At 38.2% G+C, this 144179-nt stretch overlaps 2 protein-coding genes, 2 long non-coding RNA genes and 1 pseudogene across 8 annotated transcripts; 4 read left to right on the top strand and 1 right to left on the bottom strand.

Annotated features, from left to right (window-relative positions):
• Window positions 1–31979: 31979 nt before the first annotated feature.
• On the bottom strand, window positions 31980–34571 carry LOC122140432. Its single transcript, XR_006157107.1, has 3 exons — window positions 34216–34571; window positions 32165–32250; window positions 31980–32066 (listed from the first exon to the last, which is right to left on the bottom strand). It is a non-coding gene; the product is annotated as an uncharacterized LOC122140432 (long non-coding RNA).
• Window positions 34572–49242: 14671 nt separating this feature from the next.
• Window positions 49243–53513, top strand: LOC122140373. Of its 2 annotated transcripts, XR_006157022.1 has the most exons (5): window positions 49243–49783; window positions 49909–49972; window positions 50082–50172; window positions 51012–51070; window positions 53050–53513. It is a non-coding gene; the product is annotated as an uncharacterized LOC122140373 (long non-coding RNA). The 2 variants fall into 2 exon arrangements; XR_006157021.1 differs by lacking the exon at window positions 49243–49783 and having other exon boundaries at window positions 49825–49972.
• An 18295-nt stretch (window positions 53514–71808) lies between these two features.
• On the top strand, window positions 71809–132457 carry LOC109099272 (guanine nucleotide-binding protein subunit beta-5b-like). Of its 4 annotated transcripts, none has more exons than XM_042743687.1 (14): window positions 74185–74292; window positions 113152–113217; window positions 113882–114025; window positions 115487–115598; window positions 119209–119345; window positions 121817–121858; window positions 122355–122431; window positions 122582–122714; window positions 124167–124310; window positions 124640–124731; window positions 126999–127047; window positions 127545–127641; window positions 131807–131973; window positions 132286–132457. In XM_042743687.1, the coding sequence occupies exons 3-14, from the start codon at window positions 113900–113902 to the stop codon at window positions 132295–132297; spliced, it is 1188 nt and encodes a 395-aa protein (XP_042599621.1). In that variant the 5' UTR covers window positions 74185–74292; window positions 113152–113217; window positions 113882–113899; the 3' UTR covers window positions 132298–132457. The 4 variants fall into 4 exon arrangements, with proteins under 4 accessions (XP_042599622.1, XP_042599621.1, XP_042599620.1 ...); XM_042743686.1 differs by having other exon boundaries at window positions 113876–114025; XM_042743688.1 differs by lacking the exons at window positions 74185–74292; window positions 113152–113217 and adding an exon at window positions 71809–71851 and having other exon boundaries at window positions 113876–114025.
• LOC109085001 lies at window positions 102247–111267 on the top strand (annotated as a pseudogene).
• A 935-nt stretch (window positions 132458–133392) lies between the features above and the next one.
• On the top strand, window positions 133393–139502 carry LOC109105630 (anti-apoptotic protein NR13-like). Its single transcript, XM_042743685.1, has 3 exons — window positions 133393–133534; window positions 134579–134989; window positions 138660–139502. The coding sequence occupies exons 1-3, from the start codon at window positions 133472–133474 to the stop codon at window positions 138780–138782; spliced, it is 597 nt and encodes a 198-aa protein (XP_042599619.1). The 5' UTR covers window positions 133393–133471; the 3' UTR covers window positions 138783–139502.
• The last annotated feature ends 4677 nt before the right edge of the window (window positions 139503–144179 follow it).

Raw genomic sequence — 144179 nt, 5'->3', positions numbered from 1 at the left:
ATCAGTAAAACTTAAAGGGTCAGTTCACCCAAAAATGAAAATTCTGTCATTAATTACTAATTTTGCCATTTCAAAGTAAGGGGTGCAAACTTTAACACTCAACTGTAGGCTGTTGTAAATTCAATTGTCCAATCATTTTCACCCCAGAGGTTTCTCTAAGAGGTTTCTCAAGGTCCCAAAGATCAGTGTCACAGATGCATCAGAGGCTTCAGTCATGGCCACAGAGCTCCTTTCTCCACTGCCTTGGGTCCAGATATGCTGTCAGGGCTGCTCAAGAAATACCAGCTGCAAAAATGGTTCCTGCCAGTCTGCCACTGATGCTCAAAAAAACTCTGATGCTGAATTGAAGGTCCAAGGATGCCCATTTCACAGTTTCGGTGCTCCAAGATGTCCTTCACACTGCTGCTCCAAAGGATCCTGTCACAGGCAACCAGGTCCCAAAGATCCTGTCAGGGCCACTCCAGTGAATGCCGTCCTAAAGATTCCTAACAATGCTGCTCCAGAACCTGCTGATGTAAGAGGTAAGAGTTTACTTGACAGGGTACCTGTTCAGAACCATCCTGGTCCCAGAGTTTCTTGTGCTGACTTGAAGGTTCCTGCTACTGCAATCCCCAAAATCAGTGTTTCTTGTAGCAGCCTCAGCCAGAGCTGCTGTCCAAGCTGCTACAGTCCCAGAGCTCCTTTCTCAGCCTCCTTGGTTGAGGTTCTGGCTAAAGCCACTCTGGTCCAAGAAGATCTGCTGCATCAGGTCTGTCCCCAGTTTTCCTGTCACTGGTATGATACATCCATAAATACATTATACCTCTGTGCCTATTACAATACTTAAAATATAAAATACACAAATTATATTTTTTTAACAGGAAAACATATCATCTGGAAATATTAACCATTCATGCTTCGGTTCTAGAAGGATTTGCCTCTAATTTAACCAGTTTATATTTAATACTCTGAATGTTAATTTGAATAATAAACTCACTAGGTACATAATACCATATAAGTAACATTTCAGAAAGGAGTTACGGTAACATTTTATTTTGATGGTCCCTTTTGATCATTCTGTGGACAATGAGTAACTTTGCACTTACATGTCAACTAACTCTCATTAGAGTAGACTATCTGATTAATATCTGCTAGTTCTTTATTGTGATGGTGTCCCAACAGACATTCTATTCACTATAAGTAACTATAAGTAACTTTTCAACTTGTTCTAACCCTAACCTGAGAGTTAGTAGATATGTAGGTGCAACGTTATTTATAGTCTACAGAATGCGTTAAAGGATCATCTGAGTATGAGTCACCATACTTGGCTTTATGTCATGTCACATGTCACACTCCATTGTGCTTTTGGGGAAGTTGTGGCCTAATGGTTAGAGAGCATGACTCCTAACCTTAAGGTTGTGGGTTTGAGTCTTGGGCCGGCAATACCACAACTGAGGTGCCCTTGAGCAAGGCAACAAACCCCCAACCAATGGCTGCCCACTGCTCCGGGTGTGTGTTCACGGTGTGTGTGTTCACTGCTTTATGTGTGCACTTTGGATGGGTTAAATGCAGAGCACGAATTCTGAGTATGGGTCACCATACTTGGCTGTATGTCATGCCACTTTCAAATTAGAGTGAAACCAGAGTTACACTATGTAGGCCTCCACTTAGCAGAGGTGTATTGCAAGCCGTTATAGCATTTAATACACCTAGGTCTACTAATCATAATTCAGTTTTGAATAGTGAAAATAGAAATTCCATTATCTATTCTACAGTTTTGACTCATAATTAGGATATCTACAATGTAATTTTGATCAGTAATTAAATACATTGAAGATATCTACAGTCCTATTTTATAGTGCCATTATTCAGCTCAAGTCAGTTGCAATAACAGTGGCAATGTTGCAAAATTCATCAAATGTGATATGAATATGATTAAGCATACAATTCTCTACAAGACAGTAGTGTCATCCAGGTAAATTAAGTTCAAGGTTTGTTCTCATTCAATAATGTCTGTGCAGTCAAATGTACAAACCCGATTCCAAAAAAGTTGGGACACTGTACAAAGTGTGAGTAAAAAAGGAATGGAATAATTTACAAATCTCATAAACGTATATTTTATTCACAATAGAATATAGATAACATATCAAATGTTGAAAGTGAGACATTTTGAAATGCCATGCCAAATATTGGCTCATTTTGGATTTCATGAGAGCTACACATTCCAAAAAAGTTGGAACAGGTATCAATAAGAGGCCGGAAAAGTTAAATGTACATATAAGGAACAGCTGGAGGACCAATATGCAACTTATTAGGTCAATTGGCAACATGATTGGATATAAAAAGAGACTCTCAGAGTGGCAGTGTCTCTCAGAAGTCAAGATGGGCAGAGGATCACTAATTCCCCCAATGCTGTGATGAAAAATAGTGGCGCAATATCAGAAAGGAGTTTCTCAGAAAAAAATTGCAAAGAGTTTGAAGTTATCATCATCTACAGTACATAATATCATCCAAAGATTCAGAGAATCTGGAACAATCTCTGTGCGTAAGGGTCAAGGCCAGAAAACCATACTGGATGCTCGTGATCTTTTGGCCCTTAGATGGCACTGCATCACATACAGGAATGCTACTGTAATGGAAATCATAACATGGGCTCAGGAATACTTCCAGAAAACATTGTCGGTGAACACAATCCACCATGCCATTCGCTGTTGCCGGCTAAAACTCTATAGGTCAAAAAAGAAGCCTTATCTAAACATGATCCAGAAGCGCAGGCATTTTCTCTGGGCCAAGGCTCATTAAAATTAAAATGGACTGTGGCAAAGTGAAAAACTGTTCTGTGGTCAGACGAATCAAAATTTGAAGTTCTTTTTGGAAAACTGGGACGCCATGTCATCTGGACTAAAGAGGACACGGACAACCCAAGTTGTTATCAGCGCTCAGTTCAGAAGCCTGCATCTCTGATGGTATGGGGTTGCATGAGTGAATATGGCATGGCCAGCTTACACATCTGGAAAGGCACCATCAATGCTGAAAGGTACATCCAAGTTCTAGAACAACATATGCTCCCATCCAGACGTCGTCTCTTTCAGGGAAGACCTTGCATCATGACAATGCAAGACAACATACTGCATCAATTACAACATCATGGCTGCGTAGAAGAAGGATCCGGGTACTGAAATGGCCAGCCTGCAGTCCAGATCTTTCACCCATAGAAAACATTTGGCGCAACATAAAGAGGAAGATGCGACAAAGAAGACCTAAGACAGTTGAGCAATTAGGAGCCTGTATTAGACAAGAATGGGACAACATTCCTATTCCTAAACTTGAGCAACCTGTCTCCTCAGTCCCCAGATGTTTGCAGACTGTTATAAAAAGAAGAGGGGATTCCACACAGTGGTAAATATGGCCTTGTCCCAACTTTTTGAGATGTGTTGATGCCATAAGATTTAAAATCAACTTATTTTTCCCTTAAAATAATACGTTTTCTCAGTTTAAACATTTAATATGTCATCTATGTTGTATTCTAAATAAAATATTGAAATTTGAAACTTCCACATCATTGCATTCTGTTTTTATTCACAATTTGTACAGTGTCCCAACTTTTTTGGAAAGGTTTTTTTTAATGCAGTTTTACTGAATAATAAGTGTCTTTTTAACCTCAAGTATACTATTTGTACATTCATATTAAAATATGTTTTACTGCCTAAAAACCCAAACTTTACTTAGGTTTACTTAATAAAATGATCACCTTTAAGCAATCTTTAAAAACTGTAAATAAATATGCTTAAATAAGAAACTAAAACTGCCATTAGGTGTTCTAAATGTTCTGAATATAAGAAAAAAAAAAGAAACAAGAACTCATACAGACAGATGTCACATCAGTTGCACTGCATGAGAACATGTGTCATTAAAGCGTGAGAACTGTCTAGTGCGTGAGTCTCACACTGAATCAGTAAAAGTTGACAGCCCTGCATTGATATTAGTATACTTCTTTTATAAAGTATACTTGAAAGATTAAATTAATAAAAAAAATAAAAAATAAAGTTAACTTAATAAAATGAATGTCCTCTCTCCTCATAAACCAAATGGCTTAGAACATTTTTAGTGTGTGTGTGTGTGTGTGTGTGTGTGTGTGTGTGTATACAGGTTATGTGTGTAACAAACATTTTTACATTTTTCTTTATTTCCCTAAACTCAGTACCACTGATGATGAGACAGCCTTCACAAACCTAGATTGCCGAAGTGATTGCCCAATAAGATTTGTTGTTGTGGCCAGAGGCGGACAGAGTCCACAGCTTCATTACTTGAGTAAAAGTACAGATACCCCTTGCTAAATTTTACTCAAGTACAAGTAAAAGTACTACAGTCAGATGTCTACTTAAGTAAAAGTGCTGAAGTACTTGTTTTAAAAAGTACTTGAGTATCAACAGTACAAGAGTACATTTTCTAAATATTGCATTACTACTGCCACAGTGCCTACATTTATGTACAGAAACGTCCTACATGGAGTTTTCTTTTAATGTTAATACCTTGGAGAATGTAAAAGGAATTGAAAGTAAAATCAAGTAATTTTCATCTTTTTACCATGTTGCTTTATTTAACATTTCTCACTTGCGCACAATGGCAACGCTCTGACAAACCTCTGCTAGAGTTTTAATGGAATTTTTGCATCCACAATTGAACCTGACTGTGTTAAACACACCGCATACTCAATTAATGTGTAATATCAGAAAAGAAAATTTTAGCTTAGAATTGTGTGTACATGTGAGTTTCTCTGTTTTTTCATCAATCAAATCAATAAACCTAAATCAGCAAAGAAGGCAATATAGCAATGTTCTGACACACCTCTGAGCCTGACCATGTTATACACACAGCATAGAAGAGAAAATAATAATGATTAAAGAAAATCAGCTAATCAGCTGTGTTTAGGTCAGCATACAAAGAAGGAAAAATAAAATTCAGCTAATTTGAGTGACAGTATTAAGCCCCTTCCTCTCACAGACATACAGGCAAAGGCAGGAGAAAATACTTTTTAGCTGAATAACACCATTCTCACACACACAATCTATGTGTGACAACTCTGTGTGTGTGTGTGTGTACTGTACTTCAATTCCAATCAAATGTCATGAAGTCTTTGGCGGATAGCTGAATGTGATTGCTGATAGGCTGTCCCAATCAGTGGCGCCTGCACAATCCGGTCACGTTTGAGAGGGAAACAATAAATTTACTTTTTTTCTTTTTTTCTGATGAAGTCATCAGCCCACGTCTCGCCCTAATCAGACACTGATACGTCACGTAATAGCAACAAAAACATGAACAAACACTGAACAATTGTCTTTTTATTAACTAACATTAACACAGATTAATAAATGTATTGTTACATGTTCGTTTGTGTACCATGCACAAGGTTTATGAGCATAGTCCAAGTCTTCTTCTCCGTTTTTAGTGTATCTCTGTGGCAGAATTACAGTGCCACATGCTGGTGTCACAGACACGCCAGGCTCCAACACCATCCAACCACAGCGCACTCCCTCACCTGAGTACTGATCACACACACCTGCCCCTCGTCAGCACCATCATCCACCAACACTTAAAAGACACTCACACACACACAGTCACTGTCCGGTCTCGTTCGCAACTAGGAATACCTATCTGCCGACTTCAAGGACTTCCATTGCTATACCTACCTGTCTCCAGTGATTCCCAGTTACCTCCTGTGTCTTTCGTGAGTGAGTGTGTGTGTGTGTCTTCAGCCCTCAACATCTCCGCTCTTCTGCTACTGCCAGGACCTTCACCCTACATCATCTCAAGGACAGTATTCAGTTTACTCACTCTCTGCAATCACCGAATTACCACTGTTTCTCATCCCATCTCTGCTTATGTCAATAAATACCACCTTACCTGTGATCTTCTGTCTCCGACCCATCTGTACTGTAACAGAAGACCGGACCCTTTTACTGACTGACACAAGCATGAGCCATCCAGACCCCTTCCAGGACCTCGTTGATGCCTTGCGGCGCACACTCAACGTCCCTCCATCACCTTCACCACCAGCGAGCACTTCCGGGAATGACCCCACCACTTCTTCACCTTCCGTGCCTTCCAGTCCCATGGCCAAACCGGCGCCCTTCTCTGGTTCGGCGGAGGAATGCAGCGGATTTCTCCTGCAATGCTCGCTGGTCCTGGAGATGCAGCCGCACTTATATCCCACCGAGCTATCCAAGGTGGCATTTGTCATATCTCAATTAAAAGGTAAAGCACTACAATGGGCTGATTCCATCTGGACCCAGAAAAATCCGGTCACCCAATCTTATACCAGCTTTGTTGACCACTTCCGGGAAGTATTCGGTAAACCTATCTGGGATTCATCCATCGGTGAGAAATTATATAACTTAAGACAAGGCAAGATGTCTGTAAATGATTATGCCCTCCAGTTTAGGACTCTCGCGGCCACAAGTGGGTGGAATGAACAAGCTCTGCTGACCACATATCGCCAAGGATTGGATCCCCGAGTGCGGTTGCATCCCGCTGCATACGAGGATACCATCGGGCTTGAACGTTTCATCCAACTCTCCATACGCTTCGCCACTCGTATGCAGTCGTGTCTCGAAGAGCACCAGGGCCAGCCTCAGCACAACATATCCCTCTGCCGACCAGAACCCGTCAATCCTCCAGAACCAGCCCACGAACCCATGTTACTGGACTCCAACCACTTGACTCGGACGGAACGGCAGAGACGGCTGACCCAGAATCTGTGCTTATACTGCGGATCTCCGGGGCATATCCTCTCCACATGCCCCATACACCCTCCTCGTTCTCTGGTGAGTGCCATCTTCCCTACCATTAAACAGTTTCAGTTAATGCACTCCTCGATTCTGGGTCAGCCGGCAACTTCATCTCCGGCTCCCTCTGCCGTCAACTCCACCTCCCGACCACGGCCACGCAATCCTCCTACCAGATTCACTCAATAACGGGAAGACCACTTAGCAGGAAACGGGTTCGCCGCAGTGTGTCGGGCCACTTCAACTGCAAATAGGCATTCTTCACAAGGAAAGGATCCATCTGCTGGTTCTGGAGGAATCCACCGCTGACGTGGTCCTAGGGCGCCCGTGGTTGGAGCAGCATAACCCCGTCCTATCTTGGAAGACTGGCGAAATCCTGAAGTGGGGCGAAACCTGTTTCATGGACTGTTTTCCCGAGGTTCCTGTGCCATCCTCTCAGCTCCCTAAACCACTCTCTGTCTGTGCGACCTCCTTTGAGAGTCCGATGGAAAGACGATCCGTGGACATACCGTCGTGTTACGCCCCCTTCAGTGATGTTTTCTGCATCACAAAGAGCCTCCAAGCTGCCTCCACACCGGCCATGGGACTGCGCCATTGATCTGCTTCCGGGTGAGTCAGTGCCTCGGGGAAGGATCTACCCCCTTTCCATCCCGGAGGAGAAGGCCATGGAGGAGTACATTAAAGAGGCTCTGGCTCAAGGTTACATCCATCCATCCACTTCCCCTGCTGCATCGAGCTTCTTCTTTGTGGAGAAAAAGGACGGAGGCTTGCGGCCATGTATTGACTACCGAGCCCTCAACCAACTCACCGTCAAATTCAGATATCCCCTTCCTCTCGTCCCAGCAGCCCTGGAACACCTCCGTGGTGCCACTGTCTTCACCAAGTTGGACCTCCGCAGCGCGTATAACCTCATCCGGATACGTGAGGGTGACGAGTGGAAGACAGCCTTCATCACGCCCACTGGACACTACGAGTATCTAGTGATGCCATATGGCCTGGTCAACGCCCCCTCCGTATTCCAGGACTTCATCCACGAGGTGCTCTGGGAGTTTCTCCACAAATTCGTCCTGGTATACATAGATGATATCCTGATTTACTCCCGGAGCTTGACCGAACATCATCACCACGTTGCGGAGGTCCTGAAACGCCTGAGGGAGTACCAACTCTACCTGAAAGCAGAAAAGTGCTCCTTCCATCAGCCCTCAGTGCAGTTCCTTGGATACAACATCGACAGCAGTGGCATCCGGATGGACGAGGGGAAGGTGGATGCCATCAGGAACTGACCAACCCCTACAACCATCAAAGAACTCCAAAGATTCCTCGGCTTCTCCAATTTCTACCGCCACTTCATACAGAATTATAGCTGCATCACCAGTCCACTTACAAGCCTTCTCCGGAATAAGCCCAAGTCTCTGTCCTGGACCTCATCGGCCACGGAGGCCTTCGCCACCCTCAAAGAAGCCTTCACGACCGCTCCTCTCCTGGTTCACCCTGACCCGGATAAACCATTCATCGTGGAAGTGGATGCCTCCACCACCGGAGTAGGAGCGGTACTCTCGCAGCAGCAGGGGAATCCCAGCAGACTCCATCCATGTGCCTTCTTCTCCCGCAAGCTCAACCCGGCGGAGGTGAATTATGACATCGGCAACCGCGAACTTCTGGCTATCAAGCTAGCGCTCGAGGAGTGGAGGCATTGGTTGGAGGGAGCAAGACATCCGTTCCAGGTACTTACCGACCATAAGAACCTGGAATATCTAAAAATGGCCAAGAGACTCAATCCCCGACAAGCCCGGTGGGCCTTATTCTTTACCCGTTTCGACTTCACCATTTCCTATCGACCCGGATCCAAGAACATCAAGGCAGACGCCCTCTCCCGTTGTCACACACCTGAAGAAAAAACTCAGAAGAACCTGAACCCATACTCCCCGAAAGACTGTTGGTCAGCCCGATTACCTGGTCCACGGAGACCATACCCTCCTCCAATGCCTCAGCCAATACTCCGCCGTGTTGCCCACCTGACAGGCAGTATATCAATAGGACACGGCGCACTCCACTCATCCACACTGCTCATACCTCACTAGGCACTGGCCACCCGGGGGTCAATGAAACCCTCTCATTGCTAAAAGAACGCTTCTGGTGGCCCAACATGGCATTCGAGGTCAGAAGGTACGTGCAAGGATGTAAGGAATGCGCCATCTCGAAGAGCCCAAGTCATCTACCATCTGGCAAGCTTCTACCTCTGCCCGTTCCCAACCGACCATGGTCACACCTAGGGGTGGATTTTGTAACCGACCTTCCCCTGTCAGGTAACTGCACTTGCATATGTGTGGTAGTGGATAGATTCTCTAAATCCTGCCATTTAATTCCTCTCAAGGGTCTACCGACTGCCATGGAAACTGCTGAACTCATGTTTAATCATATCTTCCGGTACTTTGGCATCCCCGAAGATATCGTATCCGACAGAGGACCCCAATTCATCTCTCGGGTCTGGAAAGCCTTTCATTCACTCCTAGGTGTGGCCGTCAGCCTATCATCAGGATACCATCCACAGTCGAACGGGCAGACAGAAAGGAAGATCCAAGAGATCGGTCGCTTCCTCCGTACCTTCTGCCACGGCCCCCAGGACTCTTGGAACCAGTTCCTAGGGTGGGCCGAGTATGCACAAAACTCCCTGCGCCAACCATCTACCGGACTCACCCCGTTCCAGTGCGTACTCGGCTACCAACCTCCACTATTCCCCTGGTCTGGAGAACCCTCGGACGTACCAGCTGTCGACTACTGGTTCCGAGAGAGAGCGAGAGGGTCTGGGACTCAGCCCACCACCAGTTACAACGGGCCCTACGGAGACGCAGAATGACAGCCGACCTTCGCCGCTCTGAAGCTCCAACATATCAGCCAGGACAGAAGGTCTGGCTGTCAACCAGGGACATCCGCCTGCGTCTCCCATGCCGTAAACTGAGTCCCAGGTTCATTGGCCCATTCACCATCACGGAGCAGATCAACCCGGTCACTTACAGGCTTCAACTCCCACCTGAATATCGCATTCATCCCACATTCCATGTGTCACTCCTGAAGCCTCACCATCCTTGTGTTCCTCTCTCCACAGAGAGAGGAACAGCTGAAGCCCCCCTTCCACTCATCCTGGACGACGGAGCAGCTTACGAGGTCCGAGAAATCCTGGATTCCCGGCGCCGTGGTGGCCAACTCGAGTACCTTGTGGACTGGGAAGGCTATGGTCCCGAGATTTACTGGACACCTTCCATGCCTCGACCTTCCATACAACCCATCCTGACAGACCTGCCCCTCGAGGCAGAGGAAGACCACCACGACGCCGGGGTCCTCGGCCCTCAGGATCGGGCCGTGGGGGGGGTACTGTCACAGACACGCCAGGCTCCAACCCCATCCAACCACAGCGCACTCCCTCACCTGAGTACTGATCACACACACCTGCCCCTCGTCAGCACCATCATCCACCAACACTTAAAAGACACTCACACACACAGTCACTGTCCGGTCTCGTTCGCAACTAGGAATACCTATCTGCCGACTTCAAGGACTTCCATTGCTATACCTACCTGTCTCCAGTGATTCCCAGTTACCTCCTGTGTCTTTCGTGAGTGTGTGTGTGTCTTCAGCCCTCAACGTCTCCACTCTTCTGCTACTTCCAGGACCTTCACCCTACATCATCTCAAGGACAGTATTCAGTTTACTCACTCTCTGCAGTCACCGAATTACCACTGTTTCTCATCCCATCTCTGCTTATGTCAATAAATACCACCTTACCTGTGATCTTCTGTCTCCGACCCATCTGTACTGTAACAGCTGGTCTGGCATGTATACTACATCGTTTTGCGGTTTCGTGTGGACGCGGATATTTCTTGAGACGAGGAAAAAAAAAAGATCGGATTGGGGTAAACTCTGTCTCCGTGTGGACGGGGCCGAAGAAGTAACGGGTACTTACGGTTATGGATAGAAATGTAGCGGAGTAAAGAGTACAATATTTGCCTCTCAAATGTACTTGAGTAAAGTCATGAGTAGTCCCCAAAAATGATACTCGAGTAAAGTACAGATCCCTCAAAATTGTACTTAAGTACTGTACTCAAGTAAATGTACTCCGTTACTGTCCGGCTCTGGTTGTGGCATTGGCCAAATCATGCCAATGCCACAGATTCAACAAGTACTATTATAACAAACTGCTTCACAACAGCATCCCATAAACATTGAGTTTCCATAAACATTCTCTTGTATCTCTTATTGAAGAATAATTGAATGAATAAATGAATATAAAACAAAGAAAGTAAAATAACACAAATGTATAACACAATATACAAACAGTTTGCATTTGAGGATCCTTAGATAGAAAGTTTATACAGTACATTATACTGAAAAATATATTCTGACTTGAGTTTCTGTTTTGCCAGTCACAACCAAGAATTCTGAGGAATAGCTTTATTAAATAGAATGTTAAGGATGAGCAGGAAGAGTAAGTGGGAATGGGAAGATGGTCCTACTGGAGCACACAAGCTTCCAATTCCCCTCAGACCCCTCACTCACCGGATCGCGGTTCACGCCCTCAATGGACAAAGACTGCCTGTCATCTCACTCACCACTGGAGACATTACCCTCATCACATCAGGCAACCACTCTGAGATCACCTCCTATATACTAGGCTCTCCCCTTGCACCCATAGTTCTTGGACACCCCTGGCTCCTCCGTCACAACCCTAAAGTGGACTGGCAACTTCGTTCCATCTTGGCCTGGAGTGTCACGAGTCTTGTCTAGTGTCTGCTTGTCCGTCTGTTTCTATGTCTGTGTTTCAGGAGGAAGCAGTGGATTTGTCTAATCTGCCCGCGGAGTACCTCAACCTGAAGGAAGTGTTCAGTAAGTCTTGTGCTGCTTCTCTCCCTCCGCATCATCCCTATGACTGTGCCATAGATTTATTATCAGGTAAGTCTCCGCCTAAAGGCAAATTATATTCACTTACTGTTCCAGAAAGGGAGGCTATGGAGAAATATATTTCTGATTCTCTAGCTTCGGGGTTCATCCGCCCTTCCTATTCTCCAGCGGGGGCGGGGTTCTTTTTTGTGGGGAAGAAAGATGGGTCTCTGCGACCTTGTATTGGTTACCGGGGACTGAACAGCATCACGATAAAGAATACTTATCCTTTGCTGTTGATGTCTTCAGCCTTCGAGAGGTTGCAGCACTCCAAATCGTCCGCAGCTGAGGCTAATTAGGAGGAGCGTGGCTTTTCTGTTGGCAGCCTGTATAAAGCAGCAAAGAGACTGTGATTGGGAGGATTCCCTCTCCAGCTATCCCAGACATTGTTGTGTGAACTGCTGTTGAAAAGAGAACTTATATTCTGTTGTGAAACCTGTTGTCTGAGTACAACGACCATTTAGACTGTGTGAGTTTACATTTTTAAACCATGTAGGGAGACGGGCGCCAATTTATTTGGATTATCCATCCCCAAACTTTTCTCCTGTTTATTTCTTGCTAGTCAAGGAGAGAGGTAAGACAACTGTCTTTGCTTTTCTTTTCTTTTGTTAGGTAATTTATCTGGGTTTAAACTTTAGGAAGCCCTTGTTTTTATTTGTTATTTTGGCCTGGCCCTCTCCTGACGATCTGGTTATTTTTTAAACTTGTTTGTTTATTTGTTGATCTTTGTTTGCCTTATAAATATATTGGTTAAACCTTGAATAAAGAGAAACTTAGAAAGCATACTTTTTCAGTTTCCTTTTGTTACAAGGTGTAAATCAAAGGGTGTTGTGTAGCCTTTTGGTTATGAAAGGTGAGAAGGATTTAGAGCTGGGATAGATGGAAAGGAGTTTTCTCACATTTATTTATTTTTGTTACATTTGTTACTCCCCCTTTAAACCCCCTAGACCAAAGAAAGGGGAACGTAACAATTGGAGGCTCGTCCTTTTGCTTTTTTTTTTTTTGTGATATTGTTAGTCCTTTTTTTTCAAAGTACTTCTAATTTCCCCCCGTGATAACTGGCTCGTCCTTACTAAATATTGTGCATTTGTTACTCGTTTGCAAACAACTCTTCTTTGGTGAGTACTACTTTTTTTTTTTTCTTGATTGCTGGCTTCTTCTGTGGGTGAAAGAGGAAGGTGTATTGGGGATTATAAAATGGAATTTGATCTGCTCTCATTTACTCTTGCGCCATCTATTGAAGTCTTTAATCACTGTAGAAAGAGAGATCTTATTCAGATAGCAGAATTTTTTAACATCGTCATTATCAAAGAAGCTACCAAACAAGTCATTAAAGAGAAGTTGTATGACAAATTGGTAAGTGATGGAATTTTGCCGAGACAGAGTGTTGATAGTGAGGTGGCAGAACAACTTGAAGCTGCAGCAGGTAAAGAGGTGGGTAGTGTAGGTCCACCTGACACTGATGCTTTTCAAGACCCAAGGTTAGTACTGAGGTTAAAGGAGTTAGATCTGGAAATAAAGAAGCAAGAGTGTGAAGCTCAGATGATTAAATTAAGAACTGTTGAAGCAGAGACTGAAAGGGATATTAAGTTGTGAAAATTGGCTTTAGAAGCTCAGCGCGCTGCGCTACAACAATCCCTTTTCCGCGTACCAAAACTTCAGTTTCCTCTCCTACATTAACAGCAACTAGTCCTTTGTCTGAGGGGCATAGCCATGTGTCTACTGCAGTTGCTTTTGACCCCAGTAGATATATTAAACTAGTACCACCGTTCAGAGAAGCGGAAGTAGATTCCTATTTTGTCACGTTCGAGTGAGTTGCAGGAAAGTTAGGCTGGCCAAAAGAGATGTGGGCCCTATTATTGCAGTGTAGCCTCACTGGAAAAGCACAGGAGGTCTGTTCTGCTCTGCCAATCGAATCTTCTCTTGACTATGACATAATTAAGGCAGCGGTTTTACGGGCATATGAACTTGTCCCTGAAGCATACCGGCAAAGCAATTTTGCAATTTCGGCGACATGGGAAAACAGCCAGGCAGTCTTACGTAGAGTTTGCAAGGGAGAAAAGAATCCTCTTTGATAAGTGGTGTCTCTCTAGCAAGATAACAACTCTGTAACAGTTTCAAGAGTTAATCATGCTAGAAGACTTTAAGAATTGTGTGCCAGAGAATGTGGTGGTTCATTTGAACGAACAAAACGTTGTGTGCTTGTCTAATGCTGCTGTTTTGGCTGATGAGTTTGTTTTAACACATCGCACTGTTTTTGCTGCAGCAAGGCAGCCGAAATTTGCCACGCCATATGCAGTTGATACGCTGAATGTAACCCGCCCTGTTAGAGCAGAAAATTTCTCGAAGAGTGCTCGTAAATTTAAGTCTGTAAATAGTGAGAGATGTGTGTTTTTACTGTCTAAGCCCTGAACATTTGATTGCGGACTGTCACCAGTGGAAGCAGAAGGGTTCGAAAACTAAGAGTGTAGCACTTGCTCAGTCCTTACCAAAATTAATCCCAGCCGATGCAAAAGTTACCAGCAATTTCTTCTAGAGGGCATGGTTTCTATATTCCCTGATGCTGAGTTTAAGCCAGTAGTTATGCTTAGAGATACTGGAGCTGCGCAATCCTTCATTCTTGAGCATAGCCTACCATTTTCTGCTGACACATACACAGGATGCTCTGAGATGCGCTGTGCTAATGTACCTTTGCATACGGTTCACTTAAAGTCAGGTCTTGTCAGTGGAGCTGTTAAGCTGGGTGTCCGCAAGCAGTTACCGGTAAAAGGTATTGACTTAATCATTGGGAATGATTTAGCAGGTGGCAAAGTTTTTTCCTCTCCAATTGTGTCATATACCCCAAGTGTAGAGGAGCAGTCTAATCTTGTTACCTTGTATCCTTCAGCATTCCCTGCATGCGCAGTGACCCGTGCACAAGCACAAAAATTCAAAGAGGTGGTGGATCTCGCTGATTCCTTTCTAGTTCCTGACACTACCCCATGTGAGTATACGCTGACTACAGAGTCTGAGATTAAGCCTGATCCCAGTTCGGAGTCAAAAATTCCCTTAAAAGTGAGTCGAGAACATTTGATAACAGCGCAGAGAGAAGACCCAACGCTGGCTAAGTGTGTTAAAGCTACAGATTTTAACAATTCTGGGGTGATGTATTTCTGGGATCATGGACTGCTGATGCGTAGATGGAAACCAGACGAAGATGATGAGAACTGTCAGTTGGTGCAGCAAATAGTTTTGCCTTCTGGTTATCGAACACATGTATTAAAGTTGGCTCATGAACATGTAATGTCTGATCATCTAGGAGTAAAGAAGACATATCATCGAGTTTCCAGATACTTCTACTGGCCTGGTATAAAGTCTGCTGTGTCTACCTTTTGTAAAGCTTGCAAAGTTTGCCAACTCATAGGAAAACCAAACCAACGAGTTCCTGTCGCTCCTCTAATGCCAATCCCTGTGATGTGTGAGCCATTTGAACAACTGATCATCGATTGTGTGGGCCCGTTGCCCAAGTCCAAGGCAGGACATCAATACCTGTTGACTATCATGTGTGCTGCAACACGCTTTCCCGAAGCAGTCCCATTACGCAATCTGAAAGCCAAGGCAGTTGTGAAAGAGCTGATGAAGTTCTGTTCCACTTTCGGCCTGCCAAAAGTAATCCAGACGGACCGTCTGAATGTTTGAACAGATTCTGAAGGAGCTTGACATCAATCATCAGTTATCCAGTGCTTACCACCCAGAGTCACAAGGTGCGATTTGAGAGGTTTCATCAAACTCTTAAAAAAATGTTGCGCAGCTATTGTGTTGATACAGGAAAAGATTGGGACGAGGGTCTCCCCTTTCTTCTGTTCGCTGTGAGAGAGACGGTACAAGAGTCTCTAGGATATAGTCCAGCTGAACTTGTCTTCGTACATGTGGTGCGAGGACCGTTAAAATTGAGCGAGCAGCTGTTGACTGAACATCCAACCCCAGTAGCTATCCCTGACTATGTCCAGTCTCTCCGCCAGAGACTTCAGAGTGTTCGTGAAGTGGCAGTAAAACACCTTGAAACGGCGCAAGGCAAGATGAAAGCACGCTTTGACCAGAAGTCTGTTAAAAGATCTTTTCAGCCTGGTGATTCGGTTCTAGCTTTGCTACCCAATCCTGGTTCTGTTTCAGGCGAAGTTTGGTGGTCCCTACATCGTCAAGAAGAAAGTTTGTGACACAAATTACGTCATTGATACACCTGACCGCAGTTTGTGCCACATCAACATGCTAAAAAGGTATGTGACTGCACAATGTAAAAGTGAAACGAAATGTGATAAACCTACAGATGAAATTAACTGTGAGACGTTAAAAGTGCCAACCTCCACTGCTGCTATGGTTACCAACTATACCATGGAAGAAGACGGATTGTGTAGCAGAGAAGTGCAAATTTCCTCCACACATTTACAGAACTCTGCCATTCTAAACGACCTCAAGAATTTCAATGCACTAAAGAACTGACTGATTTACTGTATAAATTCCCTAGTCTGTTCTCAGATGTGCCTGGAAAAACTGCAATGTGTTCCCATGACATTGATGTTGGAAATGCATCCCCGATCAAACCGCATCCTTATCAGGTCAATCCCCAAAAGCGTAACATAATGAAGGCTGAAGTGGAGTATATGCTGCAGAACGGCTTTGCTGTGCCCAGTCAAAGTCCCTGGAGTTCGCCCTGCCTCCTGGTACCAAAACCTGACTCTACCTATCGCTTCTGCACTGACTTCCGTAAAGTCAATAATGTAACTAAAGCTGATTCCTTACTATCGTGCTTTCTGTCCAAACTTTTCCTCAATTGTCCCACTGCTAACTGATCTGCTAAGCACTACAAAGAGGTTTATCTGGACACCCAGTTGTGAGTATGCTTTTAATGCAGCAATAGACTTGCTCTGTAGTGCTCCGATACTCAAAGCCCCTAAGTTTGATGCCCCGTTTAAATTAGAAGTTGATGCCTCAGCTACAGGAGCTAGTGCGGTCCTGTTGCAGGAAGACAATTTCGGTATAGAGCATCCGGTTTCATTCTTCTCTAAAAAGTTCTCAAGGTGTCAGCAGAACTATAGTGTTATTGAGAAGGAAGCGCTAGCAATGTTGATGGCACTACAGCACTTTGAAGTGTACTTGGGTGGTAGTGTTGCGGCAATAGTAGTGTACACCGACCATAACCACTTTTCTTGAGCGCATGTCCAATGCAAGTCAATGGCTTATGCGGTGGTCTCTCGCGGTACAGGAGTTTAATCTTGACATCCGTTACAAAAAAGGCTCCGAAAACGTTGTTGCGGACGCGTTGTCTAGGTCATAAATGTTTTAGTGATGTATGATTACAATAACCTGTGAAAGGGGTTTTATTTTTGTATTTTTTTTCTCTTTCCTAGTAATGTAAGTGAATTGGTGACTTATAAATAACTATTGTTATTATCTTAAAGGTGGGGGTGTTACGTCCTGTGACGTAGTCTTGTGTTTGTACTGTGCTGGTGAATGTTTATTTGGATTATCCATCCCCAAACTTTTCTCCTGTTTATTTCTTGCTAGTCAGGGAGAGAGGTAAGACAACTGTCTTTGCTTTTCTTTTGTTAGGTAATTTATCTGGGTTTAAACTTTAGGAAGCCCTTGTTTTGTTTGTTATTTTGGCCTGGCCCTCTCCTGATGATCTGGTTATTATTATTATTAACTTGTTTGTTTATTTGTTGATCTTTGTTTGCCTTATAAATATATTGGTTAAACCTTTAATAAAGAGAAACTTAGAAAGCATACTTTTACAGTTTCCTTTTGTTACAAGGTGTAAATCAAAGGGTGTTGTGTAGCCTTTTGGTTATGAAAGGTGAGAAGGATTTAGAGCTGGGATAGATGGAAAGGAGTTTTCTTACATTTATTTATTTTTGTTACATCATTTGTTACTCCCCCTTTAAACCCCCTAGACCAAAGAAAGGGGAACGTAACAAATGGAAGACCACTTTTAACACCCCCAGGGGGCACTTTGAATACTTGGTCATGCCCTTCGGGCTGTCCAACTCCCCAGCGGTCTTCCAGACATTCGTCAACGACGTGCTGCGAGATATGGTAGATCAATTCATATATGTCTACCTGGATGACATATTGATTTTTTTTTTTCCTCTTCTCTCCAGGAACACGTGCAGCACGTCCGATTAGTGCTTCAGAGGTTGCTAGAGAATGGGCTTTTTGTCAAGGCGGAGAAATTCACTTTTCATGCACAGTCTGTTCCTTTTCTTGGATACATCATGTCGACTGAGGGAATGCGTATGGATCCCGAGAAGGTTAAGGCTGTGGTAGAGTGGCCAAGTCCAGATTCCCGTAAGGCCCTACAGTGGTTTCTGGAATTCACCAACTTCTATCGGTGTTTCATTCGTAATTTCAGCCAACTAGCCGCACCTCTGACCGCCTTGAGCGCCTTGACCAGAACTATGTTCAGGTGGTCCGATACAGCCGAGGCTGTGTTTGCCAAACTGAAGGGTTGCTTCGTTTCTGCCCCCATCTTAATTACCCCCGATCCATCACGTCAGTTTGTGTTGGAGGTCGACGCGTCAGAGGTGGGGGTAGGTGCGGTGTTATCCCAACGTTCTCCCTCAGACAACAAGATGCACCCTTGCGCATTTTTTTCCTACCGATTATCCCCTGCCGTCAAGATGGCATTGGAAGAATGGCGCCACTGGTTAGAAGGCTCGGGGGTTCCTTTTATAGTATGGACTGACCATAAGAATTTAGAATACATTAGAACTGCCAAAAGGTTGAACTCCAGGCAGGCTCGGTGGGCACTTTTTTTATTTTTTTGGCCTTTTTGATTTTACTCTCTCGTACCGTCCAGGTTCTAAAAACATCAAACCCGATTCATTGTCACGTATTTTTGGCCGTTCCGAACGCCCGTCTACTCCGGAGTGTATTTTACCCAAGACATTAGTGGTCTCCACACTCACATGGGAGGTTGAATCGAAGGTCAAGATGGCCTTAGAAGGGGTAACGCCTCCGCGTTGACTGTGGTGGACCGGTTCTCAAAGGCGGCCCACTTTGTTCCCTTGCCCAAATTATCCTCAGCCAAGGAGACAGCGTTGACCGTCGTAGATCACATCTTTCGGTTACATGGCCTCCCGACAGATGTGGTTTCTGACAGGGGACCCCAGTTTGTGTCCAAATTTTGGTGTGAGTTTTGTAGATTGTTGGGAGCGACTGTAAGTCTGTCCTCAGGATTTCATCCTCAGAGCAATGGTCAAACCGAGAGAGCCAACCAAGATTTGGAAAGGGTGTTGCGATGTCTGGTCTCCAAGAATCCTTCCTCCTGGAGCCAACAACTGATGATGGTGGAGTACGCCCACAATACGTTACCTGTATCAGCTACGGGCCTATCTCCGTTCGAGTGTAGTTTAGGATACCAGCCACCTATTTTTCCCAGTCTGGAATCCGAAGTCGCGGTCCCCTCCATTCACGCCTTTGTCCAGAGGTGTCACCGCACTTGGACTAGAGCCCACGAGACTCTACTCCAAGTGGGGGCGCGCACCAAGGCTAAAGCTGACCGCCACCGGTCTAAGCCTCCCGTATACATCGTGGGTTAAAAAGTGTGGCTTTCTACCAAGAACATTCCTCTCCATTCCGTCTCTAATAAGCTTGCTCCCAAATTTATTGGCTCGTTCACTGTCACCAAGATCATTAGTCTGGTGGCAGTCCGCCTTAAACTTCCGCCAGTGTACAGGAGAATTCATCCCGCCTTTCATGTATCTAAAATAAAGCCTGTATTTCATTCTCCGATTAATCCGCCTGCCCCGGTTCCCCCCCGGCGCGACTCGTAGATGGGGAACCTACTTATTCGGTCAATCGTATTCTGGACTCGAGACGGAGGGGACATGGATTTCAGTACTTGGTGGACTGGGAAGGTTACGGTCCGGAGGAGAGAAGTTGGGTGCCTGCCAGAGACATCCTTGATCACGCTCTTATCGATGATTACAATCGACAGGTAAGGGAGTCTGGGGACGCCAGGAGGCGTCTCTAGGAGGAGGGGTACTGTCACGGTTCATGAATGCACTGTTTCCTGTTCGTCTCATGTTACGTCATGTTGATTGTTTCATGTGGGCGTTACCCACGCTGCAGCTCATTCCAACAGCCTACTTAATGCCCTGTCTTTCGTCTCTTGTTTGTCAGATCGTTGTTTGAGGTCCTCCGTGCTTCATGTCTGTGTCTCATCCACTCAGCTTTCATCCTTGTGTCTTCGTTCCTGTTCGGTTTCTGTGGATTACACCATCATCGCTCGGATCCCTCATCATCACTCACCTCACCTTCTCACCGGTCTGTGCTGTCATCGAGATCCCTGCGCCACCCACCATCAATCCAGCCTGACGTTATGTTCTGAATAAATCTGTTACTTGCAACTTGCTTCATGTCGTTTATGCCCTGACATTTAGTATGGGGTGGTCCGATATATTAAGGATTCAGGAAGTTAGGTGATTTGTTGAGGCATGGCCTTTTATTGACCAATAAATGTCTCATGCATGACCATTAAAATGTAAGACAATCCTTCTGTTTATTATGAATAATTATATTAATACACTGTTATGTTTTAGTTCTAATAAAGATCTATCATAAAAATGCATCATATACAGGTCCTTCTCAAAAAATTAGCATATTGTGAAAAAGTTCATTATTTTCCATAATGTAATGATAAAAATTTAACTTTCATATATTTTAGATTCATTGCACACCAACTGAAATATTTCTGGTCTTTTATTGTTTTAATACTGATGATTTTGGCATACAGCTCATGAAAACCCAAAATTCCTATCTCAAAAAATTAGCATATTTCATCCGACCAATAAAAGAAAAGTGTTTTTAATACAAAAAAGTCAACCTTCAAATAATTATGTTAACTTATGCACTCAATACTTGGTCTGGAATCCTTTTGCAGAAATGACTGCTTCAATGCGGAGTGGCATGGAGGCAATCAGCCTGTGGCACTGCTGAGGTGTTATGGAGGCCCAGGATGCTTCGATAGCAGCCTTAAGCTCATCCAGAGTGTTGGCTCTTGTGTCTCTCAACTTTCTCTTCACAATATCCCAAAGATTCTCTATGGGGTTCAGGTCAGGAGAGTTGGCAGGCCAATTGAGCACAGTAATACCATGGTCAGTAAACCATTTACCAGTGGTTTTGGCACTGTGAGCAGGTGCCAGGTCGTGCTGAAAAACGAAATCTTCATCTCCATAAAGCTTTTCAGCAGATGGAAGCATGAAGTGCTCCAAAATCTCCTGATAGCTAGCTGCATTGACCCTGCCCTTGATAAAACACAGTGGACCAACACCAGCAGCTGACATGGCACCCCAGACCATCACTGACTGTGGGTACTTGACACTGGACTTCAGGCATTTTGGCATTTCCTTCTCCCCAGTCTTCCTCCAGACTCTGGCACCTTGATTTCCGAATGACATGCAAAATTTGCTTTCATCCGAAAAAAAGTACTTTGGACCACTGAGCAAAAGTCCAGTGCTGCTTCTCCGTAGCCCAGGTCAGGCGCTTCTGCCGCTGTTTCTGGTTCAAAAGCACACGCCTGTGCACGGTGGCTCTGGATGTTTCTACTCCAGACTCAGTCCACTGCTTCCACAGGTCCCCCAAGGTCTGGAATCTGTCCTTCTCCACAATCTTCCTCAGGGTTCGGTCACCTCTTCTCGTTGTGCAGCGTTTTTTGCCACACTTTTTCCTTCCCACAGACTTCCCACTGAGGTGCCTTGATACAGCACTCTGGGAACAGCCTATTCGTTCAGAAATTTCTTTCTGTGTCTTACCCTCTCGCTTGAGGGTGTCAATGATGGCCTTCTGGACAGCAGTCAGGTCGGCAGTCTTACCCATGATTGCGGTTTTGAGTAATGAACCAGGCTGGGAGTTTTTAAAAGCCTCAGGAATCTTTTGCAGGTGTTTAGAGTTAATTAGTTGATTCAGATGATTATGATAATAGCTTGTTTAGAGAACCTTTTCATGATATGCTAATTTTTTGAGATAGGAATTTTGGGTTTTCATGAGCTGTATGCCAAAATCATCAGTATTAAAACAATAAAAGACCTGAAATATTTCAGTTGGTGTGCAATGAATCTAAAATATATAAAAGTTTAATTTTTATCATTACATTATGGAAAATAATGAACTTTTTCACAATATGCTAATTTTTTGAGAAGGACCTGTATATTTGCTTTCAAATGATCAGAGGTCTCATTTATAAAGGTTGCGTACTCAAAACATGGGCATAGAAATGTGCGCACGCAATTTTCCACGCACATATCATGATTTATAAAAAATAAACTTGACGTAAAATAGGTACGCATTGTACGAACATTCTAGACCATGCGTACGAACTCCTTTTCCTGGAGTGAGAAAAGTAAGTAAACAGCAATTTTAAACTCGGTTTTCATGTTGATATACACTACATTTACATATACATTTACATTAAATACTCCACTGGCATTAATGGAGATAAACACTGAAATTACATAATTTTACAAAAAATATAAATTACATAATTTTATTAACAATAGGCTAAATAACTTTCCTGTGGTATGCTATGTTTTAAAGACAGCGAGGAGTGCTATAGGTGCACAATAATTCCTCTTTAAACTAAACTACAGATCACATGTTATGAGAAATATTTTAGCAAGAACAATGATCAATGATGCCCACTTACTTCGATATCACTGCTGGATTCAGTGGTCGAACGGTCCATTGTCCGGTATAGGACCAATGATAATAGCTTTCTGTACAACCGTAGCTGCATGGAGGTGTTGATGTCGTGTGAATGCATCTCAACAACATAATGAAAAATACCACTATATTTGAAGGATATAACTAGGAGAAAACGGTAAGATTTGCACATTTCCTTTTTAAAATACTTCGTCTGTGACGTGCCGAATCAGACAATTGTATTTACACAGCAATAAATATGGGCCTATCTATTTCCACTAAAAATAGCTAAAAGATATTCATCAACAAAACTGCACACATTTAATTGATTTGAATTGTTTAAAACAATTGAAATACTATTTGGCCATTTTGTTTTTTATGGATATTTTCATATATTTATTATAAAACAAAAAAATGATACTGGATAATTTTTAGCAGTAAAAATTAATTTGTATGGCACAAATGGCATTATAGTCCCCATCTCATATTTCCTTAATGTCTCGGCGTTAAACATGAGCTGTGTCCCAAAGTTGAGTGTGCACACTTCGAAGGCCACGGACTTCAAAGACCAGACCTCCGAAGTGCGAGATGCTCCGCCTTCACAGGATTTCCTTATTTCGTCACCAGGTGTTTCCGATTAGCGCTCTGTCGCATAGCAACGGTGCGAGAAGAGCGCTGACGAGAGGACAGTCCTGCAAGGATAGGTGGAGCCAGAACTGCTCGTTTTTGTTTTTATGATTTACTCATAATGGAGGAGACTGTGATGTACCTCAGACTTAGCAAAGACTGAGGCCAGGTAAGTTACACTGGTTTGCTGCGATCTTTGTCGGATTACAACTTTAAATGCTTGGAGCTTACTTGAATAATGTAATGATACATACGAAAAACTACAAAATACACACATAGCAGTTCAAATGCTGACTGATATCTTACAAACGTGCAATTTTATGTAGTTTATTGTCTTGACTGTATGTAGACAGGTTTGCAACCCGTATTTTTTTAGGCAGTTAACCATAAAAATAAAACTGTATTTAAAAAATAGAGCATAGTACAGCTTAATGTCCAGCAGCTTTAAATTTAATAACCTTGAACATATTTAGAAGTAAACTGCAACATACATAGAAGTGCAGCAGTATTATTAATGTAAAACCATCCTGACAAATTATTTTTTTTAAGACAGTACTGCACATACCTTTACTTTTACTCTCAATACCAAAAATTAAAATTGTGTAATCATTTACTCACCCTTCAGTTGCTCCAGGTTTGTAATTTATATTTTTGGGTGAACTATGCCTTCAACTAAAGTTGTAAATATGACTAGTAGTTTTTCCCCTATATGGTATTGATAGTTACTAAAAGTAGTTTACTAAAGTATGTCAATACTTCTTGTACTAATTAGGTTGTCACAGCTCTAAACAATTTCTCTTTCCTTCTTTCCCTAAATCAGACCAGACCCCTGTGCAGGATAAAGCTGAATGTGCCAGTGCTGGACAGGTGTTTAATGGTTTTGTTCTGAGCAGGGAGACCCTGACTGTGCTGCTGGATCTTCTGGGAAGTGAACGGCAACAGTGATGGTGTGCCATGATCCAGACCCTAGTGTTTCTCTTCTGTCTGCCAGTGCTACATCATACAGATGGTCTCCAGAGTGTTTGACATGTGCCTCGTTCCATTGTCACCGCATCGTCCTCCGAGTCTCTGAGGAGGTGCTGGCCATTCACCAAGAGATTCACCTCCTGAAGACCCGAGAACACACGGAGGCAGGGCCGGGCTCAAACTGATGTTCTTTTTCTGATGTTAAACCTAAGCTATGTTGTAAATGGTTGTAAAAAAGTACTGTACTTTCTATTATGTATAGAACAATTTGTTTTAATGTGTAAAAAAGTATTTACAGTACAAACAAATAAACATATAAAAGAATGTTTTGTGAAAAAAATTATAAGCTACATTAAAAAAAAAAAAAAAAAAAAAAAGTTTTATTTTATTTACACGTGAATATGCAAAACAAAAATACAAAATGTACAGAAAGTACTCAGGCTTATTTACGAATAAATTACAAAAAATGAATAATGTATACAATTTATGCATTTCATTTTTAACTTGCGTCACAAAAATAAACTACAGAAATTAGGTTGTTTCATTGACAATATGACATTTAAAAATATATATTGGAAAAACTGTAATGTACTTATTTTTTCCCCACGGTTTTCTCTTGGCTAATGAAGAATGTATTTGTTTGAGTTTGATGTTTGAGTTTGATGTCCTCCCTGTCCACTCGCTCCCTCACCTGTCTCAGGACACTTCACAAATAAACCATGCCTGTTAACAACAAAAACACATGCACACTTTCTCCAGAATAGTATTAAAACAAAAGAAAATGGAAACACTTATGAAAAAAGACAGGTTTGCAATCTTAACATTAGAAAATATGACACAGCAGGACAAACTGGCTTTAAACACTTTCGCTAGGTATTTGAGTAAATGAAAACACAATACTTACACTTCAATGTGAAGTCCTCCACAAAACTATCACCTGCCTCTGAATATAAACACCTTCGTCCTATGCACGCAAGTGAGTCTGGGATATGGTAGGGTGCGAAGTGTCCATAGGATGTACACTTCATTTTCATGGGAAATGAAGGGCGCATTTTAAGTCGCTTTCGAAACTCGTCAGCCTCCGTCGCGCCGCGGTGACGCATTCGCACTTCAAATGCGGTCTTCGAAGTGCGCATTCTGACTTTGGGACAGCTTACGTCGTGACGCTGTGACGCAATTCCTTTTTCCTGTATTTCTTTAAATGCAAGGGGTCTCCGTAATTCTATTAAAAGAAAAGCTTTCTTTCTCACACTGTGTATTTTTGCAAGAAACACATTCCAACCTTGATGACGTGAAGTTCTGGACGAGTCAATGGGGGGACAAAATCATCTTCAGCCATGCTTCTACACATTCTGCAGGAGTGGCAATACTGTTCAACAACCTGCCATGCAAAATTATAAAGGTAGAGACCGATTCAAAAGGCCATTGGGCTTCAGTTGTTATAAACATTAATGACGTTTTGTTTATTTTATTCAATGTGTATGGCTACAATAGTGCTCCCCTAAATAACAAATTACTCACTGAGATCTCTGATTCTCTATTTGAGTTGAAACTTGTGTATCCAACTGATAATATTATTATAGGAGGAGATTTCAACATGGTTATGGATGAAGCGTTAGATCGTTTTCCACCCAAATTTAATACCTCTCACCCTAATCTTACCCTTTTTAATTTTTGTTTGAATAATAATGTAGTGGATGCTTGGAGAGCTGTGAATCCACATCTTAAACAATTTTCCTGGTTCAAAGATAATGGGACTTCCAAATCGAGAATTGATTATTGGTTAACCTCAACTAACCTAACCGACTTTATCAAAGATATTTCAATATCTGCAGCTCCTCTAACTGATCACTGTTGCATCTCTATATCGTTCTACTCGGGCAAAAGAGAATCACATAACAAGGGTTATTGGAAATTCAATGCTGATTTATTAAAACACAAAAACTTTTGCTCGCAAATTAAATCCATAATTAATGATGTAGCATTGCATAAGGACCTAACCTCATTCATAAGTAAATGGGAATATTTAAAACACAAGATTCTGGAATTTTCTATACAATTTAGTAAAAATTTAAGTAAGACCAGAACACAATTGGAGTTAGAATTAACAAGAGAATTAAACTATTTATGTAATAAAAGTGAAATGGACAATGAAACTAAATTACTAATTTTATCTTTACAATCCAAAATTGATGATTTATATACTCAAAAAGCTAAAGGAGCATATGTAAGATCTAGAGCAAGATGGATAGAGAAAGGGGAAAAAAGTAATAATTATTTTTGCAGACTTGAAAAAAGGCGACAGGAGAAAAATGCCATAAATTCTCTTTATGTGAACGGAGTTATAAGTACCTGCCCTAAAATGATATCCTCAGAGATTTTTCAATTCTATAGTTCTTTATATAGCTCATTCTTTTCTGTATCAGACTGTAATAATCTCTTTGATAACATACACACTAGCATACCGAAGTTAGACCAGGAATTTAAAGATTTGTGTGAGGCTGACGTTAAGATAGAGGAATTAGATAAAGCAATAGATAAATTATCTTCAGGAAAATCTCCAGGCCCTGATGGCCTTACTTCCGAATTTTATAAATTCTTTAGGGAAGATTTTAGAGAACTATTATTTCAAGCCTTTCTCGAATGTATCCAAAATAATTCACTATCTTCGACTATGAAACAAGGTCTAATTACTCTTATCCCCAAACCGGGTAAAGATGCACGACATATAGATAATCTTCGCCCCATCACTTTACTCAACTGTGATTATAAAATTCTAGCTCATATATTTTCCAATAGGCTCAAGAAAAATATAAGTCAAATAATTAGTGAATCACAGTCTGGTTTTATAAAAGGTAGATCAATACATAATAATATCAGATTGGTTTTAGATATTTTAGATTATCGTGAATATATTGAGGATGATGGCTATATTCTCTTATTAGATTTTAAAAAGGCATTTGACACGATCGAACATAATTTCATATTTAACTCCCTCGACAAATTTGGTTTTGGCATGAAATTTATTTCTTTTATAAAAATGTTATATAAAGACATCAATAGTTCTATATCCCTTTCATTTGGAACATCCCAGAGATTCAACATTTCACAAGAAATAAGACAAGGATGTCCCATTTCCCCTTTTCTATGTATCTTAGCAGTAGAAATGCTTGCTATCTTGATAGATAAAAATAGCAACTTTGATAGACTCAGTGTATTTGGAAGACAAATTGGTATAAGTCAATTAGCTGATGATACAGTGATCTTTTTAAAGGACCAATTTCAGATTAATAAAGCCATTCAACTAGTTAATCTCTTTTCCAAAGCATCAGGACTACACTTAAACTTGAACAAGTGTGAGTTACTTGCAATTCATGGCAGCGAACTAGACTCTTTATGTAACATACCCATAAAAACGTGTAAAATATTTGGGGATAACTATTACTAGAGATAGTAAAAATCTTTTCAAAAGCAAAAGCTATTCTCAATAACTGGCTACAAAGAGATATCTCAATTTTTGGAAGAGTTTTACTGACTAAAATGGAATTACTCTCCAGGTTCGTTTATCCAGCCTCCTCCTTAGCTATCCCACCTCATTTACTAAAAGAATGTAATATTGCTTTGTTTAACTTTATCTGGAAAAATAAGCACCACTATATTAACAAAAATGACTTGGTTCACAGTTATGAAGAAGGGGGATTAAATGTTATTGACTTAGAAATAATGAATAGTGTTTCAAAAACTCAGTGGTTAAGATCATTTCTTTGTAATACAAACTGCTTATGGTTCACCGTCTATTCTTCAATATTTGGGAAAGTAGGTGGCTTGGAATTTTTGATTAGATGTGACTTTGATTTGTCCAAATTACCTCTTAAATTGTCTGCATTCCATCAACAAGTCCTCCTATGTTGGAAATTAGCATTTTCTCACAATTTTAGTCCACACAAAACTTGTATTTGGAACAATCGTTTTATTTTGCACCATAACAAATCTTTATTTTATGAAAACTGGTTTCGATATAATATTCTTTCCCTATTGGACATGACGGATAGTTATGGAAATGTTCTCAATTACAAGGATTTCTGTTTAAAACATGGATTTGTATGTCATCCTAAAGAGTTTTACAATGTTGTAAATGCCATACCAAAAAACATGGTATTGTTAGTAAAAGGGATTCTTTCACATTACTCTGTGACATTCTCTCTTCCATCTCCTTGTCTGGGTGAATTGTTTATTAGAGACCATAAATGTAACAACAAATATATTAGAAGTGTCTTCATTGATAAACTTCATCCAAATAGAATTAAACGATATTATGTTTTCAAAGAATTTAACCCTAAAGAGGTGAAGGAAATGAGAATGAATTATCTTACCTTTCCAAGTCTCCCTAAAGTGAAAGAACTTCATTTTAAAATTATAAATGATATATACCCATCTAAAGAACTTCTCAAATCAAAATTTGATATTGGAGAAAACTCTTGTCAATTCTGTGAAATTGATATTGAAACTACTGAACATATATTTTTTTATTGTAATTACTCAAAGTTGTTTTGGACTCAATTGTGCAGTAAAATGTCATGTATAATTACATGGGTAAATCCCCTTGAATACAAACAAATTAAGTTTGGTGTGCTTAAGAAAGATTGTTTACAACATTACTTGGTTAACAACCTTTTTGAAGTTGCTAAATACTTCATTCATAAATGCAGATTTCTGAAAACCCCTCCATTCTTTCCTCACTTTTCTAATGAACTTAAATTTTTTGCTGCTTCTCTTGATGCTCTTTCAAACAAAAAAGCTACTACAGTTGCCAGGTTCTTCAGTGAGCTAAGTGCCTTATAACTCCTTGCTACCCCTTGTAAGAAATTACTTATCTATAATTGCTTCAATTTCTTTTTTTTTCCTTTTATTTATTAGTAATGTTTTTTTTTTAATTATTATTAATTTTTATTTTATCCCTTATTGCAATTCGTGATTGTACATTTAATGTATAACATCAGTATTACATATTGTAATTGCAACTATGTCTGCCTCAGAGAATTGCTAATATTGTTTGTTCAGTACCTACTTTGTATGTACATTTGTTCATTTGCTGTTAATAAAAAAAAAAAAAGAAAAAAAAAGGAGTCCATGCACTTAAGTTTGGGACACAGCTATGGTGTCACCTGCATGGAAATGATATGCAGATAACGTTATGCATAGTAAAACAAGGTGTTGTAATCTCCATATATGATTATTTCAGGGAGGAGACGAGGTGGAGAAGAACAACTCACAGTGCTCTTTACAAACTGTATAAAATGTATTGCAACAACTGGCGGTTGTTTAACAGAGCGTGGGCTGTCTGGAGCTAAACTAGGCTACTAGATTGTTACTGAGCTAATTGCTAGCGGGGTACTAGCATCTATATGCGGCAGGACTTTTACGGTTGGCTGACAAAAAGAGCACTCATGTCCCATACACAGCATGACCGTGAGTGTCTCCAGAAGCAAGCGCGCTGACAGAATCTAAGAGCAGGAGGCAGCACTGTCTTCTTTTGCCTTTTTATTTTTAATACAGAATGAGAACTTCAAAGACAAGGACACACCGCCAGGTCCCTTCCTTACGCACCTCTCTTCATGACGGCCACACTTACACATAACAGGGCAGTAAAATGAACCCAACCCACACAAACCAACCTGAACATAAACATGACAATACTAACACAACAACCCAACCATATTGCTTAATTAACACATAAATCAACTATAAACATGCTCACGATGTGTGCTGGGTCATTACAACACAGTGTTTTAGTGTGTGTATACATAGGTTCTGTGTGTAACAAACATTTTGACATGTTTCTTTATTTCCCTAAACTCCATACCACTGATGATGAAACATGCCTCCACAAACCCAGACTGCCCAAGAGATTGCCCAATGAGATTTGTTGTCTGTTTTTAACGTTAGATAATGCCAAATCATGCAAATGCAACAAATTCAACAAGTACTGTTATACCAAACTGCTTCACAACAACATTCCATGAACCTTAAATGTAAATGTTTCCATAAACATTCTCTCTTATGTCTTATTGAAGAATGAATGAATAAATAAATATAAAAAAAGTAAAACACAACACAAATGTACAATGCAAAATACACAGAGTTTGCATTTGAGGATCCTCAGACAGAAAGTTTATACAGTACATTATACTGAAAAATATATTCTGACTTCATGAGTTTCTGTTTTGCCAACCACAACCAAGAATTCTGAAGAACAGGTTTATTAAATAGAATGTTAAGGATGAGCAGGAGAAGGATGAAGAAGAAGTGGGTTGATCCACTTCTGAAATCAGAGAGACTCAAATCAGGGATGATAAGAAAAGCTTGATTTTGAGGGAAAGAGACAAACAGTACAGTAAGGGGTGGTCTGAAAATCAGGGATGATAAGAATAGCTGGATGGTTGAGAAAGGGAGGGGAAGGGTGGGTTTGAGTGAAAGAGACAAACAGTACAGTAAGGGGTGGTCTGATATATTAAGGATTCAGGAAGTTAGGCAATTGGTTGAGGCGTGGCCCTTTATTGACCAATAAATGTCTCATTCACAATCATTAAAATATATGATAATCCTTATGTTGATTATGAATAATTTTATTAATACACTAATGTTATGTTTTAGTTCTAATAACGATCTATCATAAAAATGCATCATTTGCTTTCAAATGACCTGTATAACATGAAATGATGTCCTAAACTCTTGGTGTAATCAAGTTGCAGCTGTCACAAAATATAAGGTATTTTAAGTTTGATGACACCTGTGGTTAACAAGAATAATGACCAAAGGGAATAAATATACAAGATATTGTTATCGTGGGCACTTCTAAATACCGTGAATAAATATACATTACAATTAATTCAGAATTTGGGATGCATTATAAGATTACTTTTCCCATCAACTGGTCAAAATGCACAACACCGCTGTATGCTGCTTGAAAGACGCATGTGCGCTCTGATGTGAACTAGCACGCATGAGAAGCACATGGGGGATCGCGTGAGAGATGGGCTGAATGAAAGCACATTCACTCTCTGACAGCACATGGCACTAAACTGCAGAAAATGCAGCCGTTACCCTGGAAACCCCATAAATAAAGCAGCTGCTACTTTCTAAAACATATTTAAATAGATTTAAATAGACTTTCAGATTTGTGGATTTGCTATGGTGTTCATCACAGCGCCAAATACTTAAATATTTAGACTTAATAGGCTATTAATTTTCAAACTTTTTTTTACATTTTAATCTGTACTACAACATGCCCTAGATATTGTTTGAAAGTGTTTTGATTCTTTATTGTTCGTTCACACTTTACATTAGGGCTTCATTAGTTAACATTGCCTCAGAAGGCAATGCAGGCAAGCAGAGAGAAAATGGAAAGAGAGTAAACTACAGGTTCATTATGACATTCTTAGAGACTCCCTATTTAGTTATCAAAAGGCAGTAAGAAATGCAAAAAATATTTACTTCTCTGAATTTATCAGGGCAAATATTAACAACTCAAAACTCTTATTTTCTATGATTAATTCTGTAATTCAACCTTTGAGTAATTTGTATCAAAAGTCCTTAGTTATTTTCTGTGAGGACTTTCTAAATTTCTTTAGCCAAAAGATTGCTGATCAACGTGCGCAGATTCCTCTGTTGAAAACGGATCCATCTGACTATCCTGCTTGCATTGCTGAATTGAGGGGTTTTGAGCCTATTAACTCGACTTTGCTGCAGGATATTGTGCAAAAAATGAAACCAACATTCTGTGCAAATGATTTTATACCTAGTCATTTGTTAAAGCAGACCTTTGACTGCATATCACTGAGTTTAGCACATCTGATCAACAAAAGTTTATCTAGTGGAATATGTCCACTAGAGTTTAAACATGCTGTTGTGACACCTCGGCTAAAGCGACCAAATAGTGATAGTGACATGACATACAGCCAAGTATGGTGACCCATATTCGTGCTCTGCATTTAACCCGTCCAAAGATAAGTGTAACAAAACGGACTCAGGAACAGATGACAGATGATTTATTGAGACAGGTATATCTGAAGGCGGGGAAGTGATGCAGGTAAGTATCTGTTGGAGAGATAGATAATGGTAGTGACAGTAGGAATTGATAGTAGTATTCTTACAGACAGTGGGTTGACCAGGGTGGCTGAATTGGTTGCACACACCTCGGGAGTGATGTAGGAGAGGAAGACTTGGAAGAGGAGATCGTTGGAGGAGCGCTGGAGGAACTCTGAAGGTTAGGAGATTTCCGCTGGAGAAGAGGTAAGTCGAGAGGTAAGTTTGAGGAATCAATGCAAGTAACTAAGACAGGGAAAATTCCGCTGTGAAGCTACGAGATCGGACAAGGTGATGACTGAGGTGTGTGCCTTTATGTGCTGGTGAAAGGGTGACTGAATTGAGAACAGGTGCTGATGATTAATACTCGAGTGAGGGAGTGCGCTGTGAGTGATGAGCCTGATGGACTTGTGACAGTACTCCCCCCTCCCGGAAGGCTCATCCCGAGCCGTAACACCAGGGCGGATCTGGAGGCTCGGGCGGCCATGGCGGATCTGGCTCCGAGGCCACGGCTCAAACCCAAGCCTCGGCCTCTATGGCTGGATCTCTACTGCCCCCCCAAAATAAATACTTGGGAAAACTTATGGGGTTGGACTTGGGGCCTGGAGAAGACACAGGAGAGAGCTCTGGGGCTGGAGCCAACACTGGAGCGAGCTGGGGTTCAGGGGCCCTCCCTGGGCTCGTCGGGGGATCAGGAGCCTTCCCTAGGCTTAACAGGGAATCAGTAGCCCTTCCTGGGCTGAACTGGGGTTCGGGAGCCCCTCCTGGGCTTGACGGGGGGGGGGGGGGGGGGGGGGGATGTGTTGGATGGGGGGGAATTGGGAGCCCCTTCTAGGTTTAACTCAGGAACAGGAGCCCATCCTGGGCTTAACTGGGGATTGGGAGCCCATCCTGGGCTTAACCTTTTCAGTGGTGAGTTTTAAATATTCTAGTGGTCCCCCCAGAGTGAGTTTTTTTTAAGACAACCGTTATTTTAGAACGTTCCCCTTACTGTTTCCATGGCGACGCGTCAGGCTTGTCACGTGACACACCGCGTCTACAATAACACTATGATAGATGGATCGCTTTTTTTTTCGTTTTTCCTTTTTTAATTTCAAATATTCACAAACTTGCATACCATGTCACGAACAATCTGATATTCCGATTCATAAATGTGTAAATGAGTGTGTTTGGTCTTTAAAAACCTTTCTAATTGATCTTGATCGTGATCTGTAAAGTGAGATGGGCGCCGCCATGTTTGTTCGCGCTGCAGTGCAGAGAGTCCTGTCAGTCGCATTTACAGCTGTGAATTCATCAATTTCTCCCGAAATACAGGTAATAAGTGGCCGGTGAACTGGGTAAAGAATAGAGTGAACTTTATAGTTACTTACACCATGTGTATCTGATATGAATAAAAAAAAAATAATAATCTGCCAATTAAATTTGAATGGATTATTGTTGCTTCCATAGACATGTGTGTATTTTTCAAACTCTAAATGTATTGTCTTACTAGTATTTGTGTATTTAAATGTCTGAAAACTAAAATATGCATTATGTGGTTAATAATACTGCATAGTTGCGATTATATGAGCAGGGCACGTCTGTCTCTGGCTCAGCGCCAGCCAACGCGCAAACCGTTTTTTATACAGTCTATGGCGAAAACGCCGTTTGGATTTGGCAGTTATGCAACGTCACCGAACGTTCTAAATCCCATATGTGGGACTGTACTCCCAGGGGCACGGAAATATGAATCCCATATGTGGGACTGTACCGCTCAAAAGGTTAACTGGGGATCGGGAGCCCATACTGGACTTAACTGGGGATCGGGAGCCCATCCTGGGCTTTGTTCTGAGGCTGGAGCTGGCAATCCTGGGCTTAGGACCAGGGAGGAGCTCTGGAGGTTTCAGGGAAGAGCAGAAGGAAAGGAGGGAGTGGGCTCTTTGGAGTGGTATGTGGAGGGTGCTGGCTTGTGGTGAGCTGGATCACCCACATGCTTCCGGATGGGAGGAGGATAAGGATCCTCCACATCAACGAAGAACTTAGAACCATTTAAATCAAGATTATAATTAATAAAATCTGCTACAGGTCTACGACAATCGTCAGGAGTCAAAAAAAGAAACAGATTGTCATCTTTTAGTCCCATCCGGAAGTATGTATTAATCATGGAATCGCTCCAACTCACCAGAGGTATCAGACTCAAAAACTCATCCACATACTCCATAGACCTTCCCCCCTGCAGGATCTCACACATATAATCATCAGCCCAGTTAATTCTCTGTTTTGGTCTGATCTTCTGTAACAATACAGACTAGGGAACAGAAAGTTAGTTGACAGATGGTTTTTTGAAACAGGTATATCTGAAGGCGTGGAAGTGATGCAGGTGAGTATATCCGTTGGAGAGGTAGATAATGGTAGTGACAGTAGGAATTGATACTAGTATTCTTCTTACAGACAGTGGGTTGACCAGGATGGCTGAATGGTTGCACACACCTCAGGAGTGATGTAGGAGAGGAAGACTTGGAAGTTCCGCTGTGAAGCTATAAGATCAGACAAGGTGATGACTGAGGTGTGTGCCTTTATGTGCTGGTGAAAGGGTGACTCAATTGAGAACAGGTGCCAGTGAGTAAATGACTGAATTGTGAACAGGTGCTGGTGATTAATACTCAAGTGAGGGAGGGCGCTGTGAGTGATGAGCCTGACCGACTTGTGAAGAAAAGCATTAGCAATTAATCGCAACATGAAATTTTGATACTGGCATATCTCTAATATATATGGTGGGTGCATGTGCACGCAGCTTTTTTTTTTTATCTGTTGTTTGCCTGCAACATCCGTGGGACTGTATGCCATGTGAGGACACAGTATTCCAGAGATACATTAATGCAGCTAAACCTCGTTAGTTTGGCTCAGGGAATGGATTTTACACCGAGGTGGTGTTAGATTGCGCCTGAGGAAGCAGTGGCTCACCCGGGTTCCTCTGCCCTTGGTTATTATGGGAAACGTTCAGTCCCTGAGAAATAAAGTGGATGAACTTCAGGGAAATGCTTGTTACCAGCAGGATTTTAGGAACTGCTGCATTATGGCATTTACTGAAACGTGGCTCACTAAGCATGACCAGGACAGCGACTTATCCATTGATGAATTTGGAGCTCCTTTTCATCTGGATCAGCTGGCAGAGGTAACGGGGAAAACTCAAGGAGGCGGGGAATGTGTTTGTCAACAAATGATATTGTACCTCTGTGACTGTCAGAGAGTGTGTTTGTACGCCAGATTAGATTAGATTAGATTCAACTTTATTGTCATTATGCAGAGCTAATGAAATGCAGTTAGCATCTAACCAGAAGTGCAAGAATATCGTGTTATATATTCATATAAGTGCAGAGTAAGTGAAGCTATGATTTACAGAATGTACAGTGGAGTTGCTATATACATTATTGAGCAGAGTATATACAGAATATAAATAGGAATGTAATGTAGGGATTATATGTACATTATGAACAGAGCAATGTAGGATTATATATACATTAAGAACAGCAGCAACATAATAAATGGTGGTAATAAATACAGTTGGATGAGTGTGCAATAGTATTGTCAAACAATGTATTCTATGCAAAATAACAGTAGTGCAATGATATTTTATAGAAATAGTTTACTGTGCTTTGTACAGTAACAACTTTAGACAGTTTACAGTGTAATAGCTTGAACAATGTGCAGTCTGTGCAAAATATGAGTAGTGCAATACATGTATGTAAAGTAAAGTACTGTGGCCAGTGCAGTAATAAAGTAATAAAGCAGGTGCAGGTTAGATTGGTGGTGTGGAGTTCAGAAGTGTCACAGCCTCTGGGAAGAAGCTCTTCCTGAGCCTACTAGTGTGAGAGCGTAGGCTCCTGTAACGCCTGCCGGATGGAAGGAGGGTGAAAAGTCCATGATTAGGATGAGAGGCATCCTTGATGATGTTTCTTGCCCTGCCCAAGGCAGCGCTTGTGATAAATGTTCTCAATGGAAGTTAACTGGGTGATCCGTTGAGCAGTTTTCACCACTCGCTGGAGTGCTTTGCAGTCAGATGCGGAGCAATAGCTGTACCATACTGCAATGCAGTTTGTGAGTATGCTCTCAATGGTACAGCAGTAGAATTCCACAAGGATCCTGGGACTCAGGTGAACTTTCTTAAGGCTCCGTAAGAAGTAAAGGCGCTGCTGTGCCCTTTTGACCATGGTGGAGGTCTTAAGGGACCAAGTGAGGTCATCAGAGATGTGGATGCCAAGGAACTTGAAACTCGACACATGCTCCACTACAGCTCCGTTGATGTAGATGGGTGTGTGTACATGACTCCTAGTCCGCCTGAAGTACACAATGATCTCCTTAGTCTTTTGGGTGTTTAATTCCAGATTGTTGGTGGCACACCACACAGCCAGGTGCTGCACCTCATCCCTGTAGGCTGACTCATCGTAATCCTTGATCAGACCTACCACCGTGGTGTCATCTGCAAATTTGATTATGGTGTTGGAACCATAAACAGGAACGCAGTCATGGGTGAATAGGGAGTACAGGAGAGGGCTCAGTACGCAGCCCTGTGGCACGCCGGTGTTCAGGGTGATGATGGAGGAGGAAAGGTTATCTAACTTAACAGACTGAGGTCTGTTAGTCAAAAAATCTAGAATGCACTTGCAGATTGATGTGCTGATTCCAAGCTGGCTGAGCTTGGAGATCAGCTTGGAGGGTATTACAGACTTAAATGCAGAACTGAAATCAATGAACAGCATTCTTACATATGTATTTTGACTGTCCAGGTGGGTGAGGGCAGAGTGAAGTGCCGTTGAGATGGTGTCCTCTGTTGACCTATTGTGGCGATAGGCAAATTGGAATGGGTCTAGTGTAGCAGGGAGACAGGATTTTAAGTGAGATGCAACCAGTTTCTCAAAGCACTTGGCAATGATGGGGGTGAGTGCAACAGGACGGAAGTCGTTAGGGACCAAGGCAATGGAGTGCTTCGGTACTGGCACGATGGTGGAGGTTTTGAAGCTAGTGGGGACAGTTGTTTGGGCCAGGGACAGATTGAAAATGTCCGTGAAGACCTCAGCCAGCTGCTCCGCACAGGCTTTAAGCACACAACCAGGTATTCCGTCAGGTCCAGCTGCCTTCCGTGCATTCACTTTACGCAGAGTGGAGTAAACAGCTGAGGTGGAGAGTGTGAGAGGCAGTTCATTGGGTTGATGCTCAGCTTTGAGTGAGATCTTCTTATTATTTTGGTCAAAAAGAGCATAAAAGTGATTGAGCTCGTCAGGGAGGGAGGCAGAGCTGGAAGGGGGCACAGTGTTAGGTGGTTTGTAGTCTGTGATAGTTTGTATGCCTTGCCACATACGCCGGGGGGCTGAAGAATTGAAGTGTTCTTCAATCGTCTTTTTGTGTGCGAGTTTGGCCTGGCAGATACCCTTCCTCACGTTGGTTCTGGCTGAGCTGTAAGCCTCCCAGTCTCCAGACCTGAAGGCTGCATCTCTTGCTTTGAGCAGGAGGCGAACCTCGCTGTTCATCCAGGGCTTTTGATTGGGGAAAATTTTTATTTTTTTGTGTGTGGTCACTCTGCCCACACATCTGTTGATGTGCTCCAAGACAGAGTTGGTGTAAGTGTTAATGTTAATCTGAGAGTTTGTGGTGGCCTGGGCAGCAAACTCACTCCAGTCTGTGTGCTGGAATTGATGTTGAAGAGTGGAGTCAGCACCTTCCAGCCAGATTTTGACAGTTCTCATTGTAGGTTTCAAACGATTGATGACCGGGGTATACTTGGGGAGCAGGAACAAAGGAGAGGTGGTCAGACTGACCCAGGTGGGGGAGGGGTGTGACTTTGTAGGCATCAGTCACATTAGTAGAAACGTGGCCCAATGTTTTATGTCCCCTTGTAGTGCAGGAGACATTTTGGTGAAATTTAGGGAGAACAGATCTTAAAGTGCAGTGATTAAAGTCCCCAGCAACAATAAAGGCTCCATCCGGGTGTAAGGTTTGTAATTTGTCAGTAGCAGCCCAAAGTTCTTTCATAGCCACATTAGCATTAGCGTCCAGCGGTACATAAACTGCAGCAGCAACAATGCAAGTAAACTCACGTGGTAGATAGAATGGCCTCCACTTGATAATCAGGAACTCCAGATCAGCAGAGCAGTAGGTATCAACAATGACACACATAAAATAAATCTCTTCAGATAAAACAAAATAAGGATTTGTCTGTGCTCTTACCATTACCAGCAGATGGAGCTTAAATTGTTTCCTTGGTTTCTGCTGTAAACGAAGCAGCGCTGCACTTATGAACTTTAATATGCAGTATACAGAGACAAGATGAAAAGAAAAAATACCGTCTAAACTTTTCTAAAGACAATAAGTTCCCCTCAGACGTAAATTCATATAAACTCCTACCCCTTACTGAATCGTGATTTGTTTAGCATCTCAACCGATTTGAATCGTCACCTATTTGAATCGATTTTCAACCGGCTTGTGGTTAATCATTACATCCCTACTGATTTTAGGAGGAAAACTGGCATGAGCAAAGCTACTTTAATAAAAGAACGTTAATGATCATGTTTTATCATGTTTTTATTGAATCAGTTTTGTCTTTTTCTCTAGTCGTATGGTTTGGTCAAACATCTTTAAAAGTGAGAAATTCTCTAAACCATTTAGTTAAATGGTCTAGTCGATTGGTGGGTGAGTCGCAGTTGGATCCAACATTGTATACCAGACAGTTGCAACGAATGGCCACTTCTATTCTAAATGATGATTCCCACCCTTTGCATAGTGAGTTTCAGCTTCTTCCCTCTGGACGGTTTTTAATCCCAAGGTGTAAAACAAAGCGATGCTTTGTTCCCGCTGTTTTAACTGTATTAAATAAGCTGTAGGATAGGGGAGTCTTGGAGAATTTATATCATGTGTCTTGTATCATATTTTTGTTATATGTTGTGTTATATTTTTAAATGTGTTTTTGAATTTGTGTTGAGGATGGTTGTCACTGTCATTTTACTGCAAGACAAATTGACCTGCGGGTATGAATAAAGTAACCTAACATTATTAGGATTTACAGGTCCTTCTCAAAAAATTAGCATATTGTGAAAAAGTTCATTATTTTCCATAATGTAATGATAAAAATTACACTTTCATATATTTTAGATTCATTGCACACCAACTGAAATATTTCAGGTCTTTTATTGTTTTTAATACTGATGATTTTGGCATACAGCTCATGAAAACCCAAAATTCCTATCTCAAAAAATTAGCATATCATGAAAAGGTTCTCTAAACGAGCTATTAACCTAATCATCTGAATCAACTAATTAACTCTAAACACCTGCAAAAGATTCCTGAGGCTTTTAAAAACTCCCAGCCTGGTTCATTACTCAAAACCTCAATCATGGGTAAGAGGTTAAACCAGAAGGCCATCATTGACACCCTCAAGCGAGAGGGTAAGACACAGAAAGAAATTTCTGAACGAATAGGCTGTTCCCAGAGTGCTGTATCAAGGCACCTCAGTGGGAAGTCTGTGGGAAGCAAAAAGTGTGGCAAAAAAAGCTGCACAACGAGAAGAGGTGACCGGACCCTGAGGAAGATTGTGGAGAAGGACCAATTCCAGACCTTGGGGGACCTGCGGAAGCAGTGGACTGAGTCTGGAGTAGAAACATCCAGAGCCACCGTGCACAGGCGTGTGCTTTTGAACCAGAAACAGTGGCAGAAGCGCCTGACCTGGGCTACAGAGAAGCAGCACTGGACTGTTGCTCAGTGGTCCAAAGTACTTTTTTCGGATGAAAGCAAATTTTGCATGTCATTCGGAAATCAAGGTGCCAGAGTCTGGAGGAAGACTGGGGAGAAGGAAATGCCAAAATGCCTGAAGTCCAGTGTCAAATACCCACAGTCAGTGATGGTCTGGGGTGCCCATGTCAGCTGCTGGTGTTGGTCCACTGTGTTTTATCAAGGGCAGGGTCAATGCAGCTAGCTATCAGGAGATTTTGGAGCACTTCATGCTTCCATCTGCTGAAAAGCTTTATGGAGATGAAGATTTCGTTTTTTCAGCACGACCTGGCACCTGCTCACAGTGCCAAAACCACTGGTAAATGGTTTACTGACCATGGTATTACTGTGCTCAATTGGCCTGCCAACTCTCCTGACCTGAACCCCATAGAGAATCTGTGGGATATTGTGAAGAGAAAGTTGAGAGACGCAAGACCCAACACTCTGGATGAGCTTAAGGCCGCTATCGAAGCATCCTGGGCCTCCATAACACCTCAGCAGTGCCACAGGCTGATTGCCTCCATGCCACGCCGCATTGAAGCAGTCATTTCTGCAAAAGGATTCCCGACCAAGTATTGAGTGCATAACTGAACATAATTATTTGAAGGTTGATTTTTTTGTTTGTATTAAAAACACTTTTCTTTTATTGGTCGGATGAAATATGCTAATTTTTTGAGATAGGAATTTTGGGTTTTCATGAGCTGTATGCCAAACTCATCAGTATTAAAACAATAAAAGACCTGAAATATTTCAGTTGGTGTGCAATGAATCTAAAATATATATGAAAGTTTAATTTTTATCATTACATTATGGAAAATAATGAACTTTTTCACAATATGCTAATTTTTTGAGAAGGACCTGTATATATATATATCCAGTAATCCTCTCAGCAGTCCTGTGGCGCAAGCTGAGTAAGTTCAAGCTCCTCTGGGCCTGTTTCACAATGTCTACAGGGGCTTTTGCACTGGAGGAACCTTTTCATAGTTCGTAGAACGATTGGCCCAAGTAATTTCACCAAAATGGAAATTTCAGCAAAAAGAAATTTCAGCAAAATGGACTAGCCTGCTGAATCATTTTTCACTTTGATTTTCAGGGTGTCTTTGAATTCAGCCCTCTGTAGGTTGATCATTTTTCATTTCCATCAAACGATGTGGCATCCTTTAATTCCTAATACATTACCCAGTCCATATCAGTATCGATATCCAGCATGATATTTTTCCCCATTGAGATCTGATGTTTTCAAAGTGTTCCTTTAATTTTTTTTTGTTTGAACAATGTAGATATTATATTATATTATATTATATTATATTATATTATATTATATTATATTATATTATATTATATTATATTTTATTATATTATATTATATAAGGGCTGGGCAAGTTAACACGTTATTATAGCATTAACACATTAATTGATTGATGGCGACAATTATTTTATCGCGCATTAACGCAGTTTTTTATTTTCATGAATGTCTGTTGCTCACTGGCTCTGAAAACACATACAAACAAACCATGAATTCTCCCAATCAAATTATTTAGGCTAAGCATTAACATTCATTAACCAATGTCCACTTTTATTTTTAACTGAAAAGAATGCTACGTGCTCGTAATCACGACTTCACAAGTGGAAAACAGGAAGTTTCCGATAGCACACGAAGACAGCAGAGAAGCGCTCTCGCTCAGCAAAGTGCAGTGCATAGTTTTGTTAACTTTGTGGTTTATTATTTGGAGTCATTTGGTAACACATGGCTCTCTCACAATATTGCTTTACAGATCTATCACTCTTGCCACTCAAAAATGTTCATGCAATCACACTGCATGTATCAGAAGTTCCGCGCTCCGGCACGGTTAATGCTCATACTCACTGATTTATATATAACTGAACCATGCTCTGGCTAACCTCTTCCAACCGAGCCAGGGATGGCTAAATGAACCGCGCCTGAGCGCTGCACGGAGCGATCACACTAGTCAAACAAACTGGGCTTTGGGGGTCAAACGCGCTCGGGCAAAGTTAAGATTGCATATTGTGAGTTCACCCTTATTCTCCCGAATCCCACACACACGAGTGTCTACCCGCCTGTACCTGCACTCGCCCATCAAGTGTTGTCCTGCGCCGCACTCTGCTGCGTTATGTCCCGTGACAGTGCAGGTCTTTAAGGGCCTGTTTACACCTGGTCACAACTATCCATTCCTGAAAAGACCAGGTGTAAATGCCCTCTGAAATACATTCGATACAGATATAAATCTGATCGCTCAAACCACTTCAGGAGGTGGTCTGGGACGCATTCCAAATGAAACTGGACAAAAGTAAATGCATCTGGTTGTTGAAACTACATGCAAATTTTAGTCCTCCCAAAACTTTAAAATAATAAACGTGTGAGACCGTGTTATAGGCTATATGAGATAGTCAGATATGACAGCGCTAATGAAACACGCATTGCTGCCATAAACTGTATAAAATCATGGACGTAGTGTCAGTGACGTCACCCATAGATTTCTGAAGGGCATTTTTGAAGCGCAAAAGTGGGCGGAGCGGGCCATCGCCATCTTGGCAGCACGTCACCGTGCGTCTTTCCCAGATAATCGAAAATGGACAAAAAGGCGGGAGATGGATGCTGAAGCCACGCCCACCTAACGCGACAGCAGTGTCAGCAGCGGCAATCCACCTGTCACTCAAGTGGCAACTCCCTTAATAATGTAGAACTTTAAGGCTTAATATAATTTAAACGGATTAGTTATAAAAAAAAAAAATTCAATCAAAAATCAATTTTTGTACCAGGCTGTAAACATGTTTTTTTTTTTTTCTGCTGTAAAGTTGGGCATTTTAACATGGGGAGTCTATGGGATTGACTCCCTTTTGGAGCCAGCCTCAAGTGGCCAGTCAATGAATTGCAGTTTAAGTCACTTCCTTGTTGGCTTCACGAGAGAAAGCAGGAGGTTGCCGCTTGATTGCTGTGGATGAGTAGCTGTGCATCTCTTCAGCAAGCCGACGCGCAAACTGTTGCAAATGAAACTGAAAGATGCAGACGGACACACATCATCTTAATTAAAAGTAGTGTGACTAACCTATCTTTACAGTGCTGATGCCATGCTCTCTCTTATTGCGGGCTTTGAACTTGAAATGAGCTGATAATTAATAAAATGCAGTGCTTATCTTGATTTCGTTGTCTTGAACTTAAATTTAAATAAAGCGTGGGAATTGAAGATCGGCTTTATATCCATTTTGCGACAACACATTTATGTGGCCAAGTGTAAATGGAAATCTTTTAACAAATCAGATAAACATCCGATCAGCGAAAACGCATGAAATTACCAGGTGTAAACAGGCCCTAATGTGCCTTTTATAGTGTTATAATCGAAGCACTGGACTCTGAGCATACCTTGTTTTTCTATAACAAACTATAAAATATTTTCTATAAAAACGTTAATGCCCTGGCAGTGGCAAGTAGCTATTAATTTGATTGCATTAATGTTAAAAGTTGAGATTTACAACAATAAATATTTTAACTGCTATGATGTAAAAGGGAATACTGCTTTTAAAAAACAAAAACAAACACCTTATTTGTTTAAAGTGTTTGCAAACCAAATGTTATAGCACTTTTGTTCACTTTTAAATGAAAAAATACACTACTTTTGAATGCATTATTGAATTGTGCATAATGCAATTAATCGTGATTAAACAATGTTCTCCTTGTCCAGCAATAATATATATTAAAAATGAAATACAATTGGGTAATTTCTTTTGCATAATGTATATCATAAGATTATGAAAGTGATTTATTAATAGGCATAGTGAGTTGACCATGTATAATAAAAATGACCAGTAATATATCTGTGTAATGAACTGCTCCAAAACATGGAGATAGAGGATCCAAATGCAGTGTATTTAATGAAGGGTGATCCACAAACAGAGTCCAAAAACAGGCAAAGGTCATAACATGGGTGATCAGTCCAAACAAAAACAACAGGTTAAAAACAGACAAAGGGTTAATCTAATAGACAGGCAGACTAACAGGACCAGGAACCCGTTTCAATAAGGAGGTTCAACCAACTCTGAGTAGAAACTTGAACTGAGTTGACTTACCCTGAGATGGGAAACTCTGAGTTTTCGGGTTTAGAACAGCTGAATTGAGTTAGTTCAATCGACTCGGAGTAGGCTGACTCTGAGTTTAGCGCTTGCACCACGACTATGAAAAGCCATGATCAATGGAGCTCCGATATTACAATTCACCATGGCAACAACACCAACAAAAAGATGTCTGCATACTTCAGAGTCAATACAAGTTTAATTCTTATCACTGTTATAATATCACAGGTGAAACTGGCAGAACTGTAGGTTATTGAAATAAAAGGCTATTCATTTTCATGGTATCCCACGGGCAAAAAAAATATATATATATATATATAAAATAATAATTTAAGTGCATTTTTCTTATTTTACAAATCTGCCATTATGGTAAGAAAAATATGGCAGCGACTATTTACAATAAGTGGAATTAACAAAGGCCTACTTTCTTAGATATAAATCCTATTTACAGTAGGCTAAGTGCAAATAGCTCTAGATGCTATATAATGATACATTCTTTTTACCATGTAAAAGTAGCAGTTCTTTGCAATAAGTGTAACTAATTAGATGCTATTTATACTTTATACTGGCAGATACATACTATTTGCACCTCAGTATTGTTGTATTGAGTATAAATTATTATATTTATTAAAATTATAAATACTTTTATCATTATTAAACACTCGTTAGGCACTTTACTTCCACTTTTAGAAAATTTTCTTCATTTTTATTGAAAATAAATTCTAATGTGATACGTGATGGGAAAAGTGAGAAGAGAGATCTCGGCAAAAGCCAGACTCGAACCCGTTCAATCACGTCAAACAGTTATTTCTCCTCCGCGCCCAACGCCTTATGCAGAAAACTGGATGCGAGGTCTCAAATATGCCTAACTTATACAAATGAACTGCTTGTGCGCAGACTGTGTGCAGTCGGGATCTCTCCTTGCTTTTAAATTAGAAATTATTTCTCTTTGCTCCTGGATTAAACTTTGTCAAAAGTTATCAACCATTCAGAATAGATCCTCACCTGACCGATGAAAATCCTACTGGAAATTTTATTGGCTGTAAGAGAAATGCACCAGAAAGTCTTTTACCAATCAAAGATGGAACTTTGATTTTTCACAATGTAAGTTTATGCTAGAAATGTTTTGTAATGGGATATTTGTAATGGTTTGTACATATAAATATCCTAGTCTGCCTAACTGCATCACTACATTGTACAGTCATTACAGGTCAAAGCCATCAGATGTTCCATTTGTCTAAATAAATAGAACTGACATACTGTATATGGCTCTTAAATAACTGCTTATAAAAATTCAGTGTTAACATATTTTTTATACCTTAAACTGAACTGAGGTCATTTGTTTTATAATTTTATTACTGACTGTACTTGTCTTTTTTGCAAATTCAGTTCTGTTCCTTGTGCTGTAAGCTTTTGCAACAAAGTCACCCTATTTTAAAGACACAAATACACAGAATGAGGAAAAAGTTTAAGATTGAGATTTTTGTATTGGTAATTGATCAATATTTATATGTTTAAAAAAAATATTAAAATATGTTTATCATATAAAGCGAATGTGTCTTTTTAGAAGACTTGTATTAAACCAATTTCAAAGCTTGAAATAATAAGCATGAAATAGGAAATAGGATTGCCTTGAAAAAATGGATGGGCAATTTTTATTTCTAAATATTTATTATAATAACTATATGGCAGTATACAGTATGTGGTAGTTTGCCAATGGTATTGAAAATTAGTTGTGATGAAATCAAAATTACCCTACTTACTTTTTAGTGCACATTACTAGTCTTGTGGTGAACAATTGAACCGTGCAAGTCAATTACCCTGGGAAAAAAAAAATTGCCTGTCGTCGTAATCGTTAATCAGAAAAACTGAAAATGGAATGGCGCACTGGCTCTGATGATGTCAGATTGATGGCTTGGGAGAATCCTCTTAAGTATGATGTAAGGATTGCTGTTTCCGGGTCCAAGCCTCTACTCATTTCATTTGAGAATATCATCTAAGCAGCCATTAATGAGCATTGTTTAATTAATATTACATATTTAAGTTAAGCATTTAAAAATTAGCTGTGCACACTCACAGTGTTTCAGACACTAATATTTTAGCTGAAACCATCTGGCCATCTGGGATTTCAGTATGGAGATAAAGGTTATAATTTTTCAGTATTACATGGTATTACAGTATTACATACATTCACATCGTGTGTGTATATATGCAGTTTGGTGTTTTTTTGGGGGGTGTGTCTGGCAAAGTGTTAGGACCCAGAAGCGGTGAAGCATGATGTCAGACCTAACAAGAGATTCTTAACCACTTCTTTCCAACCGTGAATCTGCTATGAGCAAGAGGTGGAGTGGAGGTGCACCACAATAAAGCCTCGCCCTTTATCTCAATATTCTATTTCACTTGGAAATACATCGCAACACTGAAGTCAGTTGCAACTTCTGGTTCACGGGTTCATTAATATTGATATTTTTCAAGGTATTGTAGTCAGAAATTCCTGTATCGTGACCACTAATTCACATACTTTGTCAATAAGATAAAAGTGGGTTTTGTTCAAAGTAGCTATTATCCACATAGATCTTTGATGTAAATATTTTTTTGGTAATTCATTAAATAAATAAAAAAATACTAGTAACTAGTACTCTTGAGTAGTTTTTTGAGAGCTGTACTTTTGTACTTTGTACTTTTACTTAAGTACTGCTTTAACACCAGTACTTTTACTTGTAACTGAGTATTATTTCAGCAATGTAACAGTACTTGTACTTTTTCAGTACTCTTTCCACCACTGGTGAGCAGAGAGGGTAAATGAGACACAGGTGCAAACAGTGAGTGCTAATGAATCCGGGCAAAGGATTATGGGAAAAGAAGTCTTTGATGGAGTGGTAGAAGTATGGGATGGAGTACCATCTAGCGAAGCTCATGGGCACTCCAGCTAGAGATCATGACAATCTGAACACAGAGAATGTGATGTATACACATATGTTAGTGCGTAACGGAGCAATGTAGCATGTGAATGAAAATAGGAAAGAAGTGCTGACACGAAAGAGATGCGGAAGAAATAAAAAGTTGATTCTATCAAAATTTATTATAAGAGTGATAAACAACATTATAATAGTTTGTGGTTGATGATGGTAAATCATTTTAGAGTGGTGATTGCTAAATCTAGAGCAGATGCTAGCTGATTGTAAAATTCCTCTAAATTTGAGACAGTTGTTCATTTGTTTATTTGTATTTTATTTCATTTTGAAGATGTAAATTTATCTTGTTGTGGATGGTGTTAACATATTTTCTGAGTATTAATATGGATTATTTAATATGGAAATGTGAATGGTAGATTCAATGCTAATATGCTAATTTTATGCTCAAATGCTAATTTGCATGCACTCATATGCATTTATTTGTAGACTGGGAGTAAGTGTGCATCTCATTTCAGACATCCAATTGGGGGAAAAAAATATTTTAAAAGATATAGTTTTTGTTATTGAATGTTCATGGCTTTGTTTTGGGTAAAAAAAAAAAAAGTCAGGGTTTATTGCTTGAGTTGAAACTTTCCCCCTTCATGGATTTGAGATGGCGAGAGTGATTTGATTATTAAGATGGGAAAATGGATTAATGATGCTAACATCTACCTGATAGAAGTGGGAAAATATTCTGTTTTGCCTGGAAACTTCTTTGCACTAGTAGGATTGAACCTATCGTTTTGTGTTGGAAATTGAAATCTCAAGGAACCATACAGGCCATATTCATAGAAACAAATGGGGTTTTCTAAAGCGTAGGCTACCAGTCAATGACCACTGAATGTAAATCTAGTGTATTTGTTGTTGATGAACATTTCAGTTGTGGACATTGTATTTGTATTTGTATTTTTTTATGATTTATATGATAATCATATTTTATTTCATTTGGTCCTTATTCAAAGTTTGCCAAAGACAAGGTAAACAAGCAGTGTTAGGAAACACTAAACCAAAGACAAAATAGAATAAGAACCAAAAAGTTAATCAAAAAGACAGTAGCTTAACACATATTTAATGCAAAACATTATCAATAACACTAATTATTTAAAGGCTAACTAAATAAGTAGATGCAATAAATAAGAATAAACCTTTTAAAAAGAAGAATTACAAACATAAAAGAGAAACCAACAGACATTCATATCTTGTGGATTGATTTTGACTTGTTGTTCATTTTATTTTTGTCTTGTTTTCAAACCCTGGTGTATATTGTTAACTATATTGTTCTAAATACAGTATACACTGCAGTGTATTTCATCTAATGATCTGTGTTAATATTCATTAATATCACAAAGCTCTCCATGAACTGGTCCACTGCGCCAACCTATATCGAGGGTACTTGTTACATCTTGGTGTTTATGAATTCCTGTGAACTCTGTTATTAAATTATTATTATTATTATTATTATTATTATTATTATTATTATTATTTCAATTTGTTTTTCCTTTATGTCATTAAAACTATTAAATGTAGATATAAACAAGCAAAAATATTGCATACAGAGAGCTGGTCTACTCACACTTCAGCAATTTGTCAACCACCTTCACCAGAAGGCAGACTATAACTTACATCAGACCACTTCTTCTAGTCTGGTGTAACTTCCTTCTTCTTTCTTTCTACAAGAGCTGCACATCAGAATTATTCTTAGTTTTTTCTCATTGTGATGGATGATTAAGGTAATTTGGCCTTTGTTTTCCCTCATATTTATGTTTCTGTGAAACAGGAAGCCATGGCTGGACAATTTCATGTTCGTAGTCACCCTGGTGTGCTAAAATATGTATACTTGCATTTCAAATAGTTAAATAGTCCCAATATTGTTTGCTGTGGTACGAAAAACAGTGAACTTTTAATGGTATAGGTACCAGCTATTGAATTTGGTTGACAACAACAGTTCTAAATTGTGAATTCAGTAGTGTGAATTTAACCTTTCATTCTTACACCCTTTATTATTTTTATTTTTTATTATGAAATATAGCCTGAAAACATTTACAGAGAAGTCTGGAAAAGAAGTTATGAAATGGAAAATATGTTTGAACCCTGTCCCCCCCCCCCCCCCCCCTTGTATTTATTAAACCATAAACAAGTAAACATAGTAAAACGTTTAAGTTGTAAAACTGCATTTTTGACATCTGATTTTGTCTAAGATTGACTGCGTGAAAAGAGGAATTTACGGGATAAATATGACATGGGAAATTTAAGTGAAACTTAAGGTGTAGCCTACGACCCGTGTACGAAAATTTCCCAGGCAAGTGTGCTGAGTCCCGTACACGACCATACACTTGAGATGCACAGAGATTTCCGGATACAGGATATTTCTGATTGAACACACTAGCACTAGACGTGTTCAGAGATTTCCAGTACAACCAGCCCTCATTAAAATCAACCATGGTTAGTGTACCATAGTTAATTTATGGTTACCATGGTGAGTTTTTGGTTTTATTAGTAGCCTACCATGGTTAATGTCGTAATTAAGGGAGCAAGCGCTGTCATGTTTTTTCGGGGTATTTATCGGTTAAAAATGAATCGTCCATTTTAAATCTGTAGGCTAGTTTAAATGTATCCGAACTGAATGAATCTAAACGAGTCTTTTGAACAGAATCGCAAAATTTGAGTGAGATTAATACAATAAAATCCACACTATTACTGTATCTCGGGGTTTGTTGTAGTTTGGTAATAGAGGTAATGATCGGTAATATATCACGCACTGACATTCCAGGCCTCGCATTTAGAGCTGATTTACACGAGAGTCGCAATTCTTGACGCCCGTAAATCGACTCTTTTTGGAATCGACTCACTGTCCTTACCCCTGCACGCGCGGAACTCTTGTTCTGCAGTGAAGGGCTTCTGGCTGACAGGGTCCGGTAATTTCTGAGAGATTTACATCAGACGAAGGTAAGTGAGAATATATAAAACCATTCTGGAAAAAAAAAATAAAAAAAAAAAAAAAAAAAAACCTTTACAAGAACATAACATCAAACGTTGTTTGATGTTGTAATATTTTCAATATGTATTTCTAGCATGACGTTGTTTTGAGCCGTTTATTCCCGCTTTAGGTGCTTCGCTGATTTACATCAGACGAAGGTTAGTATGAATACATAAAAGCATTTAAATAACATGTTTATCCGAACATAACATTAACATTGGTGGATTCGTTCAATGTTGTATCATTTCTTTCAAACTGTATTTCTAGCCCTGTGTTGTTTCGAGCCGTTTGTTCCCGCTTCAGAGGCCTTCAGTCAGCGCGTGGTCACTGCGTCCAGAGAGATTTATATCAGAAGAAAGTAAGAATTTACAGAAACATTTTAAATAAGCTATTTATAAATATAGCTATTTACCAAAACTTAATGGTAAGTGTTGTAATGGATATATTTGAGTTGTTTTATGTTGTAAAATTCAGGGTGGCAGGGTTTTCATATTTTATTGAAGCATCCCTGGGCGCCGCCATTGGCTAGCGGGCCCCCACCCGCTGTTAGCATTCCATTGACTCCCATTCATTTTGGCGTCACTTTGACAGCGAATAACTTTACGTCTGAGGCGTTTAAAGACTCCATTTGTCCATCCATTACTTCTAAAGAAACACGAAAATGTATAAAAGGCCCCATTACCTTGTATCTTACGTTATGGCCCCATAGAAGCAGTTTTTGTAAAAATAGAAGTCAAGGGAGAAGCCCATAGAGAGTCCATAAAAGACACGGGACAAAATTATTCAACAACGTCTGCAAGATTCGGTGGGTGATTCAGATTTCTCTTGGCACAGCGATTAGAAGACTTACAATTGTCAGACAGGTTGCTCACGTGACATTTACGTCATCAAGCTGAGTTTGAGTCTGCGCAGTAGCTCGACCCCCAGGAAGTGCGTGCTTCTAATTGACTTCACTTGTCTCCGTTGAATCCAACGGGGTCGCTGTGTCCATTTCTTTTACTGTCTATGGTAATTAGTCTAGATATCTTGGTAAACTGCTAACTTGTAACTTACTTAGCAACTGCTACGTAAATTGTAAAACGTTAGCTTTTAGTACAACATACAAGTTTATTAATTAATGTTAGTTTAGCTCGCTTTAGTTTTTAACATATTCCCCATTGACAAATCTGCAGACACATTCTGCTCATCTTATTTCAGAGTCTCCAAACACTGCAGCTGACTTCTGATTCACCAGAGACAGCCTTGGAGGAGAAATGGTGCGTCTTCATTTGTTAATATATCATAATGTTCAAAGTGCACCAAAAATTTCACTCCCCTTTGTTTGTGTCAGTGTTCTAATTTTAATGTTTAGAAATCTACAATGTATTTTGTTTTATTATGATGTGATTTAATGTGTGTGTGTGTGTGTGTGTGTATGTATGTGTATATATATGTTTTTAGGTCAGATAGCAAATGTTGCCATTCTTTTGGAAAACTGCTGGGGTCTCATTTAGGCACAAATGCTAGATTTTGCGTACACACAAAAGTTTTTTCAGATTTAAAAAATCATGCGTACACCAGAACCTGCGCAAAAAATCCCTTTATAAATCCCATTAGGGGGAAGATTGCGTGTACGTGCATCTCCATGCCGTCTCCTCCCCGAAATAACCATTTATGGAGCTTACAACGCCTTATTTTACTATGCATAACCTCATCTGCATATCATTTCCATATATATATATATATATATATATATATATATATATATATATATATATATATATATATATATCTCATGCACGTGACATCATGTTTAACACCGAGACATTAAGAAAATATGAGATGGGGACTATAATGCCATTTGTGCCATACAAATTAATTTTTATTGCTAAAAATTATCCAGCATCCTTATATATGAAATATATATGAAAATATCCATAAAAACAAAATGGTTTAAAGTTGTTCTCAGATATATTTTAGAATAGAGTTGATCTCATTGTTTTACACTGGCCAAATAGTATTTCAATTGTTTTAAATAATTCAAATCAATTAAATTTATGCAGTTTTGCTGATGAATATCTTTTAGCTATTTTTAGTGGAAATAGATAGGCCCATATTTATTGCAGTGAAAATACAATTGTCTGATTCGGCTCGTCACTGACAAAGTATTTTAAAAAGGAAATGTGCAAATCTTACCATTTTCTCCTAGTTTTCTCCTTTAAATATAGTGGTATTTTTCATTATGTTGTTGAGACATACAACACCTCCGTGCAGCTGCGGTTGTACAGTAAGCTATTATCATTGGTCCTATACCGGACAATGGACGGTTCGACCACTGAATCCAGCAGTGTCCACCATAATATCGAAGTGAGTGCGCATCATTGATCATTGTTCTCGCTAAAATATTTCTCATAACATGTGATCTGTAGTTTAGTTTAAAGATGAATTATTGTGCACCTATAGCACTCCTCGCTGTCATTAAAAGATAGCATACCACAGGAAAGTTATTTAGCCTATTGTTAATAAAATTATGTAATTGTTTTTTGTAAAATTATGTAATTTCAGTGTTTATCTCCATTAATGCGAGTGGAGTATTTAATTTAAATGTATATGTAAATGTAGTGTATATCGACATGAAAACAGAGTTTAAAATAGCTTTTTACTTAATAACTTTTCTCACTCCAGGAAAAAGTTTGTACGCATGGTCTAGAATGTCCGTATGGTGCGTACATAGTTACGCCAAGTTTAAATTACGTACGCATGTTTCTATGCCCATTTTGTGCGTATGCAACATTTATAAATGAGACCCCTGGTCTTTAAAGAACAGTCATCATTCAGGTAACTTGAACACAGTTTTTGAATACCATTCAATTACTAAAGTTATCTTATATTTTATTCAGTTACTAAATCACTTTGACTAGCTTTGATTTTTTTCCAATTATTAATTAAGTTTATTTTGACAAAGTTTAGGAGGAACATTTTCAGATAATCCAACCAATTAGCATCAGAGGAAGTCTATATATCACTGCTTTTCTCACCTCCATTCCCAGACGACAGCAGGCCAAATATGCTTATTTTCTCTATTATATATACATATGTGACCTCCTGAATTTGCTGTATAGTTTAGCTAACAAAAAGCCACCTGTTTTCATTTCATTTGTATTATCATTTTTTTTTTCATCACACTAAGTTGTGTTTAAACAATTAAAACTGTAAAATGTATTTAGAGAAAGTGTGTTTTATTATATTTTTACAGGATCCTCTGTTCCCAGATCCAACCATTCATCTGAAGGACTGTGAAAATATGAACCATTTGAACCAAGGGCGACAGTTTCCACATGATGAATAGAAAGGACATGGCAGAGGATGATGGAGTATTGATATTTCACTGAAATAAAATATCATTTAATTACATTTAGTCATCTAGCCAGAATTATAGCTGATTAAATAAAAATAAATAGTGTTCCATGAGTCCCTTGTCCTGAACAGTTTAAATGGCTGCTTTTCTTCAGAAGAATCCTCCAGATCCTTCACTTTCTCAGGTTTTCCAGCATCTTTTGCATATTTGAACCCTTTCCAGCAATGAATGTATGATATCAGATTTTTTTTTTTTTTTTTTTTTTACACTGAGGACAATTGAGGGACTTTTTCAAAAAGTTAAACACATTTATTGATTTTCAAGAAAGCAACACAATTTATAAAGAGACAGGATGTGAACTACTTGAATTGGATGATCAGGGAAAACTCTTTTTTTTCTTTCTGAAAATAAGCATAAAAAAAGTATTTTATGTAGCTTTTGAAGGGCAGTACTAAATGAACAGATATGATATTTAAACAAAACAAGAAACATTAACTCATCATCCTGTTCAAAATGTACATCCCCAACTCCTAATGCATTGTGTTTCCTTCTGGAGCATCAGTGAACAATGTTTTCACCTTTTATAATAGTTGTGTATGAGTCCTTCATTTTACCTCAGAGTGAAGAGATGGATCTCAAAATTATTAGTCATTGTCGGACAGGGACCAAATATTCATAAGATCCTGAAAAACCAAAGAATTTGCGGGACTTGGAGGATTTTCCTGAAGAACAGCAGGCAGCTGTACTGCTCTGGACACATGAAAAAACTATCCCCCAAACATAAAAACAGCTGTGGGTCATCCAGTGTATGTAAACTTTTGAACATCTTTATAAATTATACATTTTCATTTTTATAAAATCAGTAAATGTAAATATCTAATATTTAAAATCTGAAGCCCTATTCGCAAGGGATTAGTATTATCTGGGGACCTGGTGTGACCCTAGCCCTATTCGCAAGGGATTAGTATTATCTGGGGACCTTGTGTGATTTTTAAATTACCCCCCACACCCAAATTACAAGAGAAGCATTCGCATGGCACAATAAAAGCCAGTGATTTTACTCGAATTTACTTACTTAACTCCCGGATACCCTGATGTCAGGGCTTTGAGAGTCCCGTTCTATGGTCCGGTTAGATGGATAAAAAAAAAAAAGAAACTAATATAGTTTCGTGCCCTGTGTCATTTACATTTCACCAGGTTAAAATACATCAAAAGCTTTATGCTTGATTTATTTGTAACACATTAACCTCAAAAACTTTTCAGCTTTGCTTTCTGCAAATTGTGTAGCGATATGACAGCACCCAAAATACTATCAAACAATCCAACGCAGCTCCATTTTTCGCGAAAGATGGATAAAAAGGCACACAGTGTTCGGTGAAAAATGGTAGGTCATTTGTGGGGGAATTTTTACTTTACAAATTACAGAAAATGGCCGATTCACACGGGATTAAGATCACAGGCAACCTCCGCATTTATTACAAATGACTGGAGGTCACCAGGTAATACTAATCCCATGCGAATAGGGCTTTATTTTGTTATAATGATTGCATATTCTGCTAGGGTACAGATGGGCAATGGCAGTCCTGGAGGGCTACTGCCCTGCAGAGTTTCGCTCCAACCCTAATTAAACAGACCTGAAGCTAATCAAGGTCTTCAGGATTACTAGAAGGCTACAGGCAGGTAAGTTTGAACAGGGTTGGAGCAACTCTGTCCTGCCCTCCTGGACAGAGTTGGCTCATCTCTGTGCTAGGGTTATGTAAACTTATGAGCATAACAGTATCTTCTGTAGCTTCTGAAAGGCAGAATTAAAAAAAAAAAAACATGGCATGGTCCTGATGGTGCCATTAGAGTTGTAGAATATGTTTGTGTGACTGATTGAGAGAGCAGTAATCACTGTCCTGACTCAAGTGTCCATTGCAAGTATATTCATTATTGTGTTTGTCTTTTGGTTAATATACCCTTTTTATTGTTTCTTTTCCAGGGTGTCCTGCGGGGGTCTTAAAAGTATTAAAAAGTCTTAAATGCCATTTTCCAAGGTATTAAATTACGCATATCTTTTCATTATGTGTATTTGTCTGAATAGTGGGGTTCTGTTCTGTGTGGTTTATTTATAGACGTCATTTGTTCTGGCACTCACTGACTGACTGCACTGCTGCGTGATAGCGCGGGGCTTGTTACTTGATCCCGCTCTCGCTGAAAATCTGACCATTACCGCATGCTCCCATCCACTCCTGTGATTTTTGTGTCCACTCCCACTAATATTGTATATAACTTTCCACGCATCAGGGAGCCGCTATCAATATGTGGGGTATATAAATCACTTTTGAAATGAGCACTAGCAGTCGCAGTTCACTTTCGATTTTGCGATCGGGCAGGCACTGTGTAAGGGAGCACATCTTACACGTCTCAAGACCTACTCATTGTCGAAATCATACTCTAGATTTAATACTGTCACATGGAATTGATGTTGATGGTGTTGAAATTATGCAGCCAAGCGATGATATCTCAGATCATTTTTTAGTTTTGTGCAAACTTCATATAGCTAAAAACTGTAAATTCTACTTCTTGTTACAAGTATGGTAGAACCATCACTTCTACCACAAAGGACTGCTTTGTAAGTAATCTTCCTGATGTATCCCAATTCCTTAGCATATCCAAAACCTCAGAACAACTTGATGATGTAACAAAAACTATGGACTCTCTCTTTTCTAGCATTTTAAATACAGTTACTCCTTTACGCTTAAGGAAGGTTAAGGAAAACAGTCTGACACCGTGGTATAATGAGCACACTTGCACCCTAAAGAGAGCAGCCCGGAAAATGGACCGCAGCTGGAGGAAAATAAAGCTAGAGGTATTTCGTATTGCTTGGCGGGAAAGTAACCTATCCTACAGAAAAGCATTAAAAACTGCTAAATCTGATTACTTTTCGTCTCTTTTAGAAGAAAAAAACATAACCCCAGGTATTTATTCAATACAGTGGCTAAATTAACAAAAAATAAAGCATCAACAAGTGTTGACATTTCCCAACATCACAGCAGTAATGACTTTATGAACTACTTTACTTCTAAAGTCAATACTATTAGAGATAAAATTGTAACCATGCAGCCATCAGCTACAGTATCACATCAGACAGTGCACTATAGATCCCCTAAGGAACAGTTCCACTCATTCTCTACAATAGGAGAGGAAGAATTGTATAAACTTGTTAAATCATCTAAACCAACAACATGTATGTTAGACCCTATTCCATCTAAGCTCCTAAAAGAGGTGCTTCCAGAAGTCATAGATCCTCTTTCTGACTATTATTAATACCTCATTGTTATTAGGATATGTCCCCAAAACCTTCAAACTGGCTGGTAATTAATTCAAGTTTATTTTTATTTGTATAGCGCTTTTTACGATACAGATCATTGCAAAGCAACTTTACAGAAAAAATAAGTTTCTACAATATTTAGTAGTAGCTTATGAGTGGTGACTGTCAGTTTATGTGTATATGGCAGAAATGTTCAGAAAAATCAATAAAAAAGACGTAAACAAAACAGATGATTAAACACTATTAACAGCAATTATGCAATCAAACTTATAGCAAAATGTGGTAGTTCTGTATGTTGTCTCTGGGTTAGCATCATCAGAGGTCCTCTGAGGGGTTGGCATCATCTCTTCTCAGGTGTTCTGGATCCAGACTGGAGCTTGTGTAAATCCTAGTTACCACGGGATGTAAATCCCGTGGCAAAACAGAGAAACAAAAAAATAGAAACATAATTAGCGTAGCTGCTGTTCCAGCCAAGTAAAATTAATTAGTTTAACCCAAGCTAAAGAATAATAATGCGCATTTGATCAGATATAACTGCAGTCCAAAATTATGAGTTGCATTATTTGAATGCTGGCCAAAGAGGTGTGTTTTTAATCCAGATTTAAACAGAGGAAGTGTGTCTGAACCCCGAACATTATCAGGAAGGCTATTCCAGAGTTTGGGAGCCAAAAGCGAAAAAGCTGTACCTCCTTTAGTGGACTTTGCTATCCTAGGTACTATCAAAAGTCCAGCGTTTTGTGACCTTAGGGAGCGTGATGGGTTGTAGCGTGGTAGAAGACTAGTTAGGTACGCAGGAGCTAAGCCATTAAGGGCCTTATAAGTAAGTAATAATATTTTGTAACTGATACAGAAATTAATAGGTAGCCAGTGCAGAGACTGTAAAATTGGGGTAATATGATCATATTTTCTTGACCTGGTAAGGACTCTAGCCGCTGCATTTTGGACTACCTGTAGCTTGTTTATTGAGGACGCAGGACAACCCACCTAGAAGTGCATTACAATAGTCCAGTCTAGAGGTCATGAATGCATGAACTAGCTTTTCTGCATCAGGAACAGGTAACATGTTTCGTAGCTTGGCAATGTTTCTAAGATGGAAGAATGCTGTTTTTGTAACATGGGAAATATGATTTTCAAAAGACAAGTTACTGTCTAATATAACACCCAGATTTTTTGACAGTAGAGGAAGTAACAGTACATCCGTCTAATTGCAATTGTAATCTACGAGATTCTGTGTAATGTTTTCTGGTCCAATAAGTAATAACTCTGTCTTATCTGAATTTAATAGGAGAAAATTATTTGTCATCCAATCTTTTACATTTTTAACACTCTGTTAACTTAGATAGTTTTGAAGTTTCACCTGGTCTTGTTGAGATATATAGTTGAGTATCATCAGCATAACAGTGGAAACTAATCCCGTATTTCTAATGATATTACCAAGGGGCAACATGTATATTGAAAATAGCAGAGGACCTAGGACAGATCCTTGTGGCACTCCATATTTACTGGTGATAAATGAGATGACTCCCCATTTAGATAAACAAAGTGGTAGCGATCGGACAGGTAGGATCTAAACCATCTTAAAACCTGCCCTTGGATACCTGTATAGATTTGTAATCTATCTATGAGTATGTCGTGATCTATGGTGTCGAACGCAGCACTAAGATCAAGTAAAACTAGCAATGAGAATGCAGCCAGCCTTGATCTGAAGCAAGAAGCAAGTCATTTGTAATTTTAACAAGTGCAGTTTCTGTGCTATGATGGGGCCTGAAACCCCGACTGAAATTCTTCATAGAGATAATTTTTTTGCAGGTAGGAGCGGTACAGGTCTAATCAACATGTTGTTGGTTTAGAGGCGGATAAGTTTATTTAGCTCTTCCTTCCTATAAGGGTTGTAAGCACTGCCGTTTATCTTTGTGCGATGGATAAAACTAAATATTAGGTGCTGGGAGATCTACATTTGTTATTTATTTCTGAGTTTCTATTTTATCTTGAAAGAATTCCTAAAAGTCATTACTATTTACTGTGAGGGAATATTTAGATCGGTTGGCGTCTGGTTATTTGTTAATCTAGCCACTGTGCTAAATAAAAACCTTGGATTGTTTTGATTGTTTTCTATGAGTTTGTGGATATTCTCCATTTGCGCTGAAGACTACGAGTTTCTTTCTTGAGAGAAGGACATACTGTTTTTCAACGCAATTCTAAAAACTTCCAAGTTAGTTTTTCTCCATTTGCGCTCAAGACTACGAGTTTCTTTCTTGAGAGAAGTGGGTATTACTGTTGTACCATGGCACAGTACGTTTTTCTCTAACCTTTTTCAATTTGATGGGGGCAACAGCTTCTAATGTATTAGAGAAGATAGTGCCCATGTTGCCAGTCACTTTTGTCTAGTTCATGCGTATTTATGGGTACACAGAGCAGTTGAGATAAATCAGGCAGGTTATTTGCGAATCTGTCTTTGGTGGCTGGAACAATAGTTCTGCCCGGACGATAACGCGAAGCTACATAGTTAGTATATTCAATACGCAAAATGCACGATGCAGGAAAATGGTCAGTAACATCATATCACTTTGAGGTACGATATATCTATGTCAGTAATATCGATTCCATGCGATATAATTAACATCTAGCGTATGATTAAAACGATTGAGTGGGCCCCGGTGACATTTTTGCTTTACTCCAAAACAGCTTTAATAAGTCAGTAAACGCAAGTCCTAATGAATCATTTGTATTATCAATGTGAATGTTAAAAATCTCTGAAAATTAGCGCTTTATCAGCGAAGTAAGAACCAACAGGTCTGAGAGGAAATCTCCAAATTCTTTTAGGAATTCTGTATTATGGCCCTGGTGGTCTATACACAGTAGCCAGAGAAAGAGATACAATAGATTTTATTTTGCATATCTGACCAGTGTAACATTTAAGGCATAAGTATTTCAAAACAGATTTAAACCTGTATCCTGTTTTCTGGTAACACTGGAATATATTATTTGCAACACCTCCCCCATCTACCAGTATGACAGGGCTAATGTTAGTACAGTAGTTTGGTGGAGTGACTCATTGTAGGAACCAATATATAATCATTTGGTTTTAGCAGGTTTCAGGTAAAGTCGATGTGCATCACAAAAATTATCTGTGATCATTTCATTACAAGTAACGTGCTTCTTTGGGTGTGGTGAGCTAATGTTTATGAGCCCCAACTTAAAAATAGTTTTTATTTCATGCTTATTTTGATTATGTCGTGAATTCTGTGGTTTACAATCACGATAGATTCTTTTTCTACTCTCCCTACCCTTAAATTTATATTTTGACCTCACTATTCGGAAGGAACAGACCACAAATCTTAATTAGATTGGACAGCGAAGTACTTCGAAACATTTTAGCGGGTAGAACAAAAAGCCATCATAGCAAGTTGATTGTGGAGAATTGTCTTACTAGTCACAATGGCGCGTAGGAGTCCGGAGATGCTTCGTGACAATTAGAGCCTCTGCTCCCGACTTCGGGGGTTGCAGGCCATCAGCGCGAAAAAAAGGCCTAGGTCGCCTCCCAGAAAAGATTCCAATTATTAACAAAGAGCAGTTTCTGTTCTTTACACCAGCGACAATAAATCCATTCATTGATAGAGCAATAAAAAGTACTACTGAACCTCCTCTAGTGTCCCGTCGATACGTGTGCAGTGGCCTGACACGAAATGATCGTATGCCAGCGGGCGTCAGTGCTGGCGCACTGTTCTCGATCAGGCTCCTTGAAGTCCCTCTTCAGCTGTCTCACTGGCCGACTGTTTCTATGCCGCTAACCCCTGCTTCGAAGCACGCACCTGGGCAATGGGCCTTGGCCGGCCTTCAGGATCGCAGCGGCAGAATTTAATCGAGAACAGTCAGAGCAGCCAAACAGGGAGTTACAGTTCTCACATGACCTTCGTTGTACACCGTAGGCAACGGATGTGTTCTGACCTAGTAAGCAGTCTCCTCACCATCAACAGCGTGCTGGTCACCTCATGGAGGGGAGAGAAGTGGTTCCTTGTGGGAGATCCCCGAATCCCTTTTAGGGGGGGAGCAGGACATCTTCACGGGCTTGGCTTCCAGCCCGTCCCGGATGCCGTCACCCTGAGTCCGTGGGTGTCCTGGGCGCGCCTCAGTGAAGTTGACATCTGGAGAAGATCGCGCGCCTGCTGTGCACCCCGTGCCTGCAGAGAAACACATGGGGTGGAGGGGTGGACTGTTAGGCAGCCGCCTGCATATCTCTATACTGAGATAGCAGGGAGCCGCCAGTTCCCAGAGGGTTTTGCTGCCTGATGGCTTTAATTATGGCAAGCTGGTTTCGCCCCCGCCTTTTAGGACCCAATTAACTCCGCTCCTCTCATGTTTAGCCTGTCTCATCAAAAACCACAACTTCAACTTTAAAAGACTGTAGTTAATTATGCGGATCGATCTCCGCTCTCTCGGCCTAGTCAACCTCAAGTCGATATAAGAAATCATTGTCAGAATAGTATATTCTGTGTGCCGCTGAGAAAAAACATGGCATCGCATGAGGGTTTCCTAGCCGTACCGGATTTAGACCGTGATCATAAACCTACGCGTACATTAGACTCTAGAGTTGCTAAATGACCTGGCTCTATCATCTGATCGTCGCCGTATCTCTCTATGCCATTGTAGATCTTAGTGCTTGCGGCTCACACTAGCTGGGCTGACCACACCATTCTTTTCCACTAGGCTAGAAAAAAATTTTGTTGGTACTCTCTCAGCGCAAATACTATATGGTCGAAACCGTACTTATATGAGCAGGTGAATATGCAGCAGTGGAATGTAGCGGCGAACTGGCATCAGTTCCACCTGCAGCGCGGAGTACCTTCAGCGCCCAGCAATTAGGGCTGTTACTGGTCACGCTTTATACGTTACCCCTTGGATAATATCATCAGGAAACACGGTGTTAGATCACTGACTATGCGCGATGACTACCCAGCTCTATATTTCCCTTTGCGGCGGCCCGCCAAAACATACCACGGGGTATAACTAACGGAATGCGCCAGTCGATAGCCTTCTAGATGACGGCACTTTACCGCTACATAAACTGGTTTGCATCAAAAAACAGAGGTAAAATCAATGATATGCTCATACTACAGGCCCTCGCACTTGACGCTCTTGACCGTGTCTAAGATTTGATTGCTGTTCTGTCAACTTTGCTTCTCCATCAGTTAGAAACCTGCCCCTGTGACAATTTTGATAGCAATCATTCCTTAGAAAGCCACGCCTTGTGCATCACCCCCACCTTTGCATTTCTTTCCATCCCAAAATATATCTAAATTACGGCCTAGCGTCTCCCCATGGCCCAAATGCAGAAATGTTAACTCCATGCACGCAACCCTCAAGGTTAGACTTGTAATGTTTTTAGCCTCCGTGTAGCTTGGTTCTGGACGCTACTAGTAAACAAACTCGCAGTGTTATCCATGGATGCAGACACACTAGAGTTGACCGGAATGCGGATCATATTAGCGTCATAAGGATCCCAGTTTGGCACTGCACTGGCCCCTATCAAACATCGGGGATAGATTTTAAAAATCTTGCTTATTACTTATAAAGCCCTGGAATGCTCTGATTTCACCCCAGTATTTGAACTTATTTCTTTGTTACATGTGGTAGTCCCTCCCACGCCTGCCGCGCCTCAAACTCCTGGCAATTTGAGTAACTACCTAGAATATCAGCAAGTCAACTGCGACAGCAGCGGTGATCCTTCTCCCATTTAGCGAGGCAAAAGCTCTGGAAATAACCTACCTAACATTGTCTCAGAGGCAGGCATTACACTCTTGCAGTTTAAATCTAGATTCAAAGACCCATATCTCTTTAACCTTACTTTGCACATAACATACTAATATTAATTTAGCAGTATCAAAATCGGTTAAAGGATTTTAGGCTGCATTTCAATTAGGTAAACTCCGGACTCGGGAACACTTCTCATAAATAATCCGAACTGTACCCCGCCTACATCGTTAGCAATAGAATGGTACCCGGCGCTCATAGTTAGCCCTGTTTCTCTCTTATTCACAGAGTCCTAACCGTAGTCACCCTCAGATCCAGTATGTATCCAGCCCATGGCGTGGATCAGCAAATCTAGAAAGCACTTCAGTGACCTGGTAAAAGACAGCTGAGACCAGGACAACATGAAGGAGCCACAGAGATGATCCTGCAAAGACCTTTGTCTCCAGAACAGGCGCATCGGTAGACAAGACTTATGGTGGAAATTAAACATAATATTCTCTGCTGTACAATCTGACTTTGCTGCAGCCTGGTAATTGAACTGTCGGTCTTCTGTTTTGGTCAGAGTATAACTGGCCGACAAGTAAAACAATTATTTCTGCTGCCAGTTCTCTCAGCACCATTATGTCACCGATGGATAATTAAATGTTCCTGCCGCTTGTCGCCTGGCTTGCTTTAGCTTTATTGACACCGATTAACAGTGATATTGAGCATGACTCGATTGCAAAATTATTAGCATTAAAGGTGACTATTTATACTGAACCCTCCTGCTCAAGCATGATGACATCGTACTGAACCTTAACGCATGAACTGCCTTTAACCGTCATCTTTGCATTCATTACCACACTGTTTTCCCATTTAATGTCTGGTTCGGCATGCGATTGCCCGTTTTTGTTTTAAAGCGCTCGATATGTAAATAAAGGTCCATTCTGACGATATGAAGATATTAATACCATGGGGCCGTTGAATGCTTGTATCTGAGACTGGCCGATCAAAGTTCTGAGTGGTTATGAAATAATCCTACTCACAATAGCCATTTAAGCACAAACCCGGACTAATGTTCTTTTAAAATATAGTCAACCCGGATCGATGTCTTGAGGGTAAGGATCGTAGTATGCTTCAGTTTGAACTAACCAATTGCAGTGCCAGCTGAATTATGAGAAAATATGCACACCTGAGGTGGCGATGCCCCCCTCACGCAGTATATAACACAAATTGTCTTTTTTCTAACAGAGAGAGAGTTCAATGATCAAGTCGCTGCAACTGAGCCTCAAGATTTCCAATATTTTATTAAACTAACGCTGGTCTCATCTCCTGCTTCAAAAACCAAATGTGCTCTATGTTCAGCATAGTACCTTAATGCCAAACCATTAGTCAGCAATCAGTGTAGGGCTAGAGAGCAATACACACAGGTGTGTTGGGGAGCACGACTAACTTTTAACAGCCGGCCACAGGTAAGTAATTTTACACTCTGTCTAGTACAAATATCGCCTGCTCATAAGCTGCAAGATAACGTTTAGCGCGCTAGTTTTTTTTCTTGCGTTAACCATAAAGATAGGAAGAAAAATCCTTCGATAACATATCTCCATAGGTAGGGAGCATACTGCAACATCTATCAGGAGAGTACCATACATTCTATATGATATTTAAAAATGTTATCTGATCGAATTAAAAAAATATATGAAGGCAAACTACAAACATTTTGTTTAACAGACCAACAAACACTTTTTTCAAATAAACCTAATGACGCTTTTGAAGTTCAAAAATTAAATCAGATTAAGAGAGTGACAATGAAGAATTATCAGTTGCAATGCTTTGGGACGCCTACATAAACGAAAAGCAAAAGTTTTACACTGTCTTGAAATAATAACCTCTAAATATTTAAACATTGATATATAATATATATATATAGGTATATAATGTATGTATGTATGTATATGTATGTATGCATGTATGTATGGTGTTCCAAGGAAGTCTACATGATAGAAAAGCCCAAGCCAGTTCTCTATGAAACCAACAAAGCATTTACTGAGCTGAAAATATATACAGAAGCAGTGACATCTTCCGCTTTAAATGGTGTTTTAACAGTCCCTAATGGATGGATAAAATGTTTTGAAGTACTACAAAATACAAAAATACGAGCATTAATTTTTTTTTCACTAAAACGCACAACCTCGAGAGCCCCTTTAAAAAAAGTCAATTAATTTTTAAAGATGACAAGAACTCATATAGCTAAAAATTGTTGTCAGAAGCTTTAATTGGTACCATTTAAGGATACAGTATAAATAAAACATATGAAAAATATGATTTCCATTGTTGTTTTAAAAAACAATAAAGGCATAATCTGAAAAAAAACTTGAAAAATATGGAATCAGTACTGTATATAAAAACAAAAAAGGCATAATCTGAAAAAAAAAAAACCTTGAAAAATATGGAATCAGTACTGTATATAAAAACAAAAAAGGCATAATCTAAAAAAAAAAATCTTGAAAAATATGGAATCAGTACTGTATATAAAAACAAAAAAGGCATAATCTAAAAAACCAAACCTTTTGTGCATTTTAGGGAATAACTCTGAATATTTTACAGTGGGTACAGTATATAAAACATGAAAAATATGGATTCCGTACTGTATATAAAAACAACAATAAAGAGGCAGAATATGAAAAACCAATCCTTGTGCATTATTGGGAATAATATGTAGAGATTTTTACAGTTGGTTTGATACCTTTATCTCAATCGGTGTGCAGAGTTTAATTAATTTAAGCGGATACAGTATAATAAAACATATGAAAATTATGGTTTCATTGTTGTTTTTAAAAACAATAAAGGCATAATCTGAAAAAAACAAGCCTTATAATGCCGTTATAAGGAATACTATTCTGATTTTTTTTTGTACAGCTGGTTTGATACCTTTATCTCAAATAGTGTCAGAGTTTAATTAATTTAAGTGGATAGAGTATATAAAACATATGAAAAATATGGATTCAGTACTGTATAAAAAAATAAAGGCATAATCTAAAAAAAACACGCCTTGTGCATAATAAGGAATAATATTCTGATATTTTTTACAGTTGTTTGATACTTTATATAATGGGGTTTGGTCTTTTAAACTGGGTTTATAATTTGTATACATAAAAAGTTTGTAAAATTTAATTACTAAAACGCAATAAAATGGTAAATTCCCAAAACATAGCTTGTGCAATAACAGGGATGTTTTTTCTGAACATTGTAGTAGTGGAGTTTTATTTATAATTCCACGAGTTAAATTGTTTTTTAATTCCATTGAAAAGTTTTCATTTAATGTTTGTGCACTGACGTGAACATCCGGAAAACGCACCTTTTTCATGCAATGATTTATACTAATCAACAGTTGCTTTTTATCATTTCCCATGCAAAACTGTGTAAAATTGTTGTCCCACATTGTTTTTTTTTTGTTTTTTTTTTTACTCATTAGCCTGATCTTTTATGGTTGTTCTGTAGTTGTCAGTGTTAAATCGATTTGCTTAAAACGTGTGGAATGCCTATTCCTGGACTCTAAGATCCGTACCTGTGCCTCTCTTCCTCTCCTCGAGTTTGCAATGAAGTACCACTGTGTGGTTCATTTATAACTGGTTTGCGGTTAGTTGGGTAGGTAGATCTCTCTTAGTCCGTTAATTCTCCTGGCTCAGACACTTTATATCCATTCGACTAGTAACCCTATTAGCCATTTAGTAACAAACTAATAAGAACCTTGTGAACCTAGCAGTACATTAGTATAGTAGAACTGTGCTGCTGGTAACAATTTTAGTTGTGATGGAACTTCCTCCCCACCAACATACTATAGTCAACTCATTCTACTTAAATCTAACCCTAGCTTAACAGTCTACAAAACTATTCTAATGAGAGGTTAGTTTGCAAAGTTACTTCATAAGTAGTAAGCATGTCTCGACTATTAAAATAACATGACAAAATTCAGTTATTGTTAGTTTTATACCTACACTGACCTGTTAATAAAAGGAACAGCAATGGCAATTTTTATAAAGATTTCAGCCTCAGGCGATGAAATCATGGGATGGTTTTTATGAAATGTAAGCCCCCGTCCCAGACCTGGCAAAGCTTTCCTTTTTGTTTCGATAATTATTTTTTCCCTGGGAAGGCTCTTTGATTAATGAAAAAGATGGGTTGTGTTCTCGCTGCTCCCCCCCACGGCAGTTTGTCGTGAGTATAGAAACCTCAATTTTTTACTTCATCAATCTTGTGTTTACAACTAGTAGAGTTACCTTGTCGAGTTTCCATTTAACGAGTCTATTGAACATGTGAGGATACAGCGCTACGTTGGAGAATATTTAATTTGCCCCATGTATCTTGGATAGATTCTTTTATGATTATGCTTGATGAATACGAAAGACCTTGATCGTCTATACTTGTAATCTCCCTGGAAGGCCACAATTTGTGAAAAAACTAATGAAAACACAGAGCAGAATATCCAGGTGGAGGAAGATCATTCCTTTTCCCGCAATCAATATGGGAGTCACTAATAAACAATGATATGCCTGACTGAGGTTCAGACTGAAAAAACCTGTCCACCATAAACGAGTAGTGTGATAGCCAATCCGGAATTCTCTTCTGTCCAGGCAAAATTAAGAAAAAATGGCTCCTCGGCTAGGGGAGGACGTGCCCATTGTTTTTCTTGATGGGTTTGCAGCAGAAACTGCAGGTGCGCATGGGTCAGCTGAGTAATGTGAAAATTCTTTCTTTATATGAATGTTAATAAAAATTGCATTAAACTTACTTTATTATTTTTGTATTAAGAATTTGTCTACATCTATTTTAGATATTAAACGTTTTCAGTTAGCATCCCTTCTGTTTGACAGAATATTCTGAGCTTGATGGCATTGATGTGGGCCCTCACATGCATTACTTCAACACTTGTGCCTCGCTCCCACGCTTGCGTCAACCCTGCAGTCACACCAGTAAGATATGTAGAAGATGAAAAGTTTTAACGCTGCTCATATTCTCATTTCCAGCTGCGCTCTGCCTTCTGTCATGCCGTTGTTTTGCATTGCCCTGTGACTCTCACAGATACGTCGCTTGTAGAGAGTGTGGTATGGTGAATAATAAACTGAGTCACAAGACACAAGAATTAAACATCGTGCTGTGCTGGAATCTTTAATGGAGGAAAAGACGCATGCCAGGTAATGAGTAATTTATTTCTTTCCTTTTTACATATGTGGTTGAAATTTACATAACCAAATGCAAATGTTGTCCATTTCAATTTTCCAATTTTTCTTCTCCAGGTGGATTCAGGTGCCCCTGTAGTGTTGCGGAGGCAACTGAAAGGTTTTTTTTTTTCCCTTGGCGGGCAAGCGTGTGATAAAACCAAACTATCCTGGGGTTTATACTGAGGTAGTCGTGCCGCTACAGCTGAATGGATTCAAATCCCACCATACTAAAAACTAACTGTTATTCATTTTGGGGTTGGTCCATTCATTTTTTCCTAATAGCTTTTAATATAGTCAAAGTCCCTTTAAAGGCAAGTCATCCAACTTTGAAAGTCTCTCAGACAGACGACAGCTGTTTTTAGTCATGCAAGTACACTCCTATCTATTGTGAATGCGGAACAATCAAAGTCCTATATCAACCAGCGCTTCTAACCAAGCTGCCAGTGATGCAATGCCTGAAACAAGGAGTGTTGGCAGCTCTTGTAGTTAGAAAGCAGGACTCTTCATTTTCCTTTTTCTTTTTTCCCTACTTTCTTTTTGGCATTTTTTTTGTTGCACCATCTTTGTATATCTTAATCTTTGCATTAAATTCACTCTGAAATAAGTATGCATTTCTGTCTCTTATTTTTAATGTTTTTGCAAAGATTTCTTTAACCATGATTGCTCCACACGCCCTAACTCTCTGTTGCTACAGCATCACCCTGGCATGGTACAATGAAGTGCCACATCATGTGAGTGTGCAGAGTATGGACAATGGGGGCCATCTATGCTGGCTTGTAAAAATTTACACAAATTACATTTGGCTTGAAAATTTTAATGCGTGTTTCATAAAATGAAATGTTGGGTTTTTAAGTAACACATTTTGGGTTATTTTGTCATCCACTCCATGGATCAAAAAAAATAACGACAAACACAACCATGGGATTATTCTTCACCTACACTTTAAAAACTGGTTCCTTAAAAGTTTCCTTACAAGTGATACCGGTTTCTGTTTTTTATTGTTTCTATTTTGGTGTTTAATTTCCTTAAGTATTTATTCATGTTCCAGTGTCCAGTTATTACGTAGAGTAATGCATTAATCTAATGGACTAATATTAATGAAAATAAATGATTATTAGGTTCTTCATATAAAAAAATATGAAGCATGTTCAAAGCATTGGTTTCCTTTATGGAACCTTATAAAAAGTGTTCTGTTTTTCTGTTACGGTTACAAGCCAACCACTTGTAATTTGTGTTTTTTTTGTTTGTGTTTTTTGGCTCAATAATTTCAGATGCTTTAAGAGGAACATGCAAAAGTTACATGCCCATAATGGTTTTTGCAAAATAATCAAAGGAATGTTCTCTTAATGTTGTCTTTAATGTTCGCTTCTGAAGGAGAAAAAGTTTTTAAAATACTTAAAGAACTGGACATTTTGAAACATTCATAAAACATTTAGAAATATAACTTGATTGGGAACATTTTTAAAAAGGTTTCGTAGAAATGTATTTTTGTTAACAGGATTTTTTTACCTCACACATGGTTAATAAAATAACTTAAAACCTGAAAAAAAAAAAATGTTAAAACATAACCACTGTGTTTATGATTTGTCCTTAATTTTGGAGATGAATACTGTTCTCTATACAGCATATTTTATTATATAACACTCAATTCAGGATTCATGGAAACCTTTTTATGGCGGGACCGAAACCTCTCATGTTTCATTAAAAACTATCTTACTATGTATTTTTAAGATTAACTAAAGTCTGATCAGTTTTGGCTCTACATGACAGAAATGTTTACTGATTTTTCATTTTTGGGTGAAGTTTAACTTTAATCAATACATGTTTAACCATTTTGCCAGTTATAAATGGTTAGAAAGGGGCAGAGCCAGCCCTGTGTGAGAATAAAATAAATAAATTAAATTAAATAACATAGTGAAGTGCCTGATTGAAGTAAAAAACAGCAATTTCCAACAATTCCACCTACCAAACATTAGAGGGAAACATTAAGCAGAAATCAAAGGACGTTTCTAGGCCTCTTTAGGTTGTAAGAGGGTCAAAAACACTCCCCTCTGGTGACTTAAAACAGAAATGTCACAAGCCTATGACTCCTCTCCTCTTCTCTTCTGCTGCCATTCTCTTTTTAATCTCTGCAGCACATGTAGCAGGTCAAACAGGTGTGGGGATCAATCCTGCATGATTTTGCCCCTTCAAACATTTTGCACGACTACGTGGCAGTTCAAGTAGTTTTTTCCGCTTCATAGAAGTTTTTTTTGTTATTGCTTGAATGTCAGTTTAAAGCCAGTCTTTGATTCCTCTCTTATTCAAATTCGATAAAGGCCAAAGTTAAGATCTGAAAAGACGGCCATTTTGAAGGACCCCATAATTATATATAGATTATGATATATATATATATACAGGTCCTTCTCAAAAAGTTTTAGCATATTGTGGGTAAAAAGTTCATTATTTTCCATAATGTATATGATAAAAAATTTAAACTTTCATCATATTTTTAGATTCATTTGCACACCAAATGAACATATTCATTTGGATCTTTATTGTTTTACATACTGGTGGTTTTGGGGCATACAGCCTCATGAAAACCCAAATACTTCCTATCGCAAAAAAATTTTTGGTAGCATATTTCTGCATCTGACCAATAAAAGAATCCCATTGCTTTTTAATACAAAAAAAAGTCAACCTTCAAGAATAATTGGATGTTCGTTATGCCACTCCATACTTGGTCGGGAATCCTTTTGCAGAAATGACTGCTTCAAAATGCGGCGTGGCATGGAGGCAATCACCTGTTGCCACTGCTGAGGTGTTATAGGAGGCCCAGGATGCTTCGATAGCGGCCCTTAAGCTCCATCCAGAGTGTTGGGTCCTTGCGTCCCTCTATATCTTTCTCTTCACAATATCCCACAGATTCTCTATGGGGTTCAGTTCCAGGAGCAGTTTGGCAGGCCAATTGAGCACAGTAATACCATGGGTCAGTAAAACATTTACCCCCAGTGGTTTTTTGGCACTGTGAGCAGGTGCCAGGTCGTGCTGAAAAATGTTCATCTCCATAAAGCTTTTTCAGGCAGATGGAAAAGCATGAATTGCTCCAAAATCCTCCTGATAGCTAGCTGCATTGACCCTGCCCTTGATAAAACACAGTGGCCCAACACCAGCAGCTGACATGGCACCCCAGACGCATCACTGACTGTGGGTACTTGACATGGACTTTTTTTCAGGCATTTTTGGCATTTCCTTCTCCCCAGTCTTCCTCCAGACTCGGGCACCTTGATTTCTGAATGACATGCAAAATTTGCTTTTCATCCGAAAAAAAGTACTTTTTGGACCACTGAGCAACAGTCCATTGCTGCTCTCTTGTAGCCCAGGTCAAGCGCTTCCTGCTCTCCGCTGTTTCTGGTTCCAAAGCACATGCCTGTGCACGGTGCTCGGATGTTTCTACTCCAGGACTCAGTCCACCTGCTTCCGCAGGTCCCCAAGTCCCTGGAATCGGTCCTTCTCCACAATCTGTGGCTCAGGCTATCCCGGTCACCTCTTCTCGTTGTGCAGCGTTTTTTGCCACACTTTTTTTTTTTGTCCCCACAGACTTCCCACTGAATGTGCGCTTGACCGCAGCACTCTGGGAACAGCTTAAGTTCAGAAAATGTCGCTCTGTGTTCTTACCTCTCGCCTGGGCCAATCCCTTACACCTCCTCTTACCCATGAGTGCCGCAGGGCTGATTGCCTCCCATGCCACGCCGCATTGAAGGCATTCATTTCTGAAATGAGTCCAGAACCATGCTGGGAGTTTTTAAAAGCCTCAGGAATCTTTTGGGCAGGTGTTTAGGAGTTAAATTAGGTTGATTCAGATGATTAGGTTAATATTATCGTTTAGAGAACCTTTTCATTGATATGCTAATTTTTTGAGATAGGAATTTTTGGGGTTTCATGAGCTGTATGCCAAAAATCATCGTATTTAAAACAATAAAAGACCTGAAATATTTCAGTTGGGGGTGTGCAATGAATCTAAAATAATATGAAATGTTTAATTTTTATCAGTACATTATGGAAAATAATTGACTTTTTCACAATATGCTAAGTTTTTTTGAGAAGAGACCCTGTATATTATATCTATATATATATATATATATATATATATATATAATATATATATATATATATATATCATAATATATATAGCGGTGGGTTTTTTTTTTTTTTTTCACTGATGATCTACTGGGCCTGGGCTTAGCTTTAACCAGCTTAAGCAGTACTATTTGTGGAGTCTCTCTGTACGTCTGTCTCTGACTGGCTACTATTTCTGCTGTTGAAACTTCTGCAGGGTTAAAACCCTAATGCTACAGTAAGGAGCTATCTTCTGCCTCTCTTCTAGGCTCAATCCCGTTTCTCCTACTAGACTGCAGCCTGCAAGTACACACCTGATACAAACATCTTTTGAAAGGTAAGTTTAAATAAATTGATTTTGCAATATAGTTTAAATCTGATAAATGTTATGAGTGTTTACAGGTGACTATGAAACAAAAGCATGTCCTTTTACTGCTCTGTTTAAGTAAACAGATTGAGTTAGTGACTGAGTGTATTTGAATGCAGTCAAACATTGAACATTACTGTACTCTGGTAACATTAACATTTATTTTTTCGGTTATTGGTTACAATTGTTATTAAAAGATGTAAGTGATGACCATTAATTGGCCTATGTATTTCCATTTTCAAAACTAAACATTTGTAATTTGAATTTTGAGTATTTGTATTTAATTATTTATTAGTTGGTATTGCGTGGACTCAACATTTCCTAGTAGTTCATAACACTTGGATGAAACACTGACACCAAGATACTAAATGTTCTGTTTACCATGTTATGCTCATTTTAAAGCTAACTTTTTTCTGTCTGTATAGTAAATGCACAAACCATGGCAAAAATAAACATTTAAAAACCATTAAAATGGTTTGACAAGTTTTTTAGTCCCGATGGGTATGCATTTTCTGTTGAAACGAGACATTTGATTTTGATTAGGGCGATATCAGAGAGTATGTCTTTTTCAAATAGTGTTTACATTCATGATTTGTGTGTGTGGATTTTGGTTGTTGTGAATACACTCGCCACCTCACTCCTCATGTGTTTCAGGTTCAGCCTCAACCAGAGGCAAAGATGTGCGACCAGACGTTTTGGCCCAGCCATCACGTTTGGCCCGTGTGATAACTGCAGTCAGAACAAACCTCTGATGAATATTTTATCTGAAGAATGAGCCCCATCAAACTACTGCTGTGGCCCTGTGTGTGGAGCTGGTATGTTATCCCACACTTTAGCTGCTTCAGGATCAGTTCAACAACACAATGTATATTTTAATACTTTCGTCTCCCAGGACATTATTTCTGTCCATCATATCAGCCATCATTGTTTTAATTATTTAGTGTAAAAAAGGGTTGTATTCAAACTGATAACATTACATGAATACTCCTGAGTATATATATAACAAAAACACTCATGAAATATCACCTTATACCACACACAGACCTCAACGATTTGTACATGAAACACGGCCATTATATTTCTAAGTATAGAACCAAACACATCCTGCCATCACAAGACAGCAAGTACTATACGTGATACCAAAATCAACAACAACAATGTAAATGAAAATAAGAAGAGTATGATTTGGGACAGAAACACATGATAATTTTCCCCAATTTAGGCCTATTTGAATTATAAAAATGCATTTTGCAAATGTTTTGGCTGGCTTTAAAAGTCATTGTTTGTTTTAAGAAAGTAACTGCATCGATATGCATTAGCCTACTGCTGTTGAAAGATGTTCATTTTTCTTACCACATTTATGAAATGTAAATGCTTTTAATAATCTTGATTTATTTTATCTGAACATTGAAATTTGTGAGTTTTATCCATCTGGACAGTTTTGAGGTTAAATTATTATTATTATTTGATTAGATTTTTTTCTTCTGTCCTTTTCATTTGAAAATACGGTTCTGTGAATGTATTTTATGTTGGATTTATTATTATTATTAATATTATTATCAGCATTTGTTAATGGGAGATTTGTGGATGTTAATTAATTTTAACAGTAACTTGCTGTTTTTTGTTCTGAAAGTAAATCTCGAAACAAATATTTAGTTGTTTCAGTATTATTTATTTCATCTTTAAGAACTGTATATTGTTAAATTGTTATACTGACTAAAACACTGATACATTTGTCTTGTTTTAATGGCTCAGAGTTTTGTCTCAGAGGTGTCAGATACTGAAAACCACATCCTCGTGTCATCACTTACACCAGAACACGTGTGTAAAGTGCTTTATCTGTGAGCTTTCTGAAAAAACACATTTAGGCTCTTAGAGAACAGCACTCTTATTTAGTACTTGTATTTGTATTTAAGTCACAAAAGTAACCAATGAAATATCAATCAATTTACAAACAGCGAACGCAATCAATTAATCAGAAGTTAAGCTACATTAAATTTGCAAGTGACCGTTTAAATATAAAAATATGATGGAAATAAAATGAGGCTAAAATATTTAGAAACAGTTTTTAAAGAGAGAATGAAATGATATAAATCGGATATAAATGTGATTTTGTTCTTCAGGCAGTGAGCTCCAGAAATAAATGTGATGCTGATGGTGGTGATGTGTCACGTGACTCTTGCGCAAACGTCAGAGCATCATCAGCTGTGCAGACTGTGCTGTATCAGTCTCGGCTCATGATAAAGAGCATATTTATTGACATATCTGTCATCCATCAAATGTGTTTTCCTAAAGATGGCCTGTCAGGGTGGTTGACTAGCGAAGGGTGAAACCATCCACACACTGAAAGCGGAGTCTGAGACTGAAAACCAAACTAGAAGAGGAGAGAGCTAAACTACACGACGTCGAACGTGAGTAAAACTCTCAGCTGCTGTGTGTCAAAACCCAGCGAGCAGCCTAGTACGGTGCCCGTAAAGTGACATGTTCGGTTCACTTGGTTTTGTCGTGGCCACGAGATATTAGGCTTGTTTGAGATGAGAGCAAAATCTGCGCAGACCGATCACCGGTGATCACCGCGAGATGCATGCCGGTTAGAAAAGTGTTCCGAGTTACGTCCGCCTTGCTCTGATGTTCATGCTGACGTGTGTCAAAAAACTCTCGCGACGGCGAGGCGGCTGTGTCGGATTGAGCAGTCGAGCGCAGTTGCTCTCCACACCGACTGCGCTATTCCAAAAGCATGATGGGAAACGACTGACTGACGACACAGCTTTCATGCTCATTGGCTGAGTATATTACATGGAAACTAAACAAAAACAAAACACGCCTAGTGAAGTTAAATTTATTTATATATTACATGGAAACTAAACAAAAACAAAACACGCCTAGTGAAGTTAAGAAATTAGGAAATGCGTTTATTTTATTTTTCTCTTAATTAGAATTCTTCCTTGTAATTTTCACTTTATTCTATTGTATGTTTGTGTGAATTAATAAATCAATCCATTAAAAATAACCATGCACACATACATATCTAAATGGACTGTTTAGCCATTATGCCTCATCTTTGTGTGGGTTTCATCTGAGAAGTGTCAGGGTCTGGCTTTTAAAACAAGGGAAGAAATTCTGAAGAATGTTTTGCTACAAAACAGCTTTGACCTTGCATAGTATGGAAAAATACTATGACGGAAATGGTGGCAGAAACCTGCTTGTTTGCGAACATTCTTCTAAATTTCCTCCTTTGTGTTCAGCAGAACAAAGGATTGATGCACATGATGACAAAACAAGTGGGTATTTCGATTACATTCACTTCGTCTGCGATAAAAAAAAAAACGCGAACGCGCGAACGCGATCTCATCCATTGCTGACGTACGTTTGCAGGCGACAAAAACACTATGCGAGATTCAGGAAGTGTCCGACTTCAAAGGTCTTTTTGACCCTCTCCCCTTTACTGCCTAGCCGCCGACTCTCGCCTACATTTTCAGGCGAGGCAAGGTGCATCTCAAAACAAGCCTATTAATTTGAGGGGAACGTCATATTAACTCGCGGGAACGTGATATTACGTTGTGGCTGCGAGATCATTTTGTCGACGTAACTACATCCTTCAACATGCTATGTTGAATGAACTACATCCATTTATCGTGGCCACGAACTCTTTATGTTGAGGGAAAGACATCAATTACATAAACCTGGCCACGAGTTTAATGCGTAAGCAACCCAGATGATCAGAGATGGATTCATTAATATATTATTTAGAATTAAGAAATTATTATATTATTTATTATATAAATCTGCCCCTTTCTAACCATTTATACTGGCAAAATGTTAACATATGCTTAAAGTTAAACTTCACCCAAAAATGAAAATTCAGTAAACATTTCTGTCATGTAGCTCCAAACTGATCAGACTTTATTTAATCTTAAAAATACATATTAAGATATATTTTTAATTAAACATGAGAGGTTTCTGTCCCGCCATAAAAAGGTGTCCATGAATCCTGAATTGAGTGGTATATAATAAAATATGCTGTATAGAGAACAGTATTCATCCAAAATTAAGGACAAATCAGAAACACAGTGGTTATGTTTTAAAAAAAAAATTTTCAGGATTTAAGTTATTATATTAACCATGTGTGAGGTAAAAACCCTGTTAACAAAAATACATTCTAAGAACCTTTTAAAAATGTTCCCAATAAGTTATATTTCTAAATGTTTTATGAATGTTCAAAATGTCCAGTTGTTTAAGTATTTTAAAAATTTAATTTTCTCATTTAGAAGCGAACATTAAAGACAACATTAAGAGAACATTCCGTTTTATTATTTTGCCAATATTATGGGCATGTAACTTTTGCATGTTCTCTAAAGCATCTGAAATTAGTAAGCAAAAAAATCACAAGTGGTTGGACTTGAAATTACTTGTACCAGAAAAACAGATCATTTTTTATAAGGTTCCATAAAGAACCATGCTTTGAAAATGCTTCATATTTTTTATATGAAGAACCTAATAATCATTTATTTTCATTAATATTAGTTATTAGCTTAATGCATTACTATACGATAACTGACAATGAACATGAATAAATAAAACATAAAATAGAAACAATAGCAAAAGGGGGTCTAAATAGAACTGGTATTACTTGTAAGGAACTTTTAAAGAACCAAGTTTTTTAAAGTGTAGGTGAAGAATAATCCATGGTTGTGTTTGTCGTTATTTTGATCCATGAGTGGATGACAAAATAACCCAAATTGTGTTACTTTAAACCCAACATTTCATTTCATGAAACGCATAAAATTTTCAGACCAAATGTAATTTTGTAAATTTTACAAGCCAGCAGATGGCCCCATTGTCAGTACTCTGCACACTCACATGATGTGGCACTTCATTGTACCATGCCAGGGTGATGCTGTAGCAAACAGAGAGTTAGGGTGTGTGGAGCAACCATGGTTAAAGAAAACGTTAAAACATTAAAATAAAAGACAGAAACGCATACTTATTTCAGAGTGAATTTAATGCAAAGATTAAGATATACAAAGATGGTGCACCCAAAAATGCAAAAGAAAGTAGAAAAAGGAAAATGAATAGTCCTGCTTTCTAAATAAAAGAGCCAATCACTAATTGTTAAAGTCATTGCATCACTGCAGCTGCTGTTAGAAACTCTGGTTGCTATAGAATTTGATGTTTCCTCATTCAAATAGATAGGAGCTGTACTTGCATGACTAAAAAAGCTGTCTGAGAGACATTTCAAAGTTGGATGACTTGCCTTAAAGGGACTTTGACTTAATTACAGATATTTAGGAAAATGAACTTGTAAGGACCAACCAAAATGAATAAAGAGTTAGTTTTTAGCTATGGTGGATTTCATCCATTCAGTGTAGCGGCACACATCAGCATAAACCCCAGGATGGTCTGGTTTATCACAGTCACGGCCAAAGGAAACAAAACCTTTCAGTTGCCCTCCGCACACTACAGGGCCACCTGAATCCCCCTGAGAAGAAAATTGGAAAATTGAAATGGAAAACATTTGCATTTGTATGTAAATTTCAAACACATATAAAAAGGAAGAAATCAATTACATACCTGGCATGCGTCTTTCCCTCCCTTATCGAATCCAGCGCAGAACATGTTCTTAGTTATTTCACCATACACAATCTTACACTTCTCTTCTGAGAGTACAGGCAAATTCAAACACTGCAGGACAGAAGCAGAGCCGGCTGGAAAGAGAATATGAGCAGCGTTAAAACTTTTCATCTTCTACATATCTAATGGTTGCATGCAGGGTCGACGCAAGCGTGGAGCGAGGCCAAGTTTGAGTTAATGCATGTGATGCCCCATCATGCATCAAGCTCAGAATCTTTTGTCAAAAAGGATGCTAACTGAAACATTTTATATTAAAATATATGTAGACAATTTGAATACAATTTTTTTTTTATTTTTTAATACAAAATAAAATAAGTTGAATACAAATTTTATTTTAAAGTATATAAAGAAGATTTTCATTACTCAGCCTTCTCACCTGCAGTTCTGCCCCATCCAGAAACCAAACACTTCTCCCCTACAGAGGAGCATTTTTCTGGCAGACGGATTGGCTTCACATACTCGTTGAGGGTGACAGGTTTTTTCAGCTTGATCAGCATGATATCATTGTTATTAGGACTATCATTGTATTTCGGGAAAGGAATGATCTTCTCCACTTTGATCTTCTGCTCTTTGTTTTCAAGGAGACTATTACATCTGTTTGACAACCAAAACATAAAAAAAAAAATTAAAGAAAAGCAGAATCAAAGAGCAGTACAAATACATTTCAAACTTTTTTCACTTTTGTCACTTTCACTTTTAAAATATTCCAAAGTAGAGCTGGATCCCAGTGTTCAATAGACTAGTTAATGGAACCAAAATGTATAGTGAAAAAGGAGATTGATGAAGTAAAAAAGTGAGGTTATATACTCACGAGAATGTGCAGTGAGCAGCAGACACAACCCATCTTTCATTAACCCTTAATCAGTGTTCAAAAAGGATAACATTTTTAAAGAGCGATTGCATAAGGAAATATACATTTTTTTATATGGAAAACTATATAAAATCTTTTTTATTTACTTCTCAACTTTACATTTATGCTGTGTTTTTGTGGAAATTTGTAAGTTTTTAACCTATTTACTGCACAATTACTTAACTAGGCCATAAATTGGCACATGAAAAATTATTTTTTTAAAGAAAAAAATCACTTAAATGTCAATCTTAATTAAATCTAAATTGTTTTTGGACATTGCTCTATGTGTTAGGGATAGAATACTGACATCTGCTGGTTAGTGGAAAAACTAGAAATTATAATTAAAGAAAGAAAGTGCAATGACCACATATATCCAACAGAGGTCCATAGGGACTCATTTCATTTTCACTTAAATTTTCTTGATGCTTCAACTTCTCCTCACAGCTTTATGTGAATTACAACTTTGTTACTTTTGTGAATATATATTTAAACATTCTGAAACACATAAAAAAATCTGTATTTTTGTCAAAGTTAGAATTTGTTGGTGCTGTCTGATATATTTAGAATTATCTGCTTTTGCAAATTATTATACATAAATTTATACATACCTTTTCCCTCTCTTTCTCTCTCTCTGTGTGTGTGTTGTGTGTGTGTGTGTGTGTGTGTGTGTGTGTGTGTGTGTGTGTGTGTGTGTGTGTGTGTGAGTGAGTGGAACATGCTTGTTCCATGTTGCATTGTGAATTTTCAGATATTTATGCCAGTTTAGTTGATTTTATTTGCCAGTTTCTATAAAAATGCTCTCTGTTGCAGTCACTTACGTACGTGTGTGTCTATGAGATAGAAAGTTCGTTCCACTTTTTATTTATGCTCCAGGACCAGACCTTGATTTAAATGTAATTTCTTCTAGATTTATGCCTGTTTTGTTTATTTTATTTGCCAATTTCTGTAAAAATGCTCTCTGTTGCAGTCACATACATTTGTGTGTTTGTGTGTGTGTGTGTGTGTGTGTGGTGCGTGTGGTGTGTGGGTGTGTGTGGTGTGTGTGTGTGATCATTCCTGTGTGTGAGATAGAAAGTTCATTCCACTTTGTGCTTATGCTCTAGGACCAGACCTTGATTTAAATGTAATATTTTTTTAGATTTATGCCCGTTTTGTTTATTTTATTCGCCAATTTCTGTAAAAATGCTCTCTGTTTCAGTCACATACGTGCGTGTGTGTGTGTTTGTGTGTGTTTGTGTATGAGATGGAAAGTTCGTTCCACTTTTTATTTATGCTCCAGGACCAGACCTTGGTTTATATGTAGAAATTTTCAGATTTATAATGGATTTCCTTTTATTTTCAATGTGAGGTCATTTTTACCCCAAACACCTTAAACGGTAATTTTTTTTTTTTTTACACACCTTTAGAACAACCAAATCAAGCCCAGTTTTTTTGTGCATGTTTAGATAGATTATTTAGGAAAAGTCACAGAGTTTCATGCCCCTGGGATGAAGGTTACACTTTTAAAAAATGAAGGAAAAGTCCAGTGGGGTCCCCTGGGACCCCAAACACTGATTAAGGGTTAATCAAAGATCCTCCACATGTACAGTATATTCATCATCATCAAGGAAAGCTTGCCAGGGCTGGGAGTGGGGCTTACATTCATAACCTCCAATGATTTCATCTCCTGAGATGAACGCTTTATAAAAATGCATTGTTCTTTAATTAACAGTAATGATAAAAACTATCTATAATACAGGTCAGTGTAGGTATAAACTAACAATAATGAATTGTCATGTTATTTAAATAGTCTAGACATTCTACTAATTATAAGTAACTTTGCAACTAACTCTCATTAGAATATTTGTAGACTGTTAAACTAGGGTTAGATTTAGTAGAATGAGTTGACTATAGTCTTTTGGGGGACCATCAAAATAAAGTGTTAGCAGCAGACAGTCTACTAATGCTAATGACTGCTAGTTGCAAAGTTTCTTATAGTTAGTAGAATGTCTAAAGTGGACTATCAAAATAAAGTGCTACCAGAATAACCGATAAGAGAGATCTACATACCCACAACCGCAACCAGTAGAATGAACACAGTGGTCTTCATTGCAACTGAGGAGAGGAGAGAGCACATCTGTTAAGTCCAGGAATAGAATTCACGTTTTTAAGCAATCCATTTAACACTGACACCTACAGAACAACCAATAAGATCATGACTAATGATTAAAAAAACAAACAAAAAAAAACATGTGGGACAACATTTTATTTACACACTTTTTACACAGTTTTGCATGGGAATGATAAATGCAAATGTGGACTTAGTATAAATCATTGCATGAAAAGGTGCGTTTCCGGATTGTTCACGTCAGCACACAAACATTTAAATTAAACATTTAAATTACTTAATTTAACTACATGACATTATAATATTGGGGAAGTCGTGGCCAAATGGTTAGAAAGTCGGACTTGCAATCCAAGGGTTGCAAGTTCGAGTCTCGGGCCGGCAGGAATTGTAGGTGGGGGGAGTGAATGTACAGCGCTCTCTCCTCCCTCAATACCATGACTGAGGTGCTCTTGAGCAAGGCACCGAACCCCAACTGCTCACCGGGCACTGCAGCAAAAAATGGCTGCCCAATGCTCCGGGTGTGTGTTCACGTTGTGTGTGTTCTCTGCTGTGTGTGTGCACTTTGGATGGGTTAAAAGCAGAGCACGAATTCTGAGTATGGGTCACCATACTTGGCTGTATGTCACGTCACTTTCACTTTTTTTTTTTTTTTTTATAAAACCAATACTACAATGTTCAGAAAAACATCCCTGTTATTGCACAAAGCTCCATTTTTGGAATTACCATTTTATATGTTTTATAATAATTTTACAACTTTTAATGTATACAATATTATAAACCCATTAAACGACAACACCATTTCATATAAAGGTATCAAACCAACTGTAAAATATTCAGAATATTATTCCTTATTATGCACAAGGCATGTTTTTTTTTAGATTATGCCTTTATTGTTGTTATATACAGTACTGAATCCATATTTTTCATAAGTTTTAGATACTCTATCCACTTTAATTAAACTCTGACACTATTTGAGATAAAGGTATCAAACCAACCATATTATGCCTTTATTGTTTTTAAAAACAACAATGAAACCATAATTTTGACACTGTTTGAGATAAAGGTATCAAACCAAGTGTAAAAATGTCTAAATATCATATGTATATTATAATATAATTACTTTATTATATTTATATATGACACTGTTTGAGATAAAGGTATCAAACCAAGTGTAAAAATGTCTAAATATTATTCCCAATAATGCACAAGGCTTGGTTTTTCATATTATGCCTTTATTGTTTTTATATACAGTATGAAATCCATATTTTTCATGTTTTATTTACTTTACCCACTGTAAAATATTCAGAATATTATTCCCTAAAATGCACAAGGTTTGTTTTTTTAGATTATGCCTTTTTTATATATATACAGTACTGATTCCACATTTTTCAAGTTTTTTTTTTTCAGATTATGCCTTTATTGTTTTTAAAAACAACAATGAAACCATATTTTTCATATGTTCATTATACTGTATCCACTTAAATTAATTAAACTCTGACATCGTTTGAGATAAAGGTATCAAACCAACTGTAAACATCTCTTAATATTATTCCCTATAATGCTCAAGGTTGTGGTTTTAGAATATTAATCCTTTTTTTTTTTTTTAAGTACTGAACCCATTTATATCCATGAAACTTGAACACCACACCAGCTGTATATTTTTCAGCTCATTAATCTTTTTGTTTTTTATAGAGTACTGAACTTTTTATTTTTTTATACATAACTGGAACACCATACATACATGCATATACATATACATATACATACACACACACACACACACACACACACATATACATATATATATAGGTCAATGTTTAATGTTTAGAAATTATTATTTCAAGACATGTAAAGCATTTTTGCTCATTTATGTGGGCCGTCCCAAGAATTGCAATGTGTTTATTGTCATACTCTAAAATCATATTATGTATAATTCTTAAAAAACGCCATTATTTTATTTTAAAAAATAATTATTTTATTTTATTAACAAAATATTTTAGTTTGTCTTGTATATTTTTTTAATTCGATCAGATAACATTTTAAGCTGTCATATGGTCATGTTACAACCTGCCCCTCAGATGTTACAATGTACCCCACCTATGGGGCATGTTGTCACATCTTACTTCCATTTTTTAAGGGTAAATAAAGAAAAAAAGTAAACACTGTAATTATGAAACAAAGCGACATATTTGTACTAGACAAGTGTAAAATTACTTTTTATTCTGAACCCCATGTGGATGTACACAAACTGAGAAAGTCAAAAAATGTTACTTTTTTTGCCCCACTCTCCCCTAGGCTACATAATAAATAATAATTTGGCATTCAAATATAGCTATAGCGAATACGGAAACATTTGATTTTGTGTCGAATGAGACCCAGCGTTGGTTTAATAAAATAATAAAATGTGACTTATATGCGCGCGACTAAACACAATTTGTTTATATGCTTAGCGTCGTGGCCGCATCACCACCTCGGGTGTGCATTATTTTTCTAATAATTCAACGGCCTGTAGTCAATTATTCCGCTTATACTACGGTTAACACCTCCAGGTAAAATAAAATATATTCCAGACTTTTCAAGGGCCCTCTCCTTCCTTTGGGGCCCTGGTAATCAGTACTGGTTTTACCCCCAGTCCGACGCCACACCTCAAGTCAAGACATCGATCAGATGATATATTTAAAGGGATTCGTCCTGTTTTTGTACTTAAATCGCTATTGTGAGTAGGATTATTTCTTCACCTCAGAACATTCGTCAGCCAATCAGATTCAAACATTCAACGGCCCCGTAGTATAATATCTTATATCGTAAGATGTGCTCCCTTACACAGTGCCTGCCCGATCGCAAAATCAAAAGTGAACTGCGACTGCTAGCGCTCATTTCAAAAGTGATTTATATACCCCACATATTGACAGCGGCTCCCTGATGCGTGAAAAATTATATACAATATTAGCAGGAGCGGACACAAAAAACACAGGAGCGGATGGGAGCATGCAGTAATGGTCAGATTTTCAGCGACAGCGGACTCAAGTAACAAGTCTCGCGCTATCACGCAGCAGTGCAGTCAGTCAGTGAGCGCCAGAACAAATGACGTCTATAAATAAACCACACAGAACAGAACCCCACTATTCAGACAAATACGCATAATGAAAAGATGTTACAAATTGTAATACCTTGGAAAATGGCATTTAAGACTTTTTAATACTTTTTAAGACCCCGCAGACACCCTGGAAAAGAAACAATAAAAAATGTATACTATTCAAAAGACAAACACAATATGAATACACTTGCAATGGACACTCGAGCCAGAACAGTGATTACTGCTCTCTCAATCAGCACGGCCAAAATAAATGCCATATTTTTTTATTTAATTCTGCCTTTCAGAAGCTACAGAAGATACTGTTATGCTCATAAGGTTACATAACCCTAGCACAGAGATGAGCCAACTCTGTCCTGGAGGGCCACGGCCAAAATAAAGCCCTATTCGCATGGGATTAATATTACCTGACCTCCAGTCATTGTAATAAATGCGGAGGTTGCCTGTGATCTTAATCCCGTGCGAATCGGCCATTTCTGTAATTTGTAAAGTAAAAATTCCCCCACAAATGACCTACCATTTTTCACCGAACACTGTGTGCCTTTTTATCCATCTTTCGCGAAAAAAATGAGTTGCGTTGGATTGTTTGATAGTATTTTGGGTGCCTAATATCGTTACACAATTTGCAGAAAGCAAAGCTGAAAAGGTTTTGAGGTTAATGTGTTACAATAAATCAAGCATAAAGCTTGTGATGTATTTTAACCTGGTGAAATGTAAATGACACAGGGCACGAAACTTTATTAGTTTATTTTTTTTATCCATCTAACCGGACCATAGAACGGGGCTCTCAAAGCCCTGACATCCGGGAGTTAAGTTAGTAAATTAGAGGAAAATCACGGGGGGGGGGGGGGGGGGGGGTAATTTCAAAATCACACAAGGTCCCCAGATAATACTAATCCCGTGCAAATAGGGCTTAAGAGGGATCAGAATGTATGCTATTTTCATTTTGTACTGTCATGAATAAGCAATTTTACATCATAGATATGTACATTTACTGATTTAAAAAAAATGAAAATTTGTAATTTATAAAAATGTTCAAAAGTTTACATACACTGGATGACCCACAGCTGTTTTTATGTTTAGGGGATAGTTTTTCATGTGTCCAGAGCAGTACAGCTGCCTGCTGTTCTTCAGAAAAATCCTCCAAGTCCCGCAAATTCTTTGGTTTTTCAGGATCTTATGAATATTTGGCCCCTGTCCGACAATGACTAATAATTTTAAGATTCATCTCTTCACTCTGAGGTAAAATGAAGGACTCATTCACAACTATTATAAAAGGTGAAAACATTGTTCACTGATGCTCCAGAAGGAAACACAATGCATTAGGAGTTGGGGATGTACATTTTGAACAATATGATGAGTTAATGTTTCTTGTTTTGTTTAAAGATCATATCTGTTCATTTAGTACTGCCCTTCAAAAGCTACATAAAATACTTTATGCTTATTTTCAGATAGAAAAAAAGAGTTTTCCCTGATCATCCAATTCAAGTAGTTCACACCCTGTCACTTTATAAATTGTGTTGCTTTCTTGAAAATCAATAAATATGTTTAACTTTTGAAATAGTTGTTTATGAGTCCCTCAATTGTCCTCAGTGTAAAAAAATAAAAATAAAAATTCTGAAATCATACATTCATTGCTGGAAAGGGTTCAAATATGCAAAAAAATGCTGGAAAACCTGAGAAAGTGAAGGATGGAGGATTTTTCTGAAGAAAAGCAGCCATTTAAACTGCTCAGGACAAAAGGACTCATGGAACACAATCACAAAACAAACATGAACCACTATTTTTTTTTTTTTTAATCAGCTATAATTCTGGCTAGATGACTAAATGTAATTAAATGATATTTTATTTCAGTGAAATATCAATACTCCATCATCCTCTGCCATGTCCTTTCTATTTATCACATGGAAACTGTCACCTTTGGTTCAAAGGGTTCATATTTTCACAGTCCTTCAGATGAATGGTTGGGTCTGGGAACAGAGGATCCTGTAAAAATATAATAAAACACACTTTCTCTAAATACATTTTACACTTTTAATTGTTTAAACAACTTTGTATGATGAAACATAACATGATAATACAAATGTAATGAAAACAGGAGGCTATTTGTTAGCTGAACTATACAGCAATTCACGAAGTTACATATGTATATATAATAGAGAGAATAAGCATATTTGGCCTGCTGTTGTCTGGGAATGGAGGTGAGAAAAGCGGTCATATATAGACTTCCTCTGATGCTAATTGGTTGGATTATCTGAAAATGTTTCTCCTAAACTTTGTTAAAATAAACTTCATTAATAATTGAAAAAAAAAAAAGCAAAGCTAGATAAAGTGATTTAGTAACTGAATAAAATATAAGATAACTTTAGTAATTGAATGGTATTCAAAAACTGTGTTCAAGTTACATTATTGATAACTTCTTAAAAGACCAGGGGTCTCATTTATAAACGTTGCTTACACACAAAATGGGCTTAGAAACATGCGTACGCAATTTTCCACGCACATATCGTGATTTATAAAAAAATAAACTTGCCATAAATATGTATGCACCGTACGGACATTCTAGACCATGCGTACAAACTCTTTTTCCTGGAGTGAGAAAAGTAATTAGTAAACAGCGATTTTAAACTCTGTTTTCATGTCGATATACACATTTACATTAAATACTCCACTCGCATTAATGGAGATAAACACTGAAATTACATAATTTGCAAAAAACAATTACATAATTTTATTAACAATAGGCTACATAATTTTCCTGTGGTATGCTATGTTTTAATGACAGCGAGGAGTGCTATAGGTGCACAATAATTCATCTATAAACTAAACTACAGATCACATGTTATGAGAAATATTTTAGCAAGAACAATGATCAATGATGCCCACTTACTTCGATATCATGGTGGACACTGCTGGATTCAGTGGTCGAACGGTCCATTGTCCGGTATAGGACCAATGATAATAGCTTTCTGTACAACCGCAGCTGCACGGAGGTGTTGATGTCGTGTGAATGCATCTCAACAACATAATGAAAAATACCACTATATCTGAAGGATATAACTAGGAGAAAACGGTAAGATTTGCACGTTTTCTTTTTAAAATACTTTGAGCCGAATCAGACAATTGTATTTACAATGCAATAAATATGGGCCTATCTGTTTCCACTAAAAATAGCTAAAAGATATTCGTCAGCAAAACTGCATACATTTAATTGATTTGAATTGTTTAAAACAATTGAAATAGTATTTGGCCAGTGTAAAAGAATGAGATCAACTCTATTCCAAAATATATCTGAGAACAACTTCAAACCATTTTGTTTTTATGGATATTTTCATATATTTATTATATATAACAAGGATACTGGATAATTTTTAGCAATAAAAATTGATGTGTATGGCACAAATGGCATTATAGTCCCCATTGGTGCAGTGGACCAGTTCATGGAGAGCTTTGGTGATATTAATGAATATTAACACAGATCATTAGATGAAATACACTGCAGTGTATACTGTATTTATAACAATATAGTTAACAATATACACCAGGGTTTGAAAACAAGACAAAAATAAAATGAACAACAAGTCAAAATCAATCCACAAGATATGAATGTCTGTTGGTTTCTCTTTTATGTTTGTAATTCTTCTTTTTAAAAGGTTTAATCTTATTTATTGCATCTACTTATTTAGTTAGCCTTTAAATAATTAGTGTTATTGATAATGTTTTGCATTAAATATGTGTTAAGCTACTCTGTCATTTTGATTAACTTTTTGGTTCTTATTCTATTTTGTCTTTGGTTTAGTGTTTCCTAACACTGCTTGTTTACCTTGTCTTTGGCAAACTTTGAATAAGCACTACAGCAAAATGAAATTAAATAAAATATGATTATCATATAAATCATTAAAAAAAATACAAATACAATGTCCACAACTGAAATGTTCATCAACAACAAATACATTAGATTAACATTCAGTGGTCATTGACTGGTAGCCTACTCTTTAGAAAACCCCATTTGTTTCTATGAATATGGCCTGTATGTGTAATAAGTCATCACCAGACGGGGAATCCATCTTGCAAGCTTTATTGAACAACTCGTGGTCGTACAGGCAGGGATAACAAACAGAAAACACAAAAATGAAATCAACCAGAATCGTCGTCAAACACAGGCAATAGATCGGGGTAGCAGGCAATATTCAGAGTCCAATAAACAATCCAAGGTCAAGAGGCGGGCAGCAATGGTTCAAGAGACGGCAAACAAACAGAACTGGTAAACACGAAATCAAACACGGGAAATAACGCTTGGAAATGTCAGCCGGAGCAAAACAAGACTTCGCGTTAGACTGATGGAGTTGTGCAGCTTATATAGCCGTACAAATAAGCTGCACCTGTGTGATGATCAGAGTCCAAGGCACGGGGATGATGGGTATTGTAGTAGTGAATCAGTTTAAGTGAGTGTGGGTGCGTGACAATATTCAGGAGATGGAGCCCTCTGCTGGCCAGTAGCTGGAATCACGGGGTTCGACCAGGTATACGTATGGTTCCTTGAGATTTCAATTTCCAACACAAAACGATCAGTTCAATCCTACCAGTGCAAAGAAGTTTCCAAGCAAAACAGAATGTTTTCCCACTTCTATCAGGTAGATGTTTGCATCATTAATCCGTTTTCTCATCTTAATAATCAAATCACTCTCGCCATCTCAAATCCATGAAGGGATTTAAACCCTTCTCAAGCAATAAACCCTGACTTTGTTTTTTTTTTTTTTTACCCAAAACAAAGCCATGAACATGCAATAACAAAAACTATATCTTTCAAACATTTTTTTCCCCCAATTGGATGTCTGAAATGAATGCACACTTACTCCCAGTCTACACATAAATGCAAATGAGTGCATGCAAATTAGCATTTGAGCCTAGAATTAGCATATTAGCATTGAATCTACCATTCACATTTCCATATTAAATGATCCATATTAATACTCAGAAAATATGTTAAAGTGCATATTCCAGGTTAGAGACCCCAGTGAGCCGATGTATAGAAAAATAATGTAGGAACTAGATTTTCTTTAGATAATACTTTAAAATACGCTATTAAGGCTTCTGGAGTCGTTTTTGTGAGACAATTTTACTTCCGCATCTGAAAACCTCCAAAACCGGAAGTGACGCAACAAGAGGGCGTGCGGTCCATAGGAAAACAATGGATCGCAATGACAGTTCGGACGCTGAGAAAATTTTAAGTGTTTATTTACACTTATGACGGACCACATACAATTATGAGCCTGCTATGCGGCCAAGAGAGCAAGGACAGGCCAGGATTAGACAGAACAACGATCAAAGGAGACAGATTGATTTGTGTGAGGAGAATAAGGCAGGTGTCTTGGTGAGAGACCAGTGTTAGCTTACAGATATACACACGTTAGCTAACGATATGTAATCAGGCAATAGCAAAGCCAGTATTGGTCATCTACGAGTATTGATACTTACCAGTAACAGAAACTAATAAGCGCTGATCAGGCGTCACACTCGTTAATATCCGACTATCAGGTTACGTGATATAGCGGTTTCTCACCACTGCAGGAGAGAGAGAGATAAACACGTTTTTGTTTCATTATGTGTGGGAAATGTGAGGCCATGGTCACAGCTGAGGAAAATCAGTGCTGCAGGGAGTTAGATGCATACTGGGTCTTAGTTGAGAATGTGACACCCACACTTTCTGTGCAGCATCTGTCTCTGGACCCATTTGTGGTACAGACAGCCTATATATGCACTTCAGACAGGAGCATGGACCTCTCCAGGCCAGCTGACACATGTATGTTTACGGCAGAGATAATTTATTATTCTGAGCTAAATACTTGTATGTATAAATACATAGTAAATTAAAGATTTGAATATTAAAAACATCTGAATTTATTTATATTTTTAAATTACAAGTCCGTGGTCTCAGAAGTCAAGATGGGCAGAGGATCACCAATTCCCCCAATGCTGCGGCGAAAAATAGTGGAGCAATATCAGAAAGGAGTTTCTCAGAGAAAAATTGCAAAAAGTTTGAAGTTATCATCATCTACAGTGCATAATATCATCCAAAGATTAAGAGAATCTGGAACAATCTCTGTGCGTAAGGGTCAAGGCCAGAAAACCATACTGGATGCCCGTAATCTTCGGGCCCTTAGACGGCACTGCATCATACAGGAATGCTTTTGTTATGGAAATCACAACATGGGCTCAGGAATACTTCCAGAAAACATTGTCGGTGAACACAATCCACCATGCCATTCGCCGTTGCCAGCTTAAACTCTATAGGTCAAAAAAGAAGCCATATCTAAACATGATCCAGAAGCGCAGGCGTTTTCTTCTTGAACAACATATACTCCCATCCAGGCGTCATCTCTTTCAGGAAAGACCTTGCATTTTCCAACATGACAATGCCAAACCACATACTGCATCAATTACAACATCATGGCTGCACAGAAGAAGGATCCGGGTACTGAAATGGCCAGCCTGCAGTCCAGATCTTCCACCCATAGAAAACATTTGGCGCATCATAAAGAGGAAGATGCGACAAAGAAGACCTAAGACAGTTGAGCAACTAGAATTAGACAAGAATGGGACAACATTCCTATTCCTAAACTTGAGCAACTTGTCTCCTCAGTCCCCAGACGTTTGCAGACTGTTATAAAAAGAAGAGGGGATGCCACACAGTGGTAAACATGGCCTTGTCCCAACTTTTTTGAGATGTGTTGATGACATGAAATTTAAAATCAACTTATTTTTCCCTCAGAATGATACATTTTCTCAGTTTAAACATTTGATATGTCATCTATGTTGTATTCTGAATAAAATATTGAAATTTGAAACTTCCACATCATTGCATTCTGTTTTTATTCACAATTTGTACAGTGTCCCAACTTTTTTGGAATCGGGTTTGTAACTAATGTGTTGTTAATGTGTGTTAAATCATGAATGCTGTGCTAGATACACAACAGCCTCATCTTGTTGATCCTCTGGAGGGATCTGGAAAGAGGAGCAGGTGTAGTGGAAGACAGTGCTGCATTCTCGTAGAGCCTGTGGTGACCTGCAGTATTCCTTTCTCAAAGACTCCATGAGGCCTGATGAATATGCTGGGAGAAGCAAGCAAAAGTTTAGATCACATTCAGTGCTGACCATGCTTTTCCACATGGCCTCCATCACATCTGCACCTCCATTAGGAGCGGAAGCTGCAGTCCAGTAGAGGCGGTTAATAACAGATGGCCTTCACTGCTTCAGATCTTCTTCACACTCCCTCATTACTTGCAATGTCTCACAAAGCCTTATAAACACACCACATGAAAAAAAAATAGATGTGCAAACAATGTCACTAAGCTGTAACTAGACTTGATGGTTATAATATTAGCAAATTGAGGTTAACCAACCAGCTATGCCTTCTCAGATGGCAAAGTTTTTACATGGTATATATAACGTTATTGCTAATGCTTAAATGCTTAAAAGCTAGCTGTGGTACTTTACAACAACCCACGCACATCTCGTTGTGTCTCATTATTTAAATAATTATGTTCACTGATTTGGTAGGTAGCAAATATTTAAAAACAAGACTTATGGTGCACAGCTGACGTTTTCGTGGAGCAGCATCTCTGACGGATCCATGCGCATCATGTCTCCCGCTGGCGGCCGAGCCACAGGCGGACCGGGACCCGACGAAGGTGCTGTGTGCATCAGCTCTTGAGTCTCACCCAATTCTTGCTTCGGTATCCCATGTTGAACAACAAGATGAACGGGATGATAATCCTCTGGTGTAAAGTGATCGCTAAGCTACACACCACCGCATTTCTCGAAGCAGATGCATTAGTGAAGGCCCGCCTCTTCACCCGCACAAACGTACACAGGCCCAGAAGATACTATCCTATTTCTTGTTAGGAAACCTGTGGACTCAATGTCCTGACAGGCTGGAGTTAGAGCAACCTCCACAAACGCAATTATTTACCATGACGATGATAAATTGAAATAAAATAACTACCAGGTGCCTGTTAAGGACGACCATGAACCCCATGGAACGGCCGATGGCTTGAGCAGAGCGCTTTGTAGCCATCAGCGCAAGATCAGTTGCCGCGCACAGATCTCTGATGACATCAGTGCTGACTGCGCCGCCGTCGAGGGATTGAAGCAGTTTTGCCTGGAACACCTGGAGTATAGCCGTAGCGTGAAGAGCAGAAACTGCCTCCTCTGCAGCAGCATAGGCTTTGTCCGCCTGGTGGGCCGTGAATCTGCAAGGCTTGGAAGGCAGGCTGCGGTCCGAACCCAACGTAGAGGAAGGCAGGCACAGGTGCGTGGCAACAGTCTCCTCGACGGGGGCATGCACACATACCCGTGGGCTTCCGCCCCGTCCACGTGCACGAACATGGCCTGCGTAGCAGAGTGGGTGCGCGCCAATTGGGGTGCAGCCCACGACTTCACCACGTGCTCATGCACGTCTGGGAAGAACGGGGTTCTTCTCCTCGATGCGGCCTGGTGGCGGCTCGACTGGAGGAACCACGAATCCAGCTTACTTTTCACAGGCTCATCAGGTGCGTTCCAAGCAAGGTCAAGCTCCGTGACGGCCTTGCCGAGAACCCTGACGAGCTCCTCCTGGAGGTCTGCAGGGCCCTCTTGGTCGGGGCGGTCCGACTGAGACCCCCAATCCTTTTCTGACGCCGAGAGCGACATGGAGTCGTCTTCCTCGCAAGCTTCTTCGAAGGTGCAAATGCCCTCACAGAATGAGCTTTGATGTTGAGGGGACAATCTTTCCCCTGGCATTCGTAAGCCAACATAATAGCGTCCACAATCCAGTGAGATGCTATTACCCCGAATCGATCCCAAATCATTTGAACTGATTCGCGACGGCGTGGGGGGGTGGGGGTGCGGAAACTAACATCCGCGATGTTGACATCGTCAAACTCGTCCTCGGGCGGGGGAGGGCCCACCAGCGGCTCGCTGGCGGCAGTGGGCCTCATCCCTGCTGTTGCCAGAGCCACTTCTCTCCTGGCTCTGAGGGTGCAGTGGGCGCACGTGTCTTCCATGAGTGCCGCCTCGGCGTGAGCGAGGCCCAGGCAGGTGACACAGAACTGGCGAAGGTCGGGCAGGTCAATGGGACCCGCACAAATCTGGCATGTAGCAGCCATCAGATAGGGCAGACACAACACAATGAGCACTCAAGCATGAGAGTTAAACACAGAGTCGACAGCATTTGGGGTGACAACTGCATAATCTTATAAACCATAACACAGAGTTAGCAGCTATGGTAACTACTGTATAGCTGGTTATAACAGTTCACAACACATGAATGAAACTTAACTCACCGAAAGTACATGTGACGCTACAGAGGGTACATCCAGCTTGTAAAACCTGGCGAATGTTTTCTGGGAAGACCAGCCAGCAGCAAGACATAAATCCTGGATAGACATACCTCTAGCCCAGGCCCATGAGGAAGCAATTGCCCGCACAGAATGAGCTTTGATGTTGAGGGGACAATCTTTCCCCTGGCATTCGTAAGCCAACGTAATAGCGTCCACAATCCAGTGAGAAAGTCTCTGTTTTGAAACAGCACGTCCCTTATTGCATCCACCAAAGCACACGAACAGCTGGTCCGACTGACGAAAGGCGGCCAGGCGATCCACATACATCCGCAAAGCCCTAACAGGGCAGACAGCGCTCTGAGCATCAGCGTCACGCGAGGCTGGCGGCTCAGCAGATAAGGCGGGCAGGGAAACAACCTGTGCTCTAAACGGTGTATTGAGTGACTTCGGCACGTAACCTGGTCTCGGCCAGAAAGTGACATTACAGTTGCCAGGTCTGAAACAGATGCAATCGTCATTCACCGAAAACGCATGTAAGTCTCCAATGTGCTTCGCCGAGGTGAGAGCAAGAAGCAAGGCCGTCTTCAGGGAAAGCTCCTTAACCGCAATCGAAGCTAAGGGCTCGAATGGTGGTACAGATAGAGCCCTCAAAACTAGAGCTAGATCCCACAGCGGCACGGAGGGTGGCCGGGAAGGACACAATCTCCTCACTCCCCTGAGAAAACTGATTACCAGAGCGTGCTAACCGATCAATTGCCCATCAACCGGGGAACGAAAAGCAGCAATAGCGGCCACATACACCTTCAGCGTGGATGGCAAACTCCCGCAATCCAATCTGTGCTGTAGAAAGCGCAAAACATCCGGCACAGAACAGGTCCCCTGGTCAATACCAATGTCCTGGCACCATTTTGTGAAAACTCCCCACTTCAGAGCGTAGAGGTGCCTGGTAGACAGCGCGCGCACCTCCGTAAGTGTGCTCAGCACTTGTGAATGCAGAGCGTCCCGCTCATTTAGGGTCCCCGCAGCGGCCACACACGAAGGTTCCACAGCTCGGGGCTGGGGTGCCATATCGTGCCGTACGCCTGAGACAGCAGGTCCTTCCTGAGGGGAATTTGCCATGGGGGAGCCACCACTAAATCTCTCAGGTCCGCGAACCAGGGCTGATTCGGCCAGTGAAGAAAGAGATTCTGACGTAATTTTCACGCCCATGCATTTTATACTGCCCGCTGACCTGTCAGTATTTGCATGCTTCGCGTCAATTGGCCAGCTTTCCCCAGCTGGCATTAGCCCATAAGATTTCAGCGAAAGTGGAGAAGGGATGAGTTCCCATGTACGTCTTAGCTGATGAAATGTTGAGTTACCGCCTTGATAGGGAACACACTGACTCACACCTGCTCAAAGCAGAGTGCAGCACACGACTCCCTCTTGTGACGTAATATGACACAATGTTAGAAAAAAAGCGGTTTTTGAGTACTGTCAAGGAAACCATCACTTGTTCTTCTAAATTTGTGCCCTCAGGTCTTGTAAAACATTTTCAAATCCTGCATTAACAGTTCATATGGTATTTTCATACAAGGTTATATATTTTTTGAATATTTTTTAACCTGCAATATGCACTTTAACACTCTCCACAACAACATAAATTTACATCTTCAAAATAAAATAAAATACAAATAAACTCATGAACAACTGTCTCAAATTTAGAGAAATTTTACAATCAGCTAGCATCTGCTCTAAATTTGACAATCACCACTCTAAAATGATTTAACATCATCAACCAAAAAGTATTATAATATTGTTTATCACTCTTATAATAAATTTTGACAGAATAAACTTTTTATTTCTTCCGCATCTCTTTCGTGTCAGCACTTCCTTCCTATTTTCATTCACACGCTACATTGCTCCGTTACGCACTAACATACGTGTATACGTCACATTCTCTGTGTTCAGATTGTCATGATCTCTAACTGGAGTGCCCATGTATGGGGTTCCATTTATGGGGTTCCATTTGTGTCAAAAATAAGTTGACTGCTTTGTGCTTTGTACTTTACAATTGTCTTTGTCTACAGTCATTGCCTACTTGTTCAGGTAAATCAGTATATGTTGACATGTATGTTGTCTGTTGACATTGTCTTTCTGTTTACGTTGTCTGTCGTCCTCCTGTTTTTTTTATCTTTTTTATTTTATTAAATTAAATATATATGTTCTACCTCAAGGCCGTGCACAGACATTTTGAGGGACAGTGGCCCAAACCAAAATAAAAAATACAATATACAAATATAAATACAATAAATATATACAAATATACAAATACATATAAAATATAGAATTAAAAGCGAAGATAGCACTCTCTGTAATAATTGACTAATATTATTGTAGATGTTTTGATTAGAGTGGGCTCTCCTTCACTCTCTGAGCCTGCTTCTGTCTCATCTTCAATGTAAGTAGGGGAGAGTGGGGTAAGTTGACACACCCCCTGCATATTGGCAACTGTACTCATTTACTGTGACCATGTATTTTGGAACCACCCATCATTTCTGCTAGACTGTGAAAAGGGGAAACACATTGGGGGACTGGAAGGCACCATGGCCGTAGCCAGGGATTGAAAATGAGTGTGGTCTGGGTGGGAATTGTGCTATAATAATGCCATTCATTATACACACTAAACACTTTAAAAGAGACAGATATCTAGATGTTTGTGAAAGATTTTTTCTCTGTTTTGGAGGAATGAGCATTGTTAAATGATATAACACTGTACCATTACTTTAGGTTAGGGGTATACAATTTGATCAGTTGTTTATTATTTATTAAGCAATACATAGGCCTATTACTGTTATATTTTTTATTAATAACCATTGCCATATAGATGATAACTTTGTCTATTTCCCTTATGAATGTTGTTGGCACGACTGAAAATTTAAATACATTATGAAATAGCATAGACATAACATACATACTACAGGGGTGTATTCCAGAAAGCAGGGTTAACTTACTGTGAACTAAACCCTGAACTCTCGGTTGATTAACCCCAAACCATGCTTACTCGAGGTATGTGGTTCCAAAAATGCGTCCGGGAGTAAGTTCATTCAACTCAGAGTATGTTCCTAGTTAAGACTCAAGACATTCTCAACAGAGCGATGAATCGACGAGTCACTATGGAAACGGACGCTAAGAAAAAGCACACCAAGCTGTTTCTTTCTTCTTCTTTTGTTCATTAGTTGTTTACATGCTTAGTGCATATCGCCACCTAATTGATGGCTGTGCAATCATTTTTATTTTTCATTTTTTTTAATTTTTAATTTTTATTTAATCTTTAATCCTTAAGAAAAAGAATGTGAATTATATTGTTTGTTTTATGCTAATTATATATTAAGTCATATCAGATATGTATTTTGATTTAGAATTTAAACATTATAGAAAATGTATGTGTGAGATAATATAGCATGTAATAAATAAAATAAATATAAGTTAAACATTATCTTGTCATAGTGTTTTATAATTTATACAGATAACTCTTATATATGGCAATAAAAGAAATAATCATATTAGAATAATATGTTACCTTATTTATTACTTATATTAGTGCTTCATCATTAACATATCAAATATATATATATATATATATATATATATATATATATATATATATATATATATATATATATATATATATATATATAAAATAGGCTATATTACATATTGTAATATTATATAATGTTGTTCGCTATCTGTCACGCCCACTGAAGGCTCGCTGAAGTGAACTAACCCTGGAACATAACCTGCTCCGGCAGCAGTTAAGTTCAGAGAGAGATTGCTATGACTACTAACATACCCTGAAAGTTACCTCCGTTTTTGGAATGAAAAGTTGAGGTTATCCACTTACTCTTAAACATACCCGGGTATGTCACATAACCTGCTTTCTGGAATTCCCCCCAGATCTCTGCACTAGTGTTATATGCTACTGTTTTGATAGCGTTGATAACGTTTTTGACAGATAATATCATGATCTGGTTTTTTTGTGTGTGTTTTTTTGCATTTGCCTTACCGGATGTGGTATCCTGTCAGCAGTGTATGTGGGCTCTTTTGATTACTATCAGTTCAATTTCACCAAATATTACCAGATATTAAAACAAAAAAAAATAAAAAAAAAAAAAATAAAAACATCATTCAACTGACATTAATAACCAACAAATTCTCTGTGTAGTCTGTTTTTAGGAAGGCTACAACTTTGGTGTTCAACATATTGTTTCAGAAACAAACAATTAAATATTGAAATTTAAACTTCATTTGGTTGGTTTTATGTTGTTAAAGTTAACTTTAAGAAAAGAAATATGACTGTCTGTAAAAGGAAATTATTAAATTAGTTTTTAAATTATTATTTATTTCACATGGGTTTGAATCAGATTTGGTCTGATTACTAGTAATTATTATTATTATTATTTTTAATTTTTATTTCTAACAAAAAAGATATTTTGTACAACACTTTTAGAAGGCCGAGTCATTACCGACAAAACAACAACACAACTTACTCGGTTGTGAATGTAACCTCGGTTCCCTGAGATACGGAACGAGTACTGCGTATGGGGAAAAGCTCCTTTTTTCCTCGATGCTGAAGTCTTTTTTCAATAGTGCAGTGCAACTGCACTGCCATTGGTTGAAGCGACGACACTGAAGCCGCAGCGCTCAAGGCCCATAGAGGAGTAACACAGAGCGATAGCGTCGACTATCCAGTGCGAGAGGCACTGCCTTGAGACCGAAGACCCCTTGGTGCGGCCACCAAAGCAGACAAAAAGCTGGTCAGATTGCCGGAATGGCTGTGACCACTCAATGTAGATCCTCAAAGCCCTCACTGTGCAGAGTAATTCCAGCTCTCGCTCGCCTGACAAAGGAGGCAGCGCTGAGAGGGAAATGACCTGTGCTCTGAACGGGGTCGAGAGCACTTTAGGGATGTAGCCATGCCTGAGTTTTAAAATGACCTTTGATTCATTGGGCCCAAACTCAAGGCATGCAGGGCTCACCGAGAGGGCCTGCAGATCTCCAACATGCTTGACTGATGCTAGTGCAAGTAGCAGAGCAGTTTTGAGTGTCAAGGCCCGAAGGTCAGCTGACCGCAGTGGCTCAAAGGGAGGCACTTTGAGCTTTGAGGACAATAGAAAGGTCCCAAGTGGGTACAGTTAGAGGACGCGGGGGGTTCAACCACCTAGAACCTCTCAGGAAATGCACAATGAGGCTGTTTAGACCCACTGATTGGCCAGCGATAGGAGCATGGAATGCTGCGATGACTGCTACGTACACCTTGAGCGTGGAAGGGGTGAGACCCTTGTCCAGACGCTCTTGGAGAAATGACAGTATCAGAGATACGTCACACTCAACAGGGTCTTTGTTTCGTGCTAAGCACCAGTCAACGAAGAGCGACCACTTCTTGGTGTAGAGGTGTCTTGTAGACGGGGCTCTCGCATGAGCAATGGTGTGTAGCATGTCCCCGGGGAGGCTTAAAGGCTCCCATCGAGGGACCATAGGTGCAGAGCCCAGAGTTCTGGCTGTGGATGCCAGATTGTCCTGTTCGCCTGAGAGAGGAGGTCCCACCTCAGGGGGATCGGCCATGGGGCTTTCGTGAAAAGCCTGTATAGCTCTGAGGACCAGACTTGGCTCCTCCAGAGTGGGGCCACCAGGAGGACTCTGTGTTTGTCTTCCCTGACTCATCTGATGACCTGAGGGATCAGAGCGATCGGGGGGAAAAGCGTAAAGAAGGAGGCTGGGCCAGTTTTGGGCCAGTGCATCTGTGTCCTTCGAAAAATAGGTTGGGCAATGAGAATTGCCTTCTGAGGCGAAGAGGTTGACCTCTGCCTTCACGAAGATCTCCAAGATTTTGAGAACTGTCTGGGGATGGAGCATCCACTCGTCCGAGGGGACATTGCTCCGAGATAGCATGTCTGCTCCCAGATTTGTCTTGCCAGGTATATGCGTTGCCTTGAGCGATCACAGTCTGGGTAATGCCCATTCCAAGAGGTGCTTTTCCAGTGCGCAGAGGCGGCTGGATGAAAGGCCGCCTTGGTGATTTATGTAGGACACCACTGTCATGCTGTCCGATTGGACTAGGACGTGGCACCCCTTCAAGATCTCCTGAAAGGATTGAAGGGCTCGTTCCACTGCCAACATCTCAAAGCAGTTGATATGGAGATGGCTGTCTTCGTGTGACCATGAGCCGAAGGCTGGTCTGCCCTCGCCCAAAGCACCCCAACCCAGGTTGGGCGCATCTGTCGAGAGCACCTGGAAACCGCCTGCAGGGGTACTCCACGACTGAACCAAACAGGGTTCATCCAAGGTTTCAGGGCTGCCAGACAGGCCTGGTTGACCCTGACACGAAAGCGGCTGTGCCGCCAAGTGTGAGGTGGGACCTGGAGTTTCAGCCAGTATTGCAGGGGCCGTATTCGTAATAAGCCGAGCTGTAAAACTGGGGAGGCGGAAGCCATCAGCCTTAGCATCCTCTGAAAGAACTTCAGAGGAAAACAGGCTTTGTTCCTGGCGGAAGCCGCAAGCTGCTGAATTACCAGACCGCACTCTGGTGAGATTACAGCCCTCATATGGACTGAGTCGAAGACTGCTCCCAGGAACGTGATACATTGGCTGGGGGCAGTGAGCTCTTGGCAAAATTGACCCTGAGTCCTAGGCACTCTAAGTGGCACTCTAAACGCAGGGGTCTTCGGGTGAACTGCAGTGAGTAGCCGTGTTTTATTATCCCCAAAACCCTCTTGGACACTTCGGGACTTTGCCCCTTCCTCTTTCTTCCCCAACTGTCAGGAAGATTTTGAGGCCGTCGGGTCCAGCACAATGAGAACGGCGTTTGAAACGTTCTTTTAGAGCGGGATCCAGCGAAGTGAAGTTGTCGCTGAAGGAGTGAGATCTGAATTCCTCTGGCGATTGCCTGCTTATATAGCCATTCGCCCCGCCCATTTTGGCGGGCTTTGGTGCGCAGCATCGCCACAGGCTCGCGCAGCTACGCAGCGCCGTCATTGGTTTAAAAAGTTTAACAGATTTAACCAATGGCTTCATATTTCATATTGTACTTAAATTTTCAGTCGTGCCAACAACATTCATAAGGGCACTAGACAAAATTATCATCTATATAGCAATGGTTATTAATAAAAAAATATAACAGTAATAAACCTATGTATTGCTTAATAAATAATAAACAACTGATAAAATTATATACCCCTAACCTAAAGTATTGGTGCAGTGTGATATAATTTAACAATGCTCATTCCTCCAAAACAGAGAAAACATCTTTCACAAACATCTAGATATCTGTCTCTTTTAAAGTGTTTAGTGTGTATAATGAATGGCGTTATTATAGCACAATTCCCACCCAGACCACACTCATTTTCAATCCCTGGCTACGGCCATGGTGCCTTCCAGTCCCTCAATGTGTTTCCCCTTTTCACAGTCTGGCAGAAATGATGGGTGGTTCCAAAATACATGGTCACATGACAGTAAAAGTGTACAGATGCAGGGGGTGTGTTTCAACTTACCCCACTCTCCTCTACTTCCATTGAAGATGAGACAGAAGCAGGCTCAGAGAGTGAAGGAGAGCCCAAATCAAAACATTAGAGCAAAATGTCACCTGTAGTAAGCCAGTCTCCTAACTAGAGATGCACTACAACATTTGGAACATAAAAAAACTATTGACAAATTACTAAATTTCTTTCTAAAACTATTTGTGTACTGTACATACGGTAAGGGAGATAGGCAAACTTGTAAGTTTTGTAGGTACATACTACAACCTTTGGAACATGAAAAAGGCTATTTAGTGAATTACATTAGCTTTTTTCTAAATATTAATTCAAATACATTATTTCCCAGATAGCTTTTAGTAATCGTCTTGAGCTCAGCTGCCCCTCGGCGCCTTCAGCTCAGACTCGGCATCGGCGAGTGTGGCCCGCAGCTCGCTCTCGCGCATGTCTTTGTGATGCGGCTGTAAAGCACTGGCCAATATCCAGTTCACCGTAACCGGCCCGAGTCTTGCTGTAGAGTCCGGGCCACTTCTGGCAATGACTCGGCTCGATTCAGTTACAGTAATATAGCAATAATTATCATAAAACTGTTTTAAACTGACTTAATACCCTGACAGTAGCTTATTATGTTCACTACATGTTTAATGTTATGAATTTGTCAAAAACAAAATATCTGCGGTAAAACTTAAATAATAAAACAATATTAAAAGTACTTTATATGACACAACTTTCTCTAATACCCATAACAATAGTAAATCTATATTTATGTAACGTGGCAGGTCTTTCTTTCATATGCTTGCTTGTACAGGTATGTATTTTAAACGCGCTTCATTGCGCTCTCATTAACCTTTGACTCGCGCAGCTTGGTCGGAGTTTCGTACCTGTGCCCGTGAACGCTGTCTGCCATGTTTGTTCGGTTTGGATGGAAACAAACAATGGATTATCATTATTTACTAAGAAATGTGGATGTATGTGATCATTTCGATCAAGCAATACCGGTAAGCATCGTTGAGGATTTACATTTTTATAATTTCGCTAGCGCAGACGCTCATAAGCTCATGAACGAAGGTGCAAAAAGTTAACCTCACGTGTGAGACTTCAGCGAACGCGGCTGTTTTACCCAAAACCTTAAGTTAATAGATAAACAAGATCTTTTCATATTAGATCTAAATATTATGTGGGTCTAGAGTTACTACGCAGAAAAAAACTATGATCAACAACACTACCATCAAAAAAAAAAATGATGAGGATGACGACCCACCAGAAAGAAAGGAGAGAAATTTTTTAAAAAATTATTATCCACCACCTAATAATTACTAAATAAGTCATAGTCATAGTCAATAATCAATAGTCAGTGGTTGAGCTGCTGAATTAACAGTTAGTTGTTGTTTTTTTTCTGTAATTAATCATCCTTCCAAAAAAAATTTACAAAAAAAACATCCACTTACACAAAACAAAAAAAAAATATAAAAATCATTACTAGTAATCAGACCAAATCTGATTCAAACCCATGTGAAATAAATAATAATTTAAAAAATAATTTAATAATTTCCTTTTACAGACAGTCATATTTATTTTCTTAAAGTTAACTTTAACAACATAAAACCAACCAAATGAAGATTAAAATTCAATATTTAATAGTTTGTTTCTGAAACAATATGTTGAACACCAAAGTTGTAGCCAACCCAAAAAAACAACAAACAGAGAATTTGTTGGCCATTAGTGACTACAGGTGGAAAGTTATTTTTACTTATTTATTTTTATTTGTTTTCATAGCAATATCTGGCAACACTGCCAGAACTTAAACTGATAGTAATCAAAAGAACCCACAGACAATGCTGACAGGATACCACATCCGGTAAGGCAAACGCAAAAAAAACACATCATGATATTATCTGTCAGAAACGTTATTAACGCTATCAAAACAGTGGCATATAACACTAGTGCAGAGATCTGTAGAACAAGTATGTTACGTCTATGCTATTTCATATTGTACTTAAATTTTCAGTCATGCCAACAACATTCATAAGGGCACTAGACAAAGTTATCATCTAGCAATGGTTATTAATAAAAAATATAACAGTAATAGGCCTATGTATTGCTTAATAAATACAAACCCGATTCCAAAAAAGTTGGGACACTGTACAAATTGTGAATAAAAAAGGAATGGAATAATTTACAAATCTTATAAACTTATATTTTATCCATAATAGAATATAGATAACATATCAAATGTTGAAAGTGAGAATGTTAGAGCCAAATGCTGCTTTGTATTTGGGTTGTAATTTCTTTGTTTAACACTGGATGGCGCATGTTTGTAACTTGGCCTGAGGTATAAAGGCAGCAGATACAATGTTGTCTACAGGTGTTTGACCCGGAACGGCAAAGGGTTTTTGACCGCTTGCGCGCGGCGCTTTGTATTGTTACACTGATGGAAACTGCTATGGACAATGCTGTATTAAAATAAATGGACCACTTTGGATTTCAACGTCAACATTCGTCTATACGTTTTTGGTTTAGCACAGGGCAATCAAGTGAGCATAGTAACATAGTGTGTCAATCACGGCTGCTCCGGGCTCAGACATCTAAGTAGTTCGGAACCAAAGCAAACTCCTTAACAGAGACATTTTGAAATGTCATGCCAAATATTGGCTCATTTTGGATTTCATGAGAGCTACACATTCCAAAAAAGTTGGGACATGTATCAATAAGAGGCCGGAAAAGTTAAATGTACATATAAGCAACAGCTGGATGACCAACTTATTTGGTCAATTGGCAACATGATTGGGTATAAAAATAGCCTCTCAGAGTGGCAGTGTCTCTCAGAAGTCAAGATGGGCAGAGGATCACCAATTCCCCCAATGCTGCGGCGAAAAATAGTGGAGCAATATCAGAAAGGAGTTTCTCAGTGAAAAATTGCAAAGAGTTAGAATTTATCATCATCTACGGTGCATAATATCATCCAAAGATTCAGAGAATCTGGAACAATCTCTGTGCGTAAGGATCAAGGCAGGGAAACCATACTTGATGTCCGTGATCTTCGGCCCTTAGACGGCACTGCATCACGTACAGGAATGCTACTGTAATGGAAATCACAACATGGGCTCAGGAATACTTCCAGAAAACATTGTCGGTGAACACAATCCACCGTGACATTCGCTGTTGCTGGCTAAAACTCTATAGGTCAAAAAAGAAGCCATATCATATTGCTAAAAATTAACCAGCATCCTTGTTATCTTTTATAATAAATATATGAAAATATCCATAAAACAAAATGGTTTAAAGTTGTTCTCAGATATATTTTAGAATAGAGTTGATCTCATTCTTTTACACTAGCCAAATACTATTTCAATTGTTTTAAACAATTAAAATCAATTAAATGTATGCAGTTTTGCTGATGAATATCTTTTAGCTATTTTTAGTGGAAACAGATAGGCCCATATTTATTGCAGTGTAAATACAATTGTCTGATTCGGCTTGTCACTGACAAAGTATTTTAAAAAGAAAACGTGCAAATCTTACCATTTTCTCCTAGTTATATCCTTCAAATATAGTGGCATTTTTCATTATGTTGTTGAGATGCATTCACACGACATCAACACCTCCGTGCAGCTGCGGTTGTACAGTAAGCTATTATCATTGGTCCTATACCGGACAATGGGCCGTTCAACCACTGAATCCAACAGTGTCCACCATAATATCGAAGTAAGTGGGCATCATTGTTCTCACTAAAATATTTCTCATAACATGTGATCTGTAGTTTAGTTTAAAGATGAATTCTCGTGAACCTATAGCACTCCTCGCTGTCTTTAAAACAAAGCATACCACAGAAAAATTATGTAGTCTATTGTTAATAAAATTATGTAATTGTTTTTTTGTAAAATTAATTTGCATGCTACACCCTAAATATTATTAATGCTGGGCACAGCCACTTATTGTGCTGTCATTGCAGTTAGTGCCACTGTAAATAGACTGTCTAACAACAGGTAGAACAGGGCCGTGCACAGGGGGGTGGCCCGGTGGCTAGATCCCCTTCCCCTTTGCCCTCATCGGCTGAGGTGCCCCTCTCACCAATCCCCCCATCATACCAGCTCAAAGCTGTCTGTTACCGCTCTGCTAAAGTTCTGCTGATTCCGCTAATCCACTCCGTGTTTCCCGCCCGCTCCGCAGCATCACTCACAATCTGTGTGCCGCTCTCTGGAGAGTGGAGACCACCCGAAGGTCATTGCATTAACAGGTAGATGCATTACGATCCACATTAGTCAGTGGTTGAGCCGCTGAATTAGTAATTGGTGTTTCAGTAATGACTCAGCCTTCTAAAAGTGTTGTACAAAATATCCATGTTAGACAAAAAAATTAAAAAAATCATTACTAGTAATCAGACCAAATCTGATTCAAACCCATGTGAAATAATAATTTAAAAACTAATTTAATAATCTCCTTTTACAGACAGTCATATTTCTTCTCTTAAATTTAACTTTAACAACATAAAACCAACCAAATGAAGTTTAAATTTCAATATTTAATTGTTTGTTTCTGAAACAATATGTTGAACACCAAAGTTGTAGCCTTCCTAAAAACAGACTACACAGAGAATTTGTTGGCCATTAGTGACTACAGTTGGAAAGATATTTTTATTTATTTATTTTTATTTGGTTTCATAGCAATATCTGGCAACACTGCCAGACCTTAAACTGATAGTAATCAAAAGAACCCACAGACACTGCTGAGAGGATACCACATCCGGTAAGGCAAATGCAAAAAAAACACACACAAAAAAAACCCTATCATGATATTATCTGTCAGAAACATTATCAACGCTATCACAACAGTAGCATATAACACTAGTGCAGAGATCTGTAGAACAAGTATGTTACGTCTATGCTATTTTATATTGTACTTAAATTTTCAGTCGTGCCAACAACATTCATAAGGGCACTAGAGAAAGTTATCATCTATATAGCAATGGTTATTAATAAAAAATATAACAGTAATATGCCTATGTATTGCTTAATAAATAATAAACAACTGATAAAATTATATACTCCTAACCTAAAGTAATGGTGCAATGTGATATAATTTAACAATGCTCATTCCTCCAAAACAGAGAAAACATCTTTCACAAACATCTAGATATCTCTCTTTTAAAGTGTTTAGTGTGTATAATGAATGGCGTTATTATAGCACAATTCCCACCCAGACCACACTCATTTTCAATCCCTGGCTACAGCCATGGTGCCTTCCAGTCCCCCAATGTGTTTCCCCTTTTCACAGTCTGGCAGAAATGATGGGTGGTTCCAAAATACATGGTCACATGACAGTAAATGAGTACAGTTGCCAATATGCAGGGGGGGTGTCAACTTACCCCACTCTCCCCTACTTACATTGAAGATGAGACAGAAGCAGGCTCAGAGAGTAAAGGAGAGCCCTAATCAAAACATTAGAGCAAAATGTCACCTGTAGTAAGCCAGTCTCCTAACTAGAGATGTACTACAACATTTGGAACATAAAAAAACTATTGATAAATTACTATATTTCTTTCTAAAAATATTTGTGTACTGTACATACGGTAAGGGAGATAGGCAAACTTGTAAGTTTTGTAGGTACATACTACAACCTTGAAAAAGCCTATTTAGTGGATTACAGTAGCTTTTTTCTAAACATTAATTCAAATACATTATTTCCCAGATAGCTTTTAGTAATCGTCTTGAGCTCAGCTGCCCCTCGTCGCCTTCAGCTCAGACTTATGGCGTTATTTCCCTGTCAAATGTGGAGAGCGCATTATTGTAGCGCGAAAGTACATTAATATAATGTGCGAGCGCGAATCTCTCTGCTCGCGCGCGGAATAAAATGTGCGGAGCTCGAATCTCTCTGCTCGCGCGCGGGAACTGGGCACGCGCTCTCAGATACACGTTGCTCTTGTAAGAATTTTATCTGGGCTCGCTCAGAGAGTATGCCTGCACTTAAAACGTGTTCAGTGCAATCGCGAATCTCTCCTCTTCGCTTAAAGTAAGCGTGTATGTGCTTAGACTGTGTCCCGTGCGTTCGCGCATGGCCAAGTACTCTTCTCTTCGAATTCTTTCTCTTTGCACTTGGCATAAACGCTGTCAAAACGGCAACAACCAATCAGAAATACGCTTCAACGACTGACCAATGAAAACGCGACATCATACATGGAATCTTATTGGTTGATGGGCATTTCGGCTCTTTTTCATGAGCCGGCTCGTTTGACTCAGCTCACTGACAAGAGCCGGCTCTTTTGGCTCAAAAACGGCTCTTTAAAAAACAATAATGTCTTGACTATGATAGGTGTGAAAACAATTCTAATTAAATTATTAAATGAATTCATACTCACAATGTCTCACACAATTTCTTTGAAAATGCATTGATTTGTTATGAAAAAAGAATACTATTAAACATTTGAACAACATAATAAAACCCATATTAATATAGAAACAACAACATTACAAAACAAATACAATCTGAATCTGAACAACATAATAAAACCCATATTAAAGAAAAATAACTGAAAGGATTAAACTGGTCCATCTTTTTTGCCATGTTATATAACCAGCATGAACTATCTCACTAGTTATGTTTTGTATAACTAGCATGAACACACACACACACAATGCTGATCATATTTTTTATTTTATGAGAGATTTGCATTCAGAAATGCAAGCTGCCTTACTTTCGAGGGGCTGATGCTGTTTCTTCTCCGAGTTTGACACTGTGTGTGTGTGTGTGTGTGTGTGTGTGTGTGTGTGTGTGTGTGTGTGTGTGTGTGTTTGTGTGTGATGGCTCGGCCCCTCCCTCATGCCATATAATTGGTTGACACCTCGTGTATGATTGACAGGAACAGAATGTGAGGCTGATCAGACAGTCGAAACGAATATGTGCGCCTTTAGGCCTATATAATATTTTTTTTGTTCTTTGAATTAGTCAATTATTTTAAATAAAATAAAATGCATCCATTATTTAAATATTACATAATGATTTAATTTCTATAGGCTATATATTTTTTTAAATAGACTCGGCTCTTTAGATATGCGAGCCAGCTCTCGTCGTTCACCTACACGAGCCGGCTCTTGGAGTCGGCTCATTCGCGAACGACCCATCATGGAATACGTTCACTGAAGTTCAATCAAGACGAGCCGAGAATTTGTTTTTATTTTAAATATGTCAAATGTATCTTAGAAATGTCTGGGAAGAGGGCGATTGGATTATTTTACATATAGCCTAAATTACCCAGACTGTCAACCACATTGTTCACACTACGTGCCATGCCCATTGAAAGTGAGAATACTAATTAATTTAATATTATTATTAAAATAGTAATGTTTCCAAACTTTGGTCTGTACTGTATATATATTTAATGTGTGTGTGTGTGTGTGTGTGTGTGTCTTGGTTGTTTGTGTGTGTGTGTGTGTGTGTGTGTGTATGTATATGCATGTATGTATGGTGTTCAAGTTATGTATAAAAATAAAAAAATAAAAGTTCAGTAGCTACTCTCTATAAAAAAAAAAAAAAACGATTAATGAGCTGAAAAATATACAGCTGGTGTGATATCTTCAGCTTAAATGGTGTTCAAGTTTCATGGATATAAATGGGTTCAGTACTGAAAAAAAAGGATTAATATTCTAAAACCACAACCTTGAGCATTATAAGGAATAATATTTAGAGATGTTTACAGTTGGTTTGATACCTTTATCTCAAACGGTGTCAGAGTTTAATTAATTTAAGTGGTTACAGTCATAGGTTAAATTGGGCCGGAGCACAGCTTCGCCTCCTCGGGTCCACAACACACCATGCCGGAACTCAGCTCCGTCTCCTTCAGCACCAAATATTGTTATTCCACTTGAATTATTTTTAATCTCCTGGTAAATACATATGAGGCATATGAGACTGAACAATTAGCAAGACTACACAGAGACCCCCAGGCTACATGGAATTATCAGACGTCATAATGCATTAATCCCTGCGTTCTCTGGTTCAGCACCCCGCCCACCCTCGACGTTACCATGGCAACCCGCGAACGGCTAGCAAAATCAGTCTTTTAAATTCAACCGCCCGATGGGCTCATTGTGCTGTCTAATTCTTTATCGAGCATAAGCTACTGAGTATTTGGTTTAATTTACCTCAGATAAATAAGATACGTAATTATTAAAACACAACCTACAACTTCATTTTATAATGTGACTAATGTAGCCTCGCTCGCACTGTTTAGTTTTTCATTTGATTTGTCTGCTAAGGCCATAGCTGCCAACTATTGGGAATAATATTTTTACAGTTGGTTTGATACCTTTATCTCAAACGGTGTCAGAGTTTAATTAATTTAAGTGGATAGAGTATATAAAACATATGAAAAATATGGATTCAGTACTGTATATAAAAACAATTAAGGCATAATCTAAAAAACCACACCTTGTGCATAATAAGGAATAATATTCTGAATATTTTACAGTTGGTTTGATACCTTTATATGAAATGGTGTTGTTGTTTAATGGGTTTATATTATTGTATACATTAAAAGTTGTAAAATTATTATAAAACACATAAAATGGTAATTCCAAAAACGGAGCTTTGTGCAATAACATGGATGTTTTTCTGAACATTGTAGTATTGGTTTTATTTTTTAATTACACGTAGTTAAATTGTTTAATTAATTTAAATGTTTAATTTAAATGTTTGTGTGCTGACGTGAACAGTCCGGAAACGCACCTTTTCGTGCAATGATTTATACTAAGTCAACATTTGCATTTATCATTCCCATGCAAAACTGTGTAAAAAAAATTGTTGTCCCACGTGTTTTTTTTTTTTTTTTTTTTTTTTTTTTTTTCTTCAAATCATTAGTCGTGATCTTATTGGTTGTTCTGTATGTGTCAGTGTTAAATCGATTGCTTAAAAACGTAAATGCTATTCCTGGACTTAACAGATGTGCTCTCTCCTCTCCTCAGTTGCAATGAAGACCACTGTGTTCATTCTACTGGTTGCGGTTGTGGGTATGTAGATCTCTCTTATCGGTTATTCTGGTAGCACTTTATTTTGATAGTCCACTTTAGACATTCTACTAACTATAAGAAACTTTGCAACTAGCAGTCATTAGTATTAGTAGACTGTCTGCTGCTAACACTTTATTTTGATGGTCCCCCAACAGACTATAGTCAACTCATTCTACTAAATCTAACCCTAGCTTAACAGTCTACAAATATTCTAATGAGAGTTAGTTGCAAAGTTACTTATAATTAGTAGAATGTCTAGACTATTGAAATAACATGACAATTCATTATTGTTAGTTTATACCTACACTGACCTGTATTATAGATAGTTTTTATCATTACTGTTAATAAAAGAACAATGCATTTTTATAAAGATTTCAGCTCAGGAGATGAAATCATTGGAGGTTATGAATGTAAGCCCCACTCCCAGCCCTGGCAAGCTTTCCTTTTCGATAATAGATTTTTATGTGGAGGATCTTTGATTAATGAAAGATGGGTTGTGTCTGCTGCTCACTGCAGATTCTCGTGAGTATATAACCTCACTTTTTTACTTCATCAATCTCCTTTTTCACTATAGAGTACCTTTTGGTTCCATTAACTAGTCTATTGAACACTGGGATCCAGCTCTACTTTGGAATATTTTAATTTGAAATGTATTTGTACATTTATGATTTGCTTGTCAAACAGACTTGATCGTCTCCTTGTCCACCTGGGAAGGCACAATTTGCAAACTAATGAAAACACAGAGCAGGAGATCAAAGTGGAGAAGATCATTCCTTTCCCGAAATACAATGATAGTCTTAATAACAATGATATCATGCTGATCAAGCTGAAAAAACCTGTCACCCTCAACGAGTATGTGAAGCCAATCCGTCTGCCAGAAAAAATGCCCCTCTGAAGGGGAGAAGTGCTTGGTTTCTGGATGGGGCAGAACTGCAGGTGAGATGGCTGAGTAATGAAAATCTTCTTTAAATACTTTAAAATAAAACTTGTATTAAACTTATTTTATTTTGTATTAAAATTGTCTACATATATTTAAATATAAAACGTTTCAATTAGCATCCTTTTTGACAAAAGATTCTGAGCTTGATGCATGATGGGGCCTCACATGCATTAACTCAAACTTGGCCTCGCTCCATGCTTGCGTCGACCCTGCATGCAACCATTAGATATGTAGAAGATGAAACGTTTTAACACTGCTCATATTCTCTTTCCAGCCGGCTCTGCTTCTGTCCTGCAGTGTTTGAATTTGCCTGTACTCTCAGAAGAGACGTGTAAGAGTGTGTATGGTAAAATATTAACTAAGAACATGTTCTGTGCTGGATTCTTTAATGGAGGGAAAGACGCATGCCAGGTATGTAATTGATTTCTTCCTTTTTATATGTGTTTGAAATTTACATACAAATGCAAATGTTTTCCATTTCAATTTTCCAATTTTCTTCTCAGGGGGATTCAGGTGTACCTATAGTATGCCAACTGAAACTGAAATTAATTGTTTCCTTTGGCTTCGACTGTGCTAAACCAGACCGTCCTGGGGTTTATACTGAGGTGTGCCGCTACACTGAATGGATCAAATCCACCATAGCTAAAAACTAACTGTTTATTCATTTTGGTTGGTCCTTACAAGTTCATTTTCCTAAATATCTGTAATTAAGTCAAAGTCCCTTTAAGGCAAGTCATCCAACTTTGAAATGCCTCTCAGACAGCTTTTTTAGTCATGCAAGTACAGCTCCTATCTATTTGAATGAGGAAACATCAAATTCTATAGCAACCAGAGCTTCTAACAGCAGCTGCAGTGATGCAATGACTTTAACAATTAGTCATTGGCTCTTTTATTTAGAAAGCAGGACTATTCATTTTCCTTTTTCTATTTTCTTTTGCATTTTTGGGTGCACCATCTTGTACATCTTAATCTTTGAATTAAAATCACTCTGAAATAAGTATGCATTTCTGTCTCTTATTTTAATGTTTTAAAGTTTTCTTTAACCATGGTTGCTCCACACCCCTAACTCTCTGTTGCTACAGCATCACCCTGGCATGGTACAATGAAGTGCCACATCATGTGAGTGTGCAGAGTATTGACAACGGGGCCATCTGCTGGCTTGTAAAATTTACAAAATTACATAAACCTTGAAAATTTTATGCGTTTCATGAAATGAAATGTTGGGTTTAAAGTAACACAATTTGGGTTATTTTGTCATCCACTCATGGATCAAAATAACGACAAACACAACCATGGATTATTCTTCACTTACACTTTAAAAAACTTTTTGTAATACCGGTTCAGTGTTTTATTTTCTTAAGTATTTATTCATGGTCATTGTTAGTTATCGTATAGTAATGCATTAATCTAATAACTAATATTAATGAAAATAAATGATTATTAGGTTCTTCATATAAAAATTATGAAGCATTTTCAAAGCATGTTTTTTTATGGAACCTTATAAAAAGTTTTCTGTTTTTCTGTTACTGTTACAAGTCTTGTAATTTGTTTTTTTTTTGTTTTGTTTTTTGGCTTAATAATTTCAGATGCTTTAGAGAACATGCAAAAGTTACATGCCCATAATGTTTGCAAAATAATCAAACGGAATGTTCTCTTAATGTTGCCTTCAATGTTTGTTTCTAAAGGAGAAAACGTTTTTAAAATACGTAAAGAACTGGACGTTTTGAACATCCATAAAACATTTAGAAATATAACTTATTGGTAACATTTTTAAAAGGTTCTTAGAATGTATTTTTGTTAACAGGGTTTTTACCTCACACATGATTAATATAATAACTTAAATCCTGAAAAAAAAAAAAGTTAAAACATAACCACTGTGTTTCTGATTTGTCCTTTATTTTTGATTAATACAGTTCTCAATACAGCATATTTTATTATATAACCACTCAATTCATCATGGATGCCTTTTTATGGCGGGACAGAAACCTCTCATGTTTCATTAAAAAATATCTTAATATATATTTTTAAGATTAACTAAAGTCTGATCAGTTTGGAGCTACATGACAGAAATGTTTACAGAATTTAAATTTTTGGGTGAAGTTTAACTTTAAGCATACGTGGTAACATTTTGCCAGTATAAATGGTTAGAAAGGGGCAGAGCCAGTGTGAGAATAAAATAAATAAATAAAATAAAATAACATGGCGATACACTTGTGCCTGATAGAAGTAAAAACAGCAATTCCAACAATTCCACCTAAAAACAGTAGAGGGAAACATTAAGCAGATCAAACGTTTCTAGCCTCTTTAGGTTTAAGAGGGTCAAAACAGCTCCCTCTGGTGACTTAAAACAGAAATGTCAAAAGCCTATGACTCCTCTCCTCTTCTCTTCTCTGCCATTCTCTTTTAATCTCTGCAGCATGTAGCAGGTCAAAAGGTATGGGGATCTGCATGATTTGGCTCAAAACAATTTGCATGACTACATGGAGTACAAAAGTTTTTTTTTTTTGCTCTTTTCACAGTTATGCTTGAATGTCAGTTTAAAGCCAGTGCTGACTCCTCTCTTACTCGATTCGATAAAGGCCAAAGTTAAGATCTGAACGGCCATTTGAAGACCACATATGTATTTTTTTATTTTTTGCTGCTGTTTCACTGATGAACTACTGGGCGTTAGCCTTAACCAGCTTAAGCAGTACTATTTTTGAGACTCTCTGTACATTGTCTGTCTCTGACTGGCTACTATTTCTGCTGTTGAAACTTCTGCAGGGTTAAAACCCTAATGCTACAGTAAGGAGCTTATCTTCTGCCTCTCTCCTAGGCTCAATCCCTTTCTCCTAAGACTGCAGCCTGCAAGCACACACCTGATACAAACATCTTTTGAAAGGCAAGTTTAAATAAACTGATTTTGCAATATAGTTTAAATCTGGAAAATGTTATGAGTGTTTACAGGTGACTATGAAACAAAAGCATGTCCTTTTACTGCTCTGTTTAAGTAAACAGATCGAGTTAGTGACTGAGTGTATTTGAATGCAGTCAAACATTGAACATTACTGTACTCTGGTAACATTAACATTTCTGTTATTGGTTACAATTGTTATTAAAAGATTAAGTGATGACCATTAATTGGCCTATGTATTTCCATTTACAAAACTAAACATTTGTAATTTGAATTTTTAGTATTTGTATTTAATTATTTATTAGTTGGCATTGCATGGACTCAACATTTCCTACTAGTTCATAACACTTAAAACACTGACACCAAGATACTAAATGTTCTGTTTACCATTTTATGCTCATTTTAAAAACTACTTTTTGTCTGTATAGTAAATGCACAAACCATGGCAAAAATAAACATTTAAAAACCCATGAAATGGTTTGACAAGTTTTTATTCCCGATGGTTATGCATTTTCTGTTGAAACGAGACATTTGGTTAGGGCATATCAGAGAGTATGTCTTTTTTCAAATAGTGTTACATTCATGATTTGTGTGTGTGGATTTGGTTATTGTGAATACAGTTGTTTTCCCCTCGTCATGTGTTCAGGTCCAGCCTCAACCAGACGCAAAGATGTGCGACCAGACGTTTTTGGCCATCACGTTTGGCCCATGTGATAACTGCAGTCAGAACAAACCTCTGATGAACATTTATCTGAAGAATGAGCCCATCAACTACTGCTCCCTGTGTGTGGAGCTGGTATGTTATCCCACACTTTAGCTGCTTTAGGATCAGTTCAACAACACAATGTATATTTTAATACTTTCATCTCTCAGGACATGATTTCTGTCCATCATATCAGCTATCATTGTTTTAATTATTTTGAGTATAAAAAAGGGTTGTATTCAAACTGATAACATTACATGAATACTCCTGAGTATATATATAACAAAAACACTCATGAAATATCACCTTATACCACACACAGACCTCAACGATTTGTACATGAAACACGGCCATTATATTTCTAAGTATAGAACCAAACACACCCTGCCATCACAAGACAGCAAGTACTATACGTGATACCAGAATCAACAACAACAATGTAAATGAAAATAAGAAGAGTATGATTTGGGACAGAAACACATGATCATATTCCCTAATTTAGGCCTATTTGAATTATAAATGTTTTGGCTGGCTTAAAAAGTCATTGTTTGTTTTAAGAAAGTAACTGCATCGATATGCATTAGCCTACTGCTGTTGAAAGATGTTCATTTTTCTTACCACATTTATGGAATGTAAATGCTCTTAATAATCTTGATTTATTTTATCTGAACATTGAAATTTGTGAGTTTTATCCACCTGGACAGTTTTGAGGTTAAATTATTATTATTATTTGATTAGATTTTTTTCTTCTGTCTTTTCATTTGAAAATACGGATCTGTGAATGTATTTTATGTTGGATTTATTATTATTATTAATATTATTATCAGCATTTGTTAATGGGATAATGGATTTGTGGATGTTAATTAATTTTAACAGTAACTTGCTGTTTTTTTGTTTTGAAAGTAAATCTCAAAACAAATATTTAGTTGTTTCAGTATTATTTATTTCATATTTAAGAACTGTATATTGTTAAATTGTTACACTGACTAACACTGATACTTTTGACTTGTTTTAATGGCTCAGAGTTTTGTCTCAGAGGTGTCAGATACTGAAAACCACATCCTCGTGTCATCACTTACACAGAACACGTGTGTAAAGTGCTTTATCTGTGAGCTTTCTGAAAACACATTTAGGCTCTTAGAGAACAGCACTCTTATTTAGTACTTGTATTTGTATTGAAGTCACAAAAGTAACCAATGAAATACCAATCAATTTACAAACAGCGAACGCAATCAATTAATTAGAAGTTAGGCTACATTAAATTTGCAAGTGACCGTTTAAATATAAAAATATGATGGAAATAAAATGAGGCTAAAATATTTAGAAACAGTTTTTAAAGAGAGAATGAAATGATATAAATCGGATATAAATGTGATTTTGTTCTTCAGGCAGTGAGCTCCAGAAATAAATGTGATGCTGATGGTGGTGATGTGTCACGTGACTCTTGCGCAAACGTCAGAGCATCATCAGCTGTGCAGACTGCTGTATCAGTCTCGGCTCATGATAAAGAGCATATTTATTGACATAACCGTCATCCATCTGTGTTTTCTAAAGATGGCCTGTCAGGGACTAGCGAAGGGTGAAACCATCCACACACTGAAAGCGGAGTCTGAGACTTTGAAAACCAAACTAGAAGAGGAGAGAGCTAAACTGCACGACGTCGAATGTGAGTAAAACTCTCAGCTGCTGTGTGTCAAAACCCAGCGAGCAGCCTAGTACGGTGCCCGTAAAGTGACATGTTCGGTTCACTTAGTTTTGTCATGGCCACGAGATATTAATTTGAGGGGAACCTCATATTAACTCGCGGGAACGTGATATTACGCTGTGGCTACGAGATCATTTTGTCGAGGTAACTACATCCTTCAACATGCTATGTTGAATGAACTACATCCATTTCTCGTGGCCACGACTTCTTATGTTGAGTGAAAGACATAATTTTCTCGTGGCCATGAGTTTAATGCGTAAACAAACCTGCGTTACCATAGCAACCCAGGATTATAAAAAATAGATAAAACATTTTTATTAACATTAATCATTTAATTTAATATTTGTATATTATTATTATTATTATTATTATTATTATTATTATTATTGCATTATAACTTATTAGGGCTATAAGTTTATATTTGTTTTTATATATGCTTATTTCCCCTTTCATTTTGTTTATCGCTTTACCTAGTAAACATTTTGTATAATTATGCTAGCATTTGCTAGCCCACCATAATATATTTTGTAAATAAATGCCTGACAATTATGCCAATAAAGTTTTGACTTTATGATTGTATTTATGCCCTTGTGTGATGATAAATGAGTGTGTTGTGTTTTCATTTACAAATGAAACTATGTGAATGATTAAATCTTCAGCGAAATACTATAATATTTATAATTACGGTCTATTAATTAGCCAGAATAAAATTAAATATATGTTAAATTTAACTGCATTCCAGCAAAAATTCCTGTCAGCATAATCAAAGCTTTATTGGCATGTCGAGCATTTACAGTAGGCTTTTATTTAAAAAAAAAAAAGTATTCAGAACGTTAAGTAAAGAGATCGAAATGAAGGGAAAAAACTAATATAAACGAATATAAAAACATAACCAATAATAATTGTCTAATAATAATAATAATAATATACAAACATTACGGAAAAAAAACAAACAAACAAGTTAATGGATTTACAGGACTGCTGGATGGATACATTTTTTTCTTGTAGTCCTATTTTATATTATGCACTTTATGTAACATTTATTCATGATAAACTTAATTTGAATGCTGACTATCGCACGTAATACAGCCTGGTGGACAAGGCCTAGTTTATATAATAATTTAATAATATAATAATTTCTATTATAAATAATATAATAATTTCTTAATTCAAAATAAAATATGAATGAATCCATCTCTGATCATCTGGGTTGCTATGTTCACATAGGTTTGTTTATGCATTAAACTCGTGGCCATGAGAAAAATTACGTTCCCTCAACATAGCAACTCGAGGCCACAACATGAGGATGTTGTTACCTTGACACAGTGATCTTGTGGCCACGACATAATATCACGTTTCCACGAGTTAATATGAAATTAATATATTGTGGCCACGACAAAACTATGTGAACCAGACACGTCACCTTACAGGCACCGTAGCCTAGCTAGACTGCATTCATGCATATGAATGTTAGACATTAATGCGTTTCTTGTCCATATGATATATCCATAAAATAATGTGGACAGGATTAATATATTACGAAAACCAGGATATAAATCTTTACATAGAGATTTCAATTTAAATATAACCTTTACATTTTGGTAACTACGATTCAGGCCTCTATACTATAAATTAAAAATTTGAGATATTCAGAATTGTTTTAAAAAAGGGCATGAATTTTTGGAACTGTTGCCCTGTCTTTTAGATGTTTGTGGCAGAATTTAGTGCGAAGTCATGAAAATAACATGTCTTATAGGATTCCATACAACTGACTTAGTCTGCATTAAAGAAATTTATTGTATTTATACACATTAACCATTATAGTTTCCTGCAGTACTATGCTGGCACTCAACATGCTTTTTTACTAATGGATTTAAGGTTGTTTTGTCATGTTTGGAGTTGACTGTCTGTGTTTTGTATGTTATGTTTATGTCCGTGTTTATTTACAGTAAAGGGTTGTTCATAACAGCCTTTTGAGATAGTATGAAGCTTGCAAATCTTTTTAAGCCCTGATTATGTTTCAGTTGTAAACTATTATAAACATTCTGTTTAAAACTCCTTGATACAACAAAACTGAAAAATGTGAAAAATGTAAAAATATTTTAATCTCTAAATTGATTAGTGGTAGTATATGTGTTTACTTGGAATATTCTTGCACTGATTAGTAAATCAATTTTTTCAGGAACAAAGGGTTATTGGCCTGTATTCATAAAATTACAGTATGATATTATTGTTTTACTAAGATTTTTGGGGACTGATTTGTTTTGTTTCTGTCACAACAGTTTAAAGGGATACTCCACCCCAAAATGAAAATTTAGTCATAAATCACTTACCCCAATGTCGTTCCAAACCCATAAAAGCTTTGTTCGTCTTCGGAACACAATTTAAGATATTTTGGATGAAAACCGGGAGGCTTGTGACTGTCCCATAGACTACAAAGTAAGTTACACTGTCAAGGTCCTGAAAACTATGAAAGACATCATCAGAATAGTCCATCTGCTATCAGTGGTTCAACTGTGACGTTATGAAACGGCGAAAATACTTTTTGTAAGCGAAGAAAATGAAAAAAATGACTTTATTCAACAATTCCTTTGTCAACAGTCTCCTCTGTGTCACTCCATATTACCGTATGCTGCGTATGCTCTTCTGTGTCAGCCGCGCCACAAGGATGCGCTGTTTTCTTTCAAATCAAAGCTAAATTCACGTAGAAATAGCACATACTTGTGGAGCGGCTGATATAGAAGAGCATACGCAGCATACGGTGATATGGAGAGAACCTTGACAGTGTAACTTAATTGGCAGTCTATGGGACAGTCACAAGCCTCCCGGTCTTCATCCAAAATATCTTAAATTGAGCTCTGAAGATGAACAAAGCTTTTATGGGTTTGGAACAACATGGGGGTAAGTGATTAATGAGTACATTTTCATTTTGGGGTGGAGTATTCCTTTAAAATAAGGAACTACAATGTGGATTGTATTTATAAAGGATGTGAGAATATATTATAACACATTTTATGAATGTCATCTGTACACCAAGACAACAATAGGGGGAAGTCATGGCCTAATGGTTAGAGAGTCGAACTCGCAATCCAAAGGTTGCGAGTTCGAGTCTTGAGCAGGATTGTAGCTGGGGGGAGTGAATGTACAGTGCTCTCTCCACCCTCAATGCCCACTGCTCCAGGTGTGTGTTCACTGCTGTGTGTGTGCACTTTGGATGAGTTAAATGCAGAGCACGAATTCTGAGTATGGGTCACCATACTTGGCTGTATGTCACATCACTTTCACTTATTTTTCCAGATTTTTTTTAATACTCGCCATACAAAATGGAACAATGGTGATAATACTATATTTAGATTACAATTAAAAAACTAAACAATGCATCAATGTAATTTATTCATGCTTTACTGCATGCTGGGTGCCATCAAAGTACAATTTTACTATTGAAATAGAGGATGATATTGTTTGTTTACAGTAATACAAGTATTGTATCTTGCTGATGCTAAGGAGTTTTTGGAAACGTGCTGCTTCAGGTGGTGATGTGGTTAATGTAGATTTATTTTTCTGACTTCAGTGCATCAAGTGGCAGAGAAGATAGAGGCTCTGGGTCAATTTGTCATGAAGACTAGGAGAACCCTGAAAGGACATGGAAATAAAGTGCTGTGTGTGGACTGGTGCCGGGACAAGAGAAGAATCGTCAGCTCCTCTCAGGTAACAGGACATATCATCACAATACCTAACCATTCTTTATTTGTGTACATTTACATTTAGTCATTTAGCAGAGGCTTTTATCCAAAGTGATTTCGAAAATGAGGACAATGAAAGCAATCAAAATTAAAAAAAAAGAGCAATGATACACAAGTGCTATAACAAGTCTCAGTTAGCTTAACGCAGTACACGTACTGCAGCATTTTTTTAGTATTATATAATAAAAAGAAAAGAAATAGATAGACAAAGAATAGAACAAGCTAGTGTTAGAGACCTTCTTTGCTTTTGTTAAATAATTGTATAATAAATAAATAAAATAAATATATAGAATACAAAAAGAATAGAGAAGCTAGTGTTTGTTTGTTTTGTTTTTTAAGAAAACAAGCAGTTGTTAAATGAATAGATTGCGAGTCTAAAAGGGGCAAGTTTTTTTTCTTTTAAGAATATAATTAGTATAGAAAGTGGAATAGAGAGTGCTAGAGTTGGAGGGTCAAATAAAGATGGAAGAGATGTGTTTTTAGCCGATTCTTGAAGATGGCTAAGGATTCAGCTGCTCAGATTGAGTTGGGCAGGTCATTCCACCAAGAGGGAACATTTAATTTAAAAGTCTGTGAAAGTGATTTTGCCCTCTTTGGGATGGCACAATAAAGAGACATTCACCTGCATAAAGCAAGCTTCTAGAGGGCATATAAGTCTGAAGTAATTAATTTAGGCAAAGGGGTGCAGAGCCGGTGGTGGTTTTGTAGGCAAACATCAATGCCTTGAATTGTATGCGAGCAGCTATTGGAAGCCAGTGCAAATAGATAAACAGAGGTGTGATGTGCATTCTTTTCGGCTCATTAAAAATTAATCTTGCTGCTGCATTCTGGATTAATTGTAAAGGTTTGATAGCACTGCACATGCACGAGCAGCTATCATCGGATCATCAGGATTAGTGTCATCAGCTTAGCAGTGATATGAAAAGCCATGTTTCTGAATGACAGAGCCTAGTGATGCCATGTAGACAGAGAAGAGAAGTGGTCCAAGAACTGAGCCCTGAGGCACCCCAGTAGTTAGATGGTGCGACTTGGACACCTCACCTCTCCAAGATACCTTGAAGGACCTATCTGAGAGGCAAGACTGAAACCACTGGAGTGAGGTTCCTGAGATGCCCTTTGCCAATAGGGTTGACAGGAGGATCTGGTGGTTAACCAAGTCAAAAGCAGCGGACAGATCTAGCAAGATTATATTGAAGATTTGGAATCCGTGAATGTAGTCATATATATATTGACTATATTGACTTATTAATATATATATTAGGGGTGGAACGATACATGTATTCGTACCGAACCATCACGGTACGGACATCTCAGTTCGGTGCATGAGGCCTTACAGCGAATACAGGCAATTTACCCCCAATCCAGAAGACGGCGCCCACATCAATGCAGTGCTGGAACTGATGTGTTTTGTGTGTGTGTGCGCGTAAGCTTGCCGGTGCAGTCACTTCAACTTTAAACACTTATTGTCTTATTAATATTGCATCACTGTATAAATGTCTGCTTTTATTTGTGTACACTCACAAAGAAAACAAAATTTTGTGCTTTTGTAAAATAAAGAAAACAAGTAGGATGTCGCTTTCTGCCATTTGAGTTTCCTTCCTGTGAACAAATTAAGCCTTTCACAAAAGTGAACTGAAACTCAGTATATATAAGTAACGTGTCATACTTTTTTCCCCTTGCTTATCTGTAAACTAAATCAAATATATTTCAAGAATTTATTCCTTTATTGTATATATGTACTGCAGATTATATATATATATATATATATTATATATATATATATATATATATATATATATATATATATATATATATATATATATATATATATATATTTAACATAATGTAATAATATTTAATATTTTCACATCTAGGTGGATTTTTTTTTAAATTTGTACCACTGTCTGTTCAAAAGAAATGAAAAGAAATGAGCATAGTAGATTTGGTTTTTCCCAAATCGCTTCGAACCGTGACCCCCTGATCCGAGGTACATACCGAACCGTGACATATGTTAGAAGCTGCAGTATATCAGTTATCCACAATTTTTATAATATTTAATGAGCGACGCCTTTGTGTTCCTTTACAACAAGACAAAAAGTCACTCTCCAAAACTTCTCTGTTCCTCTCTGGTGGAATGAGCTGCCAATCTCCACCTGAACTGGGAAGACAATCACATCTTAAAAAAGCATTTGAAAACACACCTATTCCACAAGCACTTAAACACCCCACATTAAACCAATGCCAACACACACACCCTCCCCTTTACATTTTTTCTCTTCCCTTGCTTGCTTCTTAATCTAGTTGTCATCAGCTATTTCGAATTTTGTTGGCGCCTTGAGGAATTGCTTTGTTTCTCATTTTTTGTGAGTCACTTTAAATAGAAATGTCTGCTAAATGAAAAAAAATCTTTACTGAAACACTGAATCTCTCCTATAGGATGGAAAAGTCATAGTGTGGGATACATATACAACCAATAAGGTAAATATTTCTATTTGTGTCACACAGTATTCTTTGGTGATGTTTTGCAGTGCTAGAGCTGTTCAAAATAATAATCTGCATGTTTTATAGTTGTAATGCACTCTAATGGAAACCCAGGGTATTAGTGCCAAACTAATCTGGCAGCAATATAAACACATACATTAACACATCAGATCAGACATGCAGAATCTTTTTCTTGTGTATAAAGGACCATTGAAATACATTCCCATTGCATGATTATTTATGCATGTGTTTAATAACATGTATGGAGAAAAGCAGTTTAAATAACAAGTTTTCCTATTTGTGTATTTGGTTTATTGAAATGAAAAGAACAGAAAACGTAATTTTAGTCATTAATTAGGCATATTTGCACCTGCAATCCAGTTAGTTTAGTTCTTCCATGAAAACCCAGATCTTGATCAATCATCCATTCTTGATTTTCATGTATATTATGTATTAAAATGTAAATGATTTTCTTGTGATGTGCGTTATATAGGAGCATGCGGTCACTATGCCCTGCACCTGGGTCATGGCTTGTGCTTATGCCCCTTCTGGCTGTGCTGTGGCTTGTGGGTAAATATCATGAGAGCGTCATAAGCATTAGTAGTAGTAGTAGTAAGTTTCATAATTTCATAGGTCACTGCTGATCTTAACTTAAATAAAATGTATTATTTGCTGTGCATTTCTGCAAAATGTTAACATTTCTCTTTGTCTTTCATTCAGTGGTTTGGATAATAAATGCTCCGTCTATCCTCTCTCTTTGGATAAAAATGAGAACTTGGCAGCTAAAAAGAAATCTGTGGCCATGCACACCAACTATCTGTCTTCCTGCAGCTTCACCAACTCTGACATGCAGGTGAATGTGTGTGTGTATACAGGGCTGGTTATGCTTGTGAAGGCCTACATTTTGAAAACACTCTCACAAATATATTAAAACGTGTTAAAAACCAACTTGTTAGGAAATTTGATGTGTTCTTCACTAATTTTAGCTTTTTAAAGTTTATTTGAGAGTTAGGATTAGAGTAAATGATATACAAATATCATTATTACAATTGGAATTATAGCACAAATTAATTTCTATTTGTAATGAGTGGTAATGTCATATTCATTATGAATACATTTATGTTCCACCATAATTTAATAAAGTAATAATTGTTGCTGCTGTAAAGGTTTTACATCTTAATCAATAGCTCTTTACAAAAATGTGTTCGGTTATAAAAGTTTATTATTTATTTTTTGTGTAAAATTGAGTGCTAAACACACTATTTTTGCGTTGGCATCAGACCCTGTGTGAGGTTGCATTCATGGAATTTTACATAGACTGTATATACAGTATCTATTCATTTATTTATTTTAAATCACACCAAAACATTACAGTCACAGCTCTAAAAATGAAGGAACTTTTATTTTTTATTTTTTTTAGAGCCTCAGTGCTGAGATGGTCAAATTATAATCATTCATGGTTCAATAATTCAGCTCTAATCAGTGCATCTGTGGCAGTGATGGGTCTGTAATGATTTAGCTGATATTTATAGAACATAATCACATTTCTCATTAGCAAATATCACATCAATCCTCTGAAGTTCCCCTGATGTGATTTCTGCTTTTAAAAATAACCTTGTCATGGATCAGTAAGAAAAGCTTTTTTTTTATTGCTCTTTCAGCATGGGTTCTGTGATTTGGTCTGTTCAGTGAGTGTAACAGTCATTTGGAATAATTAATTCTAAAAATATTCACTTCAGCTTTCTGTTGGGTTTGTGTTTGTTGTTAGTGTTGGGGGTTTTCTCTCTCTGCATCATCTCACATCACGGATTGTTCCTCTTTCGTGATTATGTTCCTGTCAGTGACAAAGATAATAAAAAGACGAAGTGAAATGGTTTGTTTTTATCAAGACAGGGGATTCAGTACATCTATTTATAGAAGAGTAGAAAGTGAAAATTCTGCGTTTCCAGTGATTATGATTTTTTTAGGGTTTACACTCGCAAACTGATTTAAAGGGATAGTTCACATAAAATGTTACATTGTGTCTGTCATCTAGTCAACCTGATGCTGGCTGTTTTTAATGTAGTTTCTTCAGGACAGTTGAGGAAACAACAAATATTGTATTTCTACATGTGCTTGTGGTCCTGACATAATGGTAATAATCAATACCTCCACGAGAGCATTACACAGGTGCTTTATATGTACTTTTATACTTTTTTTTTCAGGTCATTACAAAATGTCAGGAAGAATTTAAAGTGATCTATAGTTGCTTATCCATTTGTTCAAGGCAGACCCAGAAGTATGTGTGTGTGCGTGTGTGTTGCAGATTCTGACATCAAGTGGTGATGGGACATGTGCATTATGGGATGTTGAAAGTGGGCAGCTGCTGCAGAGTTTCCATGGTCACTCAGCTGATGTTCTTTCACTGAACCTTGCACCCTCTGAAACAGGAAACACCTTCGTATCAGGGGTCAGATCTTCAAAACACCATTGACGCATATACTGTTTTACACACATATCCCAACCCCCACTCAAATAACACATGTGAGATTACCATCCTTACAGCAGAATCAGTGATATACTCATTTTAGTTTATAAAGATGAAAGAAAGCACTGGATATAAATAATCATCTCTAAATGGCCATCATTAACGTTAGAAGTCATGTGGATTGATTTTACATGTTAGGAAATTTTTCAGTCACAATGTAGCTATTTTTAGGACATCATTCTCCTGAGATTCACCCTGTTGTGTGTGAGTGTTGTTCTGCCGGTCTCTAAAGTGCTGTGTGTGTGTTTCAGGGCTGTGATAAAAAGGCTAATGTGTGGGACATGCGCTCGGGACAGAATGTTCAGTCCTTTGAAACACATGAGTCTGACATCAACAGTGTGAAGTGAGTGACCCGCCGCCTGGCACTTTCTGATAATGCTCTTAAGCCATGTTCACATCACAGATCTTTTCCTCACTGCATAACATTGTGAACAGCAAAAATCACATTGAATGTGATATTTTTTAATCTGATCTTGGCCACTTTATTATGTGGAAATAAATCGGAGAAATATCAGACTTTTGGTCACAATCTGACTTTACTGTAAACAGTCGTGTTGGACGTGTTTTTATTCCAATCTATCAGCATTTTTCATAATTGATTATTTGGCACGAAATAGCTAAAGGACAACAAAAGCACCCATCAGCTTAAAACATTTATATACATATTAATATATAATTATGTAATAGATTATATACTGTATCACATTACTGTATACACATATACACATATATTATACACTACTGGTCCAAAGTTTGGAAATAGGGCTGTCAAATTGATTAATCACAATTAATTGCATCCAAAATAAAAGTTTGTGTTTACATAATTTATGTATGAATACTGTGTATATGTATATATATTTATATACATACAAACACATTCATGTATATATTGAACAAATATTTACATGTGCGTGTGTGTGTGTGTGTGTGTGTATATATATTTATATAAAAACATACTTTTATTTTGGATGGAATTAATTGCAATTAATCGATTTGACAGCGCTAGTTTGGAATAATTACGTTTTTGAAAGAAGTCTGTTATGCTCACCAATCAAAATAGTAATGTTGTGAAATATTATTGCAATTTAAAATAACAGATTTTTTTATAATATTTCGCAAAAAGTAATTTATTCCTATGATGGCAAAGCCAAATTTATAGCAGCCATTACTTTAGTCTTTAGTGCCACATTATCCTTCAAAAGTCATTCTAAAATGCTCAGAAAGAATTTCTGATTGTTATCATTGGTGAAAACGATTGTGCTTGCTAATATATATATATATATATATATTTGTTTTTTTTTTTTTTTGTGGAAAAGGTGATATATTATCATTCAAACATTTAGGGTAAGTAAAAAATAAGTAGTATTTACTAGTAATAGTAGATACTTCTATTCAGAAGTGAAATTTATTAAATTCATGAAATTGGCCAAAAGTGACAGTAAAGAAAATATATTTTTCCACTAAATGCTGTTCATTGAACAAAAAACAACAGCAAAAACTTTTTTTTTCAACAACATGTGAGTGCAAAGACTTTTGGAGTACTGCATATAAGCAACAAACACACATGCATTATCTTAAGTGTAAGACTGTGAGGGAAAGTTATCATTTAACTATTCAGATTTGTATTGTGTTCAGTGTTTGGTGCATTAATTGTCTTTAGACAAAGTATGTGGTCATCCAAGGAATGCACCCATATGTGTATTAAATGTTTAAATTTAAAACCATAGGCACTAGTTGGCCTCTGCTGCTATAACAGCTTCCACTCATCTGTGAATAATTTCCACTAGATGTTGAATCATACCTGTGGGGATTCACTTCCTCATAGAGCATCAGCAAGGTCAGGCACTGATGTTGGAATTTGAGTTTTGATTTGCAGCCATTTCAATTCACACCAAAGGTGTTCATCTGTGCTCATGTCTGGGTTTTATGCAAACCTGTTCTTCCACATCAGATTCAGTGAAGCATTTCTAAATTGACCTTTCTTTGTACATAGGAGTACAGTCAGTGTAATGATAAAACAAGAAATATCCCAATTATACCTAAATTGTTTATATTGGGAGAATGTATGCCTGTATGCTTGAAAATAGGGTGCTACATAATTTTTGCCATGTATGCACAGCATATACTTCAGTGATAAAATGATAAAAGTGCATGTGGTCAACCTCACAAACCAAAAACTTTTAGCAAAGAGTTAGAATTGGGAATCAGTAGTGTGGACATAGTCATAGTGTTGTCTATGTGTTTTAAAGGGATAGTCACCCAAAAATAAAAAAATAAAAATTCCAAACCCGTCAGATTTCCGAACACAAATTAAGATATTTTTAATGAAATCTGAGAGCTTTCTGAACCTGTATAGACAGCGTCTCAACTCACACATCAAGGCCCAGAAAGGTAGTAAGGACATTGTTAAAAAAATCCATATGACATCAGTGGTTCAGGGTCAGAAAGCTTTCGGATTTCATCAAAAATATCTTAATTTGTGTTCAGAAGATTAACAAAGGTCTCACGGATTTGGAATGACATGAGGGTGAGTAATTAATGACAGAATTTTTATTTTTAGGTGAACTATTTAATTGTCTATGGAAATTTGAACCTTCTTTATGAATGCAGGTATTACCCTAGCGGAGATGCTTTTGCAACTGGATCTGATGATGCTACGGTAAGTTTTTCTACATTACAACACACCAGTTACCCCATATCACTTCAAAACAATCAATTGGCTTCTCAAAGATTACAAAGGTTTGAAAGAAACATTCACAATCAATAGTGTAAATCTGTTACCCTGTGTCCACTGATTAATACTTCTCCTCCAAACACACCCTTTTGAACCAGACTGAAACGAATGGCTTGATAATTGGTTTAGACAATCATACACAATGAATTTTTGATGACTTTGTTTTAATAATTGTTGATCAAATTAGGTTAAGAGATACTCAGTTGACTGATTATGTGCGAGAGTGTATTAGAATAGATGTTTGTGTATTTAGGATTTAGCAAGGTTGCTGTTGTTATATTCCAGGTCAAGGTACATGCAGTGCGTCCTTGTTTTAAAAACAGATCATGTCACCTGTTAGTCAGTCAATGATCGCTGAGACTCAGTGAATGAGACTCTGTATGTTCACACTGATCTCACTGTGAGCTTTCATGTTGTTTCAGTGTCGCCTGTATGACCTGCGAGCTGACCGTGAGGTTGCCATCTACTCCAAAGAGAGTATCATATTTGGAGCCTCTAGTGTGGACTTTTCCCTCAGTGGTAAGAAAGTGGACAAAGGCTCTTAAAGCAGAGTGTTCACCTAAAAATAAAAAGATAAATGTATATGAAGAAATGTACTAATTTATCAAAAATCATTAATTCACCCTCATGCCATTCCAGTTTTCTTTGTTTTTTTCACTGAACACAAAAGGAGAATGTCCCAGGTGTTCTTTTTCATATTTTTAAACTGAATGAGGACTGTACCATAAAAGCACCAGCCACAAAACTGTCATAAATTCGCTCCATGTGTCTCCTATATTTCAAGCCTATATGACGTCTTTGTTTGACAACAGACCAAAATTTAAGCTTACAATTTATTTTGATGGTCCCCTTTAGATATTCTGTTGACTGTAAGTAGGCTACCTTTAAAACTACATGTCAGCTAACTTGCATTATAGTATTAGTAGGATACTAGACTCTTATGGTTACTAGAATAAGCTGACGTGTACTTGCAAAGTTACTAATGGTCAACAGAGTGTATAAAGGGACCATCAAAATAAAGTGTCATCAAATGTACTCATTGTTCACTGGAAATCTTTACATCGGCTGCTCAACATCAGCATCAATTTACATCAACTCTCAAGTCTCAACTGAGTGAGTGATTGTACCTTCAAATATGACATATTATAAGGACAGTTGACCCAAAAATCTAAATGTTGTCATAATTTACTCAACCCCATGTTGTTCCAAGCTTGTCTTTCTTTCTTTCTTTCTTTCTTTCTTTCTTTTTGTTCTTCTTTCTTTTCCCTTTTTCTTCTTTTTTCTTTTTTTTCCTTTCTTTTTTTCTTTTCTTTCTTTCTTTCTTTCTTTCTTTTCTTTCTTTCTTTCTTTCTTTCTTTCTTTCTTTCTTTCTTTCTTTCTTTCTTTCTGTCTGTGGAACACAAAATAATATGAAAATTCAGTTGAAAGTAATTGTTTTGGACCCCACTGACTTTTAATTGTAAAGGGCAAAAACAGCTGAAACATTCTTCAAAATATCTGTGTTCTACAGAAAAAAGAAAGTCATACAGGAAGTTATACATGGTAAACCATCTCTTCAAAAACCTGTCATGCCAGATTTGATATCAAACATCCATATTTTTTGACTGTATCGTCATTAATGTCAAACATGATGTGTCATGTTTTTTGCGTCATATCTGAATGACATTTGAGGACTTTTTTTTATCTAATTCTTACACAAAAGCAATAATATTAATCTAGAAGACATATAGAATGTATGTGTCATGAAGCCTAACTGATTCATTTATGTGCTTTTTAAAGCTTGAAATCCATTTTATTGTCATTGCATTCCAAAGAGCCAGATTTCTTTTTATGTTTTAACAGAATAAAGTCACACTGGTTTGAAACAGCATGATTGTGAGTAAATGATGACAGAATTTTCATTGTTTGGTAAATGATTTCTTGAACTGGGCATCGATCATCATGTTGCTCTGACATCTCACTTACTTGTGATACACTGACTCTCGTACACTGCTCTAGGTTTTTACTAGGGCTTTTTACAGTGCCTTGCGAAAGTATTCATACCCCTTAATTAGTTTTTTCACGTTTTGTTACGTTGCTGCCTTATGTTAAACTGCTTTAAATTACTTTTTTTTCACATCAATCTACACTCGATACACCATATTGACAAAGCAAAAACAGAAATGTCACAACTTGGTAAATTTATATAAAAAAAATTAAATAAGTACATTGCATAAGTATTCATACCCTTATAACTAAACATTTAACTGAAGCACCTTTATAGTGTCAAGTCCTATTTTTTTTTTTTTTTTTTTTTTTTTTGATACGACAAGTTTTGCTTATCAGCATTTGGCAATTATCTGCCATTTTTCTACTCATCACTTCACCTCTCAAGCTCTTTAAGGTTGGATGGGGGCAGATGCACATTTTCAGGTTTTTCCAGAAATATTTGATTGGGTTCAATCCCAGGCTGTGGCTGGGTCACTCAAGGACATTCACAGACCGTGTCTATGATCGACTCTTGCTGTGTGCTTAGGGTTATTGTCCTGTTAGAAGGTGAACCTTCTGCCCAGTCTGAGGTTCTGAATGCTCTGGATTAAGTTTTCATTAAGGCTAATCTCAATATTTTGGTGAATTGAGCTTGTCTTCTATTCTGATGAGTCCCTCAGTCCCTAACACTGAAAAACAGCATGAGGCTACTACCAGCACACTTTACTTTTGGGATGGTACTCTGCAGGTGATGAGCAGTGCCTGGTTTCTTTCAAACATGATGTTTGGAATTGAGGTTCATCAGACCAGAGATTTTTTTTTTTTTTGCCAAGTTTATTTTTATGTGTCTTCACTGAAGAAAGGATTGAGTCTTGCCACAACGCCATAAAGCCCATCTCCAGGTTTCTCCCATCTGCATATATGATCATGGAGCTCAACTAGAGTGACCATCAGGTTCTTGGTCACCACACTAACCAAAGCCCTTCTCCATCAATTGCTCAGTTTGGCCAGGAGGCCAGCTCTAGCAAAAGTCCTTCCATTAAGGGCAACAGATACTATGCTTTTGTGAACAAGATTTTTTTTTCTGAACACTTCTCCAAATGTGTGGCTTGATGCAAACCTGTTTCTGAGCTCTACAGGCAGTTATTTTTACCTCAGGATTGGTATTTGCTCTGAAATGCATTATGAGCTGTTAGACCTTTTATTAAGATGTTTATAACATCTACAAGCAACATGAATGCTCCTGAGCTAAATTTCAACTGTTCCAGATAAGGGTATGAATACTTATGCAATGGAATCATTTAAGTTTTTTAATTGTAATAAATCTGCAAAGATGTTAAGACCCTGTTTTTTGCTTTACCATTATAGTGTATGGCTTGTATACTAAAATAAAGTCATTTAAAGCAGTTAACATAATAAAACATGGAAAAAAAATGAAGGGGTATGAATACATTATCAAGGCACTGTATAAGTGCACTGACTATACAGGGCACTTAAGTCCTTATTTTAGTACACAGGACACATGGTTATTATTGACGGATATCTGCTCTAATGAAATCCAGGGTTTCCAAGGAATGTTACTCAACAGAGTCAAATGAGAGAACAGGCAGTTACCTCAGCTGTGACGCCCACACTTGCTAGGATAGCATGTGTCTAACATGTGTCTCATTAGGGAATGTAGACTTATGACAGTTATATTGCACAAGAAGAGTACAAAGATGTACTGTAGTCTTCAAAAACTCGTAACATGCATAAGTTATAATAGAAGGCTTGAATATGATGGTTATGTCATCATTTACTCACCCTCATGTTGTTCCAAACCTGTATGACTTTTGTGGAACCTAAAAGGAGAAGTTTAGCAGAATCTTTTTTCCATGTAATAAAAGGGGATTGACAGTGGAAAGCTACAAAAATATTAAACAAAGTCCATAAAAGTACCACAAAAACCCAAGTCTTAAAAACCTAACTCTTCAATCTAGCTTTCAATTGACAAAAAGGAGTGATTAAAAGAAAATTAAAAATTTCTGTGGTTTTATACTGAACAATATTGCCCATATGTAATTAAGTACACAAAAGACAATAAAAATACAATACATATTCTGTAATATTTCCACTCCACTGACACTAGAGGAAGATCAAAACTTGAACTGAATTGAGTTGGATAATGGTGCTATTTTTTCCTATACTGCTGCTTTATAACTGAATCAAATTTGTTTAGGAATTGATGAGCTTTTCACTGTTACTGAACTCTGAACGTTGAGACATTGACAGTTATTGAACTGAAATAAATCAACATTGAACCGTCTTGAGCTAAATAAATGCCTTCTGTGGAACTGACTTTAACTCATTTCATAACTGATTAACTTTGCACTGTTATTTAACTGAACTAAATGAATATTGATCTTTATAACTGAATTGAGTTTGCTTCATAACTGATACATTTTGCAACATTGTTATTGAGCTAAACTGAATCAACATTAAACTAATTGAGACAGTATTATCTTCTGTAGAACTGCCTTAGAGCCGAAATTGGATTGAACTTTGCAACATTTCTGTTATATACCTGTTTATTCATTTGAAGCTGCTTTGACAATCTGTATTGTATAAAGTAAATGTGACTTGACTTAAAATTATTCTAAACAACAACATTTTTCCCTTGTTTCCTATACTGTTTTATTTTTTTTATTTTTTATTTTATTTTTATTTTTTTCCACAGGTCGATTGCTGTTTGCAGGATATAATGACTACACCATTAACGTCTGGGATGTCCTGAAAGGTACCAGAGTGGCAATTCTCTTTGGCCACGAAAATCGGGTCAGCACTGTCAGAGTGTCCCCTGATGGGACCGCGTTCTGCTCAGGATCATGGGACAACACTTTGCGGGTGAGTGTCTGCTTCAGGTTCTCTGGGGAAAGTGACTTACGTAATATACTGTATGGTTTTGCTCTTTACTGGCATCAGGGACTTTATATAGGTGTTTTACACCATCCTGTGATGTCTGTCCCTTGAGAGCAGTAGGGGAATTACGCAACATAGGTTATAGTTTCACCATGGTCTTTTCTGTCTAACCTTCATAAGGTGTAAAGAATAGAAACTTCTTTGTTCCTCTTTTGAAAATTATCATACGCTGTGGTTATCATCTTGTTTTGTACTGAACTATTTTATCTCCTACTTTTATCTAATTTTTTGTTGCAGATCTGGGCTTGAAGAGTTCTTCTGCACCAGTCTGAGAAGATATTTAAGATATTTGTACTTTGGATTCTCAGTACACAGTGGGACTTATCTAGGGATCCTGCCTTTTTTATTATCTTAGCACAATTAGATGTCTCTTTTCCTTGGCTTCTCACAAAAAAAAAAAAAAAAAAAAAAAAAAAAAAAAAAATATATATATAAAAGAAAAATATATATATATATATATATATATATATATATAAATAAAGAAAAAATATATATATATATATATATATATATATATATAAATAAAGAAAAAAGTATATATATATATATATATATATATATAAAAATATATTTTTTAATAAAAAATTTAATATATATATATTAGACTATTTGAAAAAGATTGTCGTTCAAGAATTAGTTTGTAAAATATATTTTTTAATTAAAAATGTAAGTTTTAATATAATTAACTATACTTTTGTAGGTATATTTTATGGTAATGATTTAAAGAGAATTGATTTCAGTAGGCCTACTTGTGCAGTTGGTCTAGCTCAAATAAGTATATCTAGAAGTCTGAAATTTACATTCATGAATGAGTATTGCTTGCACTAGAATTTAAAAAAATATAGATGTGTTTAAAGTGCGTGCTTTTTTTTTTCTTTCATATCAAGTGTAATATAATCAGAATCCCAATTATCTGATTGAGTTGTTTGTCCACATCAGTATTGTTAACAGTTCCCTGAAAATATACACTATATGTTTACTATTGTTTGGTGTTTATAAAATATTGCCACAGTAGTCGGGAGAATTATTTTCCTGTTTTTGTGTTTGTGTGTGTGTGTTTGAGCGTTTATACCGTGTGATAAACGAGTTAAAAACTTGAATGTAAACACACTTAAAAAAAATGAAAATAAATACTTAAGATAAATATTCGTCAAAACATAATTGGAAAATCTTCAAATGTGAGTTTTACTGAGATTTTTTCTGAGATTCTTCGGGAATCAATGAAGACCGTCAATTATTACTACTTTTTATAGTGTCGTTATACTGAAAACAGAAAATCATTGTGGATCAGAAATATTGAATGGAAAGTACAATGCGAAAAGAAAGCGTCCTGACCCGAGAGGCGTGGCCTAATGCGGAACTGGAGCGCGCTCTACGTTGATAAAGCGTGTGCAGTGGGTGGAGTGACGGAGCGTCTCCTGCTATGAGATCTGACTGCTGTTTGCGCAACTGTCGGTGGAGAGCGCAGTCTGACATCGCTGGGAGGGTGAGCTGCTTTATTATTTTCACTTTTATAGAGAGAAATGCTAAATTACATTATACAGTGCCTTTCAGAATCAGACTTAATTGAAATGTATTGAGAAAACCGTATATTTAAAACCCGTTCTGTTGTCTCGCTTCTTTGTGTTCTCGTGCGCAATGGCGCAGCCGGCTTTGTGTTTCACAGTGTTGCGTGCGCTGCCTTTCATTTCTCGATGCTGTGTTTTTATCAAATTGAGCTCGCTCATATGGATTCTGTGTTAATACTGGCGGCAAAAGTGACGGAAGCAGTTTTACGGTGGACATCGTTGAATCTGAATGTATTTTTTATACCATATAAGGCCTGAACCCAGACAAACAGCCGCTGACTATAACAGCCTTTATTACGGTATGAATCATTTACCCATTTCTGAACTCATCTGAACGTAAGCGCGTGCTTGAATTAACCAGTTATGACATACAACTGAAATGAAATGCGTTATTAATAAAACTGTGGCAAAGGTGTTAGCCATAACTAATATCACATCAAGAAATTATATAAAATGAAAAAATTCTGAAAACTTGTTGCCCTGAATGGTAAGTACAATATACATAGTAACTTGCATAGTATAAATTATGTTTTGACAGTAGTGACAATAGCTGCAGTAACTAACATTTTGGTCGAAATTGTGTTGTGTTGGGATGTTTACAAGTTTACATTAAACCGTTAAAAGGTAGACCTAATTGTCAAATAACATGGCAAAAATAATAATATAAAAATTATAGGTTAAAACCTTACTGGTTTTGATTTTTATTTCATATAATAATTTATTTAAATACTGTAGAGTGACAAATTATTGTTAAACATTTACATATTCCCTAGTCTCTTAACTAAGATAGGCAGCATGAATGAGACTTAAATAAGAATCAAATAAAGGTTGATTGTAGGTAAATTATAGGTCATACTGCAGGACATTGCCATCCAAAAATTCAAAATGTTTGATGTTCATGTCCAAGTGGTGATTATGACCCTGCCTGACCCTTTTTTTTGTGTGTGTGTCATTTCATTTAGAAAATGTCCTGTTGGTTGAGGGAACAGACTTTGTTGCTGGCAGAAGATTACATCGGCTTCTGCAGCGGGATCCAACAGACGCCTCCCAGCGAGTCAGCAGAGGCCATGAGATACCTGGCCAAAGAGATGGAGCAGCAGTACAGAACCAAATTCCGATCCCTCTCCCAGGAGTTCCTGGACACCTGCGGATCAGATCCCAGCAAGTGTCTGCAGAGCGTCATGAGGGAACTGGTGGGAGATGGGAAACTGAACTGGGGGAGGGTGGTCTCCATCTTTACTTTCACTGGAGTGCTGGCCAGTGAGCTCCTGTCCAGAGGAGAGAATTCTGAGTGCTCCCGGAGACTGGCCGAGACCATCGCTGACTACCTTGGAGGGGAAAAACAGGACTGGTTGGTGGAAAACGGAGGCTGGGTAAGCATTAGCTTTGTAGACTGGGGCAGAGGTCTTTATGCTGGTAAATGATGGTTTTAAAGCCATAATATTTTTGTTTGTGTGGTAGAGCGTTGATGTGTAGGTAGTAGGAAGACCCTGTGTAGTCGTCAAGTTTCAACTTTTAGCGAGGCATTTAGTGAGGGGTTTTTTCTACATCAGTTCTGGTTCAATGTGAAACTGCGTGGGTGCTTAAGTGCATCATTTGATCTTTTGGTGTTTTGCTCTCAGAAACACAGCCTATTTTGTACAGTGTTTGATACCACAATCTCTTTGAGCTTTTCTTACCTATATACTTCAATATGCACATTTGTAAACTGTCATTGGAAGGTACTGCAGTGGCAGTGATATGCTGGTCTAGTTTTTCGAGTAGTGCAGTGTATACCTTCTTGTGGCCGCCCTGTTTTTGTCAATTAGAGAGTGACGCAAGCCAAAGAATCCTGGGAATGCTTGTGGGGAAGCAGAACTGCTCTTTAAAACACTTTTAAACAGGCTCTCAAAAGTCTCACCAAGGACTTTTTTCTGTGTGGGCGTCCAGTTCTTCAGACTCCCAGGCACTGACCTATGAAAGCAATATTTGTTCCAACTTTAAATACCCTCAATAACCCCAGGAGATGTTGTTTATTTTTGCAGCCTGATATCTGCTGTAATTACACGCATGATTCTGAGGAACATGTTAGTCAACACAGTCAAATGCAAATGGTTTAGCAGTAGGGTGGATGAACACATAAATGTTTTTGTTTAAAAGATCATGTCTAATGAATGCACTTTCTATAGCTTAAAAAAGACCTCTCTCTTAATGGTTTTGTAGTACAGGTGCAATCACATTTTCTTTGCCCAAATTTTGTGTGCAAAAAGGCAATTTTTTTTTTTTTTTTTTTTTTTTTTTGGTGAATAGCGTAGCAATGCAAGGAACACAGTCACTTTCAAATCAAGCAAATTTGGTTAACGTGGCAAATTTCATGACCAGCTTGAACCTGTTACAAAATCTTTTTGCCCTCACACAAAATTCCCGATTGTGTGGATTCCTATTAAAATGACTGGATTTTGCCTGTGAAAATTCACCAAACACTTGTAAATATGACCACAACTTAAATGATAAGAGAAATCCATTATACATCACCAGACAGAAGTCTGTTTTCTCACCAGAAGGTCAAGAATTTTCATTTCATGCCAATTTAATTTAAGAGTAATTGAGCTGCTGAATCTCACATATATGAATTTTCACAAACCTTCTGCTCTTTTCTATAGAATTATATAGGGACCAATTTGTCCAGCTTTAAAAAGGTGCCATAAAAGTAGTCTATACAACTTTTGTTCATCATATTTCAGGTCTGAAGCCATATACATTCATTCATATACAAGAAGTAATAGTGTTTGCCATTTAGACGTGCCATATTTGAATGCAGAGGAATAAGCTTTGACAGAGAGGGAGATTTTAAGCAAATAAAGACTTAAATGTCAGTCTGTTCCTCACAGAAAGCTTTTGTATGACTTAAGATTACTTGGAGTATCATGCACAAGTCATATGGAGTACATTGTCCACTCGCTTCCACATTTGTTCTATGGAAAAGAGTACCTACTGCACTTCTTCTTTTGTGTTCCGCAATGGAAAGTCAGACAGATTTGGAATGTCATGAGGGCGAGTCACTAGTGGTGTCATAGTGAAGTCTTAAAATCATAAATGTGTTGGCTTAAGGAAAACAGCAGCTTGTATTTCTATTTGCATGTATTAAGTGTTTGAGAGGCCTGGTGCCCTTTCTGTCTCCCCAATTTTCTCTTTCTCTTTTATTTGGCAGCTGTTGAAAGCAGAGCCGAATGCCACTCAGCCATTTAATCTATTGTGTTTACCATGTGGTTGATCTCCATGCTTCACTCAGAGTTTGTGCAGCATATGAATGTGAGCTAGTGCACCTGGACTCGCTCTGACCAGTACAGCAGGTGTCTGTCTGAAGGCAGCTGCTCAGGCTGACTCTTCAAGCCTTCTGCTGTTTGTTCGGGTCCTTAGGCAGTTAAAAAAACAGCAGTTACGCACGCCTGTGCTTTTGCCTTCTGCTTCTGAAACTATCACATCTACATTTAACCCTTGAAATATCAGTTAGCATCCGAAACTGGCATATTTTGTCACAGAAAGACCAGAGTAGAGCCCAAAGTAATGTCAGAGTAGAGGGGTGAACACTGAGGAGGAAACAGTCTAAATGGTGTTGCAGGCTAGATCCGAACCTGTGTCTCTCACATGAGCACTAAAACTTAAAGGGATCATGACATCACTTTATATACTTTAATATGTTCCTGGAGGTTCACTTATAATGTTAATAAAGATTTTTTTTTTTTTTTTACAGACACACACAAATATTTACTTTTTGGCTGAAATGATCCCTTATAAGGAGGAGGCAGCTTCTTTAAAGCTTACCAGTAAATGATTGGCTAAAATTATCAACACCCATTTATGAACAAAGCTTTATGAAATTGTTTACTTATAGATTGCGATGCAGCGGCTGTCAGATCTTATACGGTTGGCTTCTGCTTCTCTCAATAGAAGTTTATTTGCGAACTCTCTGCAGTCAAATGCTCTAAACAAACTTAAAATCTTTTGACGTGATCCAAGATGCCGTGTATGAATTTAATATTTATGCCGTGTATTAAAAGTACACTTTCCAATTGTTCCTGACACTGGGATCCTTCTGAAGGCTGTACAGGGAAAAGAATGAGTAGTTTTAATAGGATGTGTCGAAGTGACAGTTCCTTTACTCTTCCATTTGTCCTGTTGTCGGGAGCCAAAGCAGTATACAGTATGCTGTTTTGTTTGGCAGTTCACTAGATTTTGAAACTGAGAAAATGTGAGTATCAAACATGTGCATTATCCACTACTCCACAGCTCTAAGGAATATTTAATTTGAAATATTATTAAAGTTGTATGTGCCACTCCTCCTGAGAGCAGGGTTATGTATTAAGCCCCTTTCACACTGCACGTTGTACCCGGAAAATTGCCGGGTCGCCTTCTGTGTGAACACAAACACGTCCCGGGATTGATCCCGGGTCCGGGACCTAGTAACATTGCCGGGTTCAGTCCCGGAACGAGTGCTGTGTGAACAAAAGGCAGACCTAGTGGCGTAAAGGGTCTGTTGTATTGATGACGCACGTTATCGCGTGACTTTTTTTTACCAGGTGTTTTGAAGGCAGATCAACGTTCGCGACGAAAAAAAATATGTGCAAACTGTAATGAAGCAGATATCAGTTAGTTCCTCACTTTCCGCTGATGCTGAGATCGTTTGCCAGCTTAAGAGAAAGTTAACATGCCTAGCGTTTTCGACTCGTACATTACATCCTGATGTCACGTGTCTTTAAGGGACCTTTATTGGTTGTGTGTGAACGCGCGCACATATTCCGGGTAATCACAGGCCGTGTGAAAGGCGCAAAATCTAGCGACCCGGGAACAATTGCCGGGACACATTACCCGTGTATTTTCTGGAATCACAGTGTGAAAGGGGCTTAATGAGTAAGCAGGCTGTGCTATTATGTAATATCTCTGCATATTGTTGACATTTTAGCTACTTTGTCTAATGAGGTCCAACATACTGATCTGAGTGTATCATATTGGTGTGGGAAGCAAAATGTGAATCTCATCCTGATCTGTCTTGTCTTTTTGTAGGAGGGTTTCTGCAGGTTTTTCCACAATGCAAGACAGCTGAACCAAGAGTCCTCGATGAAGACAGCACTTTTTGCAGCAGCAGGAGTGGGTTTAGCAGGTCTAACCTTTCTCTTAGTACGCTAATGTTTTTAGGGTTTTTCGCATTCTTTCACACACAACACACCTGCTTTCTGTTTTCTGTCATATGGCTAGAAGTCAAAACAGTCCTGGTGTTCAGGTTTTTTGCACATTTTTTTCCATGTCCACGCCTGTAATTACAGCAAACAGTCATTCATGTTGATTGTACACTCGTCACATGGCCTTCAGGAGAAAAGGATGAAAGTTCTAAATCTTTTCATATCTAACATGGTGCTTTTTATTTTATAGTTGCTTTTGTCACTTAAATCCTATTAGTTTAGATAGTATTTACAGTTTGTAAAAATTATACCACCGTTTATTATTTGTAAAGTTTCTTTCATTCTGAAAACAAGATGCCCACCGATCGCAGTTGTGTCAGAAACCACTGTAACGCATAAGAGACAAATTGCTGATATTTTATAATGACATAGCAATTCTCTTTGTTAGACCATTTTTTGCCTTGACTAATGGTTTACATATGGTCATTTACACCTTTGGGATGTCTCTCAGTTTCATCATGGAAGTCATTTGTTTTAAAGGTGCTAGCTTGTTTGGTTCCAAATCTTTGTGATATTTTGCCCATTGTAAGTTTATGCTGTAAATTTATTTATTTACCTCTTCAGAGCAATTTATTACTATTTAGGCAATTCCCAACAATTGACAAAACGTTATATTTTTTTGCATTTTTATTTATTAACTTCTTAATAAAATTTTACTGTGAAACAATTTTGTTTTGTACAAATTCATTTTGCAACATAAGTTTTTGTTGCATAATTGCCACAAGATGCATTACTACAAAACCCCTGAGATTCTCAGCATTTCTAATTAGGTGCATAGACAAGTCCACGTAAAGCATACAGGAATGGCACATTATAGGGCTACAAAGGGGCCTTCTGAAACCTAAAATGCTAAATGCAGTTAGATTTTACCAAGATGCATTATGGTGGTCAAATGTTCACTTTCTTGGAGGTATTCTAGAAAGCAAGGTTAACTTGGTGTCATATAAACCCCAAACTGTGTTAACCCCGCCTTGCGGTTCCAAACTTGTTCGATATGAAACAACGCATTTGTTACAATGGTAATAACTTGAGGCTTAGCAACAGACAACCGGTCATGTACCTCATATTCACATGCTTTCGACAATCACAGTGTGTTGGACTGTATGAACATTTTAGAATTTGAGGGGAAAATGTCAACTGGAGTTAAGAAGAGACTGTTTTATTCTTATCTGTATAGTCCAAAATTCCTTTCAGAGAAAACTTCATGGCACTTGGCAGTATAAAAGGATGCTACGCAATGCTATAAAGCATTCATGTAAATAAGTCACATGCTGTGTTCTTTTAGTTAATGACACTGAGACTGCAAATAAAAGCGTCAACTGAGGGTCTTGGGAATGTAGAGTCTGAAACATCAACGTATAAATACCCAGGAGTAATTGTTAACACCAGCTAAAGTGTGAACAAGATGGGATACAATTTACCTGGGGTTTAGGATGACCAAGGCTTAACTATTTCAAATGTGAAAAACCATTAGCATTTGAAGGATGCAGCCCTGGGGAAACAGCTATAGAGTGTATGCCATTTCAGACAGCCGAGTCACCACAGAAATGGAAATGGATGAATCCATCTTTAATAAGCCATCCCTGAAAACTCTGGAGTAGGTTATGTTCAGAGCATGAGTTGCTATGGCTAATTGCATATCCTGAAACTTACCTCAGTTTTTGGAACCGAAAGATGAGGTTATCCATTTACCTATCTGTAAACTTGCCCAGGTATGTGGCATTACCTACTTTCTGGAATTCCCCCCAGGTCGACACTTGTTTACATTGTTAAAAGCTTGCTACCAGAATAATGGTACCTGAATAGTTAATTACTCCCTCTTTGAGAACTAAGATTAAAAGTAAAAATGCAATGCATTGGTCAAGCATTTGTGTCTGCCATTGCATACTTGAGTATGTTTTGCTTACTTTGGACTTTGGGGGGAAAAAAAATCCTTCCACCTAAGAGAAACTGGATACCATTCTGCTGACTACATTTCCAAACATGTTGTGCACACATGCTGAGAAAGTCTAATTCTGGTGAGTCTTTAGCGTACCAGCTGCAGTCATGCACAAAATGTTCTGGAAGAGCAGGTGGCAGATGTGAGACGGTCAGAAGAATGCAGCATTCCAGTGGAAAAAGTTACTGCTCAGCTTCCTTGGGAGTCTTAGAGTTCTCAGTTAAGTTCAGATCAACCTAGTCTTAGATGTTTCTCCTAAACTTCATTCACATTAAAGAGCCATAAAATGAATGTAGATGTCAGATTATTTGGTCTTTGGAAGAACCAAACATTTGAAAAAAAAAAAGTTTGCATTCACATTGAGATATATATTCCTTTGAATTGGAGACTTTGATATCTTGGAAAGCCTGAGTAGAGATAAGACCTAACTGACATTTCTTCTGAAAGAGACTCATGTAAGATTTCTTGTTCTTCAGAAGGAGCATCTGGAAAGCAGGAGACGTACACAAACATCTCTATTGGCTCTCCATGTGATCTCCCATACTGTCTAGATCAGGGGAAACATTATTTCATACAAGGCTGTTCAGTGCATGTCAGGAACATTGAGAGCTCATGGTGTGCAAAAATGTATCTGCCAACAGAGCAAGAAAATTGACTACAATCATACAGTGCCAAGATTACATGTTTTCCTTTCTTTTCCTACTCTTTTAAACCCAACTCAACAGAGCATTCCAGCTGTACCATTTACCAAATGCTGACAATGCTACAAAATAGAAATACAGAAACAAATGTTCTCTAACACTGTTTTACTCAAGACCAAGAGCCTTTTTTAATGTTGCATAGAAACTGTCATGTGATCTAAGATCATTTCTGAAATGTGTGTATTTCCAAATATCTGCAGAACTCCGAATCTGTCACAAGGAAAACTACTTGGAGCTTGAAAAAAGCAACTGAGTGAATTGCAATGCAAAGGAATTTTTGATCTTAGTCATTTTGCAATAAACATAAATGTTAATATATTAAAATTAACTCAAATTTGTGGTATGGAAATATGAGGAATTCCGAACAATGGGTCTTTAAATATCTCAGGTTTTATGTGTATGAGCATGTTTATAGGTAATTGATTTTGAAAACTAAATGCATTTCTTTTTAAATGTCTGTTTCATTCTTTTATAATTACATTCTGCTCAAGGCATTCTCAAGTCATTTCTAAATAGCACACAGTCCTGTCAAGAATATGTACGATAACTGAATGACTGACTGTGTCTGTATTTACACAGCTTTACATTATCTCATAGTTTGCATCAATGGACTGGGTGCTTTGCATGCACTCTTCCGATTTAGCCTTTATCCCCCACTCACAGATCTGATGTGGGATCCAGAACAAGGATGTATTTTCTTCAGTTTTTCAACTTTTTTGCTCTTTGTCTCTGTGGGTCATGTCTGCATTTGCTTAAAGTTTCCTCTAAGCTAACACACTGGAATCCAAGACAGAACAGTTGGTGAAGGCATTCAGTATGTTCTATATAGTTATGCAATTTATACCAGCATACTGGAACAAAAATACATTTGCAGACATCATGGTCAACAAATAAATATTTTTTGCGCATGCATTCCCCCTCATCATAACATTTTCCTTTATTCAGTTTCTTTTTTCATCTTTTCTTATTATGCTTAAAATCATAACATCAGTTTTCTCTTTGAAGTCATTCCACAGATACCTGCATCAAAGTTCTCTTTGAGTTGCGTGTTGTCTTTGATAGTATTGTAAGTAACTGTTTCTGCAAAGACACGTTGGCCCTGAAAACATGCTAGTTTCTGTGTGCGGTATAAAACACAAAGAAAATGTGGTATGATCTGCTATTGTTTCCCAGCATTCTGATTCCATTCTGGTAATTCAAACCAACACTCACTTCAACCAAATGAGTCAGGTGCTGACACAGAAGGGGGTCTCCCAATACTGCTCCTGGAGAACTCTCGTCCTGCAGAAAACACTAATAGAAGCTTTAAAAAAAACTGCATAATAAAACACAGTAATTAAGTAAAATTTGAATATTCCATTAGTAAATATAAAATGTACATGCAAATGTTGATCAAATACATCACACAGTGTAAGACTAGCTGTGCTAGATCAAGTTAGTGTAGCCCCTTAACAGACATGCAGTGTTAGGGGAAATGTGGTTGAGACCACTGTGCAAGACTAAATAGAATTCAGTCATTCTCGTATCAGCCTGCAGAGCTGACAGATGCAGAACAGAGCTGAATTTGACGGTTTTGGTCTAGCACCCATGTGTTGTGTAGAGCCGGAGCGCTTTTTCCTGTTACAGTTCTGAGAATTCAATTAAAGCGCTGAGCTGTATCCTGTTCCTGTGCTGCTTCTGACATCACAGACGTGGCTTGTTTCACCCTTTTCACAAAGATAAGTCCACACTTAGAACACACAACACTTAATGCTAACAAAATGTAGACCTCAGACCATGGTGAAGACTTTGAAATAAGATGTTTTAAAACATAATTAATAATGGTTTTGCTAGTTCTTCCTATGTGATTTTCAGTTGTTAGTTTTAAGGCAGCATGCAGCAGCATGTATATGTGGCTTTCCTCTATTTAAAGGGTGTTTAGTTAGAGGACTTCAGGAAAGAACCAGAAGTACTGAAAATGAGCTGGAACAATATGAACTTGGCCCATGCCTGGGATCATGGTGCTTTATCATCCAGACAGGCTGGTGGTCTTATCAGCCGTTTTTATGGAATGCTGGGTGGGCCCTTATCCTGACCGACATTCCTGCTGTATTTCTGTGAGAAGAACAATCTTAAAGATCTCCAGTTTGGACTTGTGAGGTCAAGAAGCCGGAGACATGAGAGAGAACAGAAGTCATGTGTGCACAGGCACAGCATGAGATTCTGTTCTTAGCGGTTAAACTGCAAAAACTTAAGACCATAGTAGCACATTTTCGGAGTAAACTCGGCAGTATTCTTGTAATTGTGCAGCAAAACATCATTGGGATGCTGTAAAAAGTGCAAAGCAATTCTGAGCAGTTCCATATTTCTTAAAAATCACTCATATAGGCAACCTATGCCAGAAACTTCTACTGAAACATTGATAAATAATTACAATTAAATGTGACTTTAATATTTGTATTATGTAGTAACTTTTTTCAAATGTATAGCTGTGCTTATATGTAAAGTGTAATAACATTATTAAAATATTGAAAGATGTATATTAGATTCCTTCTTAAAGTTATAACTGCAACTGTTCAGTTTTAATTTAAATAATAAAGCTTTAGAAGTTAACATAGAAAAGAATATAATTATATATATATATATAACTTATATATATATATATATATATATATAGATATATAGTATATATATATATATATACATAATATATATATACGTATAT

The sequence above is a fragment of the Cyprinus carpio genome, chromosome B18 (assembly GCF_018340385.1).
Source record: "Cyprinus carpio isolate SPL01 chromosome B18, ASM1834038v1, whole genome shotgun sequence".
NCBI lineage: Eukaryota > Metazoa > Chordata > Actinopteri > Cypriniformes > Cyprinidae > Cyprinus > Cyprinus carpio.
Note: the sequence above shows the minus strand (reverse complement) of the source record. Positions and strands in the feature narration are given on the sequence as shown.

Coding starts and splice junctions, on each gene's coding strand:
- LOC109099272 (XM_042743688.1), top strand. CDS start 113,900: ATGTGCGACCAGACGTTTTTGGCCATCACGTTTGGCCCATGTGATAAC. Junction 119,346..121,816: donor GAATCGTCAGCTCCTCTCAG/GTAACAGGACAT, acceptor TCTCTCCTATAG/GATGGAAAAGTCATAGTGTG. Junction 122,715..124,166: donor TCACCAACTCTGACATGCAG/GTGAATGTGTGT, acceptor TGTGTGTTGCAG/ATTCTGACATCAAGTGGTGA.
- LOC109105630 (XM_042743685.1), top strand. CDS start 133,472: ATGAGATCTGACTGCTGTTTGCGCAACTGTCGGTGGAGAGCGCAGTCT. Junction 133,535..134,578: donor AGTCTGACATCGCTGGGAGG/GTGAGCTGCTTT, acceptor CATTTCATTTAG/AAAATGTCCTGTTGGTTGAG. Junction 134,990..138,659: donor TGGTGGAAAACGGAGGCTGG/GTAAGCATTAGC, acceptor GTCTTTTTGTAG/GAGGGTTTCTGCAGGTTTTT.